Below are 116,886 nucleotides of genomic sequence, written 5' to 3'. Positions count from 1 at the left end.
TTGTTTATTGGCTTAGTCAGCCAGCCCAGAGCAATCAGAAAGCCAAGATAACAACACATTCAGTGTTCTGCACCAATTTTACAAACTGACATTCTTTCATTGTTCGCCAGTGCTTACTAAATCCCCAAACATCCCATTTATATATATAAAAAAAATGCTTTTCTTTTCATTGCCCATTTCAGTTGTCAGTCTTACAGTAGTTAAGGCAAAAAAGTAGTCTATGTCATGGGCAGTGGCTTCTTCATCGATATCCAGTGCCTCTGTACACATCTAATAGTATAATTACACTGTATGTTTGTGCATTCATGCATGTCTTTGAGTTATGATTTTCTGTCCTCTGTCGTTGTGCCAGTCAAAACAGGCACTGAGCATCAGTGCTCCCTGTTCAGGCTGTGAAACATACTGAGCAGCTACACTGGTTCGTCTGTATTTACTGTAAAACACTGTTAAATATGCACAGTATAAATAGGCTATCGATCCAAGGCCAGCGATCAGTGGGCTACTGTATGGGAGAATATAGATCCAGTTAACAGTGTAACGGGCTGCCATTATGCAAGTACTGACACAGTACAGTGTGCACAAGATTTCATGGTCTCAGCCTATGCGCGCCGTTTTTTTTTGTTTTTTTTAGTCCGTTAGTTCCAATGCAAGAGACAGTATGAGTGCCACACATGGTGATTTGAATTAATTCAGTCAGTCAGTGCTTCAAAGTAAGTTACGAGGTCCCGTCGCTCCAGTGAGTGGTCCATTCCTTTTTAGGGACAACTCCTGATTTCTGAGTCTGGAACTGAGGCCGGTCCTCACGAGGAATCTTCACTGCGTGGTACTGAGGCAGTTTGTCTTTGTAGTGGGCCCGTTGGAAGAAGCCACACTGTCAGCACAGGAAGGAGAGACAGAAGTGAAGAAAGGGAGAAAAAAAAAGATTAACTGATGACATACTGTATGCGGGAACATGATGGAGAATCACCATTTGTCTGCCCTTATTTCGGTAGATAAGGTAAGGTTTGCTTTCCAATATCATGTCTAGTAAGAGACTAATCCTGCTTTTTCAATTTAAGTGTTGCCTTGTTCACCACAGACTGTTGAAAAGGAAACTGATTATCTCATAGTGACCTTGCGCAGTCAGGGTGACTCTTTAACAAAAAGCAAATCCAAAAAGAAAAAGCACATCCACATGCTCTACATTTCTAATTCAACACCAGTCCTAAGAGCCTCTTGATTAACACACCAACACACTGCCAAAGTGCCATTAAGACATTTTGCACACATTAATATGAACAAAAATTGACAGGTTCACTCTGACACCTGTGAAAGTCAGTGGGTCATAAGATGCATGTCAATGGCATTGTTAAGAAATTGAAAAGTCCTTGGCAAGCACATCCTGAACATGAAAAGTCGTCATTGACTGGTGCCACACTGAACAAGTGCAGATAATTAAACAGTGACGTGAAGAGTGGCGGCAAAACACACAGCACAACAGGCATCTTGCAGCCCTGAGGGAGAGATGGCTGGATGGTGTTCAATACGCACAGATTAGACTGACAGATCAATGCTGGATAAAGGAAATTGTTTTGAATAAATTCATAACCCACAGTTTTACTAGTTCTGATCAAATGACAGAGAATAACACCACGGTGGCAAAAGTGCACCTGGCTGTTTTAGCCCTTTTCAAGAGCACAGCTGATACATTATCATAACTATCATTACTATCCATCACTGATGGCTACACCCCCATCCCCATAAAACAACTGTCAAAAAATAGCTTCATAACCAAGCCTAAGGATAACAGATTCTTCAAGCTTTCAATTTTTCTATCTTTACACTTGACTCTATAAAGAACATCATCTCATCAATGGTGTATTTTATCCTTTCCAAAATAAAAGCACAAGAGAAAGAGTGGAAGGAATGCATTTTTCTATGCTCCACTGTACACTAAAAACGTTAGCGTGTCTGGCTAACTAGCTAAAAAGTAACAAAAATGGTCCTGGATGGTATCAGAGTTTAGGCTAATGTTAGCCCAGATTTGGGAAAGTCGCACTCCAGAAAACCAGAGTGTAAACAAAACACACAGGGTGGTCACATGCTAGTGGCCTTTTCACACAAACATAAACCTACATCTAACCTCATACTTACTCATACTTAAAATTACGGTAGGACTGTTACATTGCTGCTTTAATTTTTTCCCTCAGTACAATATCACACACTGTAAATAACATTTTAATCAAACTTCAAGATGTTTTCAAATAAACTAAAATAAAGGAAACAATAACTAGCTAACTATAGCTGACCGACCAAATCAACAGTTGTTGCTAGAAACTTGATATAGTTTTGTCTACTTCTGTCAGGTTCACAAGAGTTTTGTTAAGCGTAACTCTGCCACCATTCAGTTAAGTGTTTACCAAAAATTATTGCTAATTTTCTAATTTCAGATTGAAATCAGTTTGATTATGAGGTTAACCAGCCATGCCAACATAGACACAGTAACTACGAGGAGCTGGCCTTAGAAAACAAGTGTTACTGCTATAATATTACAGTACATCTGTGTGTTTTTGTGATCATCTGTGCCAAAATGTGCTAATATTTCATGGTGTATGTAATGAACACCATCAGCCACACCAGAGCGGGTCAAAACAAAGCGATTGTGGGTGAGGGTTTTACCGCTTGGAGGGAGAAGAGGAGGGGAGAACAGGCCAGAGTGAAATACATTATATTATAGTTCTGAGGCCTGCTTCTCCGCCTCCGAGGGTTGGACCCCCAAATGGGCGTGGTAGTACTCCGTGTCATAGTGCTGGCGTCGCTCACTGCGCTTGAAGAACCCACACTGGGGCAACGAGGAAGTGGGGAGAGGTAGAACAGGAAGAAAACAATGAGAAATAGAAAAGAAAAGGGATTAAGGGATAAGAGGTGAAATTGAGGGGAGACAAAACAGAAGGGGTGAGACAGAGGGCAAAACATAAGAACAAAAGAGAACAGATGAGAGTGAGCTGGAAGGAATAAAATGATTACAGGACAGAACAGAACAAAGCAGTCACAAATAATTGGACTGCCGGGGAAAATGATGAGGAAATGCTAGAGTAGGAAAAGGAACTGACAGGATGAAGTCAATGAGGCTTTTATCAGTGTTTGCTGTGATGAGAATCTTAATGGGGTAAATGTTCATTTTAATGTCCCACCTTGAAGATTTCTGTTTTATTAATGACCACATAATCACTGCTTTTGGGACTTTGACACAGTGGACGAGAGGATGCAGAGATGGTCCATGTGTAAAGAAGTGCACATGGTCCATTTTTAAAGCATTATGTATTGTGTGCATGTTGGTGTATGTTACCTTCCACAGTATGCAGACCAGCATAGTCAGGAGCACTTTGCCTGCCAGTACGGCTACGACGAAGATCCACCAGGGGATCGAGAAATGGTCGCCCCGACCAGGTTCAGGGTAGATCATCACTGGAACCTGGAGAGAATGAGAACGAGAGGAAAAATTACAACTTCAGGAAATATTTTTTCACTGCTGAATTAACGCCATGTAGTGGATCAATAAATGAGTCAGGCCCTAGTAACACATGCCTGTTGTGAAATGATTTTGTATTGCTCACTGTTGGTAAGGATGCAAACAAACAAAAACAGTGTTCCTCCTGATATAACAAAACATTTCAAAAACAAGTAGCATGCACAAAGAGATGTGGGCAGTGGATGTTCTGCTTTGAAGGAAGTAAAGTGAGCCACGTACCTGTGCGGCAGCATCCTTGAGGACCAGGTGCTTGATGCTGGACTTCACAGTGATGTTGGCTCTGACCAGCAGCTCCAGAGCACTGACAGCTGGATAATCCTGAGAGACAGGGAGAGAGTAACCATTAGGAAAACCAGGAAATTAATTCGATACCTAACCAGCTATGTTCAAAGTACTATTTTGTTTTGTTGTTCCCAAATCGAGTTTGGCAGTAGAGCTTGAAGTTGCCATGAATGATAACTTGTAAAGGCACAATAATATTCAAATCCAATACCCACACCACAACATTGTGATTCATGTGGGGAAACTCATTGGTCAAGCACTAACCGGAAAACAATTTTATCAGAAATCTAAGAACCATATTTCCTCAATGTTTCTTAAGTTAAAAACAGAAATGCATGTATTTGATGGAAAGCAAGGAGTGAGAGTAACTGCTTCAAGCTAAGCCAACCACTCAACCTCTGAGCACCCCATATTTCCTGATTTGCAGCTGCAGCTGCAGGTGATTCAGAGGTCAAAGCTGCAGCCTCACTCTGCTGACTACCCCAACCTCAAAACCAATTAATACATTTCATCACTCATTCTGTTTATGCACTTGCTTCAGTTGTCACTCATTCACTTTCCGTAGTACCCAGTGTGTCAATGTGAGTGCCAGCAGCAGCTCTAACAGTCAAAATGAAGCAGAGAGTGAGAGTAGTGCTCACTAAGGCCCTGATGTAATAATGACAGGAGGTTTTTTTTGTTTTTTTTTTTACCTCTATGAAACTGCTGTTCCACAGCCTGGCATGGATCTTGAGGACGGCCTGACCGGAGAAGCTATGGAGGGGACACTGGAACAGGACACAGCGTGCCGACCCCAAGAGACAATCCTGGAAAAAAAAAAACAATGACAATGGGCAATGTTTGGATTGAACTGAACCCAGACATGAGCAGAATAGTGAAAAGCTAAACAAACAATGCCTGCATCTTCTGCTGGCCATGTATTCATTTGGCTGTGTGCATTAACTGCAAATCGATCAAACACTCCCTCCTCCTTGTTTCCTCTGTCCTTGTCTTTCTCCTCTTACCAGTTTGAGTGACTTGCGTCTCTCTGAAGCTGCCACAGCTGGGGTGGTTCGTCCCACGCTGCCTTTTGTCATCACTTGGCCTTCGTCCTCTGGGTGGGAGCGCCGTGATCTCCCAGGCTCCTGGAAGTGTAAATTCAGCACAATCAGAGATGGATCAGTCACTTCAAATGGTTCAGGAAAAAATAAGTATTATGCCCAGCACAGCTTGAATCTTTGACATGAAAACGTGGGCAGGCTGAGAAAAACGTAGGTTCATGAAAACAGTTTAATGGTGGTGTTAAATAGCATTTCCTTTTGTAGTGAGACATGACGTCTGCTCTGCTTACCCCGTGACTGACAGTCTGTGGAAGCTCTGCAAGTGAGGAGCTCTGCAGCTTTAGAGGATTCAGGGTCCCTGTTGGGATGCATTGTGTGCCTGGGTGACCCTCAAACTTCAGACTTGCAGGATACAGGAGCCATTTTTCATTGGCCAGCTCGTACGGCCACATGATGTTTAGAAACGCAGAGCCAAACGTCTGCAGAGCTTGTCCAGGATTAGTCACCTGACAGACAGAAATATAAACAGGATATAATTTTAGAACTGGAAATAACAGGCATTTTTCTTTCTTGGGTCCTTTTATTTGTGAAAAAAATAAATTCTATTGTAAACCTGTGAAGATATCTCTCTTCTTTCTCAGTCAGACAACAAATTAATTTTTTACAAACACATGTTCACACACACTTGTTCCTCACCACAAACTCAAAATCCACAGGGCTGCCGATGTCCTCCAGACTAGTCATGGCACTCTCTCCACGCACCACCCCGCTGAAGAACAGCTGGTGAGGACGGGCAAGCCTACAGTAAAACACATCATCACATCAGTGAGTCAGTCTGCGTACACACTCAGCCTCAGATGGCTGTTCTCTAGGCAGCTTAAACTCTCTTTCACACAGTCAAACTGTATTTGTATTTTAGGTTTATTGATATACCTTGAATGTCAAACTGAAAACAACTGGAATATGTCACATGTGTCACTGTCAAATGCTTTGACATATATTTGTTATAACAAAATTAAAGCTGGAGGAAATACAAGCATGTAATGAATATAAAACAACTTCACTTGAGAGAAGCTTATACATATTGATGTCACTGTTTTACTCACCCACTGACAGACAGAGGGAGCTCTATCACAACTTTAGCAAATGCTGTGACTGGGGCCAGGTCTGGCTGCTCACTGATACTGAGAACACACGATAAACACAAACTCATTGATCAAAAATTCATTTGATCTGAACAGATCAAAATTTGCAATTATATAAGCAAAGACTGAGGGTGTGAGACGAAACACACCAGTTCATCATGTCATTTTGACTGAACTTACGTTGTCAACAAGAGATCTGCTGTCAACTCAGTGGTCTCTATGGTGATGCTTGACGTGCTCAGGTTGATGGAGAATTTCAGCTGAAGAGACAAACAAATATAACACCAAAGGAAAGGACAAAATGATTACACATAATAACCAAAAATGTGTTTTACTGATGTTTGTTCTTTAGCATGTTCATGAACAGAGCAGATTTCTTTCTTCTATGACATTATCATCTTGTTTCAGTTTAAATTCTTAAAACAATGATAAATGCAGCTGTAACTACCAATGAATTTCATTATCAATTAATCCTCTCAATGAGTAGATGTCATAATTTTGAATATCTCAAGCTTGGACTGATTTTCTTACCTTGGTGTCTCGTTTTACTGGGTTTCCAAGGTCACATTCAACTTGGGAGCCATTCTGGTTCGCTTGACATCTCATCTATAGACAGTGATGACAGATCACAGAGCATTTTGGTTCAGTCTCACATAAGTAATAAAACTGTCACTGTCATTTTAAATATATTGTTCTGGATCTAAACATCTAATACACAGATTCTGGACTTGCCAAACGGCACCGTGTTTTGGCCACATACCTGTGGTGGCACTCTGGAGCCGGCGTACGACAGTGTGTCTGGAATGGAGATGAGCAGCTGGGCAGCGTGAGCGTCATCTCCGTCCTCGTGAGGGTTAGCCGGGTCAGAGGGCATGTTGGTGACGGTGATTTCCAGCACCACCAGCCGCTGGTCTGAGAGAGAGAACACCTGCACGTCGTCCTCATCTCTGCAGAGCGGTAAAGAGGATGGAGATGAAAACAGATCTCTACAGCTGCCAGGAAGTGAATCACCACATTCTGAAGGCAAAGTGCTGTAGTGAAAACACTACAGTACTATGTGCTATAATAAGTTAAGTTAAAATATACTAAATCCCGTTGCACGCGTTATGTTTACATTGGTGTTAAGGTTGCTAGGCAACAGTCTCTCAGGCAACAGATCACATTATAAAATCCCCCAGCTCACACAGAATGGGTTAAGCAGATACTAACTTTGGCAGAGGGGTGAAGAGGTCGGAGGTCATGGGTCGTGTTCCAAACTGGTAGCTCAGCTTCAGGTTGCTCTGGCAGATCGTGTCGTTGCCACATCCTTCTCGCTTGAAGTTCACCTTCAGGGGGCAAAAGGAGACACTTGTGCGTTAGCATAAATGTGTGATATCAGTATCAAGTATCAGCTTTCAAAACAGAATTCAATTTTGGAGGAAGGTAAGTGCTAGAATGTGGTTTTATTGGATTATACTTTTCTATGTGCTTAAAATGCAGAAACTCCCCCTTTTACAATTACTCTGACCTGTACTGTCAAGACTTTCCTCCCAATAAAAAAACAACACCATAGGTCAGCTTATTACAACCCAGAGCAGTGGCTCTTTTCAGTGCATGGCATGCCCCACAACAGCATATTTACAGAACCCCTCTTTAGGTCCATCTTGATAAGAGTTCAGGGTGGATTGATGGGTGGACAAAACATTGGACCTTAACATCAGAGACTGCTGCGTTTCACTTTTCCAATGGACGGTCAATATTGCTCCGTTTAACCATGACTATGATCGTTCTATAACCTTAACTACATGTCTCCTCCTCACCAAGGTTAAAACACCTATTAAGCATTAGAGGGTTCAAGAGAGCAAAACCATGAAGACTGCGATGAATCAGCAGAAGAGTTGATAATATATTCAGCGTTAACATTGTGATGAGCCTGAATTACTGCAGAAAAGGCTGTTAATATGGAGCATAAAATGGGGTCTTTTGAAAGAGCATAGGATTGACCACTTAACATGCATGCTGATTATAAAAATACTTCTGCTTCCTTTTTGTTGCGACAGACCTCAGTGTGAACTGTGTTAGACGGGGAGATGTTCAGTACAGGCGCCAGATTCTCCAGCTTCTTGACCCTTGAGTGTCTGTGCATGCGTGGTGGAACAGGCTTGATACTGTGGGTTATTGCCAGTGAGATGGGGCGCAGTTTGTCACGTATGTTCTCCTGCAGGGACAAAAATCATAAAAATGGTTAATACTCAAACATAATCTCCAGTCATAGAAATAGGGTTAAAAAATGGGACATATGCAGAATTTTGACACCAAGACAAACCAAGCACAAAAATTAAAACTATTATTATTTTAACCCATTTCCTTATCCACAAGTTTCAAAACATCAAAAACGTAAGCCGGTTTTGCTCTTCCGGTGCAATTGTATGTTTACGTTTCCATGGTTTCAGTAGTTGTCATAGTTGCAGTAAAGGCATGTAGCTGGGTTTTAACAATGGATGTTCATTTGTGTGATATCCATTGTTAAAAGCTGGCGTGACGTTTTACAGATTTTCAATGAAAAAACAAACAAAAAACAAACATGCATTTACCGCGACTACTGAAACCATGGAAACGTAAACATACAATTCCAAGAGCAAAACCGGCTTACATTTTTGACCGAAAAAGGTGGATAGAAGTTAAAGATAAAAGTTAGGTCAAACATCACCAACTGTTGTTTACAAATTTCTCAAACTGAACACAAGATGCTTTAACATTTAACCCCACAATAAAAGACTACACCCGTGTGTCTGATGTGGACAACATGAACAAATCAAAGTGACTGACATGGAGTTGGAAGACAGCGGTGGTGCACACAGCATGCGCCTGCCGATGCAGCACCACTTCTTCGGTCTGAGTGTACTCTGGCTCTAATGAACTGCGACCCAGGAAGTTAACGCGGTGCGGGAGGCCCAGCTTCCTGCGCTCTATGTCTGCTTCAAAGCGCACCACCAGGACTTGATGGGAGTGAGACGGGGGCGATGCAGGAAAACAGAGAAAGGGATTAAAAAGAGAAATGTCAGGACACACACAGAGAGCACTTAAAAGGCCCATCAGGGATGGGACATATGATAAACCCCCTGTCTGGGGGAATACACTGCTACACAGCTGTGATTTAATCATAATAACGTCTTATGTTACCCACAGATAGGGTTACTTTCTACTGTAAATAGAAATGACTCCTGTCACAGTGGATGGTGATATGAAGTCCCACAAGAGAGAAGAACAAAAATGGTTGTGAAGAAGACTGAGTTGTGACTTACTAATGTGTGATGCATAGTCTTTTGGGTGGGCTGAGAAGGTGAAGCAGGCATTGACCTCCACGCTAAAAAAGAAGATGGTGAGTGAAAAAATCTTTCACAAATTCAATGGCATGACAAAATACTACATTAGAATTTTGCAAAGTTATCCTGAATGTTTTCTTACCAAACTCCATTTCTGCCCTTGCAGTTGGACTGCCCCAGATCAATGTGCTCAGGGTGAACAGATATATCTCTGTGTATGTGAATGACTGGACGAGACCTTGGAGACACACAGAAACACACAAAGATTTATAGATAGACAAATTATGACCAAGTGATCATAGAACAGTATTTTTTATTGTATTGTAAAACTTGGATTTCATAAGGATGTGTTAAAGGGATAGCTCAACATTTTAGCAAATTGGCCCATTGCCATAATCCCTATAGTTTTAGGAGTAGGTTCGTTACCTTAATTGTCGGTGCAAGCTATTTTTAGAACAGCGTAGCAGAGCCACGAGCTGCTCAGAGCTACGCTACGGAGGCTAATGGGATTTCTTGGTTTCCCTCATCAAACTCATCAATACACAATCCAACAACTCCAAAACGCTCTGGTGGACAAGTTGTGACCTGCACATTCACCACACTACATATGAGATAATAACGGAACGTTACGAGACAGAGTTGTTTTAGAGGTAAATACATGCAAAAACGCTGGTGCGCGTTTCCGTCAGGGCCAGATTTTTGGCAAGCAGTCTCTGCAATTACCTCGAAAACAACTCTGTCTCGTGATGTTCCGTTATTATCTCATAGCGTGGTGAAGGTGCAGGTTACAACTTGTCCACAAGAGCGTTTTGGAGTTGTTGGATTGTGTAATTGATTAGTTTGATGAGGGAAACCAAGAAATCCCATTAGCCTCCGTAGCGTAGCTCTGAGCAGCTCACGGCTCTGCTGTGCCGCTCTAAATAACTTGCACCAAATATTAAAGGTAACAAAACTACTCCTCAAACTATAAGGATTATCCCAATGAGCCAATTTGCCAAAATTTTGAACTATCCCTTTAAATGTCCACTTAGATTATGGAATTTGAACTAGACTATTTTCCAAAACTTTTTATTTCATTTAGAGCCACAGGTCAAATATTTCGCACCTGAAGAGAACCACTGAGTCATTAAGGGATCCCACCGCAATGTCTGGATATTGGTTACTGTCAATATCCAGACCACCTGAGATGGAGTATCCAAAACGTCTCACATCAAAGTCACGGCCGTCCAACACCTGAGGGGCAAGAAACACTGATTATTAATTATTCATTGTCATTCACAATCATCTCTCTCCCTCCATGCATCTTCCCTCGCTACCACTCACTACAAATAGATTTATTATTATTTCATCATTTGAAAACCTGTAACTCACCTGAGCAGGTTTTGTCTCAATTCCAGCTTCTGAGCCTCTGTAGATAAAAACTTTGCCATCTCCATCAAATGGGGCCCCCACGGCGATATCTGCACACATATAGGAGAGGCTGCTTTACATGTTTAAACTTAAAATCCTTTTCATTCCTCTCATTTTAAAGATTAAAACATGACCCACAGACAGAGTGATATGGAAAAATATGAAAAATGCTACCACTCACTGTTCAAATATTATCAAAGTTAGATCACCAGATTAAATCAGCAAATAAATGAATCTAGCCTGTTGGGTCGCAGCAAGTTCATTCACATTCATATTTTGTTTGGATGATATTTATTTTGCAGTATATTTTTAAATATCATGTTATAGATTGAAATGTAACATTTGTGTCAAGAAATACCATCTTTAGGTTTTGACAAAAACCTCACAGTCACTATAAACTCTCCAGACATGTTGGGTCATAATTAGCTGAGCCAAAAACATTGTGTTCTAACCTCCGAATCCGTCCTGGTCCAGGTCTCCGATGCTGCTGACGGTCATCCCAAACATGGAGTCATATGTCCCATTGAGACGGATCGGCCGAGCCTGATCATCCCAGTGACCAAATGGGTTCAAGTACACATAGACAGCTCCACCAATCTCAGCTTTACGGTCAAAAAAGTTGGGAGATCCAACAATCAGATCTGTCCAGCTAAACAGCAACAGCAAAACAGAGAATTCAAAGTTAAAGACCCACCTCAGTCATTTACAATGTAATACAAAACACTTGGCTGTGATATTTAAAATTCTGTGTGATATGATTATTAACAGGTTATATGTGAAGTCAAAATTGGTACTTTCATTTAAAGGAAAATGTTAAGTATGGGTAAAAGGTCAAGGTCAGAAGGGTCAAAAGTGTCATTTGCGGTTATTTGCTTTGGTCCCCACTAGATCTCTTTTGTTTGCAACCCACAGCCCCAAATCCTCAGTCTTCTCTCTGATTCCTGATGATTGTCCAGACTGACTTGAGTCCCTCACCCGTCCTTGTTCAGATCCGCCGTGGCGACCGAGTACCCGAATGAAGACGCCAGCTCCTCCCCCCAGAAAATGTGCTCCGGCACCAGGCGGTACACGTTATCCTTCTTCAGCAGCAACACGGCCCCTGTGTGATTGGCCCGGGGTGCGCCCGCCACAAAGGTGAGCTCTCCGAGGTTCATTATCCCCATGGCTGAGTCCACTGAAAACCCTGGTGGTGGAGGAGAAGAAGAAGAAGACGGAAAACAGGGTGGAGGAAGAGGAAGGGTCAGGGGTTAGTATCGACTGTGGGGTCGGTGGCTCATCTCCTCTCAGTGTAGCATGGTCTGCTCATCTTCTCACTAATGAAATGTTTGCCTTAAGTGACTATTGATTTTATGCCAAACCCATGATGGGTGTAAATGTCCTGTGTGCTGTGTTTGCTAGGGGAAGGCCACTGAATAGTTGTGTGTCCACTAGTAAGAGCAAAAGGGCAGGAGGAGATGTATTGGGCTTCATCTAATGTCTCATGAGATTCATGATCCTGCTGTTCTGAATCAGTCGTCTATGGGAAAGGCAGTGTGTAAACATAGTGGTGGGTATTAATCAGATTTATAGCCCGAAGCATCTCCTCCTTTGTATGGATGTGCATTGTGGAAGCGTACATCTATGTGTGTGTGTGTGTGTGTGTGTGTGTGTGTGTGTGTGTGTGTGTGTGTGTGAAGGAATGCAGGGGTGTGTTTGCATGTAAATTAAATAACAAGAACAAGTGGGAGGATGTGGAAGGGGGATGGGTACGTGTGTGTGGTTGCTTGCTTCATGACAAGATTTTGTTGAATTTTTGGTATCAAGCTGTGAAAAATTGCACATCATATCAAACATTTAATCGAAACAGAAGCAACCACATGCATTTGCTTCACAAGTTAAAAAAAAGGAGGACATGCAAAGGGTGCGAAAAGGGAGGATAATCTATCAGGGCATTTGTTAGTCCTGAGTAAACATGCAGAGAGAGACAAAACAGAGACAAACAGTGAGCAGCTCCAGGGTGGCAGGTGTGGAATGCAACAGTCTGCATCTCAGCTCCTGTAAAAACCAATACGTGCTACTTTTTCCACACTGGGTGGCTTTCAACACACAGGCTCACAACAAGGTTGACACTGTAAAGCTAAATGGGGAATGGAAGCTCAATGCTACAAAGGGATTTTAAAAGGTATTGGGGCCCTGCATCTGCCTAACAAAGGCCGGGCCGGCAGTGGAAATCCCAATAAACTGTTTCACTTAAATTCGTAGGCCTTAAGATTTTTTGTGATAATTGTGTGCTGTGTTTTTCGAATGATTTTCTTTGAACGATCAATCGATTAATTATGTCCATTTCATACACCCGTGGAAGCTGTAACCTCAGCACGGCAGTGTACAATTCTTCATTATATTAAAATCACCAACAGAATATTCATTATTTAATGTTTGAAAAAATAATGATAAATTCCCATCACTGTTCTTTATTTAATGAGTGACTGTATGAACATACTTATTTCTACATATCAATGACTAATCCTTCTCATTACCGATATTTTTATTTTTTACATACCTGGTTTGTCTTATGCCATGATGTTAAAATGATGATCTTGATATAATTTAAATTTATTATTAAGTTCTGTCTGAGGCAATATATACTCTTGTTGTTCATTTGTTGCTCATCATTTTCTTTTCTTTCTTTTTTTTAACTTCAAAGAAATATTTTTCTTTATCTTTTCTTTCATATTCCGACAAATAGTAAACTTCCAAGCTGAAATAAAACAAATTAAATTGGTGAGAAAATATTTCTTAATAGTTGTGGTTTTGGCTCTAGTTGTAACCTCTTCTTTGTGGCACAAAACCCCCACAAAATCATTATCCGTATGTCATTGAGTCTTGATGGAGGTAATAAGGGTTGTATGCCTTTATTCAGCACCACTCAGCAGTGCTCCTGCCCTGTGTGATTTGATCACATAAATTCAAAAGCTCTGTCTATGACATTTTAGTATGCATGCATAGGCGTGGCATATCATCTGGTTAGGATCAACAGAAGCATGTGAGTTATGATGATGGCTAAAGGTCATGTGGGAATTAGCGTTGTCAAGTAGACGGCTCAATATGGTGAGTAGGAGGGTAAGCAGGCTTGGAGGTATGTGAATGAAGAGATTTATAGCAGATCCACACACTTGAAAATTAAGAACCGGAACCAAGTGATAGCAACAAACATATCAGGCCTGTTAAGACAGCAACAGGTCACATGGTCACTAAATAATAAGACGTAATGACAACGTGTCTCAGAATACTACTTTCTTAACTAACGTTTTTTCACCAGTTTGCACCAGAGCAAAACATGTCACAACCACATTTCTCCTCACCAGAGGATTTATCGCTCTCATTTTTGTGGTCCCCTGACTTTTCCTCAGTACTGACGATGGATCAAAGTCTTCATTTGCCGAGTGAAATTATCTCCACATCCACAGCAAGGAAAGATTTTCTCATTCCATAATGATGCGTCCTAATGACTTTAGCGATCGCCAACATAACATGTGGGAACATCATTAAACCTTTTATGACTAAATACTGCACAAGTGTTGACATTCCCACCAGTCTATACATTGTTTTCTCTGCTATCAGAAAATGTTAGCATACTAATATGCAAAACTAAGTGAAGGCGGTACATCAGCATGTTAATATTGTCCTTGTGAGTGTGTTAGCATTTAGCTGAGAGCACTTTCCACCATTAAGCTAAATGCTAATATTAGCACTTAGCTTAAAGTGCTGCCAACATAACTAGGTCGTGTTTGTTAGTTTAACCCCTTTTAGTCAAAAAAGAACGACGATGACCGACGAGAAAAACCACCACCACCTGGAAAGTCTCGTACCGATACACACATGCAGACTGACAAACCGACTCAAAACACTACAGACAACGGAGATCGACAGACAGAACAGACAAACACCCTGCTGCTACTCAAAGAGACAACCATCTTTACCATTCAACAAGTAAAGAAAAGTTTTCAGTGAAATCAAATTAACCATATTTTACAATATAATTTCAGTTTTGGATGGCTGTGTCTTTACAAACAGTGAAGGTGATGACATTATCCCATGTTGTACATAGATTACACTACAATCTACAGACGTAGACATAAAGTGGAGTTAGCAGAAGAGATTAAGACAAAGACTGAAAACAGGGAGGGACGTTTTCATCTACAAGCCCAATCCGGTCCAAACAACGACATCTCACGCCTACAAACCTAAGTAGCTATTATGAGCTACATCCCCAAACGGTGTGGGCCGGCTGGAGGGCTCCAGAGTTTTGTACAGCAGTGCATCTTCAACAGGGCTAGCCATGAACAAGAGCCCTATGGCCCAAGACAGGGAAAGAAAGACAGAAAGAGAGAAGAGAGAGAGAGAGGGAGGAGTGTGGGAGGGGAGTGATGGGGTGGTGAAATGGTGAGGAGAAAAAAAGAGTGAAAAGAGAGAAAAAAGGGGGGAAGGAGGTGCAGGTGAGACAAGCTGTGACTGATTGGTGTTTTGTCTTTGTGGTGCCGCAGTGTTTGATTTTTCCTGCAACACCACTGGGTACCCGGAAGAGGGATGACATTCACTGCTCAGACTGCACCCTGACGTTGCACATCACCCACCCAAAGTTTTGACATGTTTTCCTGCTCTGGGTCTCTAGAAGAGGGCAGTGTGGGTGGAATGAGGATAACACCCAGTTTCTCATAGAGAGGGAACAAATATTGGCATTGTAAGAATTTATGTCAGGCCACAATAAGCTCTGACCACATTTGACATGAGCACCCACATTCACATGGGAAAAACGATGTGGGATCATATGCAAAGCTTTCTGAGTCACACAGACTCAGCCAGAAATAATCTACAGGGAACGACAGGGAAATTAAAATATGTTTTCTAAGAAAAGCAGAGTGGCGGCTGTTACTGTTGGTAACTCTTGTGGTTATATCAGTCATAGTGGGTGCAGCCTGAGCCCTGATGTCGCCCCTCCTCCTGCCCTCGCTTTCTCTCCTGTGCACAGGCAGCAGTGAGCAGGGAGGGCAAGTCCTACCCAGGTAACTGTGGTAAGGCACAGGGATGAGCTGAGCATTAAGTTGTTTCTGATCTGCCACCTCGTACGGTCCGTCGTCATAGAAACCGAGGTCTAGCAGAGTCTGGTTTAGGAGCTGGACGCGCATCTCACCTGGAATGGAAATAGGTGAGGACACAGCAAAACAACACCACAACACTGACGGAGGACACAGGAGTATTGATACTCATGCTCTTCTCAAACATGAACACACACACACAGCACTGATTCTTTACCCTCAGTAAAATCTGAGCCATGGCTTATAGTATGTGGTGTGGTACTACAATGTGAATTATATAAATGCCTTAAACTATTACACAATAAATCATAGAATTAATCTTGTTTGGCTGACTATATGACAATGCAATATTAATCAATCCATTAACTTATTACTGCATCAGAAGTATCTCAGTGCTTTCTGTAATTAACTGGATGCTGCTGCTCTGAAATGATTTCACTGTCCAATCACCAGATTGACTCATGAATTAGTTCAATTGCTTCTTTATCCCCGTATATTGTCCTATACTTTTTTCAATTTATACTGTTTACATGGACTGGTTCTATTCCATAGCTCACACTTAACGCTTTCTTTGCAATATCCAAAGTTGAGTGTCAGCCTTAAAAGGAACATTTCAGTATTTTGGGACACCATCTTATTCACTTTCTTTCCAAGAACAGTCACTTTCTGCTGATTGTCTGAAACGGAGTTAGGTCATTTTTACACTTTGTACACCCTTTGATTTGTATATGGATTGAACAAAAAAATACAGGTTAATAGTGATCTTCAGATGGACAGACAGATATACAGTATTTTGTTGCATTTGGACAGATCCTTGCTAGCTGGATGCAGATGTGGTATCAATTCAACTTTTTTGATTACTAACAAGAAAGCTAATTAGTATAATTCCCAGAATGGTATAGATATAATAAATATTTATCTATATAAATAAACATGTAAAAAAATCCCTCTTTCTACAGGCAAGTGAGACTCCTTACCTTTCCAGTTGTATGTTCCTGGAGCACCAAACAGAATGAAGTTGTTGTCCGGGGTAAAACTGACAGAGAGACCCTGCTGACAGAAACCAAACTGTTCGTGTCCCTGTGGCCGACCCTCGCAGAACTTCCACTCCCCTCCATCCAGGTCATCTCGCTCTGTCAGGTCCTCACTCAGCACGTAACAGCGTCCAATAGGGTCACGAGTCTCTGAAGGTTGACTCACACGTTGCCTCAGCTCATACAGGTGAGCGCAGGTCTGGTGAGGGATTGATAACAGCATTGTCATAAATACTTTAACTAGTGATGAAAATATTGTCATATTGGTTAATACAGATCAACCAAAGTTGAAAATGTGTCTTCTATTTAATTTTGTAAATATCAGTCAGAAGAATCAGACCTAGCTTCCTGTGTTAATGAATACACAAAGAGGTCTGTACTTACCACCACCTTCCCTCCGATGCCCTGACTTTTAACAGTAACTCCCAGCCATTGGTTGTCTTTGCTCTCTCTGTCTAGGCTCACTGAGTGAAAACACAGAAAGAAATGGTGGGTATGTTGGTTTCCATACTAAACCACCAAGTAAATAGCACTTTTCTATGCATAATATACTTTTCTTTTATGTAATGCAAAAAAAACAAAAAAACATGTAAAGAGTACAATAAATACATTACTATGGAAATATTGGTTTTAAGCTTTTGAATATGAAGCAGTGGCATTTTGACACCACCGCTCTCTGAGAGCTAGCTTGATTACAAAACGTTGCACCTCCACCTCTGTCGTTTCCATGGCTCCGTTTAGAAAAGTGCACAAAGTTACTGACAAGATGCTCTTGACTTGACTCAGCATCTACCGCTCTAGGGCTTCGCACTACTAGTCTATTTCATTTTAAAACGCACCCTTTTACAGGTTTTTTGGTCCACTACGCATAAGTGCTTGAATATACTGCTAACTAAGTAAACACCGGGGCTTGGGTTTAGTCTTGGGCGAGAGAAAAAAGCGGATATAACAGAAATGAAATTACCACTGACCTTGTTGTTGTTGCTAGTATCAAAGATACACTCATTTAACTCAGTAGTTGTCTCCACTGTTTCTGTTTTTTGCAAGTATCAACAGCAGAGTAGATGATCTACTTCCTGTTTACACTAGCTTGCGCGTGCCCACTGTACGCCATTGCTAATTACAGGTGAGTTACAGGTGTGTCCGCACCGACACAGCCACACAGGTTTTAGGCAGGCTACTTGTTTCTGATGCGAACTAAAAGGCTGATCTACAGCAGCAAGTAAAAGAGCAGATTGCGGCGATATCTATGCAAGATTTGCAATAAGTTTGACAAGTTGAGTTAGCTAACGTTAGCCTAGTTTGTTAGCAGTTAGCTGTAGCCGCCAACCAACTGACCTAAAAATAATCATAAAGTTACATCTCTGCTGTGCACAACCTGGGCTGAAACAAATTAGCCTATAATTAATTAGGCACTGGTCAATTAGATTCCCAAGTAGCCTAGTTGAAAACTCAAAAAATGTCACAAATGACTAAGAAAATTTGAAAATATTAACATGAGAAGCTGAAACCTCTTTGCTTAAGATATTACACAGACAATGCATCAATAGTATTATTTTTGTTTGAAAAGACAGTTTCAGCTGTGCTACACTTACCATCTCCATCAATGTCCACCCTCTCACAGTCGTACTCCTCTGGTGTGATTGGACACCTGAACAGGGCTCCTGGTCGACTGCCCCGAAGTCTCCCCTGCCCCGCTGCCTGAGGCGCCCCCACCAGGATCCTGAGGGAACATCAGTCACATTCAAGATTGATGACTGCTCCCACAGAGGTACATGTCTCACTCACACAGATATGTCTTTGCAAGTTCATCCTGGGTTCCATAAAAAAAAAAAATCTGATGCACACATGATGAAAAGTCTAGTCAAAGCAGTGTGATGATCAAACATTGCATAATGTCACGATGTGTGATTCAACCAAATCTGACTCTTGCTGGTGGGATAGTTTTGGTAGGCTATGTGTTCTTTTTTCTTTCTTTTTTTACAATGTACTTTACTTTATTTTTTTATTAGAAAATATCATTAGGCTATAGTAATGTAGAGCAGCTTGTATTTCATATGGCAAAAGTCAGTCAGTCAAGCCATGATAGCCTATTGTTGCTCTGTGACTCAAACATCAAATAGGCTATTCAGAAACAATGCAACAAACAAAATTGAAAATTGAAGGCGTCATGTACCCCCCACAATCCCAATGAACATAACACCTTGGTTGTTTTTTCACACAATATTTGTCTGTTTTTACAAATTACTGTAAGCCACCATTACTCTACTAAGTACAAGCACCTGTGGCTCAAGCAATCCAAGCTCAATTTAGAGCATCTCTGTAATGTCAATAGGTAAAGTAACTTCACCATGGAAAGGAAAAGTTTTATTCTCAGTGAGGTGGTTGCTGATATTCTGGGGCCGGTGTCACTGCCCTCTGCCTTATTAGGAGTGGCTGATTCAGTCTAGGATGCTATTTAAAAACCAAGCGTTGGGCCACATTCCACCCAACACTGTCAGCCGTGGCATACTGTATGCACGGAAGCGAGACAAGACGTGAGGAAACTGAGAGAATGGAGAAAGATTACAGAATAAAGAGCGGAATGTAGGATGGAAAGACAAAAAGACAAAGAGAGCATTATAGGACACAGAGAGCTGAATCCTAACTTTAGAGCAACAGCAGCAACTATAATGTGCCTATAGCTGAATTAAAATAGTGATGTTGACAGAAACGGTGTAGTAGTAGTGCCGTAGTGTGACTAACTAGCTGCAATGCCCACGAAGAGTTCCCCCCATCAGCCCCCTTCATATCTATCTTGTTGTGTACACACTTAAATTAGAGCTATCTCTGTGGCTGGGAAGTATTTTTGCCTATAAATACGGTGCAGCAAGTTGATAGCACTGCACAGACCATGCACACAAACAGAGAACCTGAGTGCAGCCATAACATGAGTATTGGGTGTACAGCAACTCCTCACTACACTTGTGCTGGGTAATTGAGATAGGTGTGTTTGATACAGTACATGATATACAGTATTTGACAACACTAGCTCCACCCTCTTCTTAAATGGACTCTTCCTTTCCTAGTGAGCAACAGGTGGCAGCAGGCATGCAGACACAATACTGTTTACGACAGTCCAGAGTCAGACTGTACATCCTCATATTTCACAGTCACAACGGGGAGATAGAAACTTGCTGTTATTTATAACTGATTAATTATTGAATAGTCCATGATTCACACTTGAAGGTTAAAAGGAGTAAACTAAAATGTTGTACTTTGATGTTCCGTGAAATTTGTAGCAGTTCTGGAAAAGTCCATGTTGGTTGACAGTCATAGAGCAAGAAGAACTGGTTATTCTGACATTTAACGCTCAATGTAAAATCACATAGCAAATTTCAGGTAAAAAAAAAAGGACTTAAGCCACGTAACCATAGTCCATACCATACTGTTTTAAATTACCCTGTCGAAGTAATTTTACACAGCAATAGCAGTACATTCTGATGTAATGTCTTTACTTCTAGTGTAGGAAAAAAAAACCTTTTGTCCACCCTTTCATCCTGGCAAAGCACAGTACACATAGATATATTACACTCAGATACTCTAATTACCAAGAATACCACCCAGACAGCGCTGCATTATTTTTCACTCCTGCCTTGTCTTCCCTGAAAAACAGGCTACCTCTGTTGAGGTGCAGACATGCATGTCTCAGGAACGATACCCCCTGACCTAATGAATGGAAACCCAAAACAGCTACACAAAGTAAAGACATCTCATGTGATAATGGCTACTGCACAGTGCACACATCACCGGTGGTCCACATGAAAAATTTCAGCCCGTGTTAATCTAATGCAAACATGTGTTAAACAAAAGGGATCTGGTTAAGAGGAGGAACATATCACTAAAAAAAGTGATAAGACTGGATCCCTCTTACAACTCAGCATTCCAGCAGGGGGGTCTGGTTTATGTATAGGATCTGAGCTGAGCTGAACCCCCCCTCATCCCCAGGTTTGCAGACATACAGGCAGGTGTCAGGGTGTCAGGGTGGGGGGTCTGTTAAGCTGTTAAACCACCAGTATTTGAAGAAGAGAGTCGAATGGCTTGCGACCTGTCTGGGCAGCAAAGCATCAATACTGTATGTGGTCAACTGTACAACCATGACAGAGGAAAAATGACTCTTCAAGGAGAAAGAATCACATCATGAATGAAAATCAGTGTTTGCCAACTCAAAGGCAGGTTGATTAATACCTGCTGACATCACATTTATGTTAAGATAGATGTAGGATCATTTTAATTCAAGACACTACAAGGAAATGTCAGGGAGACTGAGGACAGGATGAGGCAGTGTCGTGGAATTTAAGCTGTGCTAATGTCATTGCAGAGAAAGATTTAAGTGTGTAATTCCTCATCAATATGCCCTGCTCAACCCTTTGTATCTTTCTTTCTTTCTTTTTTTTTTTTACAATTGATTATCTAAAGCTAGAGCATGCAGGGACACAGACATGGCACACATGTCCTAAATTTGACGCAGATCAAATGTCTCGGATGAGTAATGCTTTCAATTATTTGCCCTTTACGCACGTATTAGCTCACTTCATTGTTCACGATTGAGTCAGATATGATCGCCATCTCCACTACCAAGCTCATCTTTCACTAAACCCACATGTGACATTGAGTTAGAGTGTGTATGTGTGTGCGTACGCGTGTGTGATTGTGGGTATTATGTTGTCGTGAGTCTGGGGGAGATATGAGGGTGTTGAGTGTGACAGTGATGGAGTTCATAGTGAAATGCCAGCATGGACCCAGACACTACAGAGCAGGCACCAGCATGGCTGAAATGTATGGGTGATTGTGTGATTTACGTTATCAGGATGTACGTATAGATTAGATTGTGCACCTGGGGCCTGTCTGCATCTGGCTAACTGATTTAAACAAGTCTACAGCCGTTCCAGCTGCACACAGGGACTCACCCTCTTCCCCATCTGATCACAGCATGCTGGTACGCTAACATTAGCTAATTAGCACTATCATAAATCAAACTTATAGACAAATTAAAAATTTGACTTCATGGCAGTTTAAAGGGAAAATCACATTACTTATTTCATGAAATCAGTGACTGTTACAATGTTCAATATATAGAATCTGTAAATAAACAGTAGGCTATATATTTAAAATGAACAGTTATGCATCACCCGTGGTAGAGAGGACCTGTCAGTCACTGTTCACATAAGTAATTAACAGAAGAGAAACTATTAAAAAACAGCAAAACAAGGGATGCAGTGCAAGTAAATCAACCTGATCTTGTTTGTCAGAAACAAAGGTTCAACCACTGATTGCAACAAAACAATAACAGTCTATTACAACATATTTCCAAGCCACAGAAATCCATAACCCCATGTTGGTTTAACAGTGTGTAGCTCTGGGTAATCATCATTGTTTTCCCAGCTAATCATCACAAACAAAACACAGAGCACCCACAGACACCATCCTCATTACACTGCACTCATATCCATGTGCAGTGACCCTGACACTCTCTCCACAATCCTGTCCACCCCTCCCCCACCCAAACCCCCACATACACACACACACACACACACACACACACACACACACACACACACACACACACACACACAATCCTGTCCTCCTCCCCCCACTTCTCCTAGGAGTCACATCCCTGGATACAGGCTTTTTAGTGGAAGTGGTAGATTGTAAATCATGTGATCAGACTAAGCACACCGCACAATGAACAGCAATTATATTTCTCACTTAAATAAAACCAAAGTAGCTCAGGTAACAGCATTAGTCTATGTCAATATACTGAATAAGTGACAACATTAAAACATGGTTAGAAACCTTTTTGGCAACTTCTGTGCTACTAAAAATCTATTTTCTTCACACTGATCATCATGCTGAGAATATGGCCATTGCTTTGTTACTTATGAAAGCTTAGCAATACAGTCAAACAGTACACACATGAACACACACACACACATCTGCACTAGGGTATTCTGTAATCCCCAAAGCTCTGTCTTGTTTGTGGAGACAAAGTTCTGGCACTGAAACTGACAAAGGAGAAAATGAGAAAGAAATGATGTGTGAGAGAGAAAAGAGTAGGAAACACTTCAGTCGGTGACGAGAGGGCCACACAAGCTGCTCTGCCTCCATTTGCTAAGGGCATCAGTGTGACTGCACATCATCCAAAGAGCATGCTTGAGGGAATGGAGGCCTTTTCACACTTCATTTTAACACAGGGACCCAACTAAAGAGCAACTGAAATGGCGCATGCAAATATTTTAAAAAGCCTAACCCTTTCTTGGAATTATTTTTCCGGGTGTGAAACATTTGAATCAAATACTCCCTAAACATTCACATTCCCTAAACAGTTGATTCCTCTTAATCAGTCTACTCCCAGCCTTTAACATCTGTCCATCGAGATCAGCGTGAGGCTGCTGCTCCACAGACAGTGGCTCTATAGGATCAGCATGGGGGCCAGGGGCTCTTTAGGCCTTCTGTTGTTGCCCCGAGGCAAGGCTATGACCTCTGACCCGGACACACAAACACACACGCACACTTACACACACACAGACGTGCATGCGAAGAAAAACATGTGCAAGCATGCAAACATTAATAGAGGCATGGGCGCACGAATAACTTGGATATCTATTCACAAAGTCACGCACACATTTAGTGGATACGGAGCAGACAACAGAAGGCTGCGCAACAACTGTGTAAACTTTGGATCAACACGCTGGCCGCAGCCTGTCCGACAACGGCCGCTGTGACGATGGGCCTCATAAAGCAGACCTAAAGGGCCTGTCACGGAAAATGCTGCTTTCACACCTGACTCCAGTTTCTCCTTTCAGATTTGCTGATGAGCAAACGACAGCTGAGAATGAGGTGACCGACTCTGAATCATCACGTTTTGAACATCTCAACGCTCTCCCCGGTCCGGGCAGAGGAGAATAGGGGTTGGGGTAATAACAACAGCAAAGTGCAAAAAGAGAGACAGAAACAGCTGCCAGTCTGCGCACCAACTCCTCTGGGATATTGTGGTTCACCGCCCACGGATATGATTCAACTTCCTGCTGAAGCCATTCGTTCGGCGGGCATCACAGGGGTGGTTTACATTGATATTAATCTTTTTAAAAGATCACAAAGATCCCTTGGAACTTGGAGACAACACTGGCAGTAGATTTCCTGAAGACACAGACTGTTTTCCTGTGTATCAGAGGACAATGGTAACCCCATCCTCTCTTTACATGCATCTTTAACAACCCCTTAGCTCACCACCTGCCCCACTACTGATCAATAAATGAACAGCTATTTCCAGACGTAGATGGGGTAATGATTGGCCCTCAGGTCCAAAGTGTAAAGAGGACACAACCTTCCCCTGTTCCTTTTTTACCTCCTCCTCTTTTTCTCCCTTCTTATCCACTCATCCATCTATTGATCCGTCTGTCTATCTAGATACTAATCTATTTGGTTCTCATATTCCACCTTCAGTTGTTCTTTCTTTCCTTTTCTTATTGTCTTGAGAGTGCGGCTGGTCAATCAGCTATCCACCCATCTATCCACCTCTCTGAGAAGAGGACCATACAGTGGATGAAAAGGAGGGAAACACCCTCAATAGGTCAATCACACCAAGTCATTCATTCAGTCACACCTATCATCAATTTAGAGGTTTCAGGTCAACTGACACATCTTGCCCTGCAGGAAACTAATCATCCCTATGGTCTTTCCATCTTCTCTCTTAATGATGTAATGATGATCAGAGATAACAAAGAAAAGAAAGAAAGAGAGATTCATTTTTCACCCACTCACACTCTTCTTTAACATTCACATCATACTGATACCTGTAAACCATGAAACAAAAAACCTTGTAGCCCACCTGAACAAAACTGAGATGGACAATTAAACCATCTTTGATTAGGATGTGTCAACCAAAGCATTGTGTACTTTCCTAGCCAATAACTCAAGGTTTATTCAACTCACAGTTCTGGATAAACAGGGGGAATCTGCACAACATGTCCACAAGAACAACAAATTGATTTCCAAACAGGGGATCTTTGTTGAAGGCCATGTGCCTCTCTCTGCTCATGTTTTTCATTTCCTGTCTCTAGGGCAAAAGGCCAAAAAATTACAATCTTTATGAGAAAAGATAGGCCTGTGATGTGTTTAAATGATCGAGTAGTAGGGTATTTTTAACCAGACTCACTACCAAAAAGGTCAAACAAATTAAGTATAAACAAAAAGCCCCCTCATGTTTAGTAATTTCCTGTTCCTTTCAGCTTTTCATGGCATATCGCTGATCTCGGTTCAGTATCGGTTCCCTCTGGAGACACCATCAGCTGATTGATTAAACTGCATCTTTATCAGAGTCGGCCCAAGTGCCTCCCAGCGCACACACACTTTAGCGTGGACACGTGCGCACACACATATATTTAATCAAAGGGAAGGCCTGCCATGATTTATTCATCCCTGCAGTTCCCGTCCCCATCATTCTTTCGACCCCTCCCCCAATACTCAGATCATATGTTATTCATGGCCACTTCGAGGTATTAACAGCTGAAATTTTGATCCAAGAACAGGGAAAGAAAACCTGACATGGTCAAACAAGAGCAATTCACACCAACGATACTGAACGTTTGTACTGACAATGCGATAAAACCTTAGAAATCTTGACCTTCATATGTGACCTGAGGTTTTTATCTGCCAACTACATCTGAGGTGCAGATGCTCAATCAGCTCCTGCTCCAAATACACTGCCAAACTATGGATTTTTTTCTGCACCTCCATCCGATCTAAGTTGCATGTTTCCTCCTGACTCTGCAGATTGTCCCTCGCCCTCCGATGAGCACGTGGTCCGCAGAGTAATATTCCTGAAAGCTTCTCAGCCAGGCAGCGCTGCTTCCCACCGAGCTTTTGTCCGAACCCAGGCAGCCCGGTGGAGGAATGGGAGAATGCTAAATAGACAGAGAGTAAGTGGGAGGTAGTAAAGAGCATTAATCGTGTGTGTGTGTGTGTGTGTGTGTGTATGTGCGTGCGTGTGTGTGCATGCTAGACTGTAAAGCCAATGCTATACCCTTTGCTCCTTCTGATCTCTCATATAAATAAGCACTGCTGCAGGGTGAGTTCCTACATTTACAAGGCTCTCACATGAATGGCCTCTGAGAGATTTAGTAACAAGAGTTACTGTGGGACAAACCAAAAAGGAGAGAGAAAGAGAAAGATGGTGCAGGAGAAAAGTCATGAATTGAATTAAGGAGGGAAAAAAAGGGAAGGTTCTTTCTCGAATGTTAAGCCGGGGCTGAAAAGCTGCTTTTACTTTGCCATTTTAATGCAAATGAGCTACCCAGAAATTCTTCTTTGTGATATGAATGTGTGAAGCAGTTATGTTGGGCCTCATTCAAACACAATCTGTGTTACATGGCACTGGAAGGGACAGAGGTTATTGTGTTTGACCCATAAAGGCAAACAGAATTTTCTCAATTAAATAGCAAAGTAAAAAGTTAGTAATTGTCAAACTTGATAAATAAACTGATAGGAACACTTCTCAACATTTGCCTTTTTTTCTTTTTCATGCCTTGCTGAGCTACAAACTGATTTATACCACTCTCATTGCTAATTGAATATAAACCAGCCACATTTCCTGCCTCTATGCGTAGGTTGACTGGGGGTAGATAGTGATATAGATCTTTTCATCGTTCTTATCACCAAACAAAGAAGCATTATGTTAAAATGTCAAACATAAATAAATATCATGTCTTAAAGATTTTAAAGTAAACATTTTCTTATCTTCTGCATTTGACCTTGCCTGCGATCTCTGTACTCTTTCAGAGGTCATCCAAAAATGACTCCCATGCACCACTCTTGTTTGTTAAGCCGTGTTTATTAAGCCTCCAGTCCAATGGGAGGATTTGTTCAGCTTCAGAAAGCTCTGTTTTAGATTCTTACTCAGCCTGTGGAACTGAACTCTAGACTAGATGTCTGGGATTATATCAGCTACCTGCGGCCCCACTGCCACTCAGGCGGAGTATTCCTGCTCGGAAAGGCACCACAGCAGGTCCACGGTAAACATGAACCTCGTTGCAACCGGAGACTTTCTGCTTTCTCCATGACAGCAACGCAACACGGTAAATTCTAGGTCTATTGAATCAACAGGCCAGCAGTCTGATAAATCACAGCCTGACAATGATGTGAACCATGCTGCAACCAAAGCAGGATGACAGGGTTTGGGAAAGAGAAATAACACTGATTCATATTTATTCATTTACCACAGAAAAATTGATTTGAGGAAGGAAATTACTTACATGAATCTAAACAGGACAAAAGGGGGCTGGACATGAGGAGATAAAGCACAATAGGTGTCTTTCAAGGCCACATAGAAAGAAACAAAACAATAAGAGATGATTTGTGGCCTACATCAAAGAAGCAAGCAGAGCTGCCTTCCCCCACTCAAAGCACTCAAGAAAGACAGAAAAAAAACCTTGATATTAAATCACGTGACAAGATGTAAAAGCCTCAGGTTTTCCAGTCTGTAAGAGTACATTGGATACCTGTGCAATAAACATATTTATATACTGTACAAGCATCATGTGACAAAGTGAAAATAGAAATTTACATTTTTAGCAAATTAATTAAAGAGCAAAAACTGAAATATCATATTGATATTCAGACCCTTTGCTTTCACTAACACACTCCTGGTCTATATGATTTCTCACAGACTGTGTGTAGAACAAAAAAAACAACCATGCCTACAGAGCTTGGACACAACATGCTGCACTAGATGCCGGATGCTGCATGGTTGCTGCATCTGCTCCAAGTATATTGATGTATAGCAATAAAAGCCTGCAGTGCAGCTTATCTGAATAGGCCTACAGTCTATCAGTGTTTTAGCCACATTAGCAGGGTGGCTCATGAGACCTCTGGTCCACCACATGGTCCTGACTCAATTATCCACAAATAGCATGTGGATTCCCATAGAAATTTTGCAGAATGAATCATATCAGCTTTCATGTAGACTTTTTTGTTGTTGTTGTTGTTAAATTGTTTAGAGTTGACCATAGTGCAGCTCATCAGGTAGCCTAACTGCGCTTTGGTTTATTGCCAAATATTAGCCTTGTTAATTTTATGTTAATTAGCAAATCAATCTTAATACCTTTACTCTAAACTAAGACTCTGCACATGGTAGACATTATACATGATAATGCTAAGCATGTTGTTTTTGTGAGTTTGTTGGCAGGCTAACATTAGCATTTAGCTCAAATCACAACTGGGACTCACTGGGCATCACTAATATGGCAGCAGACACTTTCCACTTGGTAATTATTTTGTTCACGGGAGCGTAGGCTACCTATGTTCCCCGATCGGGAAATTGACTCTCTTTTTGAAAAAGGGTGTTCCCCGTTTTTACCAAAAAGGGTCCTATGTTCCCTGGTCGCAGTACATACTGGGGACCATAGGACCCTTTTTCTGAAAAAGGGACCTACAGTATGTTCCCCACTGTTACCGGGGAACATAGGACCTTTTTTCAAAAAAAGGGTCCTACTGTATGTTCCCTGCTGTTGCTGGTCGATGGACTCTCTCTATCTATCTGGCCTGTCTAGCCTCTACCTGGTCTTTTTACTAAACTTAACCAACTCCTTTCTTCATTCCCTAAACCCAACCAATGGGACACACAAAAATAGGCAAAAATATGCCAAGTCACTCACAACTCCACTTATGGGTACAAAAATTGCACGTTCCTCATGTCCTTTTGGGAAAAAGCGGGGAACATAGGACCTTTTTTCTAAAAAAGGTTTCTATGTTCCCCGGTCTGGACACAGAGGGGAACATAGAACCCTTTTGGGGAAAAGCGGGGAACATAGGTGGGGAACATAGGACCCAGCTACATGCTAGCTAGCAGCTGCTGAGTTTACTTAGTATTTTGCAGTTCACCTGGCTGCTGGAGCCTTTCAGCTCGAACCTGCAGTGCTAAACAGAGATCACCTCACATTCCCACCACACACAACCTGCACACGAATCTGCACAGGGACCACCTCCTCTAAAGGGTCTCAGTGCAGTGCTATTGTCCTCAAACATACGATTTCTGTATTCAGATCTGCACAAACTAGGCTGCTTGTGCCACCTAATTCAAGTGGATTATGCCTTTCTACAGTGTAGAATAAAACATGCAGTAGCTGTTTGAGGGAGATTGGCAGTGGAGGGATTAAGGTCAGGGGGCTTCCTGTCTTCACCAGGCAGTGAACTATTCATGGAAGCACTTCTCATCAGTACAAATAGCAGACCCACACATAACTCAGACTTAAATACCCTCTCATCTCATCCTCTGTCTGGCATCAGCAGCAGCAGAAGAAGCCCCCTGAGTTCAGCTTGGGGCCTCTGCTTCAGGACAACATCAACCAAGACAGATAACACAGAAAGTTTACGGAGGTCTAAGATGGAAGATCGAGGTGCTTATCCCCCTCTGAGTGTGGCATACTTTTACTTCCTCCTGACATGTCGCTGTACAGGATCTCCTTACAACACGTCAATCAGTTTGAGATCACTGTGTCACATGGTTCGACCTTTGCCTTGGCTTTTGGTGCCACACTGAAAAGAAAACGTAGTGCTTGGAGCAACCAAAATCCTGCACTGAAGAGATACTGTAAAGCCGAACAAAAGATCATTCATGACATAATGTTTCCATCTCTGAAGCTGATAGAAGAAATGCACATAACTTGTCTGATGCTTTAGGAATCTGCTTCTTTTTTTACAGGGCCTCTAACAGAATGGGCAACTCAGAAACCCAAGCAGGTGAAACTCCACAGTGTGACAAAGCTGATCTGTATTTGCACTTAAACATTACAGTCTGGCTGATACAATTGTGAGTAAGCACATCAAAGCAGTGATATCATTTTCACCCTTGAATTTGGTGGCTTAACACAGAGTGTGACACAGTATGGCCACAGGCCACAGTAACACAAAACGTCATAATAACAATGAGTCAGTAGCATCTAATTTCAAGACAGTGCATCAGAAGAGATTACAAGCAGAGATGATAATGGAGCATTTTGGAAACTAAACTCCCTCGTGCAATAACACAGAGAATGGCTCTATCAGCAGCTAATGGAAATGTATTATTCAGATAGGAACAATGAAATTGCTACCTCTATATCACATTTTTGATAGTGGAATAACGGTTTCACCCACAGTCAGTGCTAATAAGGTCATCACCAGCTTTTCAGTGAACTTTGGGGTTGGGTTTGAGGAATCAGCCAATTTTACAGCTTTGCATTATTTTTAAGATGAACTTCTCTAAAAGTCAAGACAATGTGACAATGTGAAAGGTTTTTGCTCATATCGAGACTGTTTCAGTGTTTAGGACTCAAATCTCTATGCGTTTAATGCATTCTAAAAAATCAACTGTACAATAAATGCTCAGTGCCAAACAGCAGATAGACATTGTTAGCGACTAGTGAAAGTAGTGCAATATTTAGAAGATAAAGCACCAGAAATTTCTGTCAGGAGCTGCTGGAGACCAAAAACAAAGTTAAAAGAGAATGAACATTGGCCTGCACTTGGTGCCCATAGACACAACTCCAAATGAAGTTTCTAGACCTTAAAAAAAATTACCATATCATCTGAAAAGGCATTGATGTATTGAATTTTTGTTTACCACCTAAGTATTCTATAATCAATTCGTCCTTCTTCCAAATATATTTAAAAAATAACTACTGTACTGTAGTTAATGAGATGAATGAAATATAAACAAAATCAGGCAATGCACATCCATTATCCATGACTTCACTATTTCCAATATCAAGTCATCTATGGATACAGCAGATGTGATGTCACCGTGTACCAGCAGCAGGATTATTCATGCCACTCTCTCTTCCAGTAGGTGCATCACATCAGCATCTAAGGTTAGAACAGTTTATTGACCGGTTCCTTGCAGTATTGGCTCTGCTGATGTAGCACAGATTGGTTTGAACAAGCACTCAACTCCGTCGCAGTTTGAAAACAGGCAGCAGCAGAGAGTGATAGGCTACAATACTTTAAGCTCACAGTCACATTTTAAAATAAGCTGGAGGAATGCTGCTGGACAGTGAGCAGGTCTCAGTTGGGCGACCTGACTCTCCAGCTCTGTGTGTCTGTGTGAATGCTGATGTCATTCCCCTGGTCTTACCAGGCGACAGGGTGACTGCAGCCCGGGTAAACTGAGCAGGCAACAGTTAAATATGGAGCTCCAAAACAGGGAGCTGTAGTAAATTAACTCTGTATTCATTCATTTTGGATTACACAAGGCATAAGTGCTGCACTTGAGCTACTTGTGATTTACAGTTAGTGTTTCTTCATTTTAGAGGGAAGTTTTGAATTCAACTCATATTTCACAATCTGAAGATAATATTTTATATGATTGAGAGATTGAGATTTTCTTGGGTTTAAAAGAAAATTTTACATTTTTTTGGTAGCTAATGTACAAGGGCATCTATGATGTCTATAAGCATGCCCAGCAAACTTATAAGAGAAAAAACAGTACAGACCTATGACCTACTATAGCTATCACAAGAGTTTTCCCTGTCTCATATAGTCAGATAAACTATTGTCACTGCTTCCTTAAATGTTAATTACAGGAAAAGTAAATGAAGGTTGCACTTTATTAATGGTCACGCTGTAAACACTTGCAAAGATTTACAAGCACAGGCTTCATGTTATAATTTATTCATTATTTCTGGAGGACAGGAGCAGGGCTTATGACTAATCCAGTCACACTGGAAGAAATATGAAAACAGCTGTTGGCAAACAAGAGTATCAAAGAACAAACAGTCACAAGGAGCAGAAGTACACGCGCACAACTCGCCCATGAACACACTCACTTTAGGACACTCTCTCCCATCCTTTAACTACAGTGTCCCATCGGAGGATCCTCAGCATCAGACCTGATCTGCTCCAGGAAAACCAGTTAAAAATCATTGTCTCCGTTTTTACAGAAATCCCTGCTGACTCAGCAAATCCACTCTCATCCACTCTGCACTTACTGTAAATCACCATCTACTCATCTAACTCAGTGCTCTCTCTCTCCCTCTCTCTCTCTCTCTGCATGGCTCACACTAACATGCTCCCAGTCCTGCACCCACTTCAGAGTTATTGAGTGTAGCAGTGATTTTGCAGATCCACAGATATAGAATAGAAACAATGAGTGTAGTGGCCACATAGTTAAAAAAAAAAAAAAGAAAAAGAAAAGAGAAGAAAAAGAAAAAAAAGTCAGCCTACAACAGTAAAATGCATGACATCGGGAGCAGGTGCAGCACACAAGATACAGGAGTATGCAAGTGCACCAAAAAGTCACACAATCACACACAGGGCACAGAGGACACGCTCAGTGCCGCAGTCAGTCAGCCGTGCACTCACCAGCTCTGAGGCTCCGGAGTAATCTGTTGGTGAAGTGCTAAAGAGAAACCAAAAAAGGTGCCTCTGTCTCCCAACTTATGTAGAGTGTGGGTAGTATCCAGGTTGAAGCCCCACACTTGGCTACAAAGGGTCAACAGCACCCAGAGGAGGGTAGTCCAGCGAAGAGAGGCGCAAGATGAAGGGGAGACGGTGTTCCCGTGTCCCACAGGGGCTGCCATAGCAAGGTGCGGGTCCTCCAGCAGAGCAAGTTCAGATCAAGAAGAGCACCGGTGGAGGGGGAGAGATTCCCTATTGTAGCTCACAGAAGAGGAAAAAAGAAGCAAATCCTGTGTAAAGTCTCCTCTTCTTCCCTGGATGACTCCCTCGTTTCCAGTCCTCTTTCTCTCCCTCCCTCCCTCACTCTGTGCCGTGCTGGCTCTCAACTGCGTTTGCTGCTGTCAGTCTGAGCAGCAGGGCTGTGAAAATGTGGCCGCAATGTGTGTGTGTGTGCGCAAGTGTGTTTCTCTCAATGCATGTGCGCCTCCCCCCCTCCTCTCTATGCTCAGAGGGAGACAGAGGACAAGTGCCTTGAATAGCCCGCTCACTCCTCCTCCTCCTCCCCTCTTTCTCTCTCTCTCTCTCTCTTTCAGCCCGCCATCCCCTCCTCCTCCTCCCTAAACCACCCCCACTCACTCCTGCTCTCCCTCCCTCCCTCCCTCCCTCTCTCCCCTCTCTCAGCTGACATCAACACTCAAGGGACTGCTGCCAAAATACCAGGCAAGGTTGTCAAGATACTTGGAGGCCATTGAATAGAGAGAGAGAGAGAGAGAGAGGGTGAAAAGACAGCAGACTGTTTTATCTGTAAAGTTCACACGGTCCAGACCACCTCCTTCTGCAGCCACTCGGTGCTGCAGGTGCTTGTAGATCTGAGGAGAATAAAGAGGAAACACTGAGGTACAGACTTGGAGGTTAAAGAGCCACTGAGTAAAAAAAAAAAAGAGAAAAGCTTTGGCTTTGGGACCCTGAGCTTGAAAAGGCCTGACATTTGACTTGTGGTGGCAGTGATTTGGAGTGAACCTGGGAGACAATAGGCGCCGAAATGTGCACAGTGACCCAGGAAACTTTATTACAGAGCTTAAAGCTCGTATGAAAAGGCCGAGTGGGAGAAATATATGAGCTGTGAAAGAGCAAGGCACATAATTAGGAAAAGCATAGCAAATGTAATTCTGTCCATCTGCCACTATGAATAAAAAATGTTGATTGAATTTCCCATTATTTTTTTTCGACAGCAGAATGTCCATGTGGGGCGACCACAGCCACAGCTGCTCTGTTTTTAACCAGCTGATTTCTGTTTCTCTCAGGCCAGTGTGCGTGCAGCTGTCAGTCAGTCACCTCAACTGTTCTGCACAATAAACTCCACACACAACAGTTGCACACCAACAATACAAACAGGTGAAGTATTGGAGGTGGATATTCAGATGTGTGGTGCTGGTGCCACATGTGACTAAAAAAAAACTGTTGCCCAATCAGATTCTTAGGTTGTAGCTTCTCCAATGTGAGATTAAAAAAAAAAAAAAAATGAAACACCTCTGGTTTTGGTTTTGTTGCTTGGATAAAACAAGTAGGCTACATAAACAGTACATAAAAAAAGAGTTAACGGATTAATTAAGAAAATAATCACTAGTAATCAGTAATAAAAAAAGAAAAAAACTAGATCCTGCCTATTAGCCAAATCTTTATTTTTCATGTAATAGAGTTATTTTATACAGTTTACTTGAATATAGTATATTCAGGTAAACTGTTACCACATGTGCTACCATGTAGAACACATGTTGAAAACATGTTACCACATGTGGAAAATGGGTTCACATGTGATTCACATAAAATTGGGTCAAAACCACATGTGCAAATAACATGATTCCCCTGTTCAAAAAATGTGAATCACATTAATATATTATTGATATTGATTAATATCAGTAGGTTGTTTCTCCTGGCTAAGGTGGTGTGGGTGTTGCCTGCATATTCTGGTGAGAAGTTAGCTTGAGCGTTGACAAAGAGCCAGAAAAGTTCCTTTGTAAAATTTGCACACCAAGGAGGATTAAAACTGACCCAAGATTCATCAATGTCTACACACTCCAGGTTCTAGGATGAGGGCGAACTCCTCTCATGTGATCTGACCAAACTCTGGTGTCCAACACATCTGCCCCCTGCTGTATTTGCATGGTAATTAAAAGAGGAGGGAGCAGTTAATGGGCTTCAAACAAATGTCTTGTGTTTATCCAGTAATTCTTTACAAGTATAATGAAAAATATGTTTGGTAGAGATGTGCTGATATTTAGCAGGCAGCACTTAACACAAAGTACAGCAGAGGCAAAGGAATTCTGTGCCTATATACTGTATATCTGGTCAATACACCATTTGGATACAAATCAAACTTTAATGATGGCTCCATAAGTGGAACGATCACCAAGGTGATTACAATTCATCCGGAGGGGGATGAATCATACTAATTTGTAATTTGTAATTTCAATAATGCTGACAAAACAAATGTAAGCTACCAGTAATTTACCAGAACTTATAGTGACAGTAAAAGACAAGTCAGGGACTCATTAGTAGGCTATTCATCCTCTGAACCATGAATATCTATACAAGCTCTCATGGCAAGCCATTTAACAGTGTGCACACTACTATTATCCATAAAGCCAAGCAGTTAGCCTAGTCGCATAAGAATACTGTTGGAATTTCTTCTCTTTTTCTTCTTCTTCTTCTTTTTTTTTTTTTTTTTACCTCTGGTCTCATCCAATGAAACAGATGTAAAAAATATCCAGATATAAATAATGCTGTCTTGTCTGTTTTTGTTTCCATGCATGTGGGAAAGTTTGGCATTTCTGTATCTCTGTGGATCATCTTGACCAGAGCACTGGGGAGTCAGTGCTCTTGTCGGTAGCAGCTCCCACACACTCATGGCCCAGAACGGAAAACTTGAACAAAAGGTTAAATTTTGAACTGATATTCAATAACACAGTAAGCTCCCTGTCCATTATGCACGCACTGGACCATTCTGATGCAAGATATAAATACCACAGAGGATTCCACAGAGCAAGAAGAAAAGAAGAAGAGAGAGAGGGTGGAATGATGTGTGGGATGTTGAGAAAAATGCTGAAAACATCTTAATGGCCGCTCAGGCAGGAGGCCAGGCAAGAATGCCTTCGGACAGAGGAAAGCACAGTTGGAGGGTGAGATAGCGGAAAGGAGAGGAGAGAAAGAGAAAGGGATGGAGGAAAACAGAGATGGCTGGCTGTAAAGATTATCTGCCACGTTGTCCGTGACTCTGGCATCTTGACACAAGTGCTCATTAGCAGTTTGAGCCACACTTCAAGGAGAGAGCTTATTTTAGACGGCAGGCGGCGTACGGGTAGGGTCATTTTTCCCGGCTTAGTCCCGCATCACTTCGATGACTGAGATAGCCGCAGTCAGCACTATTACTGTATTGATTAATGTGCAATGCAGGATTCTACAAGGGGGAGTGGCAGTACGGTTATTATGGGATTAAATGCAAGCATGCCCACTCTGGCTATTTAAGTGCACATGATCCCAAAGGAGGAGGGATCACACTGTCTGTAGGTTAGAATATTTAGTTACAACATTATGGATTTCAAAACAAGCTGATTTTATTGTGAGATGATTTATGGAGCAATATGCAGTCTTTCTCCATTTCTTTGATGTATTGGAAACAAAACCATTCATTTCAAGAGTAAGTGAAACAGCAACTCGGGTGCATAGCTGCACAGGAGTTGTGATCTGAAAATACATTTGCAGTTGTGATCACTGAGATCATAACATTTTAAACACTGTTCATGTTACGAGTAACACCTGCTGCTCCTGCTACAACAAGCCAACATGTCTACTGCGTCTTCATCAGGCACATAAGCAGTGTCATGATGAATTAGACAGGAACTTCTAAAGGTCTTTAATGGCAGTTATTTGAAACGATGTGTATCATACAACACTACAAACAAGTAACAATCACTATCATGATCAACCTCCTTAGCTACAAAATGGGCTCAGGCCTCAGGATGATAGGATAAAAAAGTTTTAATAATCTAAGTATTCTCAAAAGATGTGTAAAGAGTAGTACTTACCTGTCACAGGAGATGCTGTCTGTTACACAACACAGTGGGTGGTTGGTATTATAAGACCTAGCTATGTGACTCACTGTAGATTCACTCAGTGTAAATACTTCATAAATACTGCAATTAAATGTATTCAGGGATTACTCTGTGTGTTTCTATTGCAGGCATGAAATGAAAACGTAATAGATGGGAGACTGTACAGTGTGTATCTATGTAAGATTTACCCCATCAAAATGAAACCAGACGATTATGTGTGCCAAGCACAGTCACCTTTTTGTAACAATTATTGGTTTGTTGTTTTGCATTTAAAACAACCTCCTTGATAACAATATAGTGCAGCTCTGACATCAACAGCACAGTGTCCTCCACTGGTCAATTTTCTATTCAGAAATGGGACAGAGGCACCATCTAGTGGCCATGTCAGTTTATTAAAAAGATAAACTGGCAAAATGACAACACAGTCCAACACAACTCATCATCATCAACATGTGCAAGAACAACTCTATAAAAATAACTTTTATATTTAATTTGGATTGTAGTCGCCTTTCTGCTCAGTACATCAATATATTTAAGGAGTTTGCAACTTTTTACTCTGGTTTTAAATAAGGCACATAACAACATGTAAGATCTTACTATAAACTAACTTGACATCCCACAAGTCTCTTTTCACTGTGTGTACACAGTCCAGTACACACAGTCCCATGGCACGGGAAGTACAATCACTCCATAGAGTTCTTATGTGGTGATAGGATTCAGGGGTTTGGACCGTACGACGGGTTGTAGGGTAGTTGTACGAATTCGTCTGACTGTGGTGGTGGGAGGTAATTCTGGCCTGGAGGTGGGATGGGATATGTCACAACTGGAGAGCGAGCTGGATCAGCTAAAAAAGACAAAAACAAACATTTATTGTTATTGAAAAATGAGTTTTCCAATCATTCATTTTGTTTGCATTGAAGGTTTTATTCTTTCTTTTAGTAAGTATACTGGCTACATTATAGTTTTTATTTGTGACACTTGATGTATTTGTTTGTATAAAATGTGAAAAAATATTCTTATGACCCCAAAGTGTGATGATATTTTAAGTGCTTTCAATGAAGTCATTGTTTTACTTCATTAAAATGACAAAGGGTAAGCTATAGCATTGGGGCAGCATTTGCCCCCACAGCATGCTATTGGTGTCCTACCACTAATCTATTCTTTTCCTATCTATTGTGATTTTGAATGTAAGCAAAATTGTCTATTATAGTAATATCATCAGTGACATGACATCATCTGGTCATATACAGTACAGTTAGCAGAAGATAGCACTTGATCACATTACACAGAGATCACTGACAGAGAGCGCAGTCTGATTTCACACAACATGTCTTTGACAATTCTTCAAACTAACAAGATGGTGAGTTCTAGTGCAATGACGAAAAATGAGACAACAATCCAAGAACTCAGAGACAAGATCCGAGCTCAGTCGGTGATAGCTTCCAGGGATCTTCAAAATGAAATTTCCACTTTGAATATCCTGCTGGGCAATGAGAGAGCCAGCTGGGGAAAAGGGCAAAATTGGAGGCTCCGAGAGTTGGAGCCGACAAAAGAGCAGCTGGTCAGACAGAAATCCCTTAAGAAACTCTACACACACAGGGAGAAAGAGACCAGGAGAGAATTGGAGTGGCTCCAAAGGTACCTCGACATGGACAGGTACAAAGGAACATCAATCAAAAGAAGAAACTGCTGCGAAAAGGCAACGGGGAGCAGCAAGTGGTGCATTCAATTAGCCAAGTGGAGGTAATGGCTGTGGTGCAGACGGAAAGAGAGAAAAACACAAATCTCAAAAAAACTAAAGAGACATCCAGTCAGGGGTATGAAGGTGAACTCCTCAGTGCCAGGCAACAAGTCCAGGGACTACAGCATGAGCTAGAGAAAGAAACACGGCTCACGCTGCCAGGGTGTCCAAAGACCTGCCCCTGGAGAGAAACCTGAAGGCTGAGATTGATGCCCTCCATCGCAAGTTAACTAGGGAGATCAGTCTGGCTCAACAAAAATCTGAGCAGGAGCTGGTTCTCAAGAGAGAGCTGCTGGAGCTGAAAACTCAGCTCAGCTATCAGCTCTTAAACTATGAGCTCACTTCAAAGGTCGAGGCAGAGAGAATAAGAAAAGCCAGCCTCCTCAAGAAGACATCACAAGCCATGGAAAGCCTGAAGAGAAGCCTAAAGAACTATCTGAGGACCAGCCAACCCGACAAGAGCTTGCCAATTAATTTAGAGAACGAACAGGACAAGTAGTCTTTTTTCTTTTCTTCTCTTTTCAGCAATAATAATAAAAAGAATGTAATAAAAAATTTTAGTCAGTGTGTATTTCCTGTATATATTGTTGTATATAGCGTGTGATTGTACTGCCAATCTTTTAAGAACCGGCGGTGTCACTATTCTGTTCTATTCTAAAATGCTGATTTGATTTGGTTCACTAATGAATATTTTAGTTGGATGATGAACATGGGATTGACTTAATGTCAGCTTGTACCCAAATGTAACTCACTGATGTCTTTTAATGATTTTTAGACGATGGAGATCTATGGCACTGAAGAATGAATGATATAGGCTTTACCTACACAGGTGAAATCATTTTTTGGGTCTATTCCGCAGTTAGACAAAAACATAGATTATCACTGGACCTGACCTTTAGAACTGGGTAGCCTACTCTGAGTTTGAGGTAAAAAAAAAACCAAAACGTGGGGTCATCCCTATGTTCCCACAGCCCTATGTTCCCTCAGCCATATGTTCCCTCATTTCTAACTTTTGTCGTCACTGAAAATTAGGCCCTATGTTCCCTCAGCCCTATGTTCCCTCATTTCTAACTTTTGTTGTCACTGAAAATTAGGCCCTATTCCCACAGCCCTTTGGTCCCACCATTGGTTGGGTTTAGGCAATGAAGAAAGGAGTTGGTTAAGTTTAGTAAAAAGACCAGGTAGAGGCTAGACAGGCCAGATAGATAGAGTCCAGATAGGTAGAGAGAGTCCAGAGGGAACATAGGGCTGAGGGAACATAAACACAGATCCCTTAATGTGAACCAGATGTTTGCACAACTCACTAGCTTCCAGGTACGAAGGTGGTGCTGTGGGCATGGCTGAGCCGTGTTGGACAGGTACGGGCTGGTAGCCGGGGTAGGATGGCTGGTGTTCATAGGGTGTGAGTGGCAGTTGGGGTGCGTTGACTCCCGGGATGACTATTACAGCTAAAGGTGAAGACATGAATTTAGTTCAGATGCAAAACAAGGTAGAAACACACAATTACATTACAATTACATTTTGAAAAATACAGTAGGCTACAACATTGCTATCTTGCCAAAACGGAGCTCACTGATTATCATTTTGTTTAATATTTTTCACAGGTAGTGGGGTATGCCTTAGTCAGGACTTCCTGGAGCCTCCACTGGCTGACTTGCTACTGATCCAGGTAAAGAGACAAGTCTGAACATAACATAGCAAACTGACAAAAACAAAAAAAAACAAAGTTAAGGAGCTGTAGCTTACAGTTGCTGCATGGTTGATTTAATCAGTAGCTACTGGACAGAGCAAATTTAGCTGTTTTCTATGCCTGCTAACAATGTGTTCACTGCAGAACTGACACTCCTTATTCTGACTTAACTGTCCACTAGGATGGTTAGCCTTAGTGCTAACTTGAAAGTTACACCACCAGCTATTTTTGTTATGATATTTGTTGGGCCTGATTAACAAGTGACGCAAATGGTGTAAAGGCTCTACAACATGAGCTGAATGGAGAAAAATGTGGAACAGAATTGCTATCACTATGTATTATGCATTGTAAGGTTTTATTGCTGCCTGCACAACTCAAACTGAAACCAAAAACATGTCCTACCGTTGTGTCCTTTTCGACATTTCTTATACATCAAGCAGCAGGGACATAGACAGCAAATGATGATAATCACAATGACAATAATGGCTAGTATCATTATGGGCACGATGATGATGATTGGGTGTGGCGTGTAGCGTCTGGAAAGCCTGGTGAAAACCCCCCAGAAAACAGCACATTTTAGGTATAACAGATAAAGCAATCACATTTTTAACACAGATTTTCTTTTTCTTTCTTTTTTTTTTTTTTAGAATACTCATAGATAATTAGCCAGTGAATTGATGTCACTGCTTTGTTCTTCCTCTACCATGTTCTGTAACGGTCATAGGAGCCCACCTTTCAACATGACCTTCCTTATATGGAGTTAAACGTTTTTCCCATTCATCGCAGCAGTATATTCTGTCCCCGTCTCCACAGCAGTACTGTGAGCCACATTGCAGTTCTTCAGTCTGGCCTGTAACCCCATGGCCTCTACAGTTATCAGCTGTGAGACATAAAACACAGGGTGAGGGAGAGAGGCTAAACTCCACAGTTTACAGTTGCCTTATTTGTGTAAGTTGAACACAACTGTACATGTGTATACAAGCTCAGTCTGACTTGATATGGATCATTTTGGTCTCACCTGGTGACTGAACGGGTCCCAAATATCTTAAATCTACCGAATAAATACAAAAATAAAACTCACCCCAAATGGTCGGGAGCAGGATCACACACAAAACCCACACAAGACTGTATAAGACGCTTGAAGTCATAACTGACATACAGTAGGTACCGTGGTGAGAAACTTTGTGCTCTGACTACACTGAGGCAACCGTTTCAACCTGTCTGCCTGCACCACCCATGTGACCCAACAACATTCCTTTCATATGAAACACTTAGGATGGTCTGGTATTGCATTAAATCAAACTTGCCCCCGGTTTACCCCCTTTCCTTTATTTCACAAGGTCTAATTGAGATCAAAACCATTATTCATACTGTATGTGAGCTGGCGAAGATGACAGCTTGATAAGAGGTGTCAATTATGAATACAAACAGACAATAGAAACATTTACATGTTTCAACCACAAACCACAAACATCTCATTGTTGTGTCATTGTGAAGAGGATGCATGAGATTAGAAGGTTATAAACACAGGTACAGCAGGGAAGTCTGCATCCCAGACAGGGCCAGGGCTAGATTTTAAACTGTCTTTCAATTTCTAGAGTTTAACTTGAAGTTTTCACATCAGTTCAACAGTGGGCCTGGATGGACTATAGGCTTGAGAACATGGCTGAGTCAAGGGGTCAGTTGTCGGTCTGAGAAATTAAGCTCACTTCGTGTTCAAAAAACTGCAATCCTCTCGGCTTCCTCTGGGGGCTGGTGTCAGAAAGCAGCATTCTCCACAGACCCCCATGTTAAAATTGCCGACTTTACATCCTCAATAAACATGATCAAAGCCTGGTGTCAGAACGTTTTTTGGTCTCAATCGATAGTTTCTACCCCCACACACACTCTGAGGGGGGTGAAACTCTACCATTTTACTATTATTAGGTTAAAATTCTGGCCAATTAGGGCGCGGAAACGTTGAGTGACAGGTCCGAGCAGCTCTGTGGACAGCTGCTTCGAGGCCAGTGGGCGGGTTCTCGGCCGGCCAATCCAACATGGCGCTGTTCAGGCCGCCATATTTGAGTCACTCCCCAAAACCAATGGGTGACGTCACGGATGCTACGTCCATATGGGCCGAGTCCAGTGACCTCACAAAGTAACGTAAGTCATAACGGTTTGTTTTAGGGCACCGTTTCTAAATCATGGTTGTGTGCATTTCCATGAACTCAACACTTTGATAAAGCACCGAGAGCTGCATTATGAAAAAAATAGCACAAAAAATTTCACTTTGGATAATATGTTACCTTTAAATTGCAATTTTTCAGGAGCTGATCTATTGGGTCATAGGCAGAGAATCTGACCTATCCCTCTGTTCAGGTGTCAATCAGACAGAACAGCAGCACAGCAAACTACATTTATTACCCGAGGATGTCTGTATACACAACAAACACTTGGTACATTTTAGCTGTTAACAATGAAGGCCTCTAATAATACAGGACAAAACAATGGAGTCATTTAGTGTAGGTGGGACATCTGGGATCATCTGGCCCAGGAGCCACCCCCCATGTCTAATTTTAGTCTCTTCTGCAAAATGACTTCCTGCAAACTGGGGACTCACAGTTCATGGTTCACATTTGTCTGCTTTTAACTCCTTTATAGTTTAAGTACCATTTGCTAAAATATTTCCATACATCTACATATACCTTAAGTAACTTTCTCAACACATAATGCTTGCTAGCAATGTTTTAATTTAACAAAACTTAATACAGGATGGAAATGATATGAACTTGCAGACACTCAGGCCACTGGCAGGATTACGTAGCACTGTTTTATGTTCCCTTTGCAGTTAAGCAATTCAGATGTGGCTGCAATTGAGTGACTCCACCCAAATTTACTTTGAGTATTTGTATGTCCTATCCAAACACTGTCCTCTGAGCTGTCCTTTGTTTCGTGCCAGCACTTGTAATTTATCTCCCAACTATCAGCTTTACTCCTCAGATACTGTATGTTCAAACCCATTCAGCTCATACACTACTCTAGAAAGCAGATCTAGTTAGTTTCAGGAAGTAAATTTATATGTACTGTATAATCCCTTTGTGGTTTGTGGTAGGCAAAAATCTTGATTACGGTATAACCTTCTACGCCGCAAACTCAATGACCAAAGTTAGGGAGGGAAGCAAAAAATATATTTTATTGAACACAAAAGAATAAATTGAGGGTTTTTAACAATAAAAGTCATGTAAATATATTCTCATATTAGCATCAATGACAACTATTCTTGGACGAGAAACAGACGGAACATGAATGGCTATAATCCAAGCACACAAACACACAAATAAAAACTTTTCAACTTAAGTCACCTTGTCGAATCAACACTGGCCACAAGACTAAAAATCACAGGCAGAACATACAAGTATATGAAGCTAGACCTGAGACAAAGGGCATGCCTACAAAGAAATTTAGATAAATCAATTGGTCGACATAGGAAACGCATGCACATTCCTCACAAAAAAAACTATTTTGCAGATTACAAGTTGATGTGTGACGACATTATACCCCTTTTTTTTAGCTTGTATGTGGTCTGTCAAACGTCAGGAGGGTTAAATAAGCCACAGCATAGATGTGACTGGAAGTCTTCTGAAAACTGCACCCGTGACATTCACATATAATGGAATATGTTAGGTACTATTTTCTTTGACCACAACAAAGGACACTGAAAATAAAATCAGGCAACAGGGTGACTCAGAAGTCCAGTCTGTCACATGAGCTGTGACTACATACAAGAAATAAAGGTCACTTTAGTAAAAACTAAATTTCAAGTCTTTTCAGTCAGCAGAAAGAGGAAGTAATGGCTTTGCTGCAAAAACACAAAGGAAAGAAAAGTGACAAGGCAGAGCAAAACAGGGGGGGCTTGTCTGTTAATTTCTTTTCCATCTATTACTTTTCCAAAAACTTTACTGTTACATTGGTGATGTCTTATAAAGGCAATAGTGATGGCAATGACAAAAGGAGAACTTATGATTCGACAGAGTAATGAATAAGAAACAGATGATCTGTAAAGATTCATAAAAAACTCTCTGAGTCTGAGGTGTTTCTAAAGGAACTAAAATGACAAGGCTACACAGTTTGATGGCAGTCATATTGTTCAGGATACACTGAAAAACATGGTGGGAGGGTAAACTTTACGGTAACTTTAACTCAATCTTTAAAGAGACTTGATAAAAGTCATATGGCTGAGAAGGCACAATCGTTTCTTGCATTAAGTATAACGTCGGTGTTGGTGGCAGATGAGACGGGGTGAACGTTGGGTTGCTCGAAAAGTGATCAATCTCCTTTGGTTAACTGATTTCAAAGCTGCCGATGCATTTTAGCTCAGTTAAATGTGCACAACTGTACAATGAGAAAATGAAAACAAGTGAAAGAGTGAACAGATGAATGAAAAAAAAAAGAAAAGACAAAACACATAACATCTTAAATGTGAAGTGATCTTATCCTGTGTGCCACTGCATTTACTTTGTTGAATTTACATGTTGAATGTTCCCTTTTTGCTGGGCATTATAAAATAAATGCTAAATGAGAAGGCTTCCTGCAACTTCAGCACTAAACAACTACCATGACCTGGATGACTGAGAACTTACACAGACCTTTTTGCTGGGGAGTTATAAAAAGACATACCTCATATCATCTGAAAAGCACTTTATGGGTTTGAAGTAAACTGGAAAGGGCTCAATTAAATCCAGTCATGGAATCTGAAACTCCCTCTGCCAAATTTGATCATGAATGTGACTGTGATCACTGCGGATGGTGGATTAAGGAGGTCAAGCATGTTTGTCCAGTGCACTGTGTAGACAGGGACTCGGAGGGACATGTTGAGGCACGTTCAGATGCCTGATGACGAAGCACTTCATCTTCTCTTTAATATCAGACTTAGTGGTTTCATGTTTAATTCACCAAGATGACTATGGCAGAGCCACTGAGAAATATAAAAACAAAAAGTAAATCTCACCACTTGTATATTGTAAGTCCATGCAGAGCTGAGGTGTCAATATTTTTCACGTGGTAACTCTTCCACAGCACTTTAACAACTACTTATGTGTCATTCAGATTTCCACATTCAACCGCCGCAGCATATGACTCTTTCTCATATTGACTCGGATCACACATTTTCCAGTTCTGCAGCATGTTTAAAGTGGCTGTGAGCATGGCGCTGTGTGGTCCATCATCCGGTCCTGGGTGCAACAAAATCCGGGTTGTAGGCGGGTTGGGAAAGGAAATCCGGGGGGGCGTACGGAGCGTTGGGCTGCGGCTGGGCGGGAGGCTGCGCCGGGTACGCTGGCTGGTTGGGGTTGAATGCAGCCTGGCTGTAAGGCGTTGGGTTGGGAGGGTAGGCTGGACCAGCTAGACACAGAAAGAAAACATGGGTTAAAGAATAAAATAAAAAAAAGTCACCATGAATGGATCATTTCCTGTTTCCACAAGATGCAGACACCAAGTCCAGACTGTGTAACACCGGCAGCAGATACTTCCGTCTGCAGCCATTTTGACCAAAATTGCATGTTCACTATGACGTGTTATTACCTCATGGTAAAGGGTGTGTAGACTTTGTGTTTCTAAAAACACTGTGTAACCTTTAGCTCTGTGTAGTTATGTTAATCCTAAAACTCCCCAAGACTTGTCCATTCAACACAGATTGAAAGACACAGTATTCAAGGAAAGTAATGTTGCAGTTGAAAATGAGCCATTTGGCTAACACTGGCACATGTACAGTAGTGTCGATTAATGTGTCCCTACATAAATAAAGAAACAGATACCGGTAAATAAATACAATAAGTTAAGTAATGTTCATCATTTGCAAAGATGTGCATTTTTTTCATGAATTCCTACTTGCTTAATTGCTACAACTGACTAGGCTGCTGCGCTCAACACTCCACCCCTCCATCCCCATGCCAAATTGATTTAAGGGATAGTTCAACATTTTGGCAGATTGGCCCATTGCCATAATCCTTACAGTTTTAGGAGTAGGTTCGTTACCTTTAATTGTTGGTGCAAGCTATTTTTAGATCGGCGGAGCAGAGCCATGAGCTGCTCAGAGCTACGCTACGGAGGCTAATGGGATTTCTTGGTTTCCATCATCAAATTCATCAAATACATCAAATACACAATGGCAATGGGCCAATTTGCCAAAATGTTAAACTATCCCTTAAAGGGACAACGAAGAGTTTTGGAAAAGCGAAGCGTTTTCACACTACATTTATGAGCCTCCGCGCGCACCGTATAATTCTTTGACCGGCGCAAGACGGACTCAGGGGTCAGAGGTCCGAAGACGATCACATACCGTCGTAGTTCCAACCATAAACGGCGATTCGGCGGCGTTATTCTCATGACTCACCACGAAACCGAAAGTAAGGAAACGCTGGTCGGCTCGACCAGCATTTCCACCACCACTAATAATAACAAAATAACGATAGAGACAAAACGATATATTTATCGAAAATGGGCCCATTAACAAGTGTGGGTAGCGGAGATTCATTCACATTAATGTGAGACTTTTTTATAACCAAATAGAAACTCCTCGTTGTCCCTTTAAAAAAAAAAAAAAAAAATCACACAAGGCTTTTTTGCGTTTGCCTAAGTTAACAGGGTGGGTTTCCACCCTAGCAGCTGCCTGTGCTGTCTGTGGCAGATGAGCCGGATCATTCAGACACAGTTCACTGTGAGTTCACCTGTGAGGTGAGCAGCTAAAATAAATGTAATAAATACATATTGCATAACATTAAACCAACATTAAGGAACTTTTCAACCTTCAAATAATATTTTCATAACTTTTGTGATGGTACATCGACTTACAACAGGTGGAATGACACCTCTGTCATGGCCTCAGGGGGTCTGAATCGCCTTCACTGGCACTATGCAGCTTTGAGGAGCATGGTAAGAACCGGCTCTCACTTAAGTTTCACTTTCATGAGCCACGACGGGGAGGGCGCAGGCAATGCGGCACCTTTCGGTCGGATTATGTATGTGTGTTGCAGTAATTATCATCTTGTGCACACCAAGAGGAAGACTCAGATGATTAACTGCTAACATTTATTGTGGAATGATGTCATAATGTTGCGGCAATCAACTGTCCTTCTAGCCTAGAAATCTAGACGCACCCTAGCGGTAGCAAAAATATTTGCTCCGTAGGTGGGTCTAGAAACGAGCCGTAGGAACTTTTTGAGTCTCGAACACCGATTGTGTTCACCAATCACAGCGCTCTATCTGTTTAGAGAGTCGTTGGGCGGGCTTAACGCGATGGCGACGTAGATTTTAATTGGCTTGTCAGGCTAACGTCATCCTGCTCTTTGCTCTGATTAGTCGTAGCGCTACCCTATTGCGTGCAGAGGCAGTTTGAAAGACAGCCTTCATCCCGCCCCCTGGATTGAGCCGAGGTCTACCGGTCGTTTCCAGACTATACATTTTAGTGATATAGTCTGGCTTGTCAGGCTACTGTCCTTCAATAATGCTCATTAAATGTCAGATTGACGTCTAATTTTTTCCAGTGGCACAGTGAGCAGATTAATCTGTCCATTAATCTTTTCATTTTTCCTTCCAATTAACAATTATGTTATATAATGTTAGAGACATAGACATGTGTTCCAGTGGGTAAAATGTTGTCCATTAATGTAGCAGGCGGAGCAGCTAAATCATCCTCTGAAGACGAGCATGCAGACACATGCAGGTTATATAAGAGGTTATAGGAGGTTATATAAGACAGATGAGTAATTAGTTCATTTGCCCTTTTATTTAACTTTTGAAGTCATAGTTTTTTTTCTCCTTCCCATAAATGCAAAATACAAATTTTTGTTCTCATTTTCAAAGTTGGAGTTATCACATCACAATTGCACTCTGATTATTTTCACCCTGTGAGACTCACTGGCTTCCTGATAGGTCGGAGGTGGTCCCGCTGTGAACATTGGCGCTGCTGGGTAGGGCGTCGTGGGCATGGGCTGAGCTCCGTAGCCCTGGGGCATGGGCTGGGTCCCGTATCCTGGCTGCACTGGTACGGGCTGGTAGGGCGGATACTGGGCCCCCTGGTAGACCTGAGGCTGGCTGGGCGTTGCGATGGCCTGCTGGGGGTACTGCTGAGCCGCACTGGTGACCACTGTTGTGTGAGTAGTTGTTGCTACCACCGCTGTAGGCAGACACAGATGAGAAACACATTGATTACAGACTAAGTAGGCAGCTCAGTTGCAGTCGTGGATGAAAGAAAGCATAGGGGAGCACAAATACATGTTTAACTTTTCACTTACTCTGCCTATTACAACATTTAAACCAAACGAGAAGCTCTGATTTCACAGGCAGTGTCTCTGTTAAATGTGCAGTAAGCCTCAGCTCAGAGTCAGACTACCACTTCTGCATTTATCCAACTGCACAGATCTCGTAGTGAAACTAAGGAAAGAGAGCTGAGAAAAAAATCTACTGAGTCAACAAGCTTCTAAAATTGAACCGTCCATACTTGTACTTGTACTATCTGGCCGTTGCTTTATTTGGGAGCCTCTAAAACAGTTGCGTGGCTTTCATCAGATTACTTTTAATGGAAAAGAATACAGGAGCTCGTGAGTTTGATGCTCACAGAGGAAACTCTTCCCAAACCACTCAGTGTCCTCTGATCATCCAGCTGCCAACATCCAAAACCAGAGAAAAGCTGAGCTACTTCTATGCATGTTTTTAGGTTACAAAATTAGATAAAGCACATACCTGACATTCTCAAGTCTGAGACTCTGACTGTAACTTTAGTTTTTTAGCCTGTGATGTTTATTTTTATTTCTATTGTTCATTAAAAGTAGACTGAATTAGCGGTTAGATATTCCTGTACTATTCAACAATGGATGTATAGAAAACAGTCTCTGGGTTATTTTGATGTGGAGGAAGACGTGATGATTCTCAGGCAGGCCTGGAGTTAAGAGGAGCTTGTTTTTCTGTGTGACTTCTAGGCAGATTTATGATGTTTATTTGCAGCTGACATCAGAAACAGACCATATCCTTAGAAAGTCTAATTGGAACTCAAAATACCTCATCTGTTTGTTCAGATTTGACTTTGTTTTATGAGAGAAACTAGAGGACACCTGTCCCCTTTTATCTCAAATAGTATGTTCTCCATTTTAAGTTTATTGGTTTTAAAAAAAAATCCTCAGTTTTGTATTAGCAATAGAAAGCTAGACTTTTAATCACCACTGTTAGAGGGAGCATGGTACTTACTCAAGTGAAACAGGTGGATATAGCTCTAGAACCAAGCCTACGCCCTTATAGAGAAACTGAAACTGAAAGGCAGCACTGTTAAAGAACTGTGTGTGTGTGTGTGTGTGTGTGTGTGTGTGTCTTTCACCCCCCTCCCCTCACCCACCACAACTTTTTTTATTTTGCAACAGAGTGGGAGCGTTCATGACCACTTCCTGTAAGAAGATGTGGGCGGATCATAGGTTTTTCCCTACAGTGGTGGTCATGGAAACAATGAATCACACGAGGTGGAGCTCTGACATTCTTGGATGGGATCCCAACAGGCATCAGCTCGAGTCAGGGAATCCACATTCTTACTGGATGTGATTTTGACTTCTGCCACTATCGCTTTTTAAGAAAAGCCATTTAGAGAAATGGATCAAAGGGGGCGATGGTTGGTGGGTGACTCTAGTTTGATAACTGTGAAGTGCTGAGAGAAATCTGGCAGCAGGATACTGGGTTAAGGAGGACAAAAGAGGAGATGTAAAGTGCAAAGAAAGAGAGCGGTGGACAGCGGCTGTCCCCGATTACACAAAGCTCAAAATAATGGGAATGTCACATGTCATTGTTTATTACTGAGTAATCAAACCAACTAAGACTGAGCATATCAAACACTCAGCCCAATTTATAATTACATCTGTCTGTTTTTCCCTTCCAGCATGCTGGTCTCACTGCGCCTCACTCAAGAACTGCCACACGTTCATTTTTAAGAGACGTGTCAAGCGACCCAAGATTATTTGTAATTTTCACCAATTTTCAAGCACTTTCTCTTTCTCTCATTTCCTCTGAGATGCAAAGTAAAAGTCACAACTAGTCCAGAGACGTGGTATTCGTCCTGTAAAGACAGTCACATCTACTGACAATGTCGTCGTTGATAGAGTACTATTTATAGCGTCATATTTTTTGGCTCATCTCACGCCACACAGGACACGACTGACTTGTCTTTTTGTCTGCTCTTTTCTGATAGCCGGATTCAAAGCTCTAGAGTGTCTAGTTCCTCTTTCACTCTTGATATTACTATTATTAATATTTTTAATGACCGGATATTATGGAGACTGATTATTACAGTGATGTGGATCCCCTCACTCGGTTGAAACATTAAAATCAAATCAAAATAACAACATGTTTGGTAAGGGGGGATTGGAGGATCTAGACTTCAACTCATTGAAGGAAATCTCACAGAAAACAGTAAGTGAAGCTTAGGATATGAAAATAGGACCCAGTTTCTTTACTACTCCACCTCTGGGGAGCAGAGACAATGAAATAATTCATTCCATCTAGATATGATCTACATTCACAATATAGATGAAACTGTGAAAGGCAGAGTCTTGGTTTGAAACCACATAAGAGTGCTTCCAACATAATAAAACTGTGCTCACTTCCTGACGTCTCGTCTCTACAGTCGTGATAAAAACACAAAAACAAAAGCAGCAGCTGAAGCTAAATGCCTGCTGCTCAAACACTCAAACAACCAAATTATTGCCTTAATCTGACTATAACTGGACGACTGAGTGCATGTAAATGCATGCAGACGTCCATGGAGGACAACAAGGGCTCTGACAACAACAGGGAGAACAGAGACCGTGTATGAAGTTTCCACGTCAAGGAAAACAGACAAGCACTTCTGTTTACATGTGATTCTCATAATAATTACAAAAAATATGCCTGGGACTGTATCTAACTGTTTTACTCACAGGAGATGAGCACCATCACTCAAAGGACAGGGATAGCGACAACAAATTCCATCGAGAGAGTAAAAGCCAAAAATGTGTTGGTTCATCTCTCAATATTTTCCAACTTCCCCTCCCTGTCTGTGGCATTCAGCCACAAGCCCCCCTGGCCTCTACTGTACAGACACAGCCTTTAAAAACAGCTATACCACGTTCCTATTTAGGAAAAACCACAACATTTCTTCAAACATCTGACACTGCAGTTTATGTCAAATAGTATATAAATAGGAGTAGCTGGAATTGTAAATTGATGTGGGCTCTGGTGAATATTCATAACATGAGGACAAGTTCATGTTGGGATTGGTTCATAATGAATGTTAGCAGCATTCCTGTTTATTGTAGCACAGGAACATGTTGCTCACTTCATGGTGGAGAAGATTAAGAATTGTTAAGATCGATTCATCGCTGTTTTTTGGTCTTTTTGTGAGATTTGTTGATGGGAACTCAGAGCATTGTAAAATACACAGGCCCTGACTCGTTAAACAGCAGAAAACAGTATAATCCAGCAATTATCTCTGATGACTAAACAGCAATATCAACCTGTGGGCTACACTGCTAACCAAAAAAGCCAAGTGAAACTTTCCATTGTAGAACATTTGATGATAAGCACACAACAAAGTCATACATGAAGTATCTGTGGCTGTCACCGTCGCACATCTTTGCAATATTCTCATGATTGTGTGAGCATTAGATCATTTTGAGCTCTGCCTCAGTGTCAGTGTTATTAGTGAGACCAGGCTACTGCAGTAATGAAAGTCATGTGGTGGGTGGGCCAACAGTCCTGGAATGAGTCCCCTCGTACTCTGCTTTGAAAACTAGACAGATAAACACTCCAACACATTGGAAACCAAGAGTTTGACGTCTTTTAAACAGGAAAGCAACCAGACACTTCATGTGTATGTCGACGCGGTTGAGACAGCAAAAACAGCTATACAAAAACATGTGGCTTTTGTGCAGAGAAGCCACATACAGTATGGGCAGCGTCATGTTGCAGCACCTGTAGCATGTGGCTACAAACTGTCAATTCAATTCTCTCTGATTTCACCAGCTGCTTAGATTTTTATTGTCATCATCACTCTTGTCAAACAAAGTGCCAGCTGAATGAGCTCCATCTCCATCCAATCATCTTCTAATACACATTTTCTGGCCGATCAAATGAAAAAGTAAGTAAAGTAAGTAAATACATCATAGTAAGTTAATACAGTAAAAACAGGATGTGATTTGACATCCCCTTTTAAGTTTCTGTTTTTGTTCTGTTCTCTAATACCAGCTCTCCTCCATGTTAACTTGTCAACCAGCCAGACTTCCTATCCACCTTTTCCGAACGTCAAAAACGTAAGCTTGTTTTGCTCTTCCAGTGGAATTTTGGTTTCGGTAGTCGCGGTAAATGCATGGATTTTTTTTTTTCCAATGACAATCTGTAAAACGCATCATCACACCAGCTTTTAACAATGGATATCACACAAATTGACATCCGCCATAAGCCAGCGTTAATAGATCCATGCGTTTACCACAACTATGACAAAGACTGAAAACCATGGAAACGTAAAAGTACAATTCCACCGGAAATGCAAAACCGGCTTCCGGTTTTGACCATAGATGACATTCGGAAACTTGTGGATTGGAGGACAAAATCTATTACAGAAAACACCATTTATAATCTATATGGTATATCTTCTGGTATACATTGTCATATTTCCCAACTTTGTAAGGCTGAAGTAACTCTTGTTACCTAATTAGTCAAAAGCTGAACTACGCCTGAAACATCTGTTTTGTAATGCCGTAGTTACTTCTGTAGCAAAATTGGGTTTCCCAGACTGCTCAAAAACAACACCTCTCTTACGCCTCTACAGAGAAGGAATGAGTGGAAATTGTGAACTGCGTGTACTGCTGTGAAAAACAGCAGCCTAACTCATGCAAAAAAACAGTACAGATGTATTAAGCTGAACTCTTAAATTCAGATAGAGTTCTGTATTTAAAAGCATCTTCGACATTCAACAGTCAGTGATAATCATTTGTGATTGGCTACTTACGTCGCGGCCTGCGGCATGCCTTGTACAAACAGCAGCAGGGACAGAGACAGCAGCAGATGAAGACGAGCACAGTGATTACAGACATAGTAATCCCAATGACCATGGGCGTTGCTGACGACGACGAGTAGTTGAAAATATCACTGGAAAATAAAGAAAGACTAAATTAACCAAAAAATAAATAAATCAGGTTAGGTTTAGGGTTTCAATTACTTTACTAATTCAGAATAATAGCCGAATGTCAAAGCAGCACATTAACTACACAAGCTGGTACATTTTATGTGATGTTTGTGAAGATTTTAACAGATTGTAGCTTTAGCTTTTTGCAGGTGGTCGGGCACAGGAAGACACCACTTCCTGTTTCTTGGTAGCTACAGTGCAATGCGCTGCAATAACAGATTACAAACCGAATAGGAGAAAGAACCCACACAACAGTGCCAACTGAAGTTACAGGATACTCCTCAACTAGTACAGAAGAAGATAGAAATGATTACCAGTTCTCTTGTTTGTCCTCAGAAAGCTTCCAGAAAGAATCTTGACAGCAGTATCTGTTGTGGCAAGACCCACAGCAAAATCCTATGTAGCAGTATTCTCCTGAGTGATACCTCCCGGAGCCATCTGTATAGCCGTTACATTCCTTGTCACTCCCCCCTGTAAAAGAGCAGAGACAGGCAAGAAAAATGAGACATTAACAGTAATATACAGTAATGTAGAGACAGGCCCTGCTCTATCACCACCAACTAGATCTAGTTGGTGGTGATAGAGCAGGGCCTGTGTCAGGTGGATTGTGACTGTGTTTGTGTGAACTCATGTAATTACATGTAAAAGCCACATTTAAAATTACATTCAGTTTTAGAGCAGAGTTGTTGCTCATCCTTGACCATACCTAGAGGTTCTGTTGTTCACCTTCAAATACACTCAGTTTCCAGGTTATGCCTACATCTATCTAAAAATGAGTGGAATTCCTGCCTTTATGATGGTGGGAGTTTATATTCAGAGGTTCTGGTTTATGGCAAAGGCTGTAGTTTGTTGAATTAAACGGCGTAACAGAGACTCCCTCGTGTCTGCCATCTATCTACGTTAACGTTATATCAACAGTGGACTACATAAACACCTCTCAACATACCTATTATATGCCACAGTTCATGCACTATACAGATCCCAAAAGGACCATACATATAGCTTAAGTTAGCTTAAACTATTTCAATACGATTTACGGAGGCAATTCATTTTATGGCTCTTTCTTGCATTGGCCTGCATAGACTGTAACATTTTTTTCAATAATAATATTACAAATTCGTATGATAAAAGTGACAATCTTACAGTGCAGTGCAAATGCAGTTTGAAAACACATAGCCTAACAACCAAAGCTAGCTGCTGAGTCCCTGAACGGTGGGCTTCTTTGTCGGTGTTAATGTTGGTGCTTTCTTTGTCACTTTGTTGACTTACGAATAAAGAAAGAAGGGGCCGAGCTAGGCTTTTTGAGTCGTATTCATGTAAAACTAATGTTTGGTCATGTTACGTTGAACTTTAAGAGATACCTTCACGTCACTGACATCGCCCAGTTAAATGAGTGAGGCCCGTCCTGTCGTACAGGTCGACGCGAGCTACAAAAGCGCAGTTGACGACAACAACGACACAGGACAGTGCGAGAGAACACGAAAGCGAAAGGCTAGTTTATAGTTTTAAAATCACACTCACCGGATACGCAAGGGGTCAGAGCCACACATAATACCAAGGCAACAACACTGCTCAGGCTGGACGCCATTGCTCCTTCCAGATTCACGGATACAGAGCAGGAAAGTGGGGCTCTCCTCCGGCCGACCGCTGGGAGAGGCAGTCTGGTCTGGTCTCATGTGTTCACGTTCAGCGGCTGCTGCTGCTGTCACGGCCCGGGCTACGTCACCGTCCGGGAAATGACGCGTGCGCGAGCATTTTCGCCCATTCGCGGAACAACTCGAGTTAGTTTCTTTATTTATTTTTTTTCCTTTTTTTGATATATACCGATATGTTTTGTTACTCCTTTCAAATATTCCACAAGTACAACAGAATAAATTAGTTATGATTGATTAAATACAATAATGTAGACGTGAGAGTACATAAACTGGAAGAATAACGAAGCCTAAATATGGTCATACATGATGTTCAAAGTGAAGTAACTAAATATACTAAACAAATAACGAAATAACAAGAAACCTTAATATAATACATCCATGCAAGAAACCAGGGGTGTGGATGAATGCATTAGGTGCATAATGTCAAAGTTTGATATAGCCTAGCTTTTTAAATTTTTGGGGAGATGAATGAATTCACAAAAAATATGACAAAATGCTTTTTTCTGAGGTACGTTTTTAAAAGATTATAAATTTAAAACTTTGCGATAAATATCATTAGAAAATATTGTGTCACAGTTTACACTGAACATTAAGAAATCTAGGCTATTTATATCTATCTATTTCAATTTTTATTTTCCAGTTGCAACTCAAAGTAATATTGTCCACCATACACCTACAGATATCTTGGCCCAGTTTATGGGTATATTTACAAAAGGGACCACAGTCTCAGTCTGACAGCCATCTAGCCTATCTGGGTAGCATCAGTGAATGATTTGAAATGAAACCTCCTCAACCTTATCGAAGAGTTTTTGTGGGAGATTACAAACCTTTTGCCAACATAATTATTCATACCTCCATTCCAAATAATAAGAATTAGGATGAGAAAACAATATTATACTGAAATAGAGCAGGGATCTGACTCAAGCATTTCACAATGAGTGAATCATGTTAATTAGATGGAGACTAAAGAACATGATATTGATGTATGAGCCTTAATAGCAAAGCACCAGATGAATAGCATCAAAAATGATGCAAAATTGTTATGCGTCCCACAGTGTTGGACCACGTTACAAATATAGATCTGTTGGAACAGACATAATGCACGGACAATGGAAACACAGAGTGCTCAGGTTGCATCTGAGATGTGGGCAAAAGGCCACACCTGAGACCAGACCACCCAAACTGCAACAGCTCCAGTCACCACAGTTCGGCTTGTACCCTTTTTCCACTCACAAGATATATAAAGAAATAAAAATGTGACTGACATATTTTACTGAATAAACTCAATCCTTCAAACCAGAAAGGGGCATTGTTTTTTCCCCACTCATTATACCCACATCAATGTGGTTACAATTTTGAGTACACTGCAGAATATTTGGCTCTCCAGAGTCACGGATGTGCAGAGACAGTATAGAACTATTTAGGACAATTAGTAGCCTATTATGTTCAAAATTTTTCTATGATGGCAGATCACTGTCATTGGTGAGAACAGATTGACAATCAGAGTAAATGTGAACTCCTTTTTAGATGTCAAATGAATAAAGATAATACGGAAATAAAAAATAATAACAGATCTGCTAAAACTCTGTATCTGTTACCTGTAAACTGTTTTCAATCTGAGTGGGCTATTCTGTGTAACAGAACAAAATACAACTTGCCTCACCAAACCTTGAAATAAAACAGTGCTAATGCTTGAAGAGATCTGTAGAGGGCAGCAAAATACCATGGCTGTCCATGCAAAGGTGCAAAGACTGAGGACACACAAACGGATTCAGATACCACAGAAATAGATTTCATGTTATGCAGACCAAGTAATTAGCTGTTTTTCAGAGGGAAGTCCAACCTGTTTCAAATAGGAAGCTACAGTTGCCAAGTTCAAGCTTTGCTTAAATTTGCCTGCAGTCTGTGGATTTAGCAGCACTGTGTCATGTTGTTTAAAGGTTTTGTCTCCAGTATTTATATGAGATGGCAGAAAAATAATAGACAGCAACAGCTAGGTCATTAGTGGGATTTCTTCTGTGTTAAACTATATTTTAACTGAATAAACTGACAACTATGCATTCTGAATTTTGACTTCATGTAAACTCTAACTAAATTGAGACAAAGCCTACAGCAGATAGTTTGTAAAAACAAAACAAAACAATTATTTACAATTTTTCCATGTGTTATGAGGAAGAACCCGCTCAGATTCATTTTCTCTTTTTCAACACCAGAGGTCACAAGTGTGTAGAAAATCCAGGCTACTCTTTCAAGTCCCTACAGCTACATCCATTAAAGCTCCCAGGCTGTGTTTAAGTTAGCCACACAATATTTGAGGGAGTATGTCAATTGTGAACCCCATTCCATAACGCGTCAGCATTGTTGACAAACTCCCACAGGTTATTTTGTACAATAAACACCTAAAAGGAAACCAAAACATATCAAGTATATTTTTTACACTCAGACATCTTGATACAAAGAAACTGAGTTGTAAATAAACTACAGTAAGTACTTTTACTCAAGTAGGCCTACTGAACACATCCATTCATTTCAGTAGCTACACATAATAAGGTAGGCCTACTACTACCTGACTTGAGTTCTATGTTATGCTGTATGCCACTCCACTTGAGATGTTATAATATATTAGTCTGCCACATGTAGTCATAAACATGTAGAATAAATTAACAAACAACTAACAGTAGCCTACTACTGTACATGATGGCACATTGCCACCCAGAAATAAGGTCTGTTAGACTATCTGTTAATATAGCAGCATCCACTGTCAGTGAATGCATTAACATGTAGGGGGCATCTGTTTACAACTACTTTATAGTGTGTTGTAAACCATTAATAGATATTACAAGGAAGGAGAGTCACTGTTTAAAGACTGTATCTACACACTGGCACTATTAGGCTACCTTCCTTGTCCTTCCAGATCATTTACCGACCAAAGGGGGTCTTTATTTTTTACTCACTGGTGATAATGTAAAGACATGAGGTTTTGAACTAATGAAGTAATTCTACGCTGTGGCCCCGTGGTCATTTTACCTCAATTAAAGCGTGCAAAATAACCTACTTAAGACAGCAGTGTTTGATCACGTGTTTGACTCATATGGCTGGTTTAGTTTAGTATGTTGTCTGACGTAAACGTCTCGCGAGATCTCCTCGAGAGACTTCCGTCCGGTAAGCCCTTATAAGCGCAGGCACGTCCTCGTCCTTTTCGTTCGTCCTCAGTGCAGGATAACGAAGCACTCATCACCTTCACGGCCTCAAAGCAGACACCACAGTGGGCCAACTCCACTTCTGTCGTCCTGTAACTTACACGGCCCGATAAAGAGGATTTTTCCCGAAAGTGTGCGGTTTATTCAGTGGTAAGTATCTTCCCGTGTTCCGCATCTTTTCCACTCCTTCTGGCTGCTGAGCTAATGTTAGCAGCCATGCTAATGTTAAGACCGGTCACCCGGCAGAAATCACCAGTGGCCGGGCGAAGGCTCAGCCTGTCTAAGAGCAACGTTTCAAAAACACTTTCTGTGAAATATATAATTTTATTACTAATGTTAGAAACCAGTAAGGCGTGACTCTTGATCTCAGAAACCGTAATAACCTTAAACTCCCTCGCCAGTCAAGGCCAACTCAATCGGCTTATGAGCGCTTGCAAACTAACTGTGGCTGTTGTCGCCGAGCTTCTAACACCATCAGATACTGGGGTGTTTCAAAGTCTGTATTTTTTTTTATTCCCTCGGTATTGGCTAATATGGATTATCAAAAGGCTCTCGGTCTATTCAATCAGCTCGCACTTAATCTTTCAGGGTATATTTTTCAGTGGAGGTTTTCTATTGCAGTCACGACTCGTGGTGTGAGTTCTTAGAGGACAAACTCAGCAGCCAGTGTGCTTGGATTTATAATGAAAACACCCTGTTCATGTAGGTTTGGATAGAATTGGTTACATATACATCCACGCGTCTTCCCTGTATTGCCCCTGGCCCCTTTTCCAAGAAGTTGGAGTTGTGGGAAAGTATGGCAGTGATGACTCTGTCCAGGAATGTGTAGACCGGAGTCAGGTTGGGGGGGTAGGGTCGGGTACAGCAGGGAGAGACGGCAACATGTAGTTTTCGGTGTTTCGCAACCAAACAGAATTATTTAAACAGTTATTACGCTGTCGTGATGAGATATCTGTTGCTGTAAGCGCAGTAGTTGATGATCAGTCTGCAGAGAAAATATACTGTTTTCTCCACTGTCGGACAAATACATCAACATTAATGTATAATTTGTGAAAATAATAAACGGATTATTTACAAATGGAAATATCCATTATCGACTGATCAAGAGACCATTTTTTAAATCTAGATTTTATTTGATTATTTCAAGAATATGTCACTGTGAATGTTTGATCAATTGTGCCCAGTATAGTGTTGAGTTACTGTGTGTGAATGACTGAGATACTTTGAATGCAAAGGCTAAAAAAATTTATACTTTATTCTCTTGGGTCTACAAAACCGTCCACAGCACATGTTTCAGTGATGTCTTAACTGTCCTCTCTAGATCTCCTGACAATCATCACAACTGCTGATTATGGATGTGATCTTGCGACGATGTCCGTTCCTGGGTCGTGTGCCGCAGACCTTCTTCCAGCAGTCCAAAAAGTCCATGGTGGTGTACGCCCAGCGATGCCCTATCATGATGGAGCTGGCCTCAAAGCCGATGGCCCCTGCTATGGTGCGGGCCCTCTGTTCATCCTCCTCCCACCAGAAGACCGAGGACACCATTTCTGCTGTTGAAGGTGAGAGTGGCAGACCTTTTTAACTTGAATGAATAATGTACTCTATTAACAAATGAAATATCTGAGTCGGTTTAATTACTAAGTTATTACTACACATGATGCTGCTTGGAGAAATAAACTAATAAAATAAAATAAAAAACTCCTTTTGGCCACTTTCAGCCCCCAAACAAGAAGTGAAGCCCAAGCTGCCTGCTGGTCACCCAGCCCCCCCCTCGGGCCAGGCAGTGGCCTCAAAATGCCCCTTCCTGGCTGCTGAGATGGGACAGAAGAACAGCAGCGTGGTCCGCCAGGTCAGCATGGAGTTCCAAGAGGATGTTCAGGAAGTCCGTACTGTCCAGAAAGGTAAGGTTTGTTTAGAAAAATGTACCAACCTATATGCTTTTCTTTTTTGTGCAGAACTCATTGCTATTTTGTTTTTCTCCTCCCTTTGCCCTCTTTAGAGGTGTCCCCTGCCCAGCTGAAGAAGCCGTCCTTGGCCAGTGCCTCCAAAGGAAGCGGGCGGGAGCCGGCAAATCTAATGAGGACTCTCCTGAAACAGCGTCCTAAAATGGTCTCCCACCTGCTGCAGGACAACTTGCAAGGCAACAGTACGTTTTTATTTTGATGTTGTAACAAGGTGTTCTAATAGAAAACAAATGAGACGGAACAGCCACTCCTGTTTGATCGGCGTGAATAATGACCAAACATGCTGTGACAGCGATCGTATTTGAAACAACTGTACTCTATTCTTTCAATTCCCACGTAATATTTGACGTGTTCTTTGCAAGTGTCGGTACGTTTTTTTTGTTTTGTTTTTGGGACGAATATATTTCGGATATTTTTGGATAAGATAAACTGAGCCTTTCATCATGTTGGAAATTGCTTCATCCGTCAAAATGCAACAAGTGTTGAGCCACATTAAGCAACCCTTTTTTGTCTTCCTCTTCTCACAGTGTCCCGCTTCCATTATGATGACTTCTTTGAGAAGAAAATAGAGGAGAAGAAGAGTGACCACACCTACCGCGTGTTTAAGACGGTGAATCGCCTGGCCAGCGAGTTCCCCATGGCCGACGACTTCACGGGCTCCCTGGCGGAGAAGAGGGAGGTGTCGGTGTGGTGCAGCAACGACTACCTGGGCATGAGCCGTCACCCTCGGGTTGTCGGGTCTATCATGTGAGTATTGAGGCGGTTGTGTGTGTGTGTGCTGTAGGAAGAAACAATCCCGTGATATAATCCCTCGGGTTCAGATGTGCTGACGTCTAATAGGAAAAATATTTTTCTTGCGTGTCCCTTCACTCTGATTGCTCTTCACCTTTTGTCCCACTGGGAGTGCAGAGCTCTGAACAAAAGAGCCTGAGAAAAGTTGAGACACAACAGCAGTAATAATTGACTAGAACCTGACACCCAGTCTTTTTCCTGTGTGGGTGTGGAGTGTTAGTTGGCCTTCGTATACACCTAAACCTTATGGGCCCTGTGTTTTTGTGCTTCATGTTTGAGCTTGCCCAGATCTGTTACTAATTCACACCTTGACTGAAGGTGTTGCTGCTATTTTGCAACTCCTGTGCTTTAATTAGTGTGTTGTTTTTTTTTCTCATATATTGTTGTCTTCCTCTTCTTATATCTGGCACCATTTTTTTTCCCGTTAGCGACACGGACAACAGATGAGGTTAAACTAATTATATCCTCTGTTTCCAGGGACACTTTACGAAAGCACGGGTCTGGAGCAGGAGGCACCAGGAACATTTCTGGGACCAGTAAATTCCACGTGGAACTGGAACACGAACTGGCCGACCTCCACAAGAAAGATGCTGCGCTGCTTTTCACCTCCTGCTTCGTGGCCAACGACTCTACCCTCTTCACCCTCGCCAAGATGCTGCCAGGTACACGCCAGGGTTTGACATTTCCACGCGCAGTTTGTCACTAAACAACGGCTGCTCATGTGTGAAACGGTCACTTCGATGCAAACTCAACCTGCTCTCTGAACTGCTTTAGGTTGTGAGATCTACTCCGACGCAGGCAACCACGCCTCGATGATCCAGGGGATTAGGAACAGCGGCGTTAAGAAGTTCATTTTCCGCCACAACGACGTCGGCCATCTGAGAGAGCTGCTGCAGAAGGGAGACCCCACCAAACCCAAGATCGTGGCCTTTGAGACGGTCCATTCCATGGATGGTTAGTTCAGGATGCTCACACTGATCACTGATCACGATGACAGATTAAAATACCCAATATTTGTCTCCGCGCTTTGTCTAATGGCTGAACTTCACTTTTCTTCAATGCAGGCGCTGTGTGTCCACTCGAGGAGATGTGCGACGTCTCCCACGAGTTCGGCGCCATCACCTTCGTCGACGAGGTTCACGCCGTGGGCCTCTACGGCGCCAGAGGAGGGGGCATAGGAGACAGGGACGGTGTCATGCACAAGATGGACATCATCTCAGGGACACTAGGTCAGCATGTAATCTCTACTCTGGTGATGTTATAGTTCAACATTTTGACTCTCAAACCAGACCAGAATGAGCTTGAACTCCTGCTTCGTTTTCTATCAGGGAACTGATCTTGCATTTGTGATTTGATTCAATTTATTAAACGGAAAACTGCTCGTAGCGATTAGGAATCCTGTTTTCGCCTGATTTGTTGTGATACTCGGGGATCAGACCTCAGCTGTGTCACAAATATGCCTGCGGGCTTAAAGAAGCTGGAGCAGCTCTGTTGTTGCTAGGAGACGGTGGGCTCTTGTTGCGCTCTTATTGAATTACTCTCTGTCTCTGTGTGTCGCTGTCAAGCTGAAGGGACAATTATTTCTAACTGAGAGCTCTGCAGCTCGTGTTCTCCTGCAGCTGCCATTTCAGGGAGATCTAGTCTGTGTATTGACCACTTAAGGGCATTGTGGTGACTTTTTTTAAACAAGATTGTTGGTTTAAAGGAAACAAAATGATGTCTCTGATTCTATTCATTAAATAAAATGGAAGGATAACCATCTGTTTGTCGTGTCTCCTTCCAGGCAAAGCCTTTGGCTGCGTGGGCGGCTACATTGCAAGCACTTCTGCCCTGGTGGACACGGTTCGTTCCTACGCCGCCGGTTTCATCTTCACCACCTCGCTGCCCCCGATGCTGCTGGCCGGAGCCCGGCAGTCCATCCAGGTTCTGAAAGGAGAAGAGGGTCGCACGCTGAGACGCAAACACCAGCGCAACGTGAAGCTGCTCAGACAGATGCTGATGGACTCGGGGCTGCCCGTGGTGCACTGCCCCAGCCACATCATCCCAGTCCGGGTACGTTTTCTTTTGGCTGAATGGCGTTCAAATAAACAAAGAGATGGCTCGGCCCACACAAAGAAGTGCTCAGTCTGTCTCTCCGGTCACTCCCTATTAATCACAGTGCATTTTTTGTTTTTAAGGTGTCAGACGCAGAGAAAAACACCGAGGTGTGTGACATCATGATGAGTCGCCACAACATCTACGTCCAGGCCATCAACTATCCAACCGTTGCCAGGGGAGAGGAGCTCCTGCGTATCGCTCCAACACCTCACCACACCCCTGAGATGATGAAATACTTTGTTGGTAAGATGACGTGATCATCCTGATGCTGTGGAAATGCAATGCGTTGAAAATGAATTACATTTTATTTTATCAAGCAGCTCAAGCTTGTTTGACTGTGGTTTTGATTTAATCATGATATGATTATCTCATGCTTTCACTCTTCTTTTGAAAGGTTAAAGTCAAAGTTGTGGCATTAAATGATACGTTTTAATAACTTTATTGTAAGTGTAACTCATAACTTCATCTCCCTGACCTCTGTTGTTGTGTTTTCTCTCCTCAGAGAGGTTGGTGCACACATGGAAGGAGGTGGGCCTGGACCTGAAGCCCCACTCATCGGCAGAGTGTACATTCTGTCAACAGCCGCTGCACTTCGAGGTGATGAGCGAGCGGGAAAAGTCTTACTTCAGCGGCCTCAGCCACCCTATCTCAGCCTGCGCATAACACTACCCATCACTGCAGGCTCGAGACGGCACATACACTCACACACATCACCCATTCCCCTGTCGCTGTCATGGAATGTATTAATTATCTTTGATAAGTCCTTGTACACATATTATTTAAGATGTTCTATGTCCAGATGTTATATATGCTCCAAATAAAAGATATGGGAGGAAAGTGAACGTCTGTGTTTGTATTTTTCTTTGTTTTCAAGAAACCAAAAATATAGTCTTGCAGTTTCGATAAAAAAGATGTACAGTGTCGAAAGGTATTCACCTTCCTTGGATGTTCCTCATTCATTGCTTTTATAAATGAAATCATGATCAATACAAATTGGCTTTTTTTGCCCCCTAAACTCCTTAATGTTAAACCAGATTTTTACAAAGTAATGTCAATCATTTAAAACAAGATACTGTAAAATAAGTCATTGCATAAATAATCACACCCTTCAAGTTAGTGTTTAGTAGGTGTGTGTTTAGCTCAGTTGGTAGAGCCCCATGTGTTGAGGCTATGGTCCTCACTATCCTGTGATTAAAGGTGAAAAAGCCATAAAAAAAGTTAGTGTTCAGTAGATGCATCTCACCTCACAGCACTGAGTCTGTATGCATAGCTCTCGATCAGGCTTGCACATCTAACATTTGTCCTTACTTAACTTTGCAAACAGCTCAAGGTCTTTCGGGTTGCTCGGGTGTTAACAGCTCTTTTCATGTCCAGCCACAAATTCTCGATTGGATTAGGGTCTGGGCTTTGACTCGGCCACTCTAGAACATTTATAAACTGGTTCTGTGTAGCTTTTGCTGTATGTGTCATGTATTGGTTTATGTTGATCACGTGAGCAGTGACGCACACGTGCACAGGAAGTGTTATGGAAGCCATGAGGCTGTTGTTCATCTACGGTTGGAACAATAAAGCGAGTAGAAAGAGATGCTTCAAGTAATGGTTCAATTCAGGATGCATTCTAATTAAGTAATAAGACGTGCACACAACAGTATGCTTTGGGTCGTTGTCTTGTTGGAAAATTCATTTTCTCCCAAGTTGTAGCTCTCTTGCAGACTGGGTCAGATTGTCCTCCAGGATAGGCAATGTTCTGCTGCATTCATTTATCCCTCTAGTTTTACAAGCCTTCCAGGGCCTACTGCTGGGAAGCATCCCCACAAAGCACGCACATCCAAACGTGTTACAGGTGCAGGACTAAAAAACTAAATAAACTTAGGAGAAAAGAGTGAAGTCCGCACACTGTATAAAGCACCATGCTCCATGATGGGGATGGTGTGTTTGGTATTTGCTAAACATTGCATCCAGTTTGATAATCAAAAAGCTAAACTTTTGTTTCATCAGATAGACTGAAGACCTCGGAGTCTCCCACATGCCCTTGGGCGAACTCCAATTGAGATTTGTTTGATATGAGTTGCTTTCTCTTTGCCACTCTCCCATGGTGAAGAACCTGCATACAGTTGTTGTATGCACAATCTCTCGCATCTCAGCCGCTGAAGCCTTTACTGTAACTCCTTTTGCCTGGTCACTCAGTTTGGGAGGACGACAAGCTTGGCAGATTTACACAAGTGCCAAACTCCTTCCATTGATGGTGGATTTAACTGAGCACCAGGAATGTTTAGTGAGTTGGATTTTTTTTTCTTTGTAGCCATCCCATGACTTATACTTTCCAGTAATCTTTTCTCTGGGTTGCTTTGAGTGGGTTTATTTGTTTCTTCATTGTGTAATTGCAGCAGGAATAGGCTTTATGCCGAGCTCCACTACTTCCTGAATTTAAACAAGCTCTTTCACTTCCTTATTGAACAAACTGATTAATCCAGGTGTGTCTGACCATTGTTGTGACTACTGAGGTCAAAGTCAGACACACCTGGATTAATCACGTTGTCCAATAATGTAAGACAGGAAGTAAAGGAGCTTGTTTAAGTTAAGGAAGTAGTGGGGCTCAGCATAAAGCCTATACTGATGAACCAGTGACCAGAGTTATACTACAACCATTAACTACACTCAGCAGGTGATCTCTGTTTCACTAATTGTGAGATTACTAGCATTAAAACTAGTTGGACCCCAATTGAATCAGGTCAGTGATAAAGGGGGTGGGTATTTATGCAATCAGTTATTTACATTATATAGTTGTAATTAACTTACATTACATTGTAAAAATCCGGTTTCAGTTGTTTTTGTAAATGCAAAAAAGCCAAATTATATTGAGCATGATTTCATTTCTAAAAGCAAAAAAAGGGGGGGAAACATCCAAAGAGTGTGATACATATAAACACTGTATATATTCAGACTTTTACCCAGCACTTTTGATTGTTTTTGTGTGTTACATAGATGAAACTTGATGCAGAGGATGTTCACATTATTGCATTCTCTGGACTGAACTGGGCTAATGATACCCATCAGTTACCGCTGACTGTGAATCCTAATCATAAGGAGGGAGACAAAGTGTTATTAGGTAACTAAGCTTGACACTGAGAGGTAGACCACCTAATTTTAGAAAGATAACCCCACAAAAATGGGTCACACAACAATTGGCCTGGCTCAGCAGATGAAAAGGCTGAATCTTCACAGTACTGATAGAGGCATCACTAACCTAATTATTTTGATCCACTGGCCTACTTGTTTTTGTAGGACACTGAAAAAAGAATGGTTCTTGGTGCTGATAAGACACTTGAAGGGAAAAACAACACTTATGCAATTTGTAGCAAGTGATCAATTAATCCATTTGGGGATCAATTTTCCAGTGATAACAAAGCAGTGAAGCCTTATGAATATACTGTATTTCATAACATGAAAGACGGAGCATTGTTGATTTTCACAAATGCCATAAAGACATGAAAGGAATAATTTACCTTCATTCTATCATTTTACCGAGTGAACTCTCATACTGAGGTGGCAGACCGGCTGACCCACTGTCCTGTACATTCAGATGAGGATGACATAAATGTTGCTAGGACACCTGAGATGACCCAGATCCACAAAATGGAAGCGGTCACAGCGCGAACATCATCAGAGAGTGCATCACCCATCATGGCTCATGTTTGCTGTTGACTGTGGTTACAGGGACGTGATGAACACCTCACCACGTCGCCTGCCTCACAGTCACGTACACAATCAGGAAGATGCAGTTGTTTGGATCGCCCTATATCCAATTCACTTAACCTTATATAAACCCTTTTTAGAGGCACTGTCATTGAATTCAAATCTTGCACAGCGTCCAGGTGTTGCAAAAACCACCGTTGCCTCAGATCTACAATGAAAATGGAAGTGGGAAGTATTTTGAGCTATTGCATAGAACTGGTGTCGCCAGCGCTTTTTTTTTGTAAGTGCAGCTACTTCCACTTTTGAGTTGACTCTACATTAAACTATGAACTGTCTGTAACATCCCAACACATTTATTAGAAATCATATCACGATGTGAGAACAAAAAAAATATAGGCCTACTATCACTCAACTGCAGAATATATGATAGAATTTAAGGAAATATACTGTACTAAATGAAGCACTGGGGGTTTCCTGTCAGGGACACAAAACATGTGATCAGCAGCCTAATATTGGACAGTGCATCATGTGTGACTTTCATTATTTCTGCTCAAGCTTTCCAAAGGGGTTCATTAGCATAAAAAGGGTATCGCTTCTGCTGTGACCTCGTCCTGTGGTTACAGATGTTTGTGCTCTCCTTCAGTGTCTGCTTAAGAAGAATATGTTGTGCAACTGGCTCTCTGCATTTAGAGCAGAGTTTATCTGGGACCAGAGGGAGATAAGCTATGTTTCAAATGGCCAAATCAGCTCTTTAAGATACAAAATATGACAAAATGTCATGTGTTGTGTTGATTTTATCAGGAAACACTGGTGGCTTTAAATTCGAAGCTGCAAATCACATCCTGGTTCACTTCATGAAATGATGTGATTATACAACTCAGAAATGTACTTTGTAATTTGTGTTGTATATTATATTGTCACTGTTTCACCCATGTGACCATTGTGATTCTGAGTGACGGCAGTGTGAAGGACTGGGAGGGTGGTGGCGGGTCAAGTAACACTAACACAGTATCTTCTGGCTAATTTACTCCACAGTTATTTTTATACACTCAACTACGTGACTTGCACCCCCCACCTCGGCCCACCCCCTCTACATACTCACACACACGCACGGACAGATACACAAAAATAAACTCACGTGTACAAATGCCTGTATTTCAAGGTATTACAAGGCTTGCTCTAATCCTATAGCTCAGGAGCAGTGTGGTGATTAGTGCAGACACCAGGTTAAACCATGCTCACTCATTAGCTGTGAATTATGTTGTATGTCAGTCCACAGCATCATACACCATCATTTTCCCATGGTGTCCACACAAAAGTGTCAGTGTGTCATTAACAGGAATTCTCAGCTCTTTAAACTTGCTGAGTGTGTGAGAATAGTGCACTGATGTGAGTGATCTCTCAGTTCCAGTTGAATCTTGTCATTGTTTCCTTAGAGAACGTCTGGACGATCTGCAATTCTAGAGTTTCCTCGTGTGTGTAGTTTACTGACTCATTAAACTGACTAATACTTTTCTGCATCTATGAAGTCTGTGCGTAGTGATCTCTCTGGCCCATTTGCCTCACTCCACCATTTCCATGACTACTGATTCCTGGATGGCTGTCAAGCCAGACAAAAGCAAGAAGCAGTGAAACTTGTGCAGCAGACTCAAACAGCCGAGGATAAAAGGTGTCAGATACTTTTAAGGCTCAATGGTTCAGCTTATCTGCCCGGTAACAACGCTGAATCACACTTCTGAAGAACACCACAGTGGGAAACCAGACATCCATTCACCCAAAAGGAACATTCATCTTGGTTACAGGAGACACTCAGGATCTGTTACCAAGCTGATTCAACACTTTTTTGAGAAATAGCTACAGTTTCTAGTGGTGTCAGTGGCTTTATTTGAAGCAGAATAGAAACTGTCCCCATGGAGCTGGTTGAACCACCTGTTCTGGTTGTGCAGTAGACAAAATTAACATATTTAAAAGGATGACTGATCACAGTTGTTAGCAGAAGTGATGGACCCCCTGGCTACCACGAAACCAACCACACAGCTTGCCTGACTAAAAGCTCATCACGTCTGTCAGGGCTTCACATCTTCCAGAAAGATCTCTTCCTCATAACACAAAGGGCTCAAAGGTACATGGAGACAAACAGGTGATTAACTGGCTGAGCAGACGACTCCATGTCCATATTGTCTATGTGTTGAGGCTGATGAGGCTGATTAAAAAGGCATTATATTTCAAAGTTGTGAACATTCCTCGGTGTTTTCAGGGAATGGTCCTCCTCCCTGCAGCTGGGTTTGGAAAACAATATGTCTCTTATGAGGACTGCAGTGTCATCTTCGAAATGAATTTTCTCTCGAATGTAACATGATCTTTTCATCCCTCTGTGTTCACCTGGCTCTCACAGAATTAGAGTAGACAGAGTTTGTTACTTTATTGGGGTCGGCCAGTATCATTTCTGCTTTCCATGACTCAAAGGAAAGCGTCATTGTCAACACGGCCGTTGCTGCTGTCTTAGTATAATGCAAGCTAAACATAGAAAGAAAATGGTTCATTTAAACAGGCACGGTTGTTCTAGCCAAACTTTGGTTGTCTTTGGCACTGACCTCATTTATCTGCCTTACCGCAGCCATTGGGGTCCAGATAACTGGAGGTCCTTGGGGCCTCCAGGAATGTCACCATGTGACTGTTTCACCTTCTAAGCTGGAAGGTGAGGAGTTCATGTTTGTGCACGAATTGCGTGCAGTCATATTGTATTTACAGAAAGAACCCTTGAGAATACATGAGGCTGTGTCAGGTCATTACTGTGACCGGAGCTGTTAGCACTGTGTTGATGTTCTTATAGTGTAGGCTATAGTAAGTCAATGGAGGCCTATTCAGTTACATTGTATTTATAACCTACTCCTGCCTATACACTTCATTTAAAGCAGAAGTAAGCGGAATGTTTGTGTTAATATAAGTCTTAAATAGTTATATCTTCCGACAGCAATCACTTATATAGAGTGTTTGGTCCAAAACACGGGTCTGTCAGTCACTCTGCTCTGCTGTAAGCCGAGGAGAAAACTTCTTGTATACTTCCTTGTATCCTACAACCTTTATCCAATGAGGAGTGAGAACGGCATAAAGGGGCGGTCCTCTCTGTGTGTGCAGCCAAGGGATGTGCGTGAATGTGGTGCCGTAGGGACAAGGACCAATAGATCCATGACGAGGGCGGAGACTGCTAACTCCATCGGCTGACAAGAAGTTAGCCAAAACGACCGGATCGCTTACTTCTGCTTTAAATGTTACAATGGCCAATATTGCAGACTGATCCATTGCATATAAGCTGATACAGTTTATGATAGAATATGGAGTCTCATTCAATGCCATCATAGTCATAATTCAGGACCTATCTAGCCTATACTTTTAATACTCAGTGCTGCACACTGATTGAGAATTCTAAAGCTTAATTTTGATGGCATGAATACTATGAATTATGAAAAATAATATAATGCATTAAAGATAATGAAAGCCTTGTCCATTGTTTAGTATTTGTAAACCACTGAGCGTGTGCGACAGACTTCATTCACACTTCAAAATGATCTCTTACCAACTGTACATAAGTTATTAGCGCCTATGAGTAGGTCTTATGTTGGCCCAGTTTTTCTAAAGCTCAAGTCACTCTCATTGGATTTGCAATTCTCTAAACTTTAGTTTAGTCTCAGAGAGAAGCCAATACAGACGGCACCTTTACCAAATGTGTTAACGGCTGCCATTGACTCCTTTAGATCACACCATCCAACGCAGACAACCCTGAGTCACACTGAAGCACTTGATCATTCTTCCCTGTGTAAAAGTATTGACATTGGCCATCAAGGACAAGCGGTTATTGCACTGGCTGTTGCACAATTACTTCTGCTACAGAGAAAAAAAAGATCAGTACAGACACATGGTTCTTGCAACACAGGGAGTGACAAAAAAAAGTCCACCATAATTAAGATTTCTAGTCACACCTAAAGAGACTAGAAAGCTGAAGGGATTTCCTACTGTGGAATTCCCTAAGCAGCCTGACATGTGCATGTATGGTATGCTGGATCAGATTTAGTTTCTCGTGGCATCAATTCCTTGAGACTTTTGTTGTATTTATGGCAATATGCTGTTTTTTCTGAGGAACCTGTTTTGGCGGCTGTTTTGACCTGTTTTGTTTTCTGTTTGACCTGGATTTTACACATATTTTTATTTTTTAAAGTGGCAGCTATACCATTTATCACTGCACATTGATTATTCAACCTTTGTCTTGTGAAGTTATAATAAAACCTATAAACGCCCTTTTCAAGGAAACACTGCTCCCTAAATGCCGTCTTTGTTGTGTGTAACGTGCAGGGAACTACACAGATAAGCTTTGTTTATGTACTGTGAATGTCTTTATGACCGAGGGACTTCCTCTTGAGCTTACTGGAGCACGAGATCGGAGAAGAAAGAGATGTTCGCCATCCTGACTGGAATGTAGTTTGAATGAAGGACAATTATCATTCTCGGCAGTTTACTGTATGACAAACGACTGCTGCCGCTATGCACAGCTTGTTTTGAGCTGTAAAATGCTGTTGCCTTTGGGGTTCAATGTCAAAGAGGAATAATCTGCTTTTGTTGATTGCGAAATAAATTTTCCACTGTTGGATTACATACATATAAGTAGTAAAATTTCACATTTTTCATATAGTGAGATGATCTGCTGTGCAGTCATTTAAGTTGGAATATGAGTACCGGTATACAATAGTAACATTTGAATTGAATTAATATGAGTAATCAAATTTTCTTTATGACTATTATCAAATTCATAGTTTTCTTCAAGAAACTCAATGAAAGTTATGAAGGAATAAACCAAAAACTACAATAAGATAAAATAAAATGTGGATTTTTGGATAAAGGTCCTTTGTCCTTGGGTTATAAAGCTGTAAGGCTGTAATACATCTGTAAGTCTAGGGTCAAGCTGGCCATGCTCCTCACTCACGGACACGTCCATAGACTGGCCACTGTCCAAGCTCACCAGCTGGACATTCCTGTCCCCCTTTGGCCTTTCAAGTCCACTGTCCACAGTTAGAAACACCTTCACAGATGGGGTCATGTTACAGATGAGGGTGAAACAGGGATACATAAAAAAAATCCTGTACTTCTTGTGCTGATTCGTCTGTTTTTATTTTTGTAGCCCCAACCAGTCATTTACGGTAAGAGCACAAGTATGTTTTTGTTTTTACTCTTAATGGTAGTAGTAGTAGAAGTTGTTGTAGTATTAAAAATGTTCATATCTTTATTGTTTATTTCCTGACAAGACATGCTGCCTGTCTGAACTTTCACTCAGTAAAACCTAGTTAGACTTTGCCCACACCCGCCTGAGGCCTCACCAGGAACAAGGATGTGTAAAGGTAAAGCAATTCCAGAAATGGGCTGCTGCCTCTACTCGTCATGGAGATTGTCGGACCAGATTGCTGGTGACTTTTCTGTGTTAAGTTTCCTCTTCAGACTTCTGTTGTTTCTTTCCAGTCAGATGTTATTTGGTTAACAAGATACCAGAGTAATTACTGACGCTTAAAACCATAAAACTCCTTAAACTATGAAAAGGTTAAAGAATTTAGCATTAGTGGATCATTTTAAAAGTCATCATGTTTCATCTTTTGTACACAAGTAAAGTGGTTAAACCTTTAGTTTTGTGCAAAGAAAGAGCATTGTTTTATTTACAACATGCATGTGTGTGACACCAAAGACTGATTAAAGGATAATAGCCAGAGAGGCTGGGATGAGGTCAGCCATTCCTTTTTCCTCGCCGCAGGCCAAGAAACACACCCTTCTTCCTTTTTTATTGTGGCCGTGCTGATAAAAAAAGTTTCATTAAACAAATTTGTCACGCAACTTTCACCGCTGCAGCACATGCACTAACAAAGACCTCATCCTGAAGGCATTAGATTGATTTCACATTCACTAAATAGGCTCACAACATTAGCTCTGAGGAGCATGTGTGGTTCATTTGTCAAGTAATAAAAAAAACTGTATTCCTTTGATAACACTCTGGGTGCAGCAACATCATGACTGTGTATGACTAACCTCTATACTCATTCCTGCACCATACAGGTAAAAGGGTATCAGGCAAATACATGAAAAGAGACTCTGAACCTTTGCACTCACGAATAAATAATTAATTATTATTAACCCATTGCTCATTTCACAGAGCTATGTATGCCAGAGCTTCATGCACAAGGATGTTGCTGTGAAAATTCAACAGTTTTTTTTTCCTCCATTCCTTTCACAGAAACCACAACAAAGAGAAGAATGCCGTCTTCCTGGTAAACAGAAGCGTCTCTTCACGGCATGTGTGCTCCCAACTAATTGCCACTTTTTCTAAACTCCCGCTGTCACATGCAGTTGAAGCACGTTTAACATCATCTATCTTCACTAGCAAGGACCACGCCACAACAATGTGCCATTAGATGATTTAAAGGGATAGTTCACCCAAAATTCAAATTTCACTCATTATCTACTCACCCTCATGTCGACTAAGAGCTGTGAGAATTTTCAGAGTCCTCCGTGCCTTCTCTGAGTTACGGGGGGGTTCGCACAGCAGTATTTGCCCATATAATGGTTGTCAATGGATACCAACTTTCTTCGTCCAAAAAGACACACCAAAAAACATCCAAATACCTCCATACTGCTCGTCTGTAATGTCCCTCTGGTATTGAAGCCCCGACATGAGAAATTGTTCCACCGACACAGGAAGAGCAGTGAACCGAGACACTGGGAGCTTCTGCTACAAACAAGCTTGAAATATAGACTTATTTAATTTTTTTCGGAACAATTTCTCATGTCGGGGCTTCAATACAAGAGGGACATTACAGACGAGCAGTATGGAGGTATTTGGATGTTTTTTGGTGTGTTTTTTTTGGACAAAGAAAGTTGGTATCCATTCACAACCATTATATGGAGAAATACTGCTATGCGGACCCCCCCGTAACTCAGAGAAGGAACGGATAACTCTGAAAATTCTCACAGCTCTTAGTTGACATGAGGGTGAGTAGATAATGAGTGAAATTTGAATTTTGGGTGAACTATCCCTTTAATGGGATGAATGAATGATATTGTACAGAGTGGTAAAGGTGAGGCAAGGTTGATGTCAGCACGTCTGGTCTGGGAGGATGAACTGGAGGGAGACCCAGAGTGGGGGTTCTGTCTTGGCGTTGTTCCGTCCGAGCTGGATTCATGTCCCCCAGACGATGCCTTGGAGGAGATCTGGAAGGGAATGCTGTTGGTTAAGAAGAGAGGGATGGAGGAAGGGAGGGAGGGATGGAGGCGATGAGAGTGAGGAAGATCCGGGAGGAGGCTGGAGCCCGGAGGTGCCTATGGGGAAGAAGGGAGGGTGGGTCGAGAAATCGAGGCAAACAGAGGAAGGAAGGGGTTGACCGGGTATTTGTAGGCTTGATTAGAGTTAAGTTAACTCACTTCCATATAACTAATTTTATTTTATTTTGTAGATGGATGGATGGCATTTAATTGCTGCAAATTATACGTTTTGGAAGGAAAACTAAATTCTGTTTTATGGTTATTTTGTTGTTTCTTTGCTCGTGTGTGGAACAGAGAATTACTAAAACAGGATGTAAGTTTTAAGTATAAGTGAGTGGGTTTCATATGGAGGTTTCTTAACAGCATATGGCGGTTTCTTGTGTAACAACAGTCAACAATGGTTCATATTTGAACTGTGAACTCCATCCTGTGGTTTTGAAAAAAAAAAAAATTATTGATATCATCTTGTTAAACCAAACAAAGGAAATCTACAGGCCTCATGCAAAATCCAGCACTACAGAATTAAATTCACCTTTATCCTTACTCATTCTGTAGCCTATTTGGCATCAGCCATATTTGGAGTACTTGGCATGAGCACTCATGTTGCGTGCCAACTACAGAAATGCTCACAGGAGATAAACTAGACATGATAAGGAAGCCCGCTGCCTCCATGAACTCTGAACACCTGGAACTAAAAAAAAACAAAAAACACTTCTTCTTTTTTTTTGCAATTTTTTTATCGCAAATCTTCACAAGTTTGTAAAATATTACTTGATTAGCATTAAAAACCAAAAGCACACCCCTGACTTTCTTGACTCTGACAATAAGAGCTGTGCTAACAACAGATCATGCTGAATAGGCATTACATAACATGTTCCGATGTCGTGTACATACAAAATTCTTTATCTTTTGTATTGGAGTACCACTGAGACAATATGTGCTGTGACAGACTGCAATGCTGCAGACACATATAGTAATGAACAGTTCAGTCCTCACATTTCCTCATTCATGAGCTGTGTTCTCCTTGTGTCTCTGAAAACAAACCCTCTCACTAGTGTAGCATTGTCGTAACCACAGCCTGACTCTAATACCTTAACTCTGCAGAACAATGGAGCGAAATACCATGTTTGAGTTTGTCTGCCTGTAAGAAGCTCACAAAACGGAGGCGTGTCTTTGAAAACTTGAGGAAGAAGGATGTTGTGGAATATTTCTCTCACGCAACTCATCCATTACATGACAGACCATTGTTAGTGACACTAAAGCTGTTAAACACAACATGACAAAGGTTTGGTGCTATTTTTGACTTTAAGCTACGTACATATCTCACTCACTGTCATCAGTAGACACTCATGACAATTATGGTTTCACAGTAATTACTCCAAATAAAAGAGAAATTGGTTGTTGTTGTGACCACTCAAAATGACCTCAACCTAAATAACACAGACGGACTTTAGTGTATTAGAATGCATGACAAAACACCAGGTACAGAGAGGAACATCCTGCAGATTATAAGAAGAATTTCTTCTTTTGCATTCAAATTGTAAACTTTTTAACGTTATACTACTGCAGTGTGGTTTTTTTTAACTTCCTCATTATAACAGCAAATTGTAGCGATGAATTTGAAGTTCTGACCTGTCAGAATATTTGCCTATTTACTGAGAAAATGAAAGATCACATAGCTCTGCCTAGCTCAGCATCAACAGTTTGTGAAAGTAAGAACTTCAACATATAATTATAAATAAATATATATCAAATAAATCAAAATAAAACTGTTAACTTCAATACCACCAAATGTCTAATTTTCTCTGCTGTATTTCATATGTTATGGCCACAAAAAACAATAGTAGTTCATAGCCACATAGTTCTTGATGAAAGTTGCCAGTAAGGGAGGTAATAATAATAATAAATAATAAATAAATAATAATGGAGTCCTTTGCAATTTAAATAGCAGCCATACATTAATGGCTGGCTTAACCACATTAGGGGGACCAAGGGCAAAAAAACAGACATGGTAGTTTTATTATTTTCAATTACAGCTTCTGAGATGTAGCCTAACTTTTTCCCAGTTCTCTATCATAACAAACTCAATAGTGTAGTTGAACAATATAAAAAAAGTCAATTTAAAATGTGTGATGATACAGAGAACAGCAGTAACTCAATTGTAAGTCATGAGAAAAGGTCAACAAAACTCTTGTCATACTGAAAAGGAAACTGTGTCTGTGCCGGGATGAGCTAATTATATTTCTCAGTGAACTACTTCCCCTTCAATGATATGTACATGGCTCAGATGCTTTGGATAAAGTTTTCAAACAAATGGCAACTATGTTTCGATGACCTGTAACCTGTTTTCTCTCTGTGTATGTTTGTGTGTGTGTGTGTGTGTGTGTGTGTGTTGGTGATTCACTTCCAAACAATGAATCACTAATTGAATTGTGGTTCAAAGGATTCCAGTTCATTTGTCTGTTGTTCTTCCTTCTTCCTCCCAGTTGTCATCTACTGGCAGTCATAATCAACATTATGGAGTTATGGTCTTGCTTTTATCATGACGTGGTGTCTATGTATTGTTAAAAGCCTAATTTGATAAGAGAAAATAAACAAAAGGCTCATGCATGGTACCCACATTGTATTGGCTGTCAAAAATCAACGTGAAGGCGGTGTTATGTTATCATCGTTATTATTATTATGACTTTATTTCTTCTAGGAATTTAAATAAATTACATCCGCTATCTGTTTTTATGACACTAGGTAGGGGAATTTTTGACACTCCTCTTGGATTGAATAGGAAGAGCTGCCTCAATAAACAGGGATTGTGAACTTTGACTCACCTGCAGGGAAGGTGGTAAAAATAGTAAAAGGAAGTAAACGTGCTGTTTCAAAACATTTACAAGAACAGGCTCAGTAGGTTCTGTAAGTTCCCTCTCATGACATCACATAGTATTTTATTAACCTTGTAGCTATATTATTAGGCGCTGCTTGTTTCCCTAAATACACACTGAGTCAGAGAAATGACTAAATATTGTAAAATTATTATTATTATAATTTTATGGCAGGAGGCCATAATGTAATATGGGGTGAAGTATGTGACATATTTAAGTATTTTTGATATGAGCAGATGGCAATAGTCATTAGAAACAGCAAGCCTACAGCTGAAAATCCCTATAGGGGATTTGATTCAAGAATGGGTTTGTGTTGATAAGGAGCAGGTAAACAGAATGGCTTATTTTCTTAATGTGTTTTTCACTGAAAAACCGCACTGGAATACCTTAAATATTACTGTGTCGCGTCGCGTCACATTATTTTTTGGTTTATTCTTTTCATGCCACCTGTTGAATCTTTTTAGCCCTGTGTAAAATGAGCTTACTGTAATCTGGATTGCTTTATTTTTAGCCGTCAGATATGACAGTATGCCATGCAGGTCATATCTTGTAAAGCACACAATATTATGCTTCAGGTAAAATGACCTGATCTGACCCATATTTAGTGGGGTAACTTAGGTGTTATGTTGTGACAACATAGCCTACTGTATTTGCTGAACGGATAGACGAACCGCAGCCTTGGAATGGTCTAACGTGTTTCTGGCCCTCATAGCCAACTTGCCCTTGGTGAAGTATTTATGGTGATGATGTGGGCATGTTTGGGAGTAGCCTAATAGAGAACATTTGCTGAAATTGATTTTTTTTTTCTTTTTTTGTCCAGAAATGCTCTAAAAGCAGTTGTGGAGGAAGTATTCACATAATTTAGGCTACTGCAGAAAAGTAGCAGCACTATCACTGCAATGCATACTGGTGCATTAAGGCCTACTACAACCACAATTTGACAATTTGTCCCTGGGTCAAATGGTGCCATCATAATATATTTTATATGGGTGTTTCAATCAACATATAGTCAACCTCATCCACTAAAAGATGTTAGATAAATGGGTAGGGTAGAAATGCACAATATTTTCCTCAGGCATTTAGAAAAGCAAAGCAAAAGTGTGAAGCAACATAAAGTATTCAGGTCAGGTAGAGCTGTAGGAAAGGACTTAATTCATAGTAAACTCAAAACACATTTTCTTACTGCTTATCATGCTACCATAAATTTACGTTTAAGAGAAAGTCGGCCCTCAGAATATTTTACAAACTCCATGCACCTGTTTGGTGGAAAACAAGGGTCCCCCCCTCCAAGTCCTTGAATACCTCCAAGTGGCTTCCTCAGTGACAGATGTTCAATTAGTGCTACACTCCTGACACCTGGCGGTGAAGGTGCGTCACTACACTCTCAACTGACCTGCACCGATAACTTCACTTGATTATAGATGGATTAATTGATACATTATTTTTGTTTTGTGGCCATATATCACTTTACGTTAACAAACCTGTGCTAAACTAATGAGTGTGACATCGTTTGTTTTTTCGACACAAACGTTAACAGTGTTACTTTCCCTTTAAGAAGTCTAACTAATGCTCAGCGCCCAATCGCGGCGCGTAAACTGAACTTTGTTGTTGTCAGCAGCTACCAGCTAACTGTAAAGTAGCATTAGCCGACCGGCTAGCTAGCTGAAGGCACTATCGTTATTCTCATTCGTCGTACTGAAGAAGGAGGACTGCCATCATATTTCGGTTGCGACGATAAAGAAAAAGTCACCCTCTAGCCGGGTGTTTGTCTAGAACATCAGGAAAGATGACTTCTGTATTGGTAAGTCTATCTGCCACTTGTTACTTGGAGACCACAGGGCTGAAGTACGTTTCGTACTGGGAGTCTCAGTAACCACTCCACTGCCACTAGTTTGTCATTTTCTGCTAATTTTATCAACCAAACCAATCAAAGCACGACCTGTAACAGTGTTACTCTTGTTCTATGTGGCTTGAAACCAGCGTTTTATCAAGTTATGGCTTCTGTTTTGTGTGGGTAAGTTAATATTATAACTGTTAAGGATAGCCTAGAGGTTACTCAACTCCCTTTGAGGCCAGTGAGCAAACACCTGTCACAGATATAAGCATAATGTGATGTTAAAAATCTTTGCATGCCTTTTTTTTTCATATGGTGTCAAAGCGAATAACAACTTTTCTGTGACATTGATCTTGCAATGTTTGTGTTAACACACCGGTATGTGTAATGGCCATAGTTTGTGAAGGATGCAAGTGAAATGACGAAAAATTAACTACATTGTATCACTGCAGCAAATATTTCTCGTTTGCTGATTGGGTGTCATCATGTGTACGACATAACCTTCTCCAAGGATTTTATAGCAATCCTGTTTAATAAGAGCAAACATCCATAAAATCGATCTGAGCAATATTTGAGAAGTATGGTGTGGGCTGGAGTGAAATGAGTATTTCATCAATGATACCTGGCGTATAATCAACAACGTCAATCCCGACCGACTAACCTACTCTGCTTTGCAGCAGATTTCTTCATTGGTTTGCTCTAGAAATGACACCAACGTGAAACCAACTTCCTTGAGATACTTTTAAAATTTTATTTACATAATGTAGAATATAAAAAGACACAAAAGCGACTTAGAAAAAGTACAAAGCGTTGAATTAAAACAAGAAAGACATCTGCTTGCACAACACACAATCCATCACAACTTTCCCCTTTATATCAGCATTAACTCTCGACGCCATGTTTGTCAAAATGTCTCATAATAACGCCCAGCTCCAGCTCCACGGTGCCCATGGCTTCGGTTTGCAGTCTGTATCTGTCCGCCCCGCTATATATGAGGTCCGGGCTGCGGAGCTGTGGTCCTCCGCCGACGAACATTTGCGTAAACTGCTCCTGCCAGGAGCCCAGCGGCCTCCAAGTCACACAGCTTATCCGGTGATGTCCGGGGCTTGACGGGACGTGGCAGTATCCGTAACCGTACAACTGGCAGCGCCCGAAAGAGTCCTGGTGCCACACTTGGAGATGAAGCTTGGGCCAGCCTTGGAGGCCCTTGGTCGCGTAGTGCAGATCGATGGGGTGACTCCAGTACGCCATGTCTCCGATCTGGGGTATGTCCACCTGGGTCTGACCCTCCTTCAGCCCGGACAGGAGCCGCCATGCTCCTCCCGTATGGACTCCCCATTTACAAAATAGGCTGTTCTGCGGGAAACCACTTGCCCCGACGATCTGCCCGATAATATGCAGCTCTGCCATGTCACAAATGCCCTCTTATCCAAATACATGCGGCACCGGGAGTCCTCTACCTCCGAGGTTAACGGCTGCTTTAGCTGCTAGCTGTGATTAGCGCCTCAGCTCTCGTCTCCTTGGTAACAGCCTGCCGTTCTCTGCCTGTTGTGGTATGCCCTGCGATTCGCCTGTCAGGCGGTACTTCCTGTCAGACTGCCTGTACATCCCGCATTTTAAGTGGGTTATTAAAAACGAAAGTCCATCATGCACTGTATAAAGGTTTAACAATTGCTCGAAAAAGATTAAATTTGATTAGTGGAGATCATTGATCATGGCTCATATTAAGCATTAGTGCCTCACAGACAAAATTCAGGGTCGTACACTTTTTTCTCAGTGTTTTGTTTCCTATTTGTTTCACATCCTTAATAAGAATCAACCCGTGGAGTGGACACAAAATACGACATAGTGTTAATTCCTCTTAATCAAACATAGAAAATGATTGGACAATATCACTGCTCAACTCAAAATGTGTGTTAATTTGTCTGTGTCCTAGGAGTTTATCTAGGGGCTTTGGAGCCCAGAACAAGTTAACGGGGAAACAGCGCCACGATGCTTCCAACTTTAACCAGAACTTGTTGTAGACAAGGGCATATTTACAATAGCATTTTGTTTATCTTAAGTAAATGAATTATGAAATAACAGTACATTAACAAAAGTTCATATTACTTTTCTGTGCTAGAATTTTCTATCTGTTTCCCCTCACTTCAAAATATCAGATAAATTGTAGAATATGATAAAACATGGTTGTAGTTTTGAAACCAAGATTTTCTTGGCTTAAATACTGTATGTTACCTCTGCCAAAGTCTCACTGTCTCTTTGTCCATGCAGTCTGATCCAACCCTTGAGAGACATTTCAAGGGTCACAGGGACACTGTGACAAGTGTGGACTTCAGCTGCAACATGAAACAGCTTGGTAACTATTACTACTTTCTTCTCTGTCTTTGTGTTTGTCTGACTGTCACAACTGTGTCGCTTGTGGTTGATTTTATCTTTGTGTGTTTTTATTCAATCCCTTGTTCTTCCTCCTCCTCCTCCATCAGCCACAGGCTCCATGGACTCCTGTGTGATGATCTGGAATATGAAACCTCAGATGCGAGCGTATCGCTTTGATGGACACAAAGATGCTGTCACCTCTGTTCACTTTTCTCCCTCTGGCCACCTGGTGGCCTCCGCTTCTAGAGACAAGACTGTACGCCTTTGGGTGCCCAGCATGTAAGTTACCTGTTATCTGTTACAAAGCCCCCACATAGGTCAATGGTGCTGTCTTATAAAAGCAACAAAAGTAAACAGTTTTGCTGAATTCAGTTTATCTGGTGCTCCTGCCAATACGGAGGAAGGTACAGATTGCAGAACACCCACTGGTTTTGATTGTTCTCTTAAACTTTAATTTTTATCTTGGTGTTTGCATTTGTGTCCAGGAAAGCTGAGTCAACAGTTTTTAGAGCTCACACAGCTACTGTGCGCAGCGTAAACTTCTCTGGTGATGGACAAACTCTGGTCACAGCCTCTGATGACAAAACCATCAAAATGTGGATGGTCCACAGGCAAAAGTTCCTGTTTTCTTTCAACCAACACACCAACTGGGTCCGCTGTGCTAAGTATGAGTCACACACACACACACACACACACATAGACATTTCACACGTTAGATATTAATTGCTACAGGGGATATTTGGGCTTATTCTGTTGTTCTTTTGCTTTATTGCATCACATTTCCATATACTCTATACATGTATAAATTGCTTTGCATACTGGCATACATGCCAATTTACAAAACTGTACAGTAGTTGCAGACTTAGGTTATGGACAGTTTTCCATTGGAAATTTTGATTTACAAAAATGTATTTCTTTGCAGGTTTTCCCCAGATGATCGTTTGATTGTGTCATCCAGTGATGATAAGACCATAAAGCTGTGGGACAAGAACAGCAGGGACTGTATTCATTCGTTCTGTGAACATGCTGGGTGAGTGTGTGGGAGAAAGAAAGCAACCAAAGAGATGCACTCGTCTTCTATTTTTGTAAAACTATAGGATTTACCGGTATAGCATTATGTCCTTATGTTCTGTCAGTAAAGTACTTTTTGGTTTAGTGGCATGAGGTTTAGTGAGCAATATAATAATTTTAAACTGTACTGTATGTCATGGTTGGGTTTTTTTTAAAAATATATAATTGCAGTCAGACTAAAAAGGTGACCGGCCTCATAATCATGTTGTGTTCTCTTTCAAAATCTACTGATAAAGGCACTGTACACCTACAGAATGAGCTGTTCTTGTTTTAGTTGAATTGTATAAAAACATTTTGTGTTTTAAGATTTTTTATAGTAAACATTCACTTAAGCACTGTAAAAACACTGATAAGACTACATGCCTCACCGGACTAAATTTCTTTCTCCTTTCTCTGAAGATATGCAAACCATGTGGATTTCCATCCCAGTGGAACTTGCATTGCTGCTGCCAGCACTGACAACTCTGTGAAGGTGTGGGACATCAGATCCCATAAGATGCTACAACACTATCAAGGTAAGGTCATCTCAGAAATTGTGTTAAGGTTACAGTGCTCACAATGAATTAATCTGCGACATAAATTAGCATTCAATCAACGCCTACCTGTGGCTTTAATGCAAATGTATTATCTGCTTTAATGAAAGAGGACCGCAGGGACCTTGAAGACACACATTTGCTACATTTTTATTTTTATTTAGCCAATCCCAAATATATTTGTTTTGGATGTATGCCGCTTTTCCTGGGCTTCAAAGAGGGCTAATAGAAGAAGGGCTGCCATCCGCTCTCACCAGCTTTAGAAAGCCTCACCTTAAACGTAGTAGAAAATACAGCTGAGGTTTACAACAAATAACTGAGACAACACCAAGATAACATTAAGATTTAAAGCTTGTGATTAAAGTGCAAATAAAGATTCATGATTTCTTGCATATTCAATAAAGCAAATGTTGATGCCTTTTTGTTAGTCTGGTACTCAGTCTGATTGTCCTAATCAGCTCTCTTAAATGGATTTAAGCTGTGAGATCTAATAATGGATAATCACATCTGTCTGAGCAGACTGAGCATGAAGATAAAAGCATTTCCTCTCTTCTCCTCTGCTCTGCTCTCCCCACCTCTCCACAGTGCTGCACTTCACATGCTCTACTTAAATACCTGTTTTACCAACCTAAAGTGTTAAATTGTAGTTAAAATGCAGAAATCTTACTGATAAGAGCTCTGCATTTGCAGATAAATGTTAGATAATTTAAGAAATAAACCTTGCGATAGGTACATCTAAATAATGTTTCTTTAATGGTTATGTATAGTCAGTAGTCAGTATGGTACAGGATGGCTAATCTTTTAGCTGTTATTTCACATGGTTTTGTGTTATGGGCATGTTTCTCCTGCTCTGTATCCTTGCATGAACCTTAGTCGGATGAGAATGTGTCATTGCATCTTGTAGCCAGCAGAGGGACCATGTTGCTTGTTGAATGTCTGCTGCTGTCCTCATTTGTCTCCATCAAGAACCCATTCACCACATGTTCATATAATTTCAGGTCTGGGGAAGTTTCGATTGCTTGCTATAGGTTGCTATACTTGACGTCATTAAATATATGCTAACGTAAACCTGACGATAAATCACACAGTAACCGGGGAAGGGTGATTTGCAGCAGTGGGACCAGGGTATCCATACCAGCAGCAAGCATCAGTCCTGCTGAACTGCTCTTGAGCAAGATGCTGTCCAACAATGTATACTGTTGCAGATTAACTGATAATGAAAAAGCCCTTGCAGCCCTGGTAATAATCATTGTTATTATCATTGCTGTGATCCCCTATGTTGAATTATTTCATGGTTATTTACAGAGTTCAAGTTTTTTTTTTTTACCATGTGTGTGTGTTTGTTTTCCAGTCCACAGTGGTGTGGTGAACAGCTTGTCTTTCCACATGGCCGGTAATTTCCTCATCACTGCGTCCAGCGACTCCACTGTGAAGATACTGGACCTTGTAGAGGGCAAACTACTGTATACACTGCATGGACACCAGGTAGACACACACACACACATGGACACTAATGCACACACACACCAATACCGTTTAAATGTCCTGCAGGCTTAACTGCGCAGTTTACCCGCTCATGATCACAGTAGGTCATGTCTGCAGTCTGCTCTGTTGTTCTAGAGTGTGTGTGTGTGTGGACAGTAATGTGTGAGTGTGTTTGACATCTCCTTTGTGCATGTTTGATTCTCTGAAGTGTGTATGTGTGTGAGTGTGTGCATATGATGCCTTTTTTTTGTATGTGGTGTATTTTAGTACTTGCCAGGCGAGCGGGCAGCCCACTCATGATGACTCATCTCAGGGTTGTTGGAAGGAAACAGAAGTGTGTTTCTGCCTCCGTTCCTCTGGATCCTCTCCTCCTCTTCTTCTCTTTATCCTCCTCTCTGTTTCCGTCCCGTCCTTTTTCTCTGACTTTAACACGCCTCTCTCCGTGGCCTCATGTGTTCTCGGTGGTGTTGTAGTGTTGCCACCATCGCTGCCCTGCTTTTCTTTTCCATTTCCCCCCCTCTCTATTTCTCCTACATCTGATGCACTCACATTTTGGCCGGCTGGACTATAGTTGGCCGGACGGCTCGCTGACTGTATCGGTTTGCTTGAACAGCTGATGAACTGGCTTGCTGGCTAGTTGTGGAAATCAGCGGCTTGCCAGTACCACATGTGGTCCGTCTGTTTATCAATCCCTCTGTACACGTTGCCCGTCTCTCATTCTTGCCTTTTTTGTCGGTGTAACCTGTGCTGCTCCCCGTCCATGTGCCAAGACTCTCCTCTTTGTCAAGGACAAAAACAAAAACCCTCTTTTTTTCACCCTTCTCTCTTCACACCTTCAAATTTGTCATCTCCTGCACTGTCTCCGTTTTCTGTTGTTGTTCTTTTTGGCTCCATGATGATTCTGCCAATCTGTTGGTGCTGGGAGCTCATAGGGTGTTAATTGTCTCTCCAATCGCATAGCTAGAGATGGGAGAGACCCCAATCTGTTATTTTTATGTATGTTTATGTGTCTCCTTGTACGTTTTGCTGTGTTTGTGTGTTGGCCTGTGTGCATGAAGTGTATATGAAAACACTCAGGGTTTCAGAGGTGTGTTTTGCTGTCAGATCTGACAAATGTGTAGTGAGGCTCAGGAAGACCTTACCTGGCTCAGGTTAAAATGTCTCTGTTTCTCTAACAGTTGACTTTCACAGTGTATTCTAGCAAGTCTTCAACTTCACTATAGCTTTTAAAGACCTCATGAATTAGATGAGATGCTAGTGATGTTCCAAATTTTAAAGGGATAATTCAACATTTTGGCAAATTGGCCCATTGCCATAATCCCTATAGTTTTAGGAGTAGGTCCGTTACCTTTAATTGTCAGTGCAAGCTATTTTTAGAACGGTGGAGCAGAGCTTTGAGCTGCTCAGAGCTACGCTACGGAGGCTAATGGGATTTCTTGGTTTCCCTCATCAAACTCATCAAATACACAACCCAACAACTCCAAAACGCTCTTGTGCACAAGTTGTGACCTGCACATTCATCATGCTATAAGATAATAACAGAATGTTACGAGACGGAGTCGTTGTAAATTCATGAAAAAACGCTGATGCGTGTTCCCGTCAGGGGCAGTTTTTCGGCAATCAGTCTCTGCATTTGCATCGAAACTATCCCTTTAATCTACCCCTGCTTGAAAGTGGTTGAATGGTGGGACATGTTTTCATGTGAGAAGTTAGAAATGAAAAACGAGGCACAACAATAAAACATACCAAGTGTCATTAAGAAGCTTGTACAGCTGTGTTTTCATTCACATATGTATACATGGTGCATGGTGACAGGATACAAAGTCCTACCAGTGGTTTTATGCCATTTCAATCATTAGCGTCTGGTGGTTGTGGTAACATACTAATAAATACACTGCAGTGTACCGATAATGGCAAAGCAGAAACAGATTCATAGCAAGTGAGACCAATTTGTGAACAATTTGAACCATGGAAATTGTCATTTGCTGCACATCTTTTTTTAATAAGGAAGATGCATACAATACTTTGTGGTGTGAAACAAAGTAAACTCTGCAGGGCGTATTTTTGGCTCATAGCACGAAAGTGCATGTAAGTGTTTCTCTGTTTCTCCGAGCAGGCCAGGATAAACATGACACCAAAGGCCTGTGCTATGAAACAAGTTTAACATACACAGGATTCACAAGAACACAAATCAATATAAACATTTCCCCTTTGTATGATGATGAACAAAGTGTAGTGTATAAAATGTCAAATAATAATAATAATAAAAAACACCCATTCCAACTTTACATAGCCTGAGATGACATCTGAAAATATATTAGACTTCTGGTCAAAAAATGTAAATATTTTTTATTTAGATAATATTAATAATATACATTTTTAAGATAATTAATTCACACTATTGTTATTCGGTTTGGCCATTTTATTTCTTTAAACTTATTATTATCAAAATTTTCAATCAATTTATCAGTGAATTTACAGATTGTTTCAGCTCTAATACATTTACCTCATTTATTCCAAATACCAAGTCTAGTACCTTTACAGTATAGCACTATAGAATATAGAGTACTGGCTAATACCTAACACTGGCACTACAAATGTGTTGCTGGTGCTCAAGTGCTTTATACTTGTGGAAATCCACCCAGTCAAACAAACTACACTTTAAGTGTGTCAATGGTGAATATAAAGTATTTCTAACCACTGTTAAGGAAGCAGCGGTGTAGTCATAAGTTTATTGGAGTGAACTACGTCTGGTTTCTGCAATCCATGTTCATTTATCAGTACATAAAATGTGCCATTTAGTGTCAGTCGTGTGTGTGTGTGTGGCGAGTGCCAGCCTGGCAGCAGGCATTAGTCAGAGTAGAGACAGAACATGCTGTCTGTCAGGCCGTCGCGTTGCCATAGTGACACTGTCTGCTTCTCTCAGGTGCTTCTGGGAAACCATTCCTCACCCAAACCAGGCTGTCTGGGTGCCAGCCACAGGACACAGCTCCTTTTTTTCCCTTCCCAGCAGCGTCCCTGTCCGCCTCTTTTTCCCCTTCCTTTGTTTGCTCTCTCCTTCATCTCCTCTTTTGAACACAGTCAGAGAGCTCAGGCAGTAACCGTTGACCCCGTTCTGTGTTGGGAGGTAGAGGAAAGAACAAACCAAGAGAGAGAGAGCGTGATTTCTGTGTTTTTTTTTTTTAAAAGCTGGATCCTGTCTGCACTGCAGGTTCAAGCACGCACACACTCAGCCACATGCACACGGCGTGCCAAGCTCCTCACATCCCCCAGGTGATCCTTTTTGGCTCCGACCATGTGTGACCTCACCTCACCTGAATCTCCGCTTTCCGTTATTGATTGCTCTCCCACAGTCCCGCACACCCACTCACCCTCCTCCTCCACACACCCACACAAACATCCAAGAGCTTCTGTTCTGAGCAAATTCCACTTCCCAGATGGTTTAAAATAGAGTCGTCCTGATAATGCAAGTCTGTGCACGGATTTGTTGTAATTAATTAATTAACTTTACAGTGTCACACCTGGATGAAATTCCAGTTTGCCGTACTTCAGTTCTTCCTCTCTGCTCTGAAGCAGCGCTCATGCAGCCACTGCAGCTGCTGCTCTGTGTTCTGTGTGTAGTTGAATCCTGGAGTGCTTTACTTTCTTGTATGTTTTGCGTGAACACCTACACTTTGCACTAGTGCCTTTGTAAGTGTAAGTTGCTTGGCAGAGGAAGACTTCTTAATTATTCATACCTAAAGTTACTATGTGTATGATGTGAAAATGAATGAATCCTTTCATAGATAGCACCACTTTTGCAGGGATTGTTTCATTTTTTTTTTTTTACATTAGTTACTCATTGTTATTATTTTTTTTATTCTGGTCTTGTAAAAACAAGTACAATAGACAAAGTAAAAAACAAAACACAACAAAGCAATACAATGCATCTGTAACTCAACTCACCAGTCATTTGACTTATTGTTGTAGTACATTACATCTGGCTGGGCTTGTTGTGTTTCTGTTCATTCCGATTTGCTGACAACACTGCGTAAGTCAACTGTCCGTAATGATACTAATTTTGCTTTTTATTATTGAACCTGGGCAAACAGTTTACAGTTAAGCAGTGTAGGATGATTGTGTTAGTCAGACAGATAATACACAACTGGGATGTGATTTAACTCTTCCATCACCTTCATCTCTGTTGTCCCTCCCTCCCTCCAGGGTCCAGTGACCTCCGTGGCCTTCTCTAGGACAGGAGAGTATTTTGCGTCTGGAGGCTCTGATGAACAGGTGATGACCACAAATGATCCTAAAACACTCAACCACATATAACCAAATGACTGAAATGAATTAAACAAGAAAGCAAAACTATTGATGTACTGTACTACATTTTATTATTTTTTTAATATGCGTGTTGGTCATTTTACTTTGGTGTGGTATTTTAGAATAAATAACAATTTATATTCGCCCCACAGGTGATGGTGTGGAAGAGCAACTTTGATGGCAGTGAGTGTGGTGACACTGTCAGGCTACAACATAAAACGGCACCACCATCCAGCTCCATGGTTCACCTCCCCTCTAACTTGAATCCATCTGTGCTCCGCAGACAGGTACGTTCAGACAAACAGTCAGCTGACAACAAATACATTTTGATCCACCTTTTAATGTATATGTATTAGATGTTTTAATGTACTTTTTGATTTTCACCCTAGACACTGACACACATAGATTATAGCCTTATGCCTAACACATAAAAGCACACATTCCTATTGCTCTTAGGTAATTCATATTATCATGTGCACAATTTATACTTTACCTTGACATACATGCAATATACACATTCATGGCACACTCTTACATATACTATATGTATCAACTGTGTTCAAGTTTTGACTCTCTACCATGGTAAAATGATTTTTCTTTGGCCGCGACCTTTGTAGAACAGCTCACTCAAATTTCATTAGATTGTTATTTATTTTTGGCATTGTACTTCACTGGATACTTGACAGTTGAGACCCCACACCTCTCTGACACTGGATAGGTGCAACTGACAGTTCAACATTTACACCACTACACTTAGTGACTGGCCAGTTGCACAAAGGTGAAAAAGGGGCTGTTTTAATTGAATTTCTATTTCTATTTTTGTTTTTAGACAATATTTTGTCATTCTGCCGCTTAGACTCAAAACTGCTGAAAAAGGACAGTCATACCTTTATCTACACACATACATGTATCTACATATATTCATACAAATGTGTATATGCAGAATATGCTTACCATATGTATGCAAATGCTTATATTAGCTAAAAAGGCTAATTTAAAGCAGTATCCACACATTTGCATACCTCTGCCGAGTGGCTCAAAAATAAACATGAAGAGACACATACACATGAAAAGATGCCCCTCAGTATTTCATGCTGCCAGGGTGGCTGGCTTATTTCCTCCATGCATATCCTTCCTTTGAAGTCTGCAGTGTAGCCCTAAGCTACATTCATATCTTACATGCAGGCCAGGGCAAGAAATACTTTATTCCCACATCTACACTTTGATATAGAAGAAGTTTTTTCCCACCATCTGACCATGTGAAATAGACCCCAAATTACTCTAAAGTAAATATATAAATATATCTTATCAAATTGCAAGTGGATTTTAAAAAAAAGTATAAAAGATCATGACTAATTTTTGGAATTGAAAACAAACATGCTGCGATGACGTATGACTGAGTTGTTATGTGAAAATTATTATGTATATTTTGTTTTGCTAACTTAACTGCGATTTCCAAAAGGACTCTGTTATGTTTATTTATTTTTGTCCTATACAATCCTGTTCAAGTGTCTTTATTTTAGGGCATTTGTAACTTAATAACACTTTAACGTTATTATTCCTAATTTCATTGCAGTACATATAATAACACTGCACTGTCCTTAATCATAATGTTTTTATCCAATTTGACAACTAAGGGGTTTGGATAATATTAAGAGTCAATAAATGCCAAAGTCAGTTAGACTGTAAAAATATTCAGATGGAAATCAAGCCTTCCAGACTTCAAAGCCCATTTTGTTGCAGCATCTCTTCCATTTTCATGACAGTAATTTAATAATACATCATTCTCTGTTTTTCAGTCAGAGTCTTTAGTTGCACTGATGCCACCACACCCCTTCTGACTGCTGTGTAAATATATCCAAAGGGAAAAAGTAGTTAATTTACTGTCAAAAAACTTTTTGTGAATCCTTTTAAAAGTGATAACGTTATAAAATAAGAAAAATGGACTGGCTGCAGTTTCAAAAACATTTTCTTTGTCTGTGACTGAGGGTTGAACACTCCATTAATGTTTACTCAGGTTTTCTTCAAGCTGAGTCCAAAGCCGGAGTGAAGCTGATTCATTAAAGTATGTTTGACAGACTGTTAGAGGTATACTATATCCTCATCTGTCTTAAAACATATGAAACATAACAGAATGGAAGTAGATAGCTCTATCTTTAATAAATTATTAGTAATTGGAGTTTGTGACAATAAGTTGAGCTGTGGCTGAAGTTAATTATTATTTTCATTATCAATCAACATTTTCACTGTGACTGACTCTTGTCGGCCTAAAGACGGAACAAAAATAATCCCTTTACCTTCAATAAGTGTCAAAATAAAAAATACTACTTCATTGTGGAAAGACATCAAAAGTGCAGGAGCAAAGTGTGACATTCCTACTCAGAGCAGGCTGTGTAGAGTGAGTGGGTGAGTGGGTGATTGATTTTATGTCTGTATGTATGTGTGTATTAAACCAAATGTTAATCTTCAAACAATCATATGAAGTTGTGAGGACTGACCAAAATGTCCTCACAACAAGAATCCTAAAATCTGGGGGAGGCAGAGTGTCACAGCCTCACCAGGCGACCTCATCATGGAACAGCTTGGATTTCAATCCCTTTGACTGATACAGTGTTACTTAGATCAACAAGGGCATGCCAAAGGTCCACACACAGACACACACACAACCGTCCTGTCTCTGCTTACTCCTAATTGATCACTCTGCCACAAGTTTACTTCCACCCATAGCGCCTGTAGTCTCCTTGAGACTTAATGACTCACAAACAACAAATGTGAGGAGCTCTGACATTAAACTGCTACTGAAGCTCAAGGCCTTTAAACTTTAAGGTCAGTTTACATTTTGGACGACTAATGAGTCATCAGCAAATCTTGAGGGCCACAGGGCAGAGAACGATTAGACTTGAAATGAATACAATACAACAGCAAGGAACAAATGTACATTTCTTTTAATATATTTCTCATATCACATTTGTTGTCAGACTCTTTTGCATTTCTGCATACCACTTAGTACCAAGAGATTTTTCACAAAATTACAAAAGATTACAGAAGATTTTCCTGTGGTCTAACTAGCAGTTAAAAAAAGGAACATAGGCCAGATACTGGGAAAACGTATTTTGAAGTGAGGGTTTAAGCAGTATCGCCTATGTAAGACGCCATTATTTCTAACATCTCCTGAAATTGACATGAAAGTGCATGTCTTCTAATGTCCTTTAAACACCTGTTTTCTTAATGCCATCAGTCGACCCTTTGCGGTTCTTTTCTGACTATTTCTTTTTCTCTTGCTGCTGTGATACAGAATTGTAAATTGATTTTGATAGATTTTCCACTTGACAGCCTTTATTACAGACTTGCCTCAAAGGGTGATTATCAAATGGGCAGCTGGCTCATGTGCAAAGTGATGATTAGTGCAATGCATGAAGTGTATTCTCTTTTTTTTGAGAAGTACTGGGTTCTTTTTATTTTTTATATAAATGCAGATGTCTGAAGCCTCAACACAAGTGGAAAACAGAACTTAAGAAAAAAGGAAGAACACAATTTACAGCTAATCTTACTATATTTGATGGATTTGTTGTTATTGTAATATCCAAGGACCATCTAAAACATGACCTTGGATCTCTTTTAACCTCTAAAGATTTAGAGGTGATATGGAAAATGGGATGTGAAATGTAGTATGAGATGTGCTGCCCAGTCTTTCCTGTGGGTTGAGAATTTCTTTTATAATGGTGGATGTGGTGAGTAATCCTGTCTCAAGATATCGCCATAATAATGAAGTTGGATTAAATGAATGCAAAGTAGTTGATTGGTGAACTAGATTCAGAACAATGGATGCATAATGCTGAAAAATAATGAAGGCAAAGGCCACATCTTTAAATAAGTGGCCAAATCCAATGGATCCTTTGGTGTGAAGTTATATTCTGCATCAGTCTGCATTTGGTGGCGCCTTGTAGTGTTTGAGATGTTGCTGCTACAGGTTAGCGTTTTACTCATGTGACTTTTACCATGAAAGCTTCTTAGCCAGTGGCAGGCATCATATCCAAACCTACCACCCAGCACGTCATACAAATTACATGTTTAAAGTGATTGACACATGACTTAATCTCTACTAATACCCAATAAATATTTTGACTGATACTAAAACTATTGTAAATAATGTTCTAATAATACTGTGTTTGTTGAAAGCTGAAGTGTATGTGCACACACACACATGCACAAACTTGCACACACAGACCTCATTAATCTAAAATAGTTCCAATTGACAAGTCTTTCATCATCTTTTATGAATTATTGTCTGCTAGTTATTACAGTTAAAATAATGGTGACAGCTGCACCTGGAAGTGCCAGCTTCCTAGACTCTCCTTTTTCATGTATAATTTATCCATTCATAATTTATTATTAATACCGACCCTTTCATCTCTCATAAACTGCCGCAAGTCTCCCACACGTGTCGCCTGAGAGCAGAGAAGAGAAAAATGTTACCAGCTCGTATAAATGTGTTCATTTTCTTCTCTCTTGGAAAGAGTATTCAAAGGTTTTATGAGTTTATAGGGAAAGGGGGGAAAGAACAGAGGTACCCTAATATAGGAAAAGTGGATCTAATGTGCTGTTATAAATTGACTTATTTTCAGAGAGGCAGAGTAAGTAAACAGGATGTCCTATAGCTGAATGAAACCTTGAAAGGAGTTGTGGAAAGCCACTAACACTCATACAACCAAATACCAGACAGTGTCCCACTTCAGAAAAAGATGCAGAAGAGTGAATATTTCCTCGGTTCATATCAGAAACCTGTTATATTGCTATTACAAGTTGAAAGTTTGTCTTGGGAAGGAAATGCCTTAAAATACTCAATGAAACTATATCTTGTAACAAAACGACACCAACTAAGCACACCAAATTGATAGACACTCTCTAAACTAAAAAGTAAAATAGCTGTTCCTGCAGCAAATTAAGTGAATACATTCATATGAGGAGCCAGGCTTCTAGGTTGGTTTCATCATGAACTATATGCACAGGGTTGAAAAAATCTAAGTATCAAAGTAGGCATTTTGCATTAGTACATAATTGGAAAAAAAAAGACAAATCAATTTTTTTGCCTGGCTCATTCTGATCATAATCATTCCACTTCGGCATTCGGGTCAATTTTTAGCACAACTAGCCGGAGCTTTAGTGAGTCCAGGCTGCGGAGAGGAAGCCTGTGGAAGCTGAACTTCGTCCAGCTGCTCATTTTGTTCTGACAATTCGCAAACACGCAGAAACTAACCATAGCATTAGCAGTAGCAACAAGCCGCGCCGTGCAGCGGTCGGAGATGACAATGACACCAAAGTTATCTGGGTGAGTAAATGATCGTCTTTTATGCTAGAATAAGATCCAGATTGTAAAAAAAAACGGTAATTATCCTTTAATGGAGTGATTTCATATAAGTTGTGCTTTGTGCTCAAAAAGCACTCCTAGGTACTTGGCTAATTTACATCCACACAGGTCGTCACCCAAAGTGTCCTCGATAAAATGGGCCGAGCAAGAACACTTGTGGACATTTAGACTGTGTTTGAGTGGATATTGACTTTGAATGAGAGCAGCCCTCAGGCTGCGACTGATGATGAGATTGTGAAAGCCCTAAGAACAAAAACTTCGGGAAACACTTTGCAACAAATTGATCGTGTTATAAACCTTCTCTTTTTCTTTGTTTTTTTACGCTCAGGAATATTCCTCATTGTCCAGTACGGCTTGCAACAACTACAGCTCCCACTAGATTTCGAGAGCACTATCGTGGCAGAGGCTCATGGGAAATGTTGTACTTTGTGTGCTTGTGAAATAATCAGATCTAATTAAGGATCAATTTTTCAGGAGAATCGACTTTATGAGACATCCAGTATTTTACACCAAGTGTCTTTGGCTATAATTCACTTCATCATGAAGAAAGTGACCAAGGAGACATTAATACAGTGCTTATTCATACAGAGGCAAAGGCCTCCCATGTGTGCTGCCCTCTCAGAATCATATCCACAGGGAATTCATAAGAAGCTAATTTGATGTGCTGATCCTTTAATGTACTTGGATGCGTAGCTCCATGATAATTTGCCAATGATGGGCGCTGTACCAGGAACATGTAGGCCTATTTGTTAAACACAATAAGCCAGCTTTAAAATGAGGTCTCTCCAGCTAAAGATTGAGTGTGTGTGTGGTTCAGTCGGGGCTGTCTCTCTCCGCTCAACAGAACTGAACAAACCTTGATTTCCTGCTGCTTCATTCTGTGAAAACAGATATATTGGCATTTTATGTGTGTATATGTATGTGTGTGCGTGCGTGTGTGTGCCAACCATTGCTGACAGGCAGATCAGCTCTCTCTGATCACATCCACCCTAATCCCTCCATCCACTCCCCCCCTCCTCCCTTCCTGTCTCTAGCTTCACATCTGGGTCTTTCTCCCACTCACGTGTGCAGACAGACGAGCTGCACACTCGCAGCAGGCCTCCCTTCACAGCTCAACACACACATACTACACACACACACACACACACACACCACTGCATCGCTCAGCTTTAGGATGTGGATTTGAGAGTGAGGAGGGGGTTCGGAGGCTGCGGCAGCTACACAAACTTCTATCTGCTTTTCCATGATTTTATTCATTTACAGGGGCCAATAGGCTGCTGTCACTATACTGAACTTTACCAGCGTTCTCCATAATTAAAGATGCAACAGCAGTTGCAGCAATGAGACACTCCACCAAGCATGCATGTATTCAACACGACACAGCATTGTACTGTAGTCTGCAGTGTGTGTGTGTGTGTGTGTGTGTGTGTGTGTGTGTGTGTGTGTGTGTGTGTGTGTGTGTGTGTGTACATCTTTAAGGTGCTGGTATGGAAAGGCAGGTGGTGTTGTTCTGACAGCGGGAGTCGAATGCGTTTGACAGCAGGGGATAGAGAGTGGGCAAGAGAGGGAAAGGCAGGGGGTGTGACAAGGGAGTGTTGAAGACAAGATAGCAATGGAGTTAAAGAGAGCCTAATGGTCTAGTGGAGCGAGAGAGCATCAGCAAGGAACAGGGAGAGGGAGAGTGAAAGGTAGGGGATATGGGAAAGCAGGGTGAGCACGTGAGTGAGCTAGACAACATGAGCACACTGGAGCCAAGAAAGAAGAAAAAAACCAGGTGGGGGGGAGCAGCAGCAGGAGAATAATGAAAAGAGAGAAAATGAAAGCCATTAACGGACACCTGTTCACCTTTGTTACACTTAAGACTCATCATCGTCCAAAGAGCCTGGAATCAGGAGAAATTTGCACAAACTGGGATAAAAATTGCAAAGCAAAGACTGGCAAAGAGAGGGGGAAATGAAAGAAAGAAGTTAGTTAGTTAGTTAAATAGTGAACAAAAATGTAACAAAAAGCAGCCAGAGAGAAGAGGAAAATGAGAATGAATAGTTGAGAGTAGTATGAATTAAAGCTGTACGCTTTCGATGCCAACCGGATGCCCGTTCATGCAGCTGTACGCTTTCTGCAGCCATTCACAACACCACACTAACGAGTAAGCTGCTATATCCTGCGTGCTAAGTGGACGTGACGCTGGTGTAGACCCCACAATGAAAATTTCGAGCAAGTCAAATGTTGATCTTCACTGAACTTTTTTGTTCAATCGCCGTCACATTAAAAGACTCCCTTGATACTGTAGTAGCACAACACGCTCTACTACGGCCAGCTACGCCATCTGTGTAATGTGAAAGACAAGGCGGGTCGGGATGATTGGTATGAATTTAAAGTAAAACACAGACATTACTCTTAAACAGCCAATTAAAAGCCCTGAGCCTGTTAAATAGCCACAGCTGGTGTCAACACACACTGTACTACTACGTACTAGATCCACACCGTTTCCTCCAGTAATGAGTGTAACATTCCCACTAATGCTACAGTAGAGTTTGATAGGTCAAAAGATTTGGAGTAAATATCCAATAGTTACTTTTTATGTCCAACACTGCTATTGCAAATGAATAGATATTATTTTTTTGTGAATGTCACTACACTTGATCTGCATTGCAGTCCACCAGATGCAACAATCACACAGTAGCACTTGTGGAGCACTTCTGAATGGATTTTTAATGTTAACTATTGGAAATGTCAATCAACAAGCTCATTTTGTTTTATTATACATTAGTGGTGTACTCATGACACCATTTTATTAAAATATAGTACATTTATTGATCTGTACAGTTTGTTGAACCAAACTTTCTTATATCAGAAGACAGAAACTAGTTCAATTGAAGCAGTTTATTTAACTTAACTTTTTTACAAACTAACATATCATTAAGATTTCAGGCACAAGAGGAAGATTTTCACACAATGAACCAGTACTGTTCATTGTTCGGTCTCAGTTTCTCCTCACTGGAATCTTGGCACAGGTGCACAATGAAATGCAGCGTTTCAAAAGATCGGAGGTCCATAAATTAGCGGAGTTAGTTTAATAAGACATCAAATTACTTGTACTTTTTCTTGTACCAGTCTTTTAAATGTTACCCGTGCATTTGCCGCTGTTCACTTTGTAAGGGTCGAACAGCAGCACCTCTGAAGCTGGGGGAGGTTCAGGAGAGATTCAGGAAGAATTTAAGCTTGGCAGATGGTCGTTGTTACATGAGATAGAACCTGAACGTGGCCCTTCATCCATCAGTAAATCACCCTGCTGCTGCATTGTGAGTCACAGTGCAGGAAGCTTTTTCTCAGCTCAGATCAGCCAAACATCTTAATATTCTTGATTGTCTTGAAGGTGTCAGTTGTGTTTCAGTGGATTCGTCTTTAATCTGGTTCTAAACTTGATGAAGGAACCAGCTGCTGAAGCACACATACTAACTTTAAGTTTCCCATATTTCTACATGTAACGCTTCATATGCTTGTTTCATTTCTCTTCACTTTCTTATGGGCGACCCACTCTGCGTGTGAAGGTGTGTAGTGTGCGATGAATGGTTTTTGCATGCAGCTTGCAGGGTGTATTGATGGCTCGCTGTGTCAGACTAAGAGTTTAATTTGGGCCTCAGGAAATTTTCCACTGTTGGTTTTTCCACTCCAGGTGATTCATTAGGAGGGTGGTTACTGTGTGCGCTGTGTTTGCCTGAGCATGTGTGCACACTTTAGCGTATCAGGGTTTTCCTTGGCTCCGCGTTAAGACTATACGACAATTCGGGACATGTCGAGTTTGCAAAGCAATATATTGTTTTAGCGCCGACATCACAATGTACACAGCGCATTGCAAAGGATACTATATAATCAGGCAGTTTAGCGATGATAACACAATACAATACTGATCGTTAATCATGCAGTCAAAAAAAGCTCTAACAAGTGATGTCTGCAGTTTTTTTTGTGTAGGAGCTGAAAAAGCTGTCAGCAACAGGAACTGATGTGAAAAAACTGCCTATCTTATAAAATAAAACATTTTTAGAATATTCTTGAAATATTTATTTGCTTACATGACTGAGTGACTTGGTGATGAGGCTGGTCAACCTCCTGCCATGTGACTGAGACGTAAGGTTACATCATACACCATTAGTCAGTATTCTTTCAGAATGATTTAACATGAACAACAAATACACCAACAAGTGCTGCTAATTTACTGACTTTTCAGACACCTTCACCCACTTCCTTTTTTCAAAGCACATAAGGACGAACCCTGTGTATGTGGTTGTATGTGTGTGGGTCGGACACCAGTGCCCATGTGTTGTGCCTCTGGTTTTCTGCACGGGGATGTGTGTAAATGTGGGGATTGGTGCTTGGTGTCTGTGTGTTTAAGCAGCTGTTTTAATACAAAGCTTTAAGTCGTACTCTCAACAAGAGTTAATCCAGTCTTGGTGGAGCTTGTAGGCTCAGCAGAACTGCACTATTGTCTCTCTCTCTCCCCCACTCCCTCTCATTTTCTCTATCTCTCCATCTCTCTCATTCTCTCTCTCTCCCCATGACTTTGGAAAACCACTAACAAAAGATCATTATTGTAGATTTGCTAAAAGTAGAATATAACTCAATATAACTTTTGATATTGTGGCTACACAGTTCTGTTAAATGCAAATTATTTTTCTAATTTTATTCTTTATTTATTCAAACCCAGACCATCATTGAGATTCCTTCATTTACAATAGTGGTGAGGTCAAGTGAGATCATACGTATATTCTCTTTTGCCGACAACATCTATAGCAACTATTTTGGACATTCAGGTTCAGGGCAGTCTCTACTTCTTACTACCCACTAATGCAGTTTCACAATTCACCCAACTGTTCTAATACACAATGTCTACCGTAATTAAGGCACAGTGGAATCATTTGCATAGTTTCTGTTCAAAGAGTATTCTGCCTCATTCACTCAATCTGAGAAAGAAACGCATAAGATGAAAAGGTGATCCAATTATATGACTACAATAATTACAATTTCAAATTTGATAAAGGGTGGATGCAATAATGTTGGTTGGCAAGAGGTGTATTTTTCTCACTATTTGCAGTATCCTTCAGTGTGCAGACAGACACACTAGCACTAATGCTGAAAATTCAAGGGATACTTCACCCAAAATCGATAATTCATCAATCAATCATCTACCCGTACTTTCCCGACTATAAGCCGCTACTTTTTTCGCCCGCCCCGGTGTCCCAGCTCTCGTCTCTGCACACCGCACACAAGCACGCTCCGTAACCCGTCATCTTTTGTTCATGACGGTTAAGACAACACAAACACACGCGCCGTAACATGGTATATGTTAGGTAACGTTTTCCACAGCTCCATTTATTGATTTTTCACCGGCTTCATTGTAAACATGCACATGGGCGAGAGGAGCGTAACCAAAACAGCGGAAAAGCGAGCAGACTTGCACAGTTCCATACTGTCTTTCTGTGTAAATATCTCATGTCACAATGTGAAAACCTGCAGCTTATATTCAATTGCAGCCTTCTTTTAAAATTTAGCTGATGCGGCTATTCAGGTGCGCTCTATAGTCCGGAAAGTACGGTATTCACCATCATGCCAAGGAAGGGTTCGGAGGTATCAAAACGCTTTTGGAGTTCCAGGGGGGGTCCGGCTGACAACGGATTTTCATATAATGGCGGTGGACAGAGTTCGCTACGAAACATCCAGATACCTCCATACTGCTCGTCTGTACTGACCCAAGTGTCCTGAAGCCACGACATGAAAAAGTCGTTTGGAAAAAATTCATTTGATCTCTGTCTTTAGCCTTGTTGTAGCAGTAGCTCCCAGTGGCTGCGCGAGATGTTCTTCCGTGTTTACATCATACATCCAATGGTTTACAACGACGAACGAACATCTTGCAGCAACTTTTTCATGCCGCGGCTTCAGGATACTGGAACTCCAAAAGCATTTTGGTGACTCAGAAATTTCTCCAAACCCTTCCTTGGCATGACGGTGAGTAGAAAATTGGTGAATTATTGATTTTGGGTGTAGTATCCCTTTAAGTCTTTTTTTTTCTGATGTAAGGATATGTTACACGCGATTAGTTCAAGGACCATCGGAGAGTTGAAAGTCTGACGGTACTTTCTGATGTTACAGTCTCCCACCATGATAAATGATGCAATTTGGGATTTTTTTCACAACTTTTAAAGCTTCATAAAAAAATGATATGACCTGTCAAGGAGCATGCCATCATGCTGTGTACATGCCTGCTGGGAATCACCGCCCCTTTGATTGTGGCAGTATGTGTTACCTCTGTCTGTGACAAATGCGTGGAGCCAGGCGACAGCTGGCAACTGCGCTCATCTGGCTTCATTTCAGAGAGACACAGTTTGACACTCCAGTCTTGAACATGTTTAGCTGAGTGTGAATTGATTTCCTGTTGTGTGCTGATGAGTAAAACAGTTGTCGCGTCCCTCGCTGAGATGCAGAAGAGATGTCACCCTGGAACAGACGCACACACGCACAGGACACTCACCCACCAGTCCTCACAACAAGTAGACGGAGGTCTGCAGGGACGGACAGAAATATGAGGGAACCTATAGATGTGTGCACACAGCTTTTAGTCACATAGACATGGCAACGGAGAGATGTGGTCACAGACCTCCATGTGTTTATGTCTCATTGAATTAATCACAACACAGGCAGACTGAGTGGCGCGTGTGTGTGTGAGAAAGAGATTCAACAGTTTCCGTCTTTTACTCATTGAATCCCTTCTGAAGTCAGTCTAACAGGTTCCTTTACTAAAACACAGCCCATTCAAGCAAAGTTAATGTTGATTGGTTCCATCTACAGTGAATATTTTTTAACTTTCTTAAGCAAAACAAAATCATAGCTCATTCTCTCAAAAGAAAAACCTGTGTTTCTTTTTTTCATGAACCCACATTTTCTGACACAACACAAATGCATGATAATTTAATGAGAGACTTTTTGTCCACATGTTCTTTATGATGCTGACAATAGCCATAAAACGAAATGAATATTCTTACCACAACACACCAGAACTCCACATTTGATTCATCCCTGACCATACACGCTCAATAAAAGCAACGAGAATTTTCGTGCAAAGTGCAGCAAGAGATGGTGTTAACTGCTCAGAAAAACATTTGAGTCACAAATGTTTGTGGTATCACCCACACGTTCAGCCCGTAAAAAGAGCCTGGTGATGTTCCGAGCAAAATGTGTGGCCCATGCGATGATATAAAAAGATTGCTGGTGATAATTATATTATGGGCTAAATATGGGTTACACTACACACACAAAGCAGCATTGACCGCATACTACACCATAGGTAGTTTTAAGATGAGCCGTGATTTAGAAATAATGGCCGATAATGAACAGGGGCCGATCATTTAGGGCATCCCTTATGTAGTGTATTGCGATTAATTGATTATTTAATTCAGCACCTTGGTCTGTGTAATTGAGATGTAATTGTCAGGGTTTAACAGTTACTAAGTACTAATTCTTCTGGTTTATTGTATAAATAAATAACTACATTGATTCAATGTTTTAGTCTAGTTTTAATCTACTTTTAAAGAGTAGATTTATTAAACGTCAAAAATACGTAAAAGGCATTTCAGTCATTCTAACAGGAATATCACCCTATGCAAAAGTTTGGGCACTTTGCTAAGTCGGCGCTTTGGCAGATATCACAGTTTGCAAACGCTCTTTAACCCGCCCACTCTTTCTTTGTAATCACTTCAAGTTGTGCTATATTTTTAGGCTCTTTTGCACAGACAGCATGTTTCTGATCTACCCACAGATTTTTTTTTTTTTGGTCAGGGGACGGTGGAGGTACAGTAACAGGTTTCAGCTTATGTTTCTCAACTTAGGTCCTGGTAGATTTTGAGATTTGTTTGTCCTGACCTTTCTATTTCAGTTTCTGAAACTGTTCAGTGAAATCCATTCTTCCCCCTGTCTGTAAAGTGATTCCTGTGCTTTTGGTCGCCATGTAACTCCAAACTAGTTTTCACCTCCCACATTTAACATTTCACATGGAAATGTAGCTTTCTGTTTTTGAAGTTGAAATGAAATGAAAGCTGTCAATGTCAATGTCAATTTTATTTACGTACATAGCACATTTCATATGGCGAGCATAAACTCAATGTGCTTCAGGATAAAAGCAAGATGGCAATACATGTACAAAAGCCAACGTGTTAAGACAAACATAATAATAATAATAACTTTATTTGTAAAGCTATTTTCATACATGGTAACTCAAAGTGCTTTTCATTTGGAGACAAGAGGAGAGAGAAAGAAAAGAGCATACATAGAATAAATACATGAAAATAAACAATACATGTCAGTAATTATAAATTGAGAAGGCTGTGGTATAAAGATTTCCTTTTTGAAGGAAAAAGCTCCTTGAGATGAATTTGAATGTATGCGTGGTATTGAAGAGATATTTACATGAAGATATCTGTCTGGTGTATACTGAGTGAGCATGTCAGAAACATATGGAGGGGCAGCACCATTAAGAGATTTAAAAACAACAAGTAAGATCTTAAAAGTATTTAACTGGGAGCCAATGGAGAGACTTTAAAACTGGAGTGATGTGTTCGTACCTTATTGTTTTTGTTAGAATTCTGTCTGCAGCATTTTGAATGAGTCGAAGTTTGTTCTGTGATTGATTTGTTAATCTGGAGAAAAGAGCATTGCAGTAATCTAAACAGCTAGAAATGAATGCGTGAACCAATTTTTCAGACAAATACATGCGTGCATTCAAATCCTTCTACAGGAGTTGTATTGCATCTTCTATGTTGCATGATACAGTTCTGTACTGATGACCCACTCGTCTACGAATGAAAGGTTTTTATATCAATACAGTGAACTGTATATGTAAAATGCATTAGGCACCATATGATTTTTTTTAACAGCTCCACTCTCCCTTTTCTCCGTTTCCAGACCTCTGACCCATCAGAAGCTTTTAACAGACAGGACTACCACACTGCTGCCCACACTCAGAGCAGCAGTGGAAGTGGCAGTCACAGCAGAGCGGCAACACATTCCCACACCTACAGAAACCCCAGCAGCAGTTCCTCCACCACCCATCAGCCGCAGACCCAGGGTTTACCACAGCACTCGTCCCAGTCCCAGACTTCAGATGGAGGCGTCGCCCCTGGTCTCGCCAGCACCCTGGAACACATCATAGGTCAACTGGATATTCTCACTCAGGTGAGCAGAAGATGTGCTAATCTTTCATGGCTAACAGCATGCACCGTACTTTGGCTGTGCCTCCCACTCACACTGTTCAGAACAAAAGGTTCCTTTATTCTTCAACCTGTGGGCCTGAAATGGTTTCAACAACACAGACACACACACAAAAGAAAAAAACAACCTTTTCCACTGTGTTTTGTACTACCGTATTGATTCTACACAAATGTGTGTGTCCTTGATAGATTTTACTCCTTATATCTAAAATAACACTTTATTATTTCATTACACCTGTGGTAAGTATCATTAACATTTGCACATAAATCATTTTTTACTTGTAGCACATGCATAGTGATGTCCTTCAGGTGCTTTGGTTATCGCCACATCATTTTATACATTGACTTTTTTCCTTAGTTCATCTATAATCATGTAGGTATATAATAGCATGCTAATTATATTAATATCATGGTCTAAGCCAGGGAGACATATGAGTCACCTAGTTAACACGATCCAATCTCGATTTTATCCATCATTCATATCAATATATATATATATATACACACCGTGCTGGCTGTGCTTGGTCAGGCTCTTCTCTCAAAGTGAGTGGGTTCGTGGCTGGTGAAGGCCAGACTCAGTTTGAAGCCAGACCAAACCAGAGGCTGCACAACTAAAAATAGGCCCTTCAACAAAAAACAGTTCAGACCCGAAGGTCTGCCTCTTATCAGTTCAGCTTATCCTTTTTACGTGTTTTGTGTGATTTCGTTTAGCTTCCTTGTTGTGGTCAGTGGTTGATACTGGACGGATATGTCAAATAAATGTTTTAGATTGCAGCAAAAATATTTCCGCCTCCGCTGTCGGTGCATTAAAGGGAGATTGAATTTAATTAAGGCCTTTGGTTGACTGCCCTGTCCAGTATAGAGTAACATCGAATGACTTGCGACTTCTGTCAGTGAGGGTTGCAAATGTTAAATACAGTGAATGTACTACATGTTTGTGTTATTGTTGTTATTAGGGGTTTTATTTTAATGGTTCAGCTGCAGTTACATCAAAGAACAGGCCATTTATTTTATACTTGATGCATTCCTGGTATAATCACATAAAGTTTTGTTTTCAATAGCAATCCAAAATTGTATACCAGCTGGGGTAGGATTTAATTAAAGTTGTTTGCCATTACATTATTTACCATTATCATGTAATTGCTGCACATTTCGTTCAAGTATTGTGTTTGAGCTTGTTAAAAGAATCACCAAATAATGACTCACCAGATGTGCAATGTTTTGCCAGAAACAGTTCTCAGATGTCTAATCTTAGGGCAACATTTAAGAACCTGTGCTCGCATAATGCCAACCACTTCTTGCACTGTTTGTGCTCTATTGAACTGCTGGTATGTGCATTTTATATTATACCAATTCACAGTCATAGCTTTTCTTTTTATCTTCCTTTGTACGAATACCACAGTAGTGAAGGACTTGTTCAGAGATACATTTACTGTACAAAAGCAACAAGTTATTTCTCTAAGATGACAGTGAAATAAGGCAAATTGTTGTTGGGTAGATGAAGAGAAACAGTTCTGAGAATGAAAAGAAGAAGCTGAAGAGACGAGGGGTAAGGAGGAGAGGTGTATTTGTGTGTGGTGCAGGGTTTAAGCTGGAGGTTGTGAATGTGCACATCATTCATACATGAGCACTGGAGGCACACTGCCTCACTTACTGCTAGTAAGTGTACATGTTTAATGGCCATGCAGAGCTGCAGAAACTCTTCTGTATGTGTGTCAGTCAGTATTTACATGCAGACTTTTTTTCCATTCTGATTCAAATCATTCTGAATGATGGTCGATTTTAGGGCGGCGTGATGTCTTGTCTTCAATACCCATGGGTTGGGCCAAGTCTGTTTTTTTAAAGAGGAACTATGCAGGATTTGTAGCTTAACTATGCTACATTTTTACCTTAATTTAACAGTTGTGGAGTATTTGTGATGGTTTGATAAATGGCTTAACATGTTACGTGGGAGAATGGAGGCACTCTGCCTTCCACGTGCGTCGTGTGTGTCACTTATCGCATCTTTTGGTTGAAAAACAACTTTGCAACATCGGGGCTGCCGCCCCGGTGTCCCAGCTCTCTTCTCTTTTTTATGGCAGATTAAACTACACAAATATACACCCCATAACATCATATAGAATATATAACGTTATCTACCGCTCTAGTGATTGATTTCTCGCCGGCTTCGTTATAAGCAAATGCACATGGTCCGGAGGGTGGTTAGCAAAACAGCGGAAGAGCGACTGGACTTACATAGTTCCTCTTTAATTTTCAGAACCCTAGCACAGATTGATCAAAATATCACGTGCCTGATCAAAGATGGAGATCCACTGGTGATGAGCACAGTTCATTTTTTTTGACACTTTTAGTCATTTGCAAGTGAAGAAATATCTCTATGCATTTACATCAAGACAGAGCATGCGCAGAAAGAACGCGACCAGACAACATTCAGTTTCACCGTTTACTTAATAATTTTGCTTCCGGTCGCTTTGGGAAAAGGAATATTCTACCCCTGTGAAACCGAATGAAATTTCATTCGGTTCGGGCCTGTTTATTCTGAGGTGTTTATATGGAGCATTTTCATTCGGTTTGGACATCTAAACCAATTCTAACTGGAATATTTGGCTCCATGTAAACCCAACTAGTGTGTATGTGTTTTCTCTTTCTCTCGTGATCAAGCTGCAGTCCAGCATGTGGGAGCATTTAATATCGGCCCTGGGCAGCTGAGTAGCTAGCCAACCCCTCCCAAGGTAGTGATGCCAGCTTCTTTCTTTCAAGCCCACTGTACCCAAGCCCTGATCCCAGATGGACTGTCTGCATCTGGTTTTATCCATCGAGCCTTTCATTGTTAGGTTTCATACATCAGTGGTGGACACATGGATGATGTTTCTGCTAGGTTAGGTCAATAGACTGAGTGTTAAAAACCTGTTGTTGTATAAATGGAGTTTTCTTTAAAAATGTTATACAGGTGAGTTTGTAACGCCTACAGCTATAATTCATCTCAATGTTGCCACAGAAAAAGCATCTTGTGGTTTTGCAATAACTTTATAGCATTTTCATGGCTATAATGTTTTAGAGTTGTGAATGTTTAGTAAGGATGGAAATGCACTAAGCACAGTACATTTAAATGTGATCATCTTTGTTTATTTATAAGAAAACTTAACAGGGCACCTTTAATTTACTTTAATTTGGTCCTATCTAATTAATGTGATGTAAAACTGAAGAATCTCAGGTCTGATGTAAACATGCTACAAATTGCACAGTGGGTACAAGATTTGATACCAACGCAACCTAACGCTGGCCCCTGATCTGCAGCTCCATACACAGCTGGATGACAGTTAGTAATACTGGTTTCTATTGAACACGGTGTCCTATACTGCCCAACCACTGGAAATTAGCCTGACTAAATAGCTTTATTTATTTCTGCACTATATGCCTGCTCCATTTATAAGTCTTTTCCACAGCATTATTTTTCACTGTTACACCTCTTTGTAACTCTAATAGTCGAGGAGACTGTGAGGGAGGATGATGAATTATTCAACGTGAGGCTGAATCTTCCAAAGCCTCACTTTGCTGTGTTGGCTGCTTTTCACTTGTCTCCCCCCCCACCACCCCACCCCAACACCCACCAATCCTCAGCCCCATACCCATTTTTTCCATCTCCCTCTGTCTTATAATTCACCACTCTTACATGTCCTCTCAGACTAAGCCTGCAATCCCCACACTTATCCCCCTCTTCCACTCTCTCCATCTCAATTATGACAAATCTTGAATGAAGAACTGATCTCTTACTGTTTCATTCAATAAGTCACATGAAGTTGGTCCTCTCTTCTTCAATAGACCATTAAGCTTATGTTAGTTAATGGAATTCTCCCAACTATCTTGAACTTAAATGAGGATATGTAGATGCAGCTGTAGATATAAATATAAATATACAGTAGGTGAAAGGAACATCAGGAGAAAGTGAAAGAAACATGTTTTGGTATGTTCCCTCATAGCCACAGTTTCTGTGGTTTAAGTTTTAGATTCATAGAAACCACTAAACTGCTCTTTGAGGAACTGCAGAATTTCTAAAGTTTTCTGATTTCATAAATTTTATTAAGACCGAAACTTCTTCACAATGGCCCTCTAGTTATTTCGATTTACTGTAAAGAAGGAAAATCACTAAATTAACATAATCCATGTGAAATAATAAAAAAACCCAAACATCTGTATGCACGTTCGGGAGAGGCGTAGGATTTCTCCTGCGAGTTTAATCACTCAAAGGCATCGTGATTCATGAGCAAAAAAGTTGATTTTTAAGCCACACCCACTAGTACCAATTACAGAGCTGGAAATTTCCACTTACCAAACGCTTGCATTCATGACAAGAACCTTCAGAAACTATAAACCCCAAATCTTTTACAGCCTGTCCTTCAAGCTGTCTTAGCATGTTTATGGGCTAACAAGCTAACATTAGCATGCTAATGTCTTCTTGCCTGAGGCATTGAACCAATGACTGGCTATTTGGCTATCTGCCAGTCTGGTTATGTGTATTAACATTCTTGGTCCAAAGCTACAGCTGTGCTGGTGGTTTTCCAAACATGCAGATTGTTAACACTTTTTTCACAACATCAGTCTGTCAGGGATTTTTTTTTTGTATTTTTTAAAATAATTACACAGAGACAGACATTTAAAACATCAGTTAGCTAGATATTGAAAAAAAAGGACTGCCACCTATCACCAGCACCAGTTCGTCGACCTTTGACTATTGTAGAGTGGATCATACCAAAGTTATGAGACTTAGTAACAGAGGCCAGTAATGCTCAGGGCGATGGAGAGTATAATGTGTTCTGGAGAGAAAAGAAAAACAGCTCACTCTATTTTTAGGAGCATAAAGATTTGGTTTCTACTCCAGATGAAAACTATAGGCCCGTATATAGTTGCCGCTGCCTGGGGACACATGCAGAATCGTGCACAGACCAACACCAATAGCTGGCTGCACTGAGCACTGGGTAACCGTATCAGGTTGGTAAGATAAACAGGGTAGTATTGATCTAGAAAACGGAGACAGGCAAGGAGAGGGAGAGAAAGAGGAAATATAAGACCTTTCTCCTGTGATGCATGAAATAACAGGAGATGTTATTTAGCTTGATGACCCAAAAGAAAGAACCACTCGCCCACACATTGTTGAACTCATCGGCGTGTGATGTGTATGTGGAACTTTGAGATTATCTTAGAGATTCAACAATCTCTGTCAATGCCTTCACGATTACATATCTGATTATTCATGCCCGGCCATGTGTATGTTTTCCGTGTAGGCTTTGAAAATGACTACATGTCCATGTCCTGTTAAGAACAGAGTGAATAATGAGATTAACATAGAAGCTCTGTTGTGTTTAAAGGTTTTTCAGTCATTTCTAATAATCACATTATTCTGTAGAGAGCTGAAGTAAAAAACACAACGTCTGGGTTCAGTAACAGAAGTAACTTCATGTCATTCAGATTTCTACTGACATTATTAACCAAGCTAATTAAAAACCCTGCCTTGGCCTTTCTCAGTAGTATGAACAGTGGCTCACTTCATGCCCTTAATGTTCGTGGGCTAAATGTCACAGCTTGACAGATGTGGTGAGCTGTGGGTTGTTGACATGTTTGTAATAATAGCAGGATAGAGAGGAATTAATACAGTGAAACCAAGCAGGTAAAATAATTTGAGAATGATTTTCGAGGGGAGAGCTGAGAAAGCAAGTTATGATGATACTGAGGTTCCACCAGGCTACGGCTCTTGGGAATTTCAGGAGCTATAGTTTTTTCTTTTGCTTACAAAGTAATCATTGTTTAACTTTGTTCAAATCATAAAGGGTTTCAACTTTCTAGAAACTGTTTTAGTAAAAGCTACAGTGGATGGATGGCAGTTTGTCTTTGTTCTTAAGATAGAAAAGAATAGGAGCTAGCCCGGACATCGTGTTATGCATCTATCTCTCCATGAAAGGTACAAATGAACGTGTGTGTGTGTGAGACCTGCCAGATACATCGCTCAAATCATTACACATTCACAGAGGAGAGATGAATCAATTGGTTTGGTGAATTACACCTCAATCAATCAAACTGTATTTGTAGAGCACTTTTCATACAAGAAGCAGCTCAAGGTGCTTTATGATAAAAAGTAATAAACAGAAAGGACATTTACACATGCATGCATTCACATACACATGCATTCACACACTGAGGAAACACTGTCTTACTGTACACTCAACAATTTGCAATTTATAGTGGGGGGAAAACAGAGTGGATAAAAAACAAGATAGGTAAGAAGTATATATACAGTATAATATATATAATACAAAGGACTAAGTCCACGTGTACAATAAATGTCAAAATGAACACATCTGGTTAAGTTTATGATGTTAATTTGGTTGAAATTACCAATGACAATGCAAGAAGAGCAGTTGTACAATGTGAGGATTGTTTGTGTGTTCGCTGTCTGACTTCAACTCTCTTCTACTCTTTTGCAATTGCGATATTACCCTTATTCTTTATTTGTCTGTTATTTCAATGGATCAAACAGTTCAAGGCCTCGGCTTAACCCATGCCTCAGTCTAGATCTGTAGAATTTCTGCAGGTCATTTTTAATCCATGATATCTATGGTAATCTTTATTTTTTTTAAAAATAGATTAATGTGAATGAGTGTCTGTCCCACTATGATTATTTTCAGTTGATTATACTTTAATAAACTGTTCCCTGATTGTATCAGGTCACCATTAGATGATCATGAAAGTGACGTCCAAGAACAGAAATGAAACAGAAGAGATAGAAAGAAAGTGCTCTGTTAAGATCATGTTATATCATGTAATAGTCCTATAGCTACTGACTGTAAATCACTCATTGTCGGGTTATTTTTCAATGAGACAGTTTACACCTGAAAGCCTGTGAGAGATGACCTCTGGCTGAGGTCACGTCCGTCCATCTCTCCATCACAGCCAGCGTTTCACACACAGCTGGTTATATTTTAATAAATGCTCCAGGACTGACTCATCTTTGTGCTGCTTTCTAGCAATTTCAAAATTACACTCCCTGGCACAAAGAGACACATAAAATTACAGGTCGAGACATGTTGACATATCTTCCTCTCACTGACCCAAATCTAGTGAGTCTCATCTGTCAAGGCTTGACATATTTACTGTTAGATTGTTCCTGCCTAAAACCAAATTTTTGTTGCCAAACAGGACTATCCAAAACCGCTCACTAGCCGGGGCCGTGTTTGTCACTAGGCAACATTAGCTCAGTAAATAGTTATGTCAGAGATGCAGAGGAAACTGTTGCCACTTTCGGGAAGGCGACTCATTGAAATTACTGTCATCTTTTTGCAGTGAGTTTTCTATTACTGTTTCCCAGAACTCAAGTTTGTCATCATCACTGACATATTTTTACTTTTTGCATTCCGCTTACATGGTTTTGATCCTCTGTGCTAGATTTCACTATTCTTAAACAAACATAGTTTACAAGTCTCATTGTTTATCTGTGAAGGATTTTCAAACACAGCAGACGATGAAAGTGCTTTGTTTTAATTTATTTAAAATGAAACCAGACCAAAAATAATAGACAAATTATTTTTCAGTGCAGTTAGAATATTTTGATAACAGAAACTAAAGAGGACAATTGAAGAAATAAATTAACACAGACAACAAAACCAGATTTTTAATTAGAGTTGAAAAAAGTGGCCTGTGTTAGGCTGAATTTATGTTCTTGTTATGGTAAATGTAGAGTAAGAATTTTCATGATCACAAAATGAATTGCTATTTTACAATACATGGGATTTCTCATCATCAATTATTATCAAAGCAGAATCCTTATATAAAATGACATTTACTATAATAAGAAGTTGTAGTATAACAATTACTTTTACATATTTACAGTGGAAAAAACAGACAATCGTTTGATTCTATGATTAGTTTTACGTCCAAGTTGTCATATATGAACATATACATAGTCTTCACCTTATGTTGTCAGTGCTGCAGCGACAGTGAGGCGAGCTGCCATAACATCATACAGCTGCTCCATCTGTTGAATGCTGATCTGCAATCACTCCTGCAGCTATGAATCCCAACAGCATATACAGTAATAAGCAGAATGTCAAAATTACAGCCTAGCCTAAAAGCTATTCAAGGTTGGAATGTATGCATACGTGTTTCATGAAAGGCTTTGGAGAATGTTATAGTTTCTGTTTTACACTTCCAAATATTCTCAATTATATATGAATGATCAGACTGGTCGAGTTCATCACTACAAGTGGCTCTTTTCACATTAAGCATAATAATTTGTTGAATGTTGCACATTCATTGTTATTCTAAGATAAAATAATAAAAGAAAATCGATTGCAACCACTCAGGAGCAGACCAGCACGTTGAAAATTGCACCTGTATTTTCTTTTCCTGGAAATGAGATCTGATTTCTCAGTAAAAACCACCATGATCTCAATTCCTTCTATTGAAGGTGCTTCGCCCTGACTTCCACTGAAACATCTAAGGAACTGACTCCTTTTATATTCTTCAAGCATACAAAAAATAGGCCTTAAAGGGACATTGTGTAACTTCTCCTGTTATCTTTTCACGAAAATTGATTATTTCGTTCAAAAGTATGTTTTTCATTAATCAGTAATCGCCCCCATCAACAAACTGAATTAGCCGTTCATATCATTCATATAAACATGGAGCGGGTAAGCTCGGTGCTGGCTGCCATGTTGTGTTTCCATGTTTTTACGTTCAGTGGCAGCGTGACGGTAGGAAACCACGTAAACTCAGCGGAGACATCGGAGCTGTCGGCTCAGGTCGAGGTGGCGTCTGTGAAAAGTCACCGCGGTAACGCAGTGAGGAGGAATGGAGCGTTACACTGATGCTGCATTCACCTGCAGTCGGGCAGACGGCCGTCGCTAACAAACCAGATGTCATTTTAGTCACAGAAGTGGTGAGAAAGCCGGTAAAACGTGGGTCAGGTAAACAATACGACATCGCCATGACAACATATTGTCACGGGTATTGTTTTTCCTCGTGCTGACGGACCACTTGTTTACATAGAGGCTTGTTTATGCCAGTACGTGCAGCGGCTGTCGTCCGTCTGCCCAATTTCACGTGAATGCAGCATGAAAAATACCATTGAGTTGCTTGCGATATACAACCACAACGCTAGATGGGAGGAATTCCTACACAATGCACCTTTTAAAATGATTAATAAACCAGTACCAGCATTTTTTAAAAAATCCTTAAATGACTATTATTGGAGGATAGTGATCAAAATTTTAAAATTGCAGTAATGTGTTCGATCCCCCGGCCTACTGAAGGCATGAGTTTATTAGGGTCCGGGCAGCTAAGGCAGGACACTATTGTATTCCTAGGAATTCTTCTTCTTCTTCTTCTTCCAAGGAAGTCATACTGTACTTCCCATGGGCGAAAACTCACCAAACTTCACAGAAACATCCGACCCCATGCCAGATTCACTCAACTCCAAGGACATGTGCCCCCCCCTCCTAGGGGGGGCACAATAAGCGTTTAAATTTAAAAACTTTAAAAATTCCTACCAAACCAACGGTAGATGCTAAAGTTTTGAAACTTCACCACAATGTAGCCTCAATACTGCTGAAACTTTTGTCAACTTAAACTCATTACAAATTATGAAGTCCATCACTCTGTTTTTTTCAATAACTGTAAAACTTTTAAAATGTATCTCCTCCCACAATTTTTGCTCAATTGACACCAAACTTGCTACAGAGTATCTCCAGACCGTCCTCCACAAAACTTGTTTCTCAGATTTTTGATTAAGCAAAAATTGAGCCTACAGTGCATGAAAACGTTTGACTGTAAACACTACTGTAAATATATACCATCAAATTCTTGATAAATACATTTTCAAACTTCCTGAAAAAAAATGACAATATTCTGGAGTCATGGTTGATGAAGTTTGGCAAATATCAGAATTTTATCTCAAAAACTGAATTTTTGAGAACATTTTGAATTCTGCTCTCATGGGAACAACTGCAGCCAATGTGAGAGTGGAATTTTTAATCAGATTTTCTCTTATGAAGCAAAACACTTATCATTAAAAACAAATCACCAACATTTCCATGCTGTCAAGATGCAATTTATGTATTATCAGATTTTTGTTTAGATAACTGAATTTCTGACATTTTGCCACTGTTGAACTGCTACAACGGTCTTTGGTTCCCGAGGTTGTGGGTTCAATCCTCAACTAATGCAAATTGGACATTATGAGGACAACTGTCTTGTCTTCCTATTCTCCTGTTTGTTGCTCAGAATTGCCTAAATTTGCCCAAAAGTAGCCCGGACCCGACCCATTGCTGCGCAGCAGCTATAATCTAGACGTGAATCCTCTCATTCTTACCATTTGTTTTCAATGATTAAAGGCTCATTGTCTTATTCTCCCGGTGTGGCTGCTGAAGCTCCCACGTAATAAAAACTGGAAGAGGCTCCATCCTCAGTAATCTGTTCATTCAGACAGCATCTCCGGTGGAAATCACACCTGGAGGCGCCTGTGATGAGCAGGCACATGGCACACAGTGCTCAAATATACAACAAACCCCTGTCACCGCCTGAGGATGCCGAGATGAAAAAGTACGCCCGCTCTGTGATCTCCCCCTACCCACACATGCGCGTCCCGTGTCGGAAAAGCGACTTTCTTGAATTCTTTGTGCGCGTCAAGTGTGTTTTATGCAAACGTGAGTGAGAGAACAAGAGAGAGTGCGTGCCAGACACAGAGGCTGCTGTTTTCAGCTCAGGCAGCAGATCTCTCCGCGATAATCAGCTGGATTGTCTTGCACGCACAACATCTGTCTCAAACACACACAAGCTGCCTCTGTCACACACACAAACACAGCCATTATATAGTCATTACTGTCAGGCTGATGCTGTGCAGCCCTCTCTAACATGCTCTGTCTCTCTCATCCATCTCCTTCCTCCCTCCTTTTCTTTCTCCGTCTTGTTCCTCTCCTCCACTGTCCCCTCCTCTCTCCCCTCTCCTCTCCTCCATCCAGACCGTCTCAATCTTAGAGCAGCGGCTGACGCTGACGGAGGACAAGCTCAAGGAGTGTTTGGAGAATCAGATGGAGATTGGCCTGCATCTCCAGAGGCGAGAGGACGTGTAAAGATGGCGGCGTCGGAGAGAGCTGGAACTGCGCTTTTAAGGAAAGTGGGGACACATCAGCACCACAGACTCAGAAAAACTGTTGTGGATGTGACATCTTACACACACACACACACAGTCCCCCAACAACTTTCCTGACAGGACTAAACACACCCTGAGCCTTACTGCTGATGTACTGTGTCTGGTTATTTTACAAAGACAAATCAGAAGTGAAGGAGGTGAATATTAGAGAAGTTGTTCCTCTACAACAATGCTGAGAGTGCAGTCCCTTTTCTGCTGACGAAGGACCTGCTTCTACTAGTCACCCTGTGTGTGTGTGTGTATATATATGTGTGTGTGTGTGTATATGCGTGTGTGTACGTACATAATGGCTGCCTGTGCCAAAGTGTAGACACATGCAATAGACTTCGCACTTGCCTATGCACAGCACATGTTTGTCTTTTTCTATCTGTGTGCAGAATGACATCAGTAAGTCGCTTACTCATTTAAAAAGCACAGAGTGCACACAACACTAAAACGTCCAGGGCCACAGTCATCGTTTTAGTAGTAGAATATTCATTTGAAACTTGAGATAGAGGCTCGTTGAGAAAACTCATTTAAACAGAGACGGTTTTTTTTAATGATCAGTCTGCTTTGACTTCGTTACCCACAGATTCTCTTTTTTTTTGTTTGTTTTTCTTCCATTATAAGTCAAATTTACCCCAAAGATTTGTTTGTTTTTCTTCCATTATAAGTCAAATTTACCCCAAAGATTTACCATAAAATGAACTAAACAGTCACAGCAGAACTAACACAGTGCCTTTACTCTGTCTTAAATGAGGAAACTTTGTTCAAATTGGTGCTTTGTTTTTAAAGTATTGATCTGGTGCTATTCTATATTCTTCCTGCTGTCAGAACATCTTATTAAAGGCCAAAGTCAACAACTAATTTGTCCCTAAGAAGCACTATGGAGCCGAAGTGTGATTATCCTTCCTATGTGCCTTAGACCTCCAAAATCCCTTCAAAACACATCACTGAACAACACCGTTTCACTTAGCGACATGTTCCTTTATCACAGGGGCGGTAGGTTATTTTGAGTCATTATTACCTACATTGTCCTTCTCTGGTAATTACTAGAGACGCACGGGTTCAACAGACTGGTGCTGCCAGATAAGAAGTCATGTAATGCATCCACAGTAGATACCACGTCTTTGTCAGTGTCTTTTTAATTATTTTAATTTAGTTACAGTTTGAGTGACCAGTTTTTTCACAGATGGGTGCACCAGCAGCCTTTGGACCCATGTCTGTGACACACACATCATTTAGAATTTAGGAAAACGAGCTCGCTGCAGACGTGCTCAGATCTGAGCTGATGAATCTGTATTAGTAAAGAAAAACCTGGATTAGTGCATCCTGAATAAATACTTACTCACTGCAGGGAATGGAGGTTAATCCAGAGCTGAAAATAGTCCCCAGCAGATCTACTATTTACTTTACTCTGAGTAACTTTACACCCAAATGTTTCAGGGGTTTAGTATTAAAGTAACAGTATATAGGAAACCAGACTTGTTTTTAAATGTCTGAAAACTTTTTGGTTGTTGGCAGTGAAAAAAACTCATCCTTAAACATAGAGTAGTGTAATGTAATGCTTTTTTCACATTGGTTCTCATTCAGTTTCTTTGCCCAGTGAGTGCATGGTGCCTGCTTGTAATTACTGCAGTTTGAAAGATAAGCATCTTGTTCCGTCCCTCTATATCCTGTGTCTGTAACTTTTATACGCTCAGAGTAAGTTACTGTGTACCTTCTTAATAAATGTTTTTCACTCTTATCTCTGACTCAAAATTAGTCGATAAAACGGTTCCGGTTCCTCTTTCCTTTACACTGAGCTTTGTTTGTGTATCCAGTGTAGGGAAAGTTTGTTTTCATAATAGCTGCCAAAACCATTAGGTCACCTCTTACCTTTTTAAGAATTATTTTCCGCTCAGACCCCGAGCAGTTACCCAAGAATTCATGACTCTACTGTTTTTAATTGTTCTTAGCATTAAGATGGTGAGATGTGAGCTGTGTCATCACTGGAGTAATCCTCAACCCTGCAGCCTCTGCCAGATATTTAGCAATGATCTATTACAAAAGCATGGGGGTGAAAGCTGAATACGCCTGCCCTGCATGTGTCCAAAATCCTTATGTTTCACCCCTGGAGTAATTTACGTAACCTGACCACTGATGCTTGGATCGGTACTTTTTATTTTTAGAAGCTTCATTGAAAATGAGCCGGCGGCTACAGACGCACGCCGCAGCTGAACATTTGAGCCATAAAAGAGCCTCATTCATTGGAGTTTTCTATTTAACAAAGTGGTAATATGTTTACATACTAAGGTAATGAGTCACACCAAGCCCTATTGTGGAGGCCTCGGCCGCGCTCGGAGAACAGCGTGTCGTCATTAAGAGGGAGGAAAAATATTAATTACTGTTTCTTTAAGACCCTGCTCAGGCTCTGCTCTGATGGAAAAAGAAGAAAAACAAAACCGGAATTCTGGAGCTGTGCTGCCGGGCCCACGCTCTTCCTTCCTGTCTGGGGCCCGACGTGGACACACACACACATACAAGTACACACAAGTGCACATACACACACTTAGACACTCATGCCAGAGAAAACGGTTCCCTTTACTATGGGCCTCAACCAGACGGCCTGCCAGGAGCTCTAGTGGAGGAGAGGAGGGGCTGAAAGAGTAGGTTCACTAACTGCTAAGCTCCACTGTGTGTGTCTGTGTGTGTGTGTGTGTGTGTGCGCCTGCTCTCATATGTCTATCTTTTCGAGGACCCGACCATGCTTTGCCATTTATGTAAAATTCAGATTTAGAATACAAATGAGTTGTAATGTTTGCCTCATGAGATTGGTGGAAAAACGACAAAACAGTTTTAGTTGTGAAATTCTGCCTCACACTATTCTCAGCACTTTGGCATCAGATAAGCCACCAAACTGATGGATCCATCACTCAGACTGGACTTCCTGGATCATATTTCTGTGTCTCACTGGTACCTGGAGCAAC

The 116,886-nt window shown here is 41.0% G+C and overlaps 5 protein-coding genes across 10 annotated transcripts; 2 read left to right on the top strand and 3 right to left on the bottom strand.

Moving 5' to 3' along the window:
* Window positions 1–292: 292 nt before the first annotated feature.
* Window positions 293–32,770, bottom strand: itga7 (integrin, alpha 7). Of its 6 annotated transcripts, none has more exons than XR_015035878.1 (26): window positions 32,178–32,770; window positions 18,398–18,525; window positions 17,187–17,266; window positions 16,746–17,001; window positions 15,732–15,863; window positions 11,669–11,876; window positions 11,146–11,342; window positions 10,655–10,743; window positions 10,389–10,516; window positions 9,426–9,521; window positions 9,263–9,324; window positions 8,787–8,956; window positions 8,020–8,175; window positions 7,188–7,303; window positions 6,739–6,925; window positions 6,510–6,584; window positions 6,159–6,238; window positions 5,940–6,017; window positions 5,530–5,632; window positions 5,124–5,339; window positions 4,798–4,917; window positions 4,486–4,599; window positions 3,731–3,829; window positions 3,329–3,454; window positions 2,659–2,821; window positions 293–871 (listed from the first exon to the last, which is right to left on the bottom strand). XR_015035878.1 is itself a non-coding variant. In XM_085777563.1 (25 exons), exons 1-25 carry the CDS (start codon window positions 32,393–32,395, stop codon window positions 716–718), a joined length of 3,390 nt encoding a protein of 1,129 aa, XP_085633689.1. In that variant the 5' UTR covers window positions 32,396–32,770; the 3' UTR covers window positions 293–715. The 6 variants fall into 6 exon arrangements, 4 of the variants coding, with proteins under 4 accessions (XP_085633689.1, XP_085633690.1, XP_085633691.1 ...); XR_015035879.1 differs by lacking the exon at window positions 15,732–15,863 and adding an exon at window positions 14,917–15,024; XM_085777563.1 differs by lacking the exon at window positions 2,659–2,821.
* Window positions 32,771–36,788: 4,018 nt separating this feature from the next.
* On the bottom strand, window positions 36,789–54,642 carry LOC146987998 (uncharacterized). Its single transcript, XM_085775500.1, has 10 exons — window positions 54,455–54,642; window positions 53,248–53,404; window positions 52,757–52,896; window positions 47,651–47,908; window positions 44,960–45,135; window positions 40,838–40,949; window positions 40,489–40,636; window positions 40,159–40,301; window positions 39,371–39,514; window positions 36,789–37,169 (listed from the first exon to the last, which is right to left on the bottom strand). Exons 1-10 carry the CDS (start codon window positions 54,519–54,521, stop codon window positions 37,042–37,044), a joined length of 1,473 nt encoding a protein of 490 aa, XP_085631626.1. The 5' UTR covers window positions 54,522–54,642; the 3' UTR covers window positions 36,789–37,041.
* A 3,147-nt stretch (window positions 54,643–57,789) lies between these two features.
* alas1 (aminolevulinate, delta-, synthase 1) lies at window positions 57,790–63,478 on the top strand. Its single transcript, XM_085777562.1, has 11 exons — window positions 57,790–57,938; window positions 59,110–59,347; window positions 59,507–59,689; window positions 59,788–59,934; window positions 60,280–60,499; window positions 61,022–61,206; window positions 61,319–61,498; window positions 61,609–61,773; window positions 62,328–62,596; window positions 62,722–62,884; window positions 63,144–63,478. Exons 2-11 carry the CDS (start codon window positions 59,140–59,142, stop codon window positions 63,302–63,304), a joined length of 1,881 nt encoding a protein of 626 aa, XP_085633688.1. The 5' UTR covers window positions 57,790–57,938; window positions 59,110–59,139; the 3' UTR covers window positions 63,305–63,478.
* A 14,623-nt stretch (window positions 63,479–78,101) lies between these two features.
* On the top strand, window positions 78,102–113,953 carry poc1a (POC1 centriolar protein A). The gene is made up of 11 exons (XM_085777561.1): window positions 78,102–78,310; window positions 80,615–80,699; window positions 80,827–80,998; window positions 81,205–81,384; window positions 81,642–81,749; window positions 82,190–82,305; window positions 83,675–83,808; window positions 88,012–88,080; window positions 88,266–88,400; window positions 102,434–102,703; window positions 113,748–113,953. Exons 1-11 carry the CDS (start codon window positions 78,296–78,298, stop codon window positions 113,856–113,858), a joined length of 1,395 nt encoding a protein of 464 aa, XP_085633687.1. The 5' UTR covers window positions 78,102–78,295; the 3' UTR covers window positions 113,859–113,953.
* Window positions 79,153–79,886, bottom strand: b9d2 (B9 domain containing 2). Its single transcript, XM_085777560.1, has one exon. It carries the CDS (start codon window positions 79,751–79,753, stop codon window positions 79,226–79,228), a length of 528 nt encoding a protein of 175 aa, XP_085633686.1. The 5' UTR covers window positions 79,754–79,886; the 3' UTR covers window positions 79,153–79,225.
* Window positions 113,954–116,886: the final 2,933 nt, after the last annotated feature.

This window comes from Trachurus japonicus, chromosome 5 (assembly GCF_045865225.1).
Source record: "Trachurus japonicus isolate A0001 chromosome 5, Traja_1.0".
Taxonomy (NCBI): Eukaryota; Metazoa; Chordata; class Actinopteri; order Carangiformes; family Carangidae; genus Trachurus; species Trachurus japonicus.
The sequence above is the reverse complement of the archived record's forward strand: the minus strand, read 5'-3'. Positions and strand labels throughout refer to the sequence as shown.

Coding starts and splice junctions, on each gene's coding strand:
- itga7 (XM_085777563.1), bottom strand. CDS start 32,395: ATGGCAGCCCCTGTGGGACACGGGAACACCGTCTCCCCTTCATCTTGC. Junction 10,744..11,145: donor GGACCAGGACGGATTCGGAG/GTTAGAACACAA, acceptor ATATGTGTGCAG/ATATCGCCGTGGGGGCCCCA. Junction 6,239..6,509: donor CAGTAAAACGAGACACCAAG/GTAAGAAAATCA, acceptor TTGTCTCTTCAG/CTGAAATTCTCCATCAACCT.
- poc1a (XM_085777561.1), top strand. Junction 88,081..88,265: donor CTGGAGGCTCTGATGAACAG/GTGATGACCACA, acceptor TTCGCCCCACAG/GTGATGGTGTGGAAGAGCAA. Junction 102,704..113,747: donor AACTGGATATTCTCACTCAG/GTGAGCAGAAGA, acceptor TCCTCCATCCAG/ACCGTCTCAATCTTAGAGCA.
- alas1 (XM_085777562.1), top strand. CDS start 59,140: ATGGATGTGATCTTGCGACGATGTCCGTTCCTGGGTCGTGTGCCGCAG. Junction 61,774..62,327: donor CATCATCTCAGGGACACTAG/GTCAGCATGTAA, acceptor GTCTCCTTCCAG/GCAAAGCCTTTGGCTGCGTG. Junction 62,597..62,721: donor GCCACATCATCCCAGTCCGG/GTACGTTTTCTT, acceptor TTTGTTTTTAAG/GTGTCAGACGCAGAGAAAAA.
- b9d2 (XM_085777560.1), bottom strand. CDS start 79,753: ATGGCAGAGCTGCATATTATCGGGCAGATCGTCGGGGCAAGTGGTTTC.
- LOC146987998 (XM_085775500.1), bottom strand. CDS start 54,521: ATGGCGTCCAGCCTGAGCAGTGTTGTTGCCTTGGTATTATGTGTGGCT. Junction 53,405..54,454: donor TCTGACCCCTTGCGTATCCG/GTGAGTGTGATT, acceptor GCTCTTTTACAG/GGGGGAGTGACAAGGAATGT. Junction 45,136..47,650: donor TCCGACCTATCAGGAAGCCA/GTGAGTCTCACA, acceptor TTCTGTGTCTAG/CTGGTCCAGCCTACCCTCCC.